This window comes from Lipophrys pholis (assembly GCF_963383615.2).
Source record: "Lipophrys pholis genome assembly, chromosome: 16".
Classification (NCBI taxonomy): Eukaryota; Metazoa; Chordata; class Actinopteri; order Blenniiformes; family Blenniidae; genus Lipophrys; species Lipophrys pholis.
This window is the reverse complement of record NC_137634.1, coordinates 7,871,399-8,015,577: the sequence shown is the minus strand read 5'-3', so window position 1 is coordinate 8,015,577 and position 144,179 is coordinate 7,871,399. Positions and strand designations below refer to the sequence as shown.

General features: G+C 40.9%; 2 protein-coding genes across 3 annotated transcripts; one reads left to right on the top strand and one right to left on the bottom strand.

The window, feature by feature from the left end:
* Positions 1-13,877: 13,877 nt before the first annotated feature.
* Positions 13,878-20,516, bottom strand: LOC308121791 (protein phosphatase 1D-like). The gene is made up of 6 exons (XM_080483270.1): positions 19,849-20,516; positions 18,676-18,904; positions 18,380-18,504; positions 18,107-18,288; positions 17,495-17,722; positions 13,878-15,922 (listed from the first exon to the last, which is right to left on the bottom strand). The coding sequence occupies exons 1-6, from the start codon at positions 20,339-20,341 to the stop codon at positions 15,491-15,493; spliced, it is 1,689 nt and encodes a 562-aa protein (XP_080339396.1). The 5' UTR covers positions 20,342-20,516; the 3' UTR covers positions 13,878-15,490.
* Positions 20,517-43,850: 23,334 nt separating this feature from the next.
* LOC308121506 (roundabout homolog 1-like) lies at positions 43,851-134,220 on the top strand. Of its 2 annotated transcripts, XM_080482765.1 has the most exons (29): positions 43,851-44,358; positions 66,376-66,702; positions 105,055-105,212; positions 109,131-109,251; positions 111,567-111,705; positions 111,808-111,959; positions 115,182-115,306; positions 115,407-115,578; positions 117,972-118,177; positions 118,260-118,341; positions 118,423-118,582; positions 119,570-119,736; positions 119,836-119,957; positions 120,795-121,029; positions 121,633-121,754; positions 121,918-122,089; positions 122,260-122,457; positions 123,155-123,181; positions 123,766-123,805; positions 123,997-124,151; positions 124,272-124,631; positions 124,725-124,844; positions 124,937-125,072; positions 127,543-127,695; positions 127,779-128,221; positions 130,295-130,435; positions 130,525-130,740; positions 131,372-131,526; positions 131,600-134,220. In XM_080482765.1, the coding sequence occupies exons 1-29, from the start codon at positions 44,301-44,303 to the stop codon at positions 131,612-131,614; spliced, it is 4,677 nt and encodes a 1,558-aa protein (XP_080338891.1). In that variant the 5' UTR covers positions 43,851-44,300; the 3' UTR covers positions 131,615-134,220. The 2 variants fall into 2 exon arrangements, with proteins under 2 accessions (XP_080338891.1, XP_080338890.1); XM_080482764.1 differs by lacking the exons at positions 43,851-44,358; positions 66,376-66,702; positions 105,055-105,212; positions 109,131-109,251; positions 111,567-111,705 and having other exon boundaries at positions 111,812-111,939.
* The last annotated feature ends 9,959 nt before the right edge of the window (positions 134,221-144,179 follow it).

Genomic DNA, 144,179 nt, shown 5'->3' with positions numbered 1-144,179 from the left:
GCAAACTGCCTCATTTGCTATCAAATTTTGCTCAAAGTCATGCTGTCAGGGCGAGAAACATTTATAATCCAACAGTTATTGGAAAAGTTTCTTTTTTTGGCATTTCGCTGTATTTTGCACCACAAAGGTTCATTAAAATTACCTTTATGTTGAGATTGTAGGAATTGTTTGGTTTTATGTCATCAGATATAGTCTGTGCCACAACAACAAAAAAAACTTTAAATTTTTAATAAAAATTTAACGGTTATTATGGCACTCTTTTACTAGTCTGGCACACTCAAGATGAATTTGAGCTCTATGTGGCCCCTGAACTAAAATGTGTCTGACACCCCTGCTATAGGGACTCCACCAAACCAAAACCACAAATAAAGAAAAGATGATCTGCACATGAGCATACAACTATTATTAGATACAGAGGGAGCCTGAAACAACTGCAATTATTCATAATGAATACATTCAATGAGGTACCTCTTACCCATGCTAACACAGACAGTAACACATTTTAAATAACAAAAATGATTAAACTTTTATCTACTATTAAAGAAGACATGCTTTTATGAAGCCGCCACTGTGGAATAAAAATTTTTAATAATCTTGACTGATTGCTAACCAGGCCGTGTCTTAGGGCATTATTAATTGCAAGAGTGCATACCCTTAATAGTGGAAAGTGATGTCCCTGGTTGCTTCGATGCATTAGAATTGACTGATAAATCATTTAGCCCTTGTCATGCCAACCCAGCTACTCTTGTGCATTTTCTGGGATCCATAAGTGTCAGAAATCCCATCAGAGGCAGCCATCAGGAGCAGAAGGCTTTTGTGGAGCTGCCTTTTAACTCGTCTTTACCCTGCCTCACCTAAAGGATTTTATTTATTTACTTATTTTGAAGCGTCATCTTTCAGTTCTTTTGGAAGTCCTAGCCGTTCGGAGGCCCTAAGTGTCTCATGTGGAGAGCACTTTCGACACTTTCTGTGTTGTTTTTTTTTTTTTTTCTTCCTGAAAGCAGAAGGGACCTTTCATAGCTAAATAAGCCTGCCTCCATGCCTGAGGGCATCTGACAGTGGTGGATGGGACCTGGGAGGACAAGAGGCCCCCAGAATGCTCAATATTACATGACACTCAGTGTAAGATGCTTGGCACTCCAGTTTCACAGTGCAACTACAATGTTACAGCCTCTGATTATGCTGTACATTTTGCAAAATTAATACGCGTAACTGCTGTGTAGTCGTCTATGTTTTACGACTTGCATGATTCCTTGTGGAAGTGCAGCCGATTACAATGAAGTAACTGTGAGGGAGGGGTACCGGAATAATTGTTGACCCGTGTGGTGAATTTTATATAACGCATCACGGTAACACACAAAAATTGTGTATTTTGAGAAAACGGGTTTCTCTTTTGCATTAATTAACATTTCCCTTGAAATTTTTACAATTTGCTTGGTGGTATGGTCGATCAGACCGGAGCCTCCGGCGGGCCAATTTTGACCCCCGGGTCTTATGTTTGACACCTCTGACGTAGATGATCAACGTAATTAGAAGTTATCTTGGTGTGTGTGAGGATTTGTTCAGTCGAACTTACACAGTTACATTCTATTGGAATCAGTATCAAATTGTATGGCAGTGGATTTATTCTATTGCTTGTTTGTTTTTCGATTAAATTCTGGAAGCGATGACCCACTGAAGCCACTCATTCAAGAAAACGAGAATTATAGTGGATGGCTACAGGCAAAATGAAACATGTGGCAAGTGATTTAATACGTATGTGTACGTGTTCTTATCTTTATAATATTCCATTTTATTGGTCTTGCTTTTATAAAGCTAAAAAAACCGCATTTGTGCCTTTTCACACAACATTAACTGGGAGGATCGTTTTTGTTGCTGCTGCAAATAGCAGTGTGCTGGATGCATCTCCGCATCTCTCTGTGCATCCATGCGTACCAGCTTCACAACAGCTTTACACCTCTGAAGCTTCATCTCTGCACCCATTAGATCACTTTTCTAGGCTAACTTGCTGTGGGCTTGAGCGTTGATGCTAAGTCGGCATTATTTGCTGGAGAGCTAAATAGTACAGGATTCCTTTTGTGTGTGTCACGGATCAGTGGGGAAAACAAAAGCCGACTCATAAACAAAGATAGGTTTAAGGAGTTTATTGAAACTCAACCAGGTAAAGGTATCCAAAGAGTAATCCGAACAAGGGAAAGTTCAAACGTGAGAAAAGCACAAGAAACACGATCTGGCGCGGACACAAGGGGAAGGCAGTTTATATACATGAATGGGAAGACGCAGGTTAAACACATTAACATGGCTTAAAAGTAGTCCTTCAAGAGGAATATTACTTCACTTATTGATTATTATCAGAGGTTACATAGTGGTATTGTACTGTCATGCCCCAGTAGGCTGATCTGAGTTAGATTTGGGAGGAGTTTGCATGTTCTCCTTTGGCCTGCAGCTGTTTTCCTCAGGCCATCTGGCTTCCTCCAACAGTCCAAAGTCATGCACGTCCGATTGGTTTCTGACTTAAAAATACCTACCGGCAGGGTCAATTTGCAGAGAAACGAAATTAGAATAATGATTAAAAAAAAGACACGGAATACGATTCAAAGCCATTAGAGAACTATAAGGTTCTGATGAGTGTTTATACTGTAAAGAGGTTCAGGGTTCGAGGATGAAAACATACCACTGTGTCCAAAATCAGTCCCTATACATTTTTTTATTCCTGCTATTTTAGATTAGAGTGGGAAAAAAAGGGGATTTCCTACATTGCCAATGATATTAACCTGCAGCCCTGTGATGGTAAAGGATGTGACAGTCCAAAACATAGTCCTTCTAATGTTTTACTCACAATGATGCAAAAGGTACATATAGATGGAACATCAATTGTTAGTTCCACAGATATTGTGTGTATTCAGGCGTGAATTCTCTCCTGCTAAAATCCTTCTTAGCTCTGTTTCATGGACCATTGTACATCTGTTTTCTGGGGATTGACCAGTGCTGACCCCGACGCCTCTCTTGAGAGATTATCTTCAGTTTACCTACACAGCAAGATATTCAGGACGCAGAGTTCAGCCAACATACAGGTTCATTCAAATATGAACGTATTCTGTCTGACGTGTCTGAGTTAACTAGAGGATTGGATTTTAAATGAATATGGTGGCTTGGACAAAAAGTGTCAGGGAATCCTCAGAATTGATGTAATCGGTCAGAAATCTTTGGGATCGTAACTGACATTTGACTGAACCAGATGTAATAGCGTGGGCTTAAGCCAATATTAATCTGGTGATTTCATCAACTGCCATTTCTCAGTTGATGGGATTAAAATTTAAGCACGATCACACAAGAAGGGGATCTGTTGTCCTGACTATAAGCATGGCTGGAATTTGGTCATAGGCATGTGGCCACGAGGTCATTTACAACTGTGCTGATATTCAATACAACAGAATAACCTTGGCTGCGACACTTTTATACAGCAGTTAGTCTTATTGACAGTGATCATACATACACTACAAAAATAATGCCACCACTAAACCGCAAGTGGATCGCTGCTCAAAAACATGTATTCAGCACATCTCTTTGTTAATGTATTCCTATACGTATATTGTTCTACTTCTTTCAAGCCTGAATATTTATTTAGACACCTATTTACCATATGACTGGAGTTTTTGGTCTTATTAATTCATAGAAATAGGACTCATATGCATCAGGAGTAACTGTATAGAAAAATGTATTACACTACGTAATCAAACTGAAGCTGAAGGATCTACTGTTTAATTTGTTTTTAATGTAATTTTATGAAGTTTTTGTGTTAATAAATGCATTTGCATTTGGCACTAAAACACAACTTATCTTGAGGCTAGACTACATTTGAATCATACTTGCAAAGGGAAGTAAAAATACAGTTGTTACTGAGCTTGTTTTCTAGATTTGTAGTCAAGGTTGATGCATAGAAAAAAAAAAAAAAACCTTTCGATGGAGGGACACTGAGTGAAAATGGGAATGGCTGTTATAGTGGAAAAACAAATCATCATATGATAAAAAGTTGCCAATTAAACCAATAGACATCATCAAGAGGCTGCTTGATAGTCGATATTTTAAAAGGCTTTGTAGGTTAGCTGGAGCTGTGTGCGTGCTTGTGTGTGTGCGTGTGTGTGTGTGTGTCATGTGGCTGCGCGGAGCCAGAGTCTTCTTTCATTTATTGGAGGTTCTGTTGAGTATGTGAAAGTGTTGGCGTTAAAAGCAGCAGACACGCTGGCGGTGACAGAGGAGGCGCTGGGCGACTCCCGGGCCTGCCGCACGTCCTCGTTCCCTTCACTCTCACCTTAATCCAAAGTGAAATGACAACACATTCTCGCAATACGAATTCACTCACTTGAGAGCCGCCTCTGTCGCCGGCAGGAAATTAGGAATGAGATGAGTCAACTGTTTCTTTTCACTTCTGCTGCCTGTGTTTTTGCATCTGTGAGCAGTCTGTTTTGCATGGCCGCAGTGAGCAAAGGACAAAGAGCAATGACAAGGAAGACCATCCCTGTCTTAGAATTTCTCTCAAGCAGCATTTTTAAACAACCACTTTTGGATTATACTTTATATCTGTACATCAGAGAATCTTAATTTTTCAACTGGAGCCCCCTGGATGGCTTCTAAGAGAGGTTGTGGACCCGGATACAGAGAAGCCAAGTTATGATGGACCCAACTACTCTCGCCAACAGAAAATAAAAGAAAGAAAAAAAAGAAACAGATGTCTTCAATATAAAAGCAGTATGAAGTTTTATAGGTTTTATTATGGATATTGTCATTGGTGCAGGTTGAAGGCAATGCTAATTGGGATGGCTCATTTTATGATGGTTTCCTTTCAAAGATCTAATCTGACTTTGAAGAGGTGGACATGTTGGTGGAAAATGTTATCAAACATAACGTTTCGGGTAAAAACGCATCATTTTTGCATTTTCCTTTCAGAAAAGTTTTGCATTTCCACAGCAACATATTGAAAACAATGTCTACTGTTAACACGGAAATGGCAAAAACACTAAGTACATTTGCTTTTTCATTTGTGTTGACGGCTGCATCGAAATTTAAAAGCCCTCCAACACTTCAGACACAGTCCAACCATATCCTTGATTCTGACTGTCTCGGACTAAGGTCTGCACATGGTTTAATCAGGTCAGGAGGATTACTCATGGATCTTTTCACAAAACGGTGCTCACACTGGGTGTCAACACTTCTCACCTCAGTTTCACAGTGATGGCCGTCTATGGCGTTATAATCCAAGCTTCAAGGGTTCGATCAGAGTAAGAGCCTTACAAGCTATGGGAGGTCAGTTGGACGTCTTAAAGCAGGAATGGCTCGCAAAGACACATTAGTGGTGGATTAAATGGTGTTGCCCTGTTGTGGTTACATATGGCGACAAAATATCCACAACAATGGAAAAAGAAGGATTCCCTTTGCGCAAAACGGACTTCTCAGTAGGTCACCATCGGTAATCTCACTACTTGCAATTCTGTATCAAATCTGTTCGGGCTTGACAGCTAAGTACTTGCTTCACTGTGCCTTTAGTCTATAAAGTTTAGTTGTTGCCTCGTATTGCTCCTTCTGCAAGTCACCTCTAAAAACACACAATATTCCTCCAATCAAAACGTATCTACCGGAAGCTGGTATGTTATTGTCATATGTCTGTATTTGCCATTTGGCCTTCAAACAGTCCATGTGTGAGGTAAAGCAGATTTCATGAGGAAACAACCGCGGGACTTAGAGACCGCTAAGAATCTTAACCTCACCAAACCTCTAAATCCAGCTCCAAAATCAGAACACACCTAACAGCCACCGCATACTGCCAGGTGAGGTGAGTAACATCGATTATCTCATTACAACGGCACCTGTCAAGGGGCGGGATGTGAAACGCCGATGAGTAAAGCCATCAGTTTTTGAAACGGATGTGTTGGATTTCAGGAAAAACAAATAGAAGAATAGAGGATTTGGAGTTCATGGCGTTGCTTCTGTCCAGCAGGATGAAAAGTGGCACGGTGACGATCATTTGGTGAACCAGCAACGACGTCACGTTCACCCAAGGTGAATCGATGCACGTGGGTCTTTAAGGCTGGATCCCACAGAAAAGTCACGGCAGAAATGGTTGAAAACCTGCAAGATAGCAACATCAGCGTTAAATTAATCCCAAAAGATCCAGACTAGACTATGAATTAAAGGACGACGGTGGTCTGGAGTGCTTTGAGAGACGTGATATTCAGCTCATGTGTTAATCCGATCGAGGCTCTGTGGGGATGAATTGTCAACGTGCGAGGGGACCTAAACAACGAGGCAAGAGGTTTAAATGTTGCACAGTGTTGGATATCATCCAACACTGTGCAACATTGTTGGATGTTAACTGAAACTGTTCATGCAGAGTGGCGATATCATCCAACAATGTTGCACAGTGTTGGATGATATCGCCACTCTGCATGAACAGTTTCAGTTAACATGCAAAACCTTTGTTGGCGTCTGCATTCAGACGTATCTCAGAAAGAGGCAGCTAATATTGTTTTTCTCACACTTTGTGCTTCAACAAACCCACAGATAAATCCAGATAATACAAGTCAAAATCTTCTCGTGCATCTTATTTGGGGTTTATCCCTGAAATTAATATGCTGCGTGATGTTTTTACTGCTGAAAGCGCCTTGATCCTTGATTATATGAGGATGGGGTGTTAATTGTGGTATTGTAGTATCAAGAACCCGAGCACATTGACACCTGACGCGGACTTAACTGGATTTAGCGATCAACAGACAAACCGTCTTCTCTTAAACAGTTCACTTGTTCTTGGAATGAGTAGCCGGAGAGCCGGAGGATGGTGTCTAAGCCGCTTGACGCAATCTGGGTCTCACTTTAGCTGCAAACCGCTGGATTTTGACACCAGGTACCTGAATGGATTCATTGTTCATGATGGTACTTATATGATTTACCTTCTTTTAAACCATGTCCAAGTTACAATCAATTTGAATTGCGGTCAAAACGCCTTGTGTTCATGTTTATTGTCAAATGCTTTTTTACCAGGCTGATGTGGCAAATTGTTCCCCAACAAAGGATTTAAAAGTCTTTACTTCTTTTCATTTGCATTTTCTTCTTGTTGCATTGTAAATGAAACAGCCTTGTTGCTTAACCTCTACGATAAGCCAGCCTAATCAAAGAAACAGCAGGAACTGAATGAAAGGGCCAACCGTCTTCCGAGACGTATGACCAAGTACAGTTGACCTGATTCAGTTGCTCTGAGAACATGGTTAGATAATGTGATGTGAGAGATGCAGCTACAGAGAAGTAAAGTCAACCTGGCGATCTTTTCAGGGTGTACCTATGACCTTCAATTAGATAATGGTATTGTCTGGAGTGGTGAGTACTACCCTTTAAGCTGTTGTATGCTGGAGCGACGCGCTGAGAGCCGACACCATCATGCACAAGAGAGTCATTCAAAAAGCTAAAGAGGTTATAGAGAGGAGATGGACTCAGAGGTGGGTTCAGAGAAGACTCAGTCCAAACTGAACGGTGTCTTTCACACCACTCCATGATGTCCTGGTGGACAGCAGGAGCTCCAAACTCTGTAACTCTTCTTTCTTAAATTTTATTTTACCGTCAGGCTCTTCTTTGTGCACACATTGTGTTTGTTTACGATCAAGTTTCTATGTATCTACCCTATTTTCTTATTTGTTATTTTACCCTACATAGTGTAAATGACTTCTTTGTGCAGAGCAATGCTCTAAGGACTTTCCCCTGGGATTGATTAAGTATTTCGATTCTATTCTAGTTTTAGATTCTAGAAGATGGACGGAATAAAGTACAAACTTATAATTGCACAAATGTATAATTGAATTAATAATTAAAGTTAGTTTGACAGGTATCTTTAAAAGGTATCTGACTTCAAAGAAGATACAACCGAAGAAGCAAAATTCAAAGAAAGGTAGGGTCCTGTTCAGCACATGTGTTTTTTCAATATCAAACACATTTTCACAGGTTCCACTCTATTTCTTTTTTCTGTGTAAACTGGATGTGCTCATTTAGATATTAAATGCAATTGACAGTTTGCTTGTAGTCTTTGTAAATGTTCCTATTGGAGGTAGTTTATGAGGGAAAAGTTTTTGCATGAACTAGTTTTGGGATTACCAGACCAGAGTTTCAATTACACCTGTACAGTTTCTGGCCATGGAGGTATATCCACTTAGAAATGTATTATGTTCAATATAAGGTGATCTTGACATGTATTCTGCCTTTACAAGAGAAGGCAACACATTTCCAGCCCGAGGTTATTGTTCCAAGATTTTTGGCATTATATTGGCATATATTTGAGGGACATGTTTAATACCACTACAATCTTATATATGTGTGAAGCACAAAGGAAATTTCACTGGATCATATACAATGGTAGTAGAAGTGTACTTAATGAAAAGGTAGCCGAGTGTGAGCCCTTATAGGATGACACCCCTGTACTTTTTCCTGCTGTCCCGACTAACCATATGCGTGTTTTTATTCTACATGGGACATATCATTTCCGGTCCAATTAATGAGGGTCATTAATAATAAAAGCAGATATAATTCCCAGAGGCAAAATGCAAATATTAGTTATAATTTATATGCTGTAGGGAAAAAGGTACACTATTAAAAATAGCTCCAAAGCTTCTACCCAACACCCCTTCACACACACACACACACACACACACACACACACACACACACACACACACACACACACACACACACACACACACACACACACACACACACACGCGTGTGTGTGTATGCACCCAGTCTCCAACAACATTTCATGAATTGCAACAACTTCCCATCCTATTCTTAATCTGCTCAGCACTATTTATTTTTTATTTTTTTATATGTTTTGTTAAATTTTTTGCACTCCCTGCTAGAGCTACAACTGTTGTTTCTTAACTCTAATGTTCCTGTTTACCGTAGAAAACCAATTTTTGTTTCATTTAGTCGGGCTTATGTCACTTGGCTACATGACGCTTCCTTAGTAATGTACATTTTATGCCCATATGACCTAACATGCAGAATAAAGAACATGACTGTGAGCTGCAGGCGATTGAGATAAGTGTCTCTGAGCTTTTGTCTATGAGCCAAAGGAAAAAAAAGAGTGAATGAACTGAGAAATCAGAGCGGTTGTGGTATTTCTTTCTCCTATGTATTTCATTACACAATTGAGTGCCATGAGATGACTATGTTGCAATCCGTACTCTATAAATCACCGTATTTCAATTGAATTCACAAGTGGGGGACTTGACATGACAGCGCCATGAGGTGGATAAGGAGTGCTTAAAGAGTAAAAACTAGTATCTCTCTGATCACTCCTTGAATGATTAAACGAGTACCTTGGAGAGATGCTCTCTTTACTGGCTATACATTAACATAAGCAGGCAGATTATCTTCAGCAAGATGTATGTTGGATGAACTCAATAATCTGAAAATTGCTGTGAATCTTCAGCAAAAAGGGAAATGGTTAACAAAAGTACGCCTTTATCACATTCCCGTTTACTTTCTTTCAGTCAAAACAAGGGGAGGAAACCAGGGCATGTCATTTCCCATCATCTGGAGAAGTCTTTCTCGTCATAACACTTACTCCAGTGGCTCCCAAGAGTGGCAGAGGAAAAGCCATTAAAGGCCTGTTAAAACACTACTGATACTGTCAGATAGAGACAGGAGACATGGAAAGAAACAAGTCAGACAGACCTCACCAGAGGCAGTGATGCGGTCGCACTCTCAGCTCAAGAACAGACCAAGAGTGCAAAGCTGCCAGACAGACATACGTGTAAATCAGTCATTGGCTTTGTAGGGGAACAGTAAGTTGGGAAAATACATTTAAGCATACAGGTCATGAAGGCAAATAAATGCAGGAAGTATACTGTTGAAAGCCCCATCGAATCCAGCCCAAGTCCCAGAGAGAGACAGAGGGGCACATGGAGATGAAGGCTTGCACTGTTCCATTTTATTTGAATCATTATCTCTCTTTTCAGCTCTTTATATAAGTTCCCATAAACATATGACATTGAGGTTGCTTGGTACCCCAAACTCAATGGGGTTTAATTCTGGAGACTGTGCTGATAACTCCCATGTTTTCAAGCTTACCAGTTACTTTTTATTTTTTTCTGAAGTAGTTTTGGCAGAGCTTAGGGTCATTATCTTGCAGTGGGATCAACGCCTGACCACCTAGGCTGATACTAGAAGGTACTGCATGGCACCACAGAATGCTGTGGTGGTTGTTTTGGTTCAGAGTGCCTCTCACTCTGTACAAGTCACCAACTCTGGATCCAGCAAAACAGCCCCGGACCTTCACACTTCCTCTCCCATGTTTGGATGTCGGAACATCCTTTTTCCAACTTGACGACATACAAAGATCCTGTGTGACGAACCAAAGATTTCCAATTTTTGATTCATCACTCCATGATACCTTTTTCCTGTTTTCTTACTGCAACCCGTCCTGTCAAAACTGCAGTCTTCTCTTCACAGGTGAAACTGAGACCACGGCCTCTATCTAGCTGTGCTTGAAGCTGTTGTCCTGTGAGCAGCTTATCATGCATGCTGTTAATTCTTAAAAACTTGTCTTCTGATTCTGCTGTGGCTCAGGGTTTCAGTTTCTGAGTGTCTCACCATAATGAAGGAAACTGTACTGTCTGACACATAGACTTTCTTTGAATTTCTCTGTCGGAAAGACATTTTTAAGCGTTTTGATGGTCTGTCTCTCTCCCATTGTTAATTGCCCCTTTCTCGCTATTTCTATAGCTGCACACAACTTTCTGCAGTACAATACTGTTCAGCTGATGCTCACGAGGGTATGGCGCTACAGTGTGTTCCAACACTGCTTTCATGCAGGCAGAGAGGGTTGGAAGTAATCCAGAAAAGTTGGAACACCTGCAGGAATTAGTAGCACCAACTTGATAGAGCGGTCATCTCCCTATCAAAAGGTTGCAGGTTCGATTCCCATCTCTGCCTGCGTACATGGGCAAGACACTGAACCCCAAACTGCCCCCATTGGAGTGGCAGCGCCTTGCATGGCTGCAGCCTCCAATGGTGTGTGAACGTGTTTCAGCAACAAGGCGCTATATAAGTGAGTATAAGTATATACGTTTTTTGGGGGGATGCTGTGAGCAGCTCCTTGCAGGCGTTGATTTCACCTTGGAATTGGAATTAAATCAAAAGTGGTCAAGGATATTGCAAGAGCATCTGTCTGAAAGCCAAAGTGGAATTGTTTTGTCATATTATCATAAAAATTATTTAAATTAAATTCAAAATAATAATAAAAAAAAAAAACACTTAAGCCAAATCAATCATACAGATCATATAATCTGCTGTGGTGACCCCTGAATGGATCAAACGCAACAAAAAAGAATAGGATATATGTTATTTATGCTCCAAGAAACTGTTCAAATATAGTTGACGTGCTTGAGATGAGTTGAACTTGCTTTTTCACAAGACGACTACTGATGTATATGTAGTTGTCATCTTCAGTTTACTTTGGAGGCCCCTCCTTACTTGGCAGCAACTATGCTTATTTGCAAGAAATTCGGGGCGAAGGGGAGGAAGAGGGAGAGGTGGTGGACACTGTGACGGTTCACTGGTTGATGTACAGTGACAGACTGTCTGCAGTAAGAGGCAAATGTTGCGTGTTAGGCAGGTCAGCAGATGCCAGGTTGACAGTCAATGAAATATTCAAGTCAAGACACTGCTATCATGGATCTGATGTCTGTAATGTTTCCGAAACAAACTGTGTGAGGACGAGAAATCCAAAGTGCAATACAGTAATGTGCCAAGGAATATAAAGATGAGAGGGATTCAAGGTGGTACGACGGCAAATCTGATTAACCTTTGGCCTTTTTTTGTTTTCAGATATGATACTTTTCTATTCAAAAGACGTAAAAAATCTTGTATTGCATTATGATTGCAACAAGTGAACGATCCATCACTGTAATGACCAATGAATTTGAAACACAAACACTGCATTTTATCAAATCCTTTTCAATTCCTAGTGAAGCAGCTCCATGCTGAATGTTTTGTCTGTTCAAACATGGAAAATACAGATTGTTTTCAAAAGGTGGCTCACAATACACTTCATGTAGTTCATAAAGTTTAATATTGTTGGATCAGGTCACCCTGAACCACTTTCTTACTTGAACTGCTATAGGTTTCGACTGCTGGGAGACCTTCTTTAATCCAGTGTTTCTCTCATGTCTCGATAGCTCATACCTTTACAATTACATGAAATTAACTTCATGTGTATCTTTCCCGTAGTCATGTGTTCTCTTACAGTAGAACAAGTTTTCTGCTCTGTGCTTTCTGCCCTTATAACTCTGCAGTGGATTAGCTTGCTCTTTGATATCAACTTTTTTTTTTTTTTTTGTTATTATCTAACCAATACTTTTCTCTTTCACTGCCCACTAAGTACAATCAGAAACCCACCACTTTTGAATTAAATATCTGCTTTAAAGTTTTAATCAAAACCGTCATTGGGCTATTTGAGGGAAACTGATTTGAATGAACTTCATCAGATTCAAACAAGTTAACTTTGCATCTGAGAACACACTTTAATCTCTCCTTTTAAGGTAAACTTGCAGGTTGCAATCATCAGCCATTCAGTGTTTGAGACTAAAATCAGTTTCATTCAGAGCACCGGCGCACACAGCAGTGCATTGCAGTCTTAGACATGTGGAATTTGGAAAAAAGACATAAAGACTTCATTAACAGAAGAATGAAATGCACAGATGCTGAAACCTTTTATACTCCATTTACATTTGCTGCCATCTGCTGGAACTTGTGAGACTTTCCCATGCATGGATCATATTCCTGCTGACATTAATAGGGTGACGGATCGGTTGCCAGTCCATCACGGAGCTAACACAAATATCCACACAGGCAATCTATAGTCATTATTTTACTGAAGGAGCATGTCTTTAGATCTGATATTCCAAATTTACAACCCAAAGGTCAAAACTGCCTCGAAGGTCCAATCTGACTCGCAGGAGTTCTCTCCATCAACTTCTCTCCACCTTTGACCACAAGCGGATGATAAATAAGCACAGAGATCCCCTGTAATCTGCAACTTCCTTTATTTAGCTCGTAGGAGTCGGTCCGGAGTCACTCCAAGGCCAACTGAAATGAGCCAATGAGATGAATAAACAAAGTTGCAGATTACAGAGGTCCCCTGAGAGGTATAATCTGTGCAGCAGATCCTTTGTTGACCTTGGATTCTCCCCCGTCAGGCGACCATCACCTGAGCTCCTCTCAATGTAGATTACCTGGTCTCTCCCTGGTGGCGAAGCCCCTCATTTAGTCTTTGCTGCTGCGGCACCATTAGAGTGAACTGAATTAAATCTAAACGGAGTTTGTGGGGCCCTAATTTAGATTTTAGTAGAAAGTCCACTTGACGTATTCCTCTTTGTTCCTGAGGAAACATAGATGTTCCACTAGCACAACCCATCGATGTCTCCAGGTGTGTCAGGATCTCCCTTTTTTTGTCACTTTCCCTGTGGGCTCTACTCAAGGGCCCTCTTGGCCATGTGTCCATCTGGTCAATCTAAGCCCACACTCGTTCTATCTCTATCAGTCGCTGCCCTCTTTGTTTCCACAGCTCCTCATTACAAATTCGTCTTGGCCGCCAAGTCTGCAGGCTGCTCCTCAGGCTCTTGTTGATACACACCTGCAATTTCTGCTTCAATCCCTTGGTCAGCATCAACTTCTAAACAATACCCATCCCAGAAAGTCCAGGTACCAGGGGAAAACCAGGAAGGCTCAGAGAGAATATGAAAACTCCCAACATTAACTGTAGGGTAGAATACTTGCATAACTAAAACGGAACATAATGAAAAATGAGTTTATGAATAAAAGGTTGATCAACAAGTGACTTTACACCACAGAAACGGCTTTAATTCATCCACACGAGGCTTTATAACATACAAGAACTACAACAGGCATGAAAAATGAGCAGTTTATTATAACACACAGACACCGTATATACAGTCACTCTTACAGTTAAATCCTGAAAACTGGCTGCATTGGATACAAAGTTGGACCAAAGTATTATAATTGTCAAAACACACCACATGCTCATATACATCCTTTACCTCTGGACACTTCACAACATACAGAGTAGATCTGAGCATGCCAGACTGCTGAAAAAGGAAAAAAAATAAAAATAAAACAAACACGTACTTTGCATAATACTGTACAAACTTCTATTGCATATTGACGTACTGTACAAAAAAACAGCCAAACTGCCCGGAGTAATATAGAAAACATTGACCATTTGAAGCCGGTTTCATCACACAGCAGATCGACTAAATAACAATAATGTAGGACTGAAGGTGTTTGAAGTGGAGGCTGAGCCACAAAATTCCCACCTGGTAGGGTCCCGATCATGGAAATGTGTGAAAAGCACCTCTGACTCAACTGTGCTAAGGCAACCATAAACGTTTTTTTTTTCCCCCCTCATGTAAAAGAAGAAGAAAAAACAAAAAAAAAGGCAACAAAATCAGCTGGAACAGTAACTGAGCTGCCATGTGAATGCAAGTTCGGACTTGGATCGTTTAATGAATCTGGCACTTCCTGTACAACGTACGCACCATAAAGTGTTGTCTGTGCAGATTAAAACAAATGTAAAACTGTACATGAACAAAAAATTTTAAATAAGAAAAGGAGAAGAGGAAGACATGTTGAAGCTGTGTTGGGGCCCACTCAGTCAGTCAACAACCTCTCATTTAATTAACTAGACAATAAATTACAATGACACAGACTGGAACAATGTTCTTTAAAGCGTCACTTCAATGACTGAAAGCACCTAAAGTACTTCCTAACATGGGTGAAGTGACCCTTTACCACCAGCTATGCAAATGTTTTATCAAACTGCTGAGTAATAACTGTGATCATGACATAATTAGCTCAAGACAAAACAGATTAAGGAATCATTACCCGCATAATTACCTCAGACCATTGCTTGTATCCCTCAGAGTTTGTGACGGCCTCACATGTGATGAGAGGGTAGCATCAATTCATCCAATGGGATGGCAGATGTGGCAGGCCTGAAACATCTGGTCTGAGGTACTTAAACCCCCCCCCCCCCCGTCAAGTAAAAACCGACAACACGTACCACCAATCAAGTAAAAATGATCATAAAACTTTGAATTGGAAGATTTCGTCAGTCACGGCAGATCAGGTTAGGCCAGATCATAGTAATCTATTGTCTTTAAAATACATCTCTCAGATATACTGTACATACCTAAAGTATGAAAATAGTAGTAGATTGAAGAATTCAGTAATTTTTAATGTTTTTGGAGAAAGTTTTTACATTAGGGGCACCAAAAAAAAAAAAAAAAACAGCTAAAACAGCAAAACACATTTACAATCTTAATTTTATAAGTATTTACAAAAACAAATAGCTTGTATCAAAAGTATAGATCTGGTATGAGCCTGTGGCGTACCTGGGACATAAAGTGGATTATTCCCGATGAGCTGAGCTTCAGCACACACACAAGGCAGCGTTGTGGTGCTGTGACAGGATCCCGCTCTCCTCCGACGAGCTCCTCTCTCTGTTTTCAGTTTGGGTTTGTCGAGACTGTTCGCTCTGCACTTTGCCTTGAGGGGTCTTCTGGGGCGGACTTTTGCCGGGGGGGCGGCCGGGCCTGCGGTGAGGACCTTTGAGTTCGGGGCCGGCGTGTGGACAGCGGCGGGGCCTTTTTACCGGTGGAGCCGGAGAAGCACAGTCCGCTTGGGTTGTTGGGTCTTGCTTCTCAAAGACATTCGCGGGGCTGTCAGCAGGGGGCAGTGTGACCCTCACAGAGGCAGGCAGGAGCTGAGTGGTGGCACAGAAAGCGGCTGCGTACAGGCCAAACCCTTGTTCCAGAGTGGTGCTCTCTTTGAATAGGGAGGGAGCGTTCAGTGTACCACTCCGCTAAAACAAAACAACGAAAAAACAAAACAATGGAATGTCAGTTAAAACTAACAGTCATCATCTAATATTTATTTTAATCGCAAAAACACATATATAAAGGAATAATATCTAATAACTTTAGCCAAAGGTTGTTATTTATCACCCTAACGCTGATATGACACACAGATGAAAGTTGTTACAAAATGGACAAGGACTAAATTCATGGACACAAAACAATCCACTAAAATGGGATTCTTTTAGAAGTTCAAATGAATCTACACTGACTTTTTGGCATTTTGCATGCACAAGTGGCAAATGTGTGTTCTACAGAATGCAGACAGTAAATGCTGAATAATGAGTTACAATGATTATGATGATATAGGAGGTAACCGGGAAGGTAGACACTGTTTTCCATCTTGTTGCTCTTTAATCAGTATTCTCAAAGTTGTTTATCTCGCGTTTCTATACTGCAATAACAGGTTGATGTGTTCAAAAATACCATCTTTCCATACGAATAAAGCATATTATATGTGCTTTAATGCGTCAGTTCCTTTTCTTGTGTTAAAACCTGAAGGAACTAGAAGAATCTGTGAAAAGCATCTGGTCATTGTCTCCCTCTACTGGCAGCTGTGACAAGCATCAAACAGGGAAACTGGAGACTGAAGCCAGTGCATTTCTCTTTAATCCTCTAAAAGCAGCCGATCGTGGCCTTGAAACTCACCCACTCAAACGCCATTTAAGATTCTTCTTAAATTCCCCACAGTGGAAATATCTGGGTTTATTTAAAGTTTTGATGTGTTAAAAACCTTTATTGATTTAAGAAATGTCATTCAGGCTGGCTGAGCCGAGTATTATATCTAGATATAAATTGATTTTTAATTTGAGGAGGAAGTTTGGGATTAACTATCGCCAGCCAATAAAGAGTTTCTTGTTTGTTTGAACTGGTTATTAAAATAAATACGTGCTCTATTTTCCTACTACTTCAACAAATGTGGCTCATAATGAAAACAAACGTTCTCAAGCAGGTTAAATCAACTGTGTGGAAAATCAAATCTTTTTCTGAAAAACACTTCAAATTGATTAGCAAATTCCACAAGCCTAGCCTGGATCTTGAGCTAGGTAACTTTGCAATTTGATGGATTTTTTTTTATTTTTTATTACTGAGCAGTCACCTCACTACCACTCCAGGCATGTCCATCCCTCATGTTCTTCTTCATATATCTCATCTTCTTCATAAAATATGCCATCCTCATGCTCCGCCTGTTGGCCCCGAAAACAAAGAGTACTTTGGTGAACCGGCGGTCCCTGGGTTTGGCTTTAGGCAGCAGCTGCTGGTGTCTACCATCAGCAAATTAGCTGATAAAAGGTATAACATGCAGAACAGTGATCATAAAAATGGACAGAAATATAGAAAAAGGACAAAACAGTGAACGGTGAACAAACAAACACACAGACAGCCAGCTTATTTTTGCAATTGTCAGCGTGATCCTGAGGGACACAGAGTGTCTCTGCAAAACATCCATCACGCTTGTGAAGCTCATCCTGGTGACAATTTTCAAAGAAAGACAAAAGAGGCGAAGCTTCGGCACTGACCTTCGGGGCCTCACATGTGTTATAAGGAGTTCCTGGGAAAGGAACGTGGTCAATTCCCGTAGCCAAGTCCACAACTACCTCGTCTAAATGCATAGGGATGGGCGGGCCACTGCGTTCCTGCAGGGCCAGAACGATGACTGTTGTGTTGTCTGCACGGAGCATGCGTTCCTGCCAGAATAGGAGAGCTGTGCATCCCAGGCGGCGGGCGCAAGACATTCCCTTTGGACCCTGAAAGAAATCAAAAGTAAAGGAGAATTCTTTTTTTTTGGCATATTTTAAAATACATTAAAACAAATTCAATCATATTTTCCTGATATTTAGGGAGACTTTTTAAATCCATGACCCAGTGTTTCTCAAACTTCACCAATGAAGGGAGTGTGGGGCTAATCTGCTTCGCTGTCATGTCAAAGTAATTCATTATAAAGTCGATTTCTAGAATCCAGAACTTTTCATGGCTCTGGCTTTTGTATATTGATGAGCTTGATACACAGTTTGATTTAGAGACAACCTAGAATGGGACTCAAACTAGAAAAGTTTGGAAACCACTGCTTTAAACACAAAGTGAAACTACACAGAAAACTATGTATCTATGTCAAAACTGCTGTTACATACCACCATTTTATCATGGCTGTAGCACATGTTAACAGCATTTTTGGGTGGCATCATATTCCACAGCCCATCACTGCCCAGAATTATGTAACGATGGCGCTTGGGGTCAAGGGTCATGACAGTGGTGTCAGGCTCTGGAGAAACCACAAACTCCCCACTGTAGAAATCGTAGCTCCAGAGATCACCTGTCAACACAAGACATTACGGCCAATGAGCAACGAGACAAGAAAATGTAATGCTTTTGTGTAAACGTTAAAACATCATCGGTGTTATTACCAAGGGATCGGGCTACAGCCAGGAAAGGGATCTGGTCAATGACTGTACTCCTCCTCACAGGGCCGTTATGCGTCAGCCTGGGTCTCTTCCACACAACACGATTCACCCCAGATTTCTTCATGACACTGAAGTGACAGGAACGACAACAAACGTCGGCACAGCGAGATCATGCACGACAGATGACGCAGCGCCGGAGGAACCAACGGTCACAAACGTGTCTCATCTCCACGTGACATTTTGTGGCCATCTGACGAAGCGCGATCTCGTCAACCTTGAAGATCTGTTGGGTGACTCACCTGCCACCCAGCCGTTCAATCCTCTCCTTTTCTTTAGGAAGTTCCGGTTTATGGTCTTGTGTGACTTCGAGCGCCTGGAGTGTGATATCAGACTCGTTTTCCTTCACTCCGACCACCACCGCCGAGTCTCCGACGTGAGCTACATACATGTGAACTCCGCGGATCACTATTACGCTGGCAGTGGTGCCTGATGTACTCGGAAGGCCAGTTATGGTTTTCGGCCACTCAGCTGTTGAGAAAAAGGGTGAATACAAAGATCACTTATGCAGATATATTTAAAGACTTTTTTAATGACCAATACTGTGTCTTGGGTTATGATTAATGAACAAAGACAGTTGAACTTTTGGAGTTGTTTTTTTTTTTTTCTCAATTATGCATGATAATGCATTTTTAAGCTCGCTTACCTTCACTACTCTCCATCCTCAAATAATTATAGTGTAGTAACTACTCATTTATGCAGGAACAATTATGTGTCGGTCTGATATGGTTTGTGTTATGGATGTAGTTATTTTGCAAAAAAGGTGCAAAATCTCTTTTGTGGTACTCCACAGGGTTCTATCTGTGGGACCTTTTTTTTTTTTGCTGCAGATGACAAAAAATTGTATCCATAGCATGCAGCTCTTGTGACGGATTCAGAATAAATCCTTTTAACCTCATAGTTGTCTGAAATGTTTGAATACTCTCAGGTCACGGGAACGTACCAGAGACAAAATCTTCAAGTATGGTGAAGCAACAAAAAAAATGTGTGTTATACATTTAAAGCTTATTATCATCATTCCGTCTGTTCCAATAATAAAAATCCAGGAATGTAATTCCATAAAGCAGGATTAAAAAAGTTAAGATCCATGTTACGTTTACTTTCAGGCTTTATTCAGGACACAGGTTTGTCTCTATTCTACAACATAGCCTCGACACAGATTGAGTTATTTGGGTTGTCTGGTCAGGGTTAGGGATCTCTAAATGCATTTGCTGCAATAAATAAAAAAATAATAATAATCTTCTTATATCTGTTGACACGATGAGCAGTGTGGGTTGAGTGGACTTTAAATAATGCCAGGTGACAGCTGGCTGTGTTGATATGTGATGGGGCACAGGACCGGGCCCCATGTGACACAGATTGACATGGATCGATGTCAATACTCGTGATGAATAAAGTGGATTTGCTGGACTCACGTAGCTCTTTCCACATCGCGTGGTGACAGGCGATGAAGCCTTTCCGGAGTGCAGCGCACACCTCGCTGTGATCCTTGGACCAGAACCCCCGCTGTCTTTTTAACAACCCCCACAGGTTCTCCCGGGCGAAGTGTGCCGCCTCTCTCCCACCGTGACCGTCAAACACGGCGAAAAACGCCACCGACCTCCGGGTGTCGACCACATGCTCCGCGTCTTTCCCCCGCGATCCTGGCGCGCTACTGCCGTTCTCGTCGGCGGAGAGACTCTCCACCCACGCCGCCGAAGCTGGCCCCGATTCGTGAGCGTGCGTCTGATTTTCAGTCTCTTTCGCCGATTCCCCCTCCGCTCCTCCCCGAGACTTCGGATCATCCTCGGCTGTAGACGGCGTCGGCGGCGGCTCGTACTCGATCCTGATCTCGACAACATCCTCCATGTACTTCCTCCCTCCCTGCTCGGAGAATGCACTCATGCGAAATACGATCGCGTCGTCCATGATCGCGAACGGCGAACCAGCAGCTACCTAAGCGACACAAGTCTGCATGTAGCAGCTAACTACACCGCGGGGGCTGAAATTTTGAACCGATTTTGCCGCGATTGTGTCGCCGAAGGCTTCCTTCCTTTTTGTTTATCTTCTCCGAGACGTCCCGCTGTACGTGATGACGTCACGCTCCTCTACCTATCAACCAGGCGGCGATGCTGCGTTCACGGTCGCTCGGAAACTGTGCTTTTAAATTTAAAGACCGTCATATTAGTAAAACCAGTAAGAACCATGTCCCCGTGCTCGGGACTGGTGCGGGAGTAATTATGATTGGAAAATCCGACAATAAAAAATAATAAAAATAAACAGCCGCCTAGGATAGTGATCTTTGCGCCTTGCTTCTGTAGAAAGCACAATAATAAATCATGTACATTTGAATTTATTGTATCTATTAAATTGGAGCTGGTTTTAGAACTTTGATATCAATATATCAATAAAAATTTCCCAAAGCGTCACAAATTAACACTACTATTATTGAAACATAAGTTTTGCCCAATCTCTTGATAGGAAGCAGCTTTTTTATAACGCATTAATGAGCTGCTGTTGCTCTGCTTCAGATATTATCAGTCTTTCCTACTCTTTATCTGGTAATCATGATTGCATTTTTTTCTAAAATTCAAATTCGGTAAATAATAAATGAAAACTATAGCATTTCATTAACCTTAACCCCCCCACCCCCTTTGTAATCCAACAAATCTGAGTGGTAAGAATCTAAATCTAAATTAACGCCTAAATAGTGTTAAACCTCTCTCAACAGTATAACCTCCAATTTTACCATGATTATATTTGTCTTACACGAACGTTAAAATGTCAAAACAACTCTAAGTATCAAGTGCAAATTTTGTCTGTCAATGGTTTTATTGTAATGTATGTGTATCTAAAACTGTTCAGACAACAACTTCTACACCAGTCATCCATGATAAACATTGTCATATATGTTTGCAAAACCACATAATTGCTTTGTAGAATAATCATAATAAATTAACACATAATAAAGTAAAGTGTTTCTCAACTAAAAAGAAAATATTACTTTATATTTTCAAAGCTACGGTTAAATAGCGCCTATTTAAACACAAAAGAAAGTAAAAAAAAAAATAGAGTGGACTTAATGAAATAGACAAAATATACCATGAATAAGCTGAGCAGTTAAAAAATCCATAAAAAAAATCATCAAATATAAAAACGGATAGAATCAAAAGTAGGCTGAAATAAAATTTAAAAAACAAAACAAACAAACAGGAAAAGTCCCTATATTAAATAATCAGAACAAAAGTTTAAGCTGAGGCACCACAACAGATGGTGCCTTGTGAATATTAAGTGCAATGAATCCCAGAGTTTTGATGCATTACAACCAGAATGATTCTTTGAAGATGGATCATGTGATAAAAAAAGATCTGTTGCTTCCATTTAAAAAAAAAGTATAAAACTAATTGAAACTGTTTTTTTTTAAGGTTTTTCTGTTCAGTCAAGTACTGCTCCACTGATACCAGGTGGAGGCAGTGTTATTCCAGTCACACAAACCCTGTTCCTCCCAACATTCATTCACATTATCAACAATCATTTAGATATGTTTTATATGTATAACAAGGATTTTATCATATGTGTTTTCATCTATAGTTTGATCATGATTTGATTAGGATGGAAGTCCTATTAAGGAAAAGCTCTGTTATTCCAAGAAGAACCGTTAACATTTAAAATGGACACACCATGTTTTCTGCACACAATTCAAAAGCCAGAAACACTGATCCTACAGGGTTGTATTGGCACTCATGTTGTAGACAGCTTACACAGCTGGAAAGGCAGAATCAATAGTGGTTCTACAACAACAGCATTTATTCCCATCCTGCCTCTTTGGCTTTACTTTTTTTTTTTTTTTTTTTGTAAAGCAAAACATTGACAGACCTTAATGCTTCGGTGACAACAGCATGGCTTCGTGGAGTCTAAGTGATGGCTTAACTGCTGAAGGGATCAACATATTTGGTACATCATCAAATAGGATCTCTAAAAGACAAATGATCTGCTGGACAACTAGAATTCAAATGTAATTTTCTTTTGAAGTTATGGTTAATTATAAACAGGTTGGGTTAAAAGCAGACAAATGATGCAGATTTATGACCTCACCTGCATTTTTTTTTTGGACTGTAGGAGGGAAACAGAGGACCTGAAGAAAAACCCAACCTCACACTGGGAGAGCATGGAAACGAAAAGGAGATTCTCTTCTTTTGAGGTGAGAACGCTTATTTCTAGATCACCACACATCGAGCAGGACAACCTGTAGGAGCCATTCATGCTTATTGCTGACCGGTTATTTAATTTATTTAGCCACTTGGTGGTGGTAATTAGACACGGGTTGTGTTTGTAGAGGGCATGGGTGACATGGTGAGTAAAGCATAGAGGGAGGGCACACAGTTCTCACCTGACCAGCAAACAAACCAGGAGGCAGACGACCGTGACAAATACGTACATACAACTCGCTATGGGCAAACCCCAGAAAATTCATTTTTTGCTGGAAATTCAGTTCTTGGCTCTGCGTCGTTTCACTCCTGCTCCACCTGGGTTGTAATTTCAATAACTCGACAACGGGGCGTTGGAAATTGTCATTACTCTCTCCTTACTCCTGAGAAGTGTGCAGACTGTGATTATAAGAACTTTTGTTAAACCTATTGGAGGATGCTGATCAATATGTGGCCGTGTCCCAATGCTTTTATGATGTGTTGCTGCCACAATGAGATTAAATTTTTCATTCAAAAATGTAGCTGCACGGTTATGTAGCAATATTTAATTTTGGGGGGGGCTTGTGACCTTTTTGTGAATAATTCTCTCACAGAGCATTTACATAGGTTGTGGTGTCTTTCGATTGACCATCGATTGTGTCTCTCTCTATGTTTGCCCTTTGATGGATCGGTGACCTGTGCAGCCTCCAGTCCCGGCAAACATATCTTGGATTAATTGTTATAGAAGTTGGAAAGATAGATGATGAAATGGAAACATCAGGCATGTCTTAGATCTTCCATTGTGGACAAAATACAGCTTGGTGAGAATAAGCAATTTGCTTTTATTTCACAGATTGTTCCAACCTTATCGGACTCACAGTTGTCAAATCTAAGATATAGATAGTGTATGTTCGTGAATAGACTTTTAATGTGTGTAAAGGAGATGCAGGCAGCTTGCATGTCTGTGTTGTTTGCGGAACTCCTCAGCATCTAACTTACTACTTGGAGTAAAATGGTTGTTATGATAGCACTGAAATATTGACAACAGACTAAAGGTCACAGCCATTTAAAAATTATAGTTTCATTGTTTTGGTACAAATAAAAATTAAGGATGGACATGCTTGCGTTCAAACTGTGGTGTAAGGAAAACCAACAGCACATGCATACCCGTAGGCACTTACTCAGCTGTGAGCTTTCCTGGTGGATTTCTCTTCTTTCGGTGAAAATCTCTACATGTTTTGAGTTCCTCTAGTGGGTGTTAGCGAGATCACGAGTAAGGGGGAAGATGCACGTTTATGTGGAGTAAAGAGAATTTCCCTCATTATGCTTTCACTGTCTCTCCACATTCACGTTATCCCTTAATACCCAAAGCTCTGACCTTAACTTTAACCCTCAATACTTCAAAACCCATGTCTTAGTGCCTTTCTTTCTTTCTTTCTTTCTTTCTTTCTTTCTTTCTTTCTTTCTTTCTTTCTTTCTTTCTTTCTATATTCCTTTCTTTCTATATTCCTTTCTTCCTTCCTTTCTTCCTTCCTTTAATCCTTCCTTTCCCCTTTCCGCTTCTCCTCACGTCTCTGTTTTAGTGTCCATTAATAGTGCGGCCCTCAGAGAGGTGCTGTCTGCAGCACAAACCACTATTACAGGTGAAGAGGCAAAGTGATTTCCATGTAAATGGTGTCAGAATGTCATTTTCAAGTGAAGCTGCTCAGAAAATGAATTCCTGAAGACGACGGAGATTACCAAGGGGCAATGACACCTGGATTGCTTTCTCGCAGATTCCCCATGCAGCTCTCATATAATGGCCCGTCCATAAAAATAGCTTTGTTTGGCTTCCGGATTGTGTAGATGCTAAAGTGTCACTCAGCTCAACTAAGAAAAAAAGACTCAAACATTACCATATAAATGAATGCTAATACACTCTTTGGCCATTTCTTTCATATGAAGAAATCCAAATTAAACTTGATGTGTGTCTATGTGAGAGTAATGTAACTGAAGGACTTTGTTTTCTCACCGGTTGTCAGTATGGTCAAAGTGTAATGATCGGGAGGGTGAAGGGTGTCCAGGATAAATGAAGCATATTGAGACATATTGTCCTCTGAGCAGGTCATCAGTCGATATGACAGGTTCATTATGGAGATAAAGAAGATGTTACACCGAATAATGGAAAAGGTCAAAGAGGCCAAGGTCACGCATCAACACGTTTTATCCAACACAGTTTAACCCAAAATTCTTGTTAATATCAGTGCTGCTCTGAGTTTTGAAAGGTAATACCGACATTTTTAATGAAATTCAGAGTATATTTGGATTACTTAAATTAAATACCCTTTTCTTCCACTTCAAAACTGTTTGAAATGTTTGATTATCAAGGTAATTGGTGTATGGGGTGGATATGCACTGCCTCTTGTTCATATATCACCCCTAACTAATCATTCATACTGAGGGATGATAAAAATCATCGGCCCTGCAGTGATTAAAGCCACTTAACCAGGCTAGACAGAACAGGTTAAATAAATGATATTGGATGTTTAAGTGTAAAAGAGCTGTTAGCTCTTAAGATTTAAACTCACACTCCAACCAAAAATTTGATTGGGTGCAAGATACCCTGTATTTTCAGAATAAAATATATCTTTATCTATAGTAGATTCTTTTGAATTTAATTTTTTGACATGCAATACAGGGTTTTACATTGAGAGTAAAAGATTCAGTTAATCTCTGCAGCTGACTGATTATACAGCAAATTTGAAATCCAGATTTTCATTTGCTGGAATATGACAAGTTGGAGGGACAAAATTAAAGGGGAAAAAAATTAAATGGGGACATCTTTTAATATATATTCTGCTGAATTGGTATTTTTCATATGTAGAACAAACCATGCAAGAGTGTGACACAAACTCAGAACAATTTGGGTGAAAGTTCGCCTGGTGTTTGCCTACATTCCATGAGATACTTGCTCGGAATCTGCACAAACCAAATGATTGTGATGCCTTGCAACATACGCCTCAGCGCCGTGCAACTGCCAAACTAATGTGAGACAATTGGGAGTCCTTGACCACACAAATACGAGTTCTCTAACAAGTCCAGCCATCATGATTTCATCAGACTTCAAGCAAAGTGGATCTCATGAAAGAGACGTCTGCTGGATGAAGACCAGACCTTGCTGTTTTTAATTCATTAAACTCAATTAGAAAGCACTCCAGCCATGCTTGGCAATTATGAAAATAATTTGTCGAAAATTAAATGTGCAACATTTTCGATTGAACATGTTTGCAAGACTCATGCAAGGATGTTAAAATACCTGCAAATATTTTGAGAAATTTGGAAAAATCTGGTCAATTATGTCAATTTGTTGTAACACAGTGAGATAAATGTTAATGAATTGTGTGGATCCAACAGCACCGGAGAATATGGATCAAACTAGGTGTGTTTTGCTCACATGTATAGCCTATAGAAAAAGTACATTAATGCTTTTTCTTTTTGAAAATTTAGTGAGCAAATCACAACACTTACTGTCATATTTTCAAAAGGCTATTAATTTTCAGACAATCAAACATTGTTGTCTCTTAAATCTGATCCCACAATTAGTGCACCGTGTAGTTATTTTCTGTCCCATGTATTCCAATAAAACATGTTAATATTGATTATTTCCTCTGCTATGAGTTTCCTATTTAAAAAAAAAAAGAATTGTGGATCCTACATGTTTTTATAAAAATGTTGATTTCCCCTATCTTGATTTAATGCATAGGTGGTATTTATGTGAATATTTTCCGCAAAATGTCACTGAAACAAATGTTTAATCCACACGGAATCACCCAAACAGATAACTTCTCAGTTTTACTGATTTTGAAGCAACAGAGTCAATAGCTTAGAATAAACAATACATATCCTGCATACCCCAAATACTAAACTATAAAGCCCATATATTTCTTTTTTTTTAACGATTGTCTTATATATGCTTGCTATTGCTTTAACTTGCCCAGGTTCAAACCACAAGTGACTTGGTCGTTCTAATCAGTGGGGGGACATTGTTGGTGGAGGAGGCCACGCTTCCTCTTGAGATGGTTATCTTTCTACAGCCACACTCACAAGTCCGCTCCTGTCAGCATGATCGATGGCCATGATATTGACTTGAGGTTAATTCCGAACCGCACTGCTGAGTTAGATAAAGGATCTCGATAAGAGAGCTGATGATAAGAGTGGAGTTGAAAAGAAAATTGTTTTGGGCCACATGCAACAATGCCCCATCCATTGTGGCACCAGACTGTATGGATGCGGGATCAGATTCTATACAGGTCACGGGAATTTATATTTAAGGTACAAATCCCAAACCCTGGTTCAGTATTATGCACTTAAAGTAAAATCCATCAACCTCCAGATATGTGCCTGAGACTGCTTTATATTGCACAGGTAGTTGCCTTTCACACATTCAAAGTGAGGAATTACTATTTGAGCCTGCAGATGAAGATGCTTTAACGTCACATGCATTTGTAGATAGAGAAATTTCCTTTGCTATTCTATTTGGCTGCACTGAATTTAACACAAAATGATAGCTGGACAAAGTGACTGCGTCTTTTCCTGATTTACGTAATCACCTGAGCTCATCAGCCTGCTGCATGGCCTGCTGCATTGAGTAAATAGCTGCTGAGCAACGTTACGGATCAATTCTGCATTTGTTACAAGCTTCATTACACACAAGAAGATGCATTCATCAGTCTTGGAGGACATTGTTTTCAATAAAATAAAACAAAATCAATTATAGTTGGAACACGGTGCTCTAAACAAAGGTAAATGTGGCATTACACAAAGAAAAACACAGGGAGCTACTGTAGTAAAAGGAAGTATTTCACAGATATGCAAGTCAGGTGGACTCAAAATTGTAAAAAAAAAAAAAATCTGTTAGTTTAAAGGTGTTTGCCTTTGCTATCTCTATGATGAATAGGTTTTTTTTTCGTGCCTTCTGGCCTGTGCATGCTAAGGTTCCAGCACCCCCACCACCTGAATAGGAATGAGCAAGAAGAAAAAAAAATAAATGGGTGAAAAGCATTTCAATTTCACTCACTGAAAAGAGAGAAAGCGAGAGAGAGAGAGAGGGGGAGAGAGGGGGAAAGAGAGAGCGAGAGAGAGATAGGCAGGCTGGTTTGTGCTGCAGGTAAACGTGGACCCTGTGGGATACTTTTCTGCAGATTGTGAACCACAATGCAAGGTTTCCCCTTATTGCAACAACGCACTGTGCTCCTCTCGCCAGTGCTGCAGGTGTCTCAAGCTGCAATGCTCCATTTGGAATGCCTTCAGAAATATACAGTTAATATGGCTGTGCAATAAACTCCACACTGTGCCAAATCTGGATAACAGGGGGCATTTTGAATTACTATACATGCAGTTAATAAATCCAACGTGTGAGTAATGTTACAGCACTTATTCATATACATTGACATTTTCTGATTGTGGATTCCTACGCTGGTTTCACTGAATCTATTCAGGGTAACATGACTTTAAAAAAAAAAAAAAAAAGGGCAAAACATATTTTTGTGTTAAAAAAAATACATCTGTTGAATGCTATTTAATTATTGAATAGTGACTTATGTTGTTGTCCTTGAGTATGTGAGAGGTGTCAGCCTTAATCTGCAACAGTAAACCATCAGAGTGTAGCCTTAGGACCCTGAGGATATTGGACCTAGGTTGCTGCAGAGGTGGGTTTGTGATTTGTATGCACCCCATCTGATAGCGTCTCCTGGATCACAGATGGATTATTTAGGCTCTTCCTCTGGCGTAGGCTTGTTCTTTTGACAGCCCTCCTTCTTTGGTTGCTTTTTTTTTTCTTTCCCAAACAGCTTTACAATGTATTTGTTTTTTCTTTCTCTTCTTCATTTCATTGTTGGACACATGGATGTCTCCCAAACACAAGAATGAAGAGATTTAGATGCGCCAGAGGAGATGGAACAGTGACAGTGGAGGAATAAGCCGGAGGGGTAAGTTGTGAAGTTGTACTCTTTTTGTATCACAGAGACTGGAGTAGTCATTTCAGGGTGCATGCATTTTGGCACAGATGGCTTCAGAGAGAATTGAATCCAGTTTTCCCTGCACATGTGCTGTGGTGTTGAAAGTTATTTGTGGGTATTATAGATGGAATTATATGTACACCTGATTGCTTTTAACTTCTTTTGATGTTTTTTATATGTACCTTGCTTGAAATAATGGGATTTGCTTCAATGGAAGTCTTCCACAGTTTGCAGTGTTGCTTAAGTTAAATGTTTTATGAACCATAACTTTGCACTTTTGCTGTTAAGTTCTTCAGTGTGAAGACCTCAACCAGTTACATCGCTGAGTGTTAACAACAACGTGAGAGGAAAATCATCAGCATTTCACAAATTGTAGAACAAGGCAGGAAATTACTTTAAAATCTTTCCAATAATTGCTTTTCAACAAACTCAAGGTCTGCTCTTCTTTGTCTTTGGTGTCTCTTTTTGTGCTCGAGCTTCTATTTCTGCAAATCCTCCAGTGCCTTTGAAACCCCTGAATGGATTAGGCTGTGAATAATATGAGTAACTGTTGCTTGAACCACATTCAAACGCATCTGATGGGGTTTTACACAGTTTGGTGGCTTCTGTTCATTTGCTATGTTACTGACTAGAAAATATACAGTATGGTGCCATAATCAGTGCATTAACATTAAGATATGTGATGTTTGTTTAATGAGCTCTTGTAATAATTCAACGAAAGGCAAAACTGTCAAATTAAAATCTCCATATTTCCATGTTGGGAAATATGGAGATTGTGACCTTGACTGGCTTCTCTGACCACAGGAAGAAAAGCAGTCAAGATGTATTATGAACATCTTATAACCCACAGCACTTGCCATTCAGTGGATTTTATTATTATTCTTGTTATTATTATGTTCTTGAGCACATACTTTCTACTGACGCAAGACTAGTATTTTAGTCATTATTATCTCCATCTTGTTTGTTTAATAATTACCATCCATACATGCATCTTCTATTTTATTCACTGAAGGGTTGCAGCATGCTGGAGCTGATCCCAGCTGGGTGAAGGCAGGGTACTTCTTGAACTGGTCACCAGTTGATAGTGGCTAATATAAGACAACTATGTACCTCGCTCTCATTCAATGAAGTGTAAGTTCAAAGCTACAGGGTTTCGATTTACTTCAAGCCGTGAAGGATTTTCCAAATTGAGACTAGATATACTGTGACAAAGAGCGTTTGGCTCAATAAAGACTGTTTATCTTGAATCCTGTACGTGGTTGTGCGGTTTATTCATGACACAATGCAAGTCATTCTGTGAGCATTGCAAAATAATTTCATGTGTTCTAGAAAGTGCATTTTGAAGTACATCCAGAGATATATAGAGAGTAGTCAGAATTACTGCAACTAAAGCTCGATCTTCAGGAGGCGTGTCAAACTTATGGCTCAACCATGCAAAGAATAAAGATTCCAAGTCAAATAAATGTCTCTATGAGATTGCACTGTTTAAAAGGCAGTATAACACAACACTAATACTGACAAGCTGAGCTGAGCATGCCAGCTACAGTAGCTATCTCTTACAGGTAGCCATATTGTGAAAGTGAACTTGCAAAAACGATGTGCTCTGGAAACCAGGAGGCTTTTACCAACATTAACATTTAGAAAGATACAAATGCAGACACAATTGTGAAGCTGGAGTACAAGCTGCACATGGAAGACATGTTTTTGGGAATTCTGACTGTATACTGCACCATAAGCATAATGTTAACATTGCTTTTATTCTTTCTAAGTATTTCAGGTTGTTCAGGGTTTCTGCAAACACAATTCACTTAAATGTATTGCGATCATTTTTAGCTTATTTTTTTTATGTTATCCTTTTACTGGTTCAGTACACTCAGGATCAAATTTGGTTGTATATGACCCGTGTAAAATGAATTCGACACTGCTGGCTTGTGGTCTCGATCCAAACATATTACAGTCATTCATCCCTCGCTCGCTCTCTCATTCTCTGTTCCACAATGCCTACTGAGGTGACTATGACTTGTTACTGTGAACCCTGACAGGGCTCCAGACATCTCCTCTCATACTTTTAATATCCTCTGTCTTGCTCTGATAGCTCCCCTAATGCATCGTGGTGGCAGTGATGAAAGCCTGTGTTTGTCCCCGCCATCCATTCCCCCAAAAAGACAGAGCCATGTGTCAGTGATAACTGCCAGATGTTGACAAGAACTCCTCACAACTCCTCAGTCTCCCTCCATGAAAAGACAGTGCGCCTTAATGTAAAAATGTGTGATGTATGACTACCCGGCTGACAGTTATGTATGCATGTGGGCTGTGTGTTGAGTTTATATCAAATCGCTGAGTCTGTCTGTCTCGGTAGTGGGAGTCTCCTGCTTCCCACACCTCCGACTGTGCCCTTGATTTAGTCTCCAAGTTTGTCAGTGAATCGTACTTCCTGGTGATGATGCGCCACAGAGAAGCTGAATAACCACCACATCACTGCATGGACATGCATATAGATTGACAGGAAATATGTCCATGTGGAAACACGAGGCCCATGAAAAATCAGTAGATTCATTTACAGCCCTATAATTCAATTGTATACTACAAGAATTTAATAATCCCACATACAAAATACTTAAATGTAATATTTATGCAAATGCTACAGGTGCATTGAAATATGTCTATTTTCCTTTGCAATTTGTGTCTACATTCAATGTGCTTTGAGGAATATTTACCATGTCGTATCTTCCCTGCACCCTTTGACATGCACACCTGGTAACATATTGCATTGCACATGCCTGTCTCTATGAGTGCTTGGGATTACATTTAAGAGGGTGAAAAACAAGGCGGGGGGGTGTCTGTGCCTTATGTGTTGAGGGTGCTAGAGCCGATTCTGTTCACGCTCCAGTACTCTCTACAGTATGTGATCTGTCTGCTGTGGAATAGGGGGGAGTTGGGGGTCTACCTTATTGACAATATGTTAGATGGCAAAGCATGATTATTCCCTGGTAGACAGAAGAAGGAATTGGGGACATCAGCAGCACCCTTTTGAAGTGCAGACTCTGTGGAGACGAGGCTCGCGCATATACATTTGTCATACCTCTCAGCAAAGACAACTTTGTAAGTGTTGTGTGTGTGTGTGTGTGTGTGTGTGTGTGCGTGTGTGTGTGTTTATGAGAAAAGCCCCTATATGACAACATCAAGATGCACCCACAAGTTTTAATATGATCATGAGTTGGCAGAACCAAGACGAATAAATCTGCTGAAATATTGAAGAGCACAATACACATAATGATACCATTCACATAGGCCGACGCTGACCTGGTTTTCTTTGTTTTCAGTAGACGCACCCCGTCTTATTCTTTTCCTTTAAGCTTTAACCATAGATTTTCTGATGCAAAGATGTTTCCACAGGAGTTGTCGGCATATTATGCATACCCATATATGCTTATTCTGTTTGACTCACATGGGGTTTTTTTTCTCTTTATTTTCAGTGGCATATTTTGAAATTACATTTTGGATTCATTATGCTGTGGCCCGTCTTGCATCCACTTCCTGTCTTTCCCCATTTTGTGTTCGCCAAAAGATATTCTTGATAAAAACCAAACCGCACAATGTTATTATTACCACGCGCATTTATTATGGGAGAAGGTGCAAAATACAATTTTCTTCACCCATTATGTGAGCAATATCTTCATGTGTCTGTAACAGCACATTTCAATATGAATGTTATTCTTATTGAATATTATATTACCACGGGACATTATTGTTTCTGCCTTAGTTTTGAAGCATCAGCAAATTTTTGCAAGATGTCATGCACACTGTAAAAACTGTATTACTCTGCCTCCAATACAACAGCATATCAATGTATATGTATACGTATATGTATATGTATATGTATATTCTAAAGTGCTCAAAATAATAGGTGTTTTTTTTTTTCTTTGTCACCAGATTTACAGATTTCTGCACCGTATCTTAGCTTGCTAACTTTTTCAAATTTGCATTGAAAGATTGAGAGTTTGCACATTACTGTTTGGATTTAATATAATACAATAATATTAATAATACATGGAATGTATATAATGGATTTTAAGGAACTCAAAGAGGCTTCTAAAAATAGGAAAATAGATAAAAGACTAAAATCGAAGATGATTAGAAGAAAAAAAATGCTATAAAGCAGTGGAGAAGTGGGTTTTGAATTATTTCTAAGAAAGTAGAGAGTCAAGGGGAGTCGCGGATGCCTTCTGGCAGTGAGTTCCATGGGGAGGTTTTAGCAATGCGAAAGAGCATTTTTTCACCAGGATTTGTGCTTCGGCCGAGTGGTTGGGGGGGCAGGAAGAGGAGTGTGTATGATCGGTTGAGGAATTTCAACAGGTCAGATGGGGCTCGGTTGGATTTTGTGGTGGATTGAGTCTGGAGTGCGCCAGTGGCTGAGAAGTTGATCATCGGGTTTCTGGATGAACTTATTGAGAGTTTTTGTTGGTGAGCCATAGAGGAGGCCGCTGCTGTAATCCATACAGGAGTTGATGAAGGGGTGGATGTGGGTCTCTGCAGCTGTGGAGGACAGAAATGGGCAGAAGACAGTGCATAAAAAGGTAAACAATGACTGTTCTTGTGATGTATTTGATGAACTAGTCAGAGGAAAGGGGTTTGTTTGGTCAAAGATGATGCTAAGACATGAGGAAAGGTGGGATCTGTCCAGCCATCAGTGTTAACAGTGAAGTTTTGGTGGATTTTGGTCCAGTGATGATAAGTCCACATTTGTCGCAGTTTGGCTTCAGGAAGTTTGTTTGAAGCCAGGATTTTATTTCATTGCAGTTTGACAGGGTTGAGTGGGTGGCAGTAGAGATTTGTCTTGTTCCAGATAAGGAGCTGAATATCAAGGAAGGAGTGGAACCGGAGACCATGACGGGGGATTATGTGACCAAAGGGGGAATCGGTACAGAATGAGGCGAAGGGGGCAGAGAACTGAACCTTGGGGAACACCTTGAGAGAGGAGAGCAGTTTGGGGATTTGCAGTCGTTGATGGGGATGAGCTGCAGCCTGTGGCAGAGAAATGATTTGAACCAGTGACGCTGAAGAGAGTTTCAAGTTGAGTGAGAATGATGAATGGCTGATGGTGTCAATGGAAGCACTGAGATTGAGGAAGGTGAGGAGGAGGTTGGTGGTGATTGTGACGGGGACCATTTTGGTAGTATGATTTCAATCGTAATCCCGATTGAAATGTTTCATACACATAATTAGTAGACAAGTGGTCATTCAGTCGGGAGGCTGCTCTGAACGTAAAGGGTATGTTGGAGATCGGTCTGAAACTGCTGGGTGTCAGGGTTGGGGCAAACTGGGAAATGGAAAATGTGGTGGAGTTGGTCGTCCAATAACCGGAGGGTTGGCGGTTAGAATCCCACTCTATCAAACAGTCATTGTCGTTGTGTCCTTGGACAAGGCACTTTACCCACATTGCCTCGTATGAATGGTGCATGAATGTTGGTGGTGGTCGAATGGGCCGTTGGCGCAAAATGGCAGCCACGCCTCTGTCAGCAGCCCCAAGGACAGCTGTGGCTACAACGTAGTTTACCATCACTGGTGGGACTGGTGTGAATGAATAATGGTCTCTGTACACGCTTTTCAGTCAGCTTGAAAAAAGCACTATATACAGTATATCCAAGCATTTATTATTATTATTAAAATGGAGGGAAGAAGGTTGATTTTAGTAATTGGATGGATGGATGGCTGGATGGATGGATGGATGGATGGATGGATGGATGGATGGATGGACGGATGGATGGACGGACGGACGGATGGATGGATGGATGGATGGATGGACGGACAGACGGATGAATGTCTGACAAGCAAATGGAGTTAAAGGACCTGAGGATATGACTTTAGTGGCATTCGGGCTACAGAATTGAAAAAGTGAAACCCTGTTTTTTTCTTACGTTTTTCAAGCAAAAACAAGAAAACGCAAGCAGCTATTAAACAAAAGAGTGCAAAAGATGCTGAAGAACATTTTTTGTGGGTTTTGAGCCAAAATAACTTCCACAACTAGTGAGAAAAAAGAAATATAAGAGCTCTGAAAGCTAATCTAAAAAGACATACGTCTTTCAAATTGGAAGTATCTAACTACTACAAGAACAATGGAGTTTTTTTTTTTTTTTTTTTTTCTAAAGTATCTTTAAAGTTGTCAACACCTCACAATATCAAAAACACCACAAATTCTAGCATACAACCCGTAAATGACAACTTGATTGTTTACGAGATCTGAGATATAATTGTTTATTAATTGACTGACAAGGTTTTAAATTTAACCACAAAACTTAGCTATTAATGGTCTTTAACAGCTTGCATCTGAAGAACCGTTACAAAAATATATATAAATAATCCCATTAAGGCACATATTTTGGTAAAATAATAAAAACAAACAATAAACAGTGCATGTGCAAAGCTTATTACTATTTTTATACGAAGAAAGTATTATCTCTTCATCGCTATGTGGACCAAACTTTTTGCCGAAGGTCTGGCACATTTACATGCTTGGCTGTGGGTGTGCATTACTCAGAACAATTAAATTGCTTCATGAAGTCGGTGGCCACAGGGTGCCAAGACATCCCGGGAATCTGGCTGTCCATCAGACAGCCGGGACGAGTTGCAAAGCTGTTTGTAACACAGATGGCTGATCAGTAGAACTGACTTCCTTTTTTTTTTTTTTTTTTTCTTGCTTGGCGCTGTCATCGTGTCTCATCACCATACTCGCTTGAGAGCAAGAGAGTGTTTTATGTTGTGATCGAGTGTGTGAAGATGCTCATTTGTTTGGGGCTGTTTAGGATGGGTCGTGCAGCAGGTAAATGTGAGCATGTCTGCGTGGTGTTCGCCTTGGATTATACATGAGCACATGAAATTTTGATGGAGCAATTGAATACAAAGCAGGCACATGCACAGTTTGTTTTAAAATGTGGATGCTCACCCTGGGATATGACAGCAAGAGACACACTGAAACCGTCGCCATCAGCATTCCTCTACAAAGTGTGGCTTGGATCGTACTGAAAGAGACCCCGAGTTTGGCTATGTGTTGACAAGGGTGTCAGAGGGAAGTCCATCTGTCTGCCTCTTTTCTTTATAGTGGATTTTCACATATAAAGATGCCTGTACATGGTTGCCAAGGAGATAGACAGTGGACAATGAGGAAGAGTGATGCCACTCAGAGAGAAAAAAAAAACCACACAACTTTATTTTGTTCTTTATTTTCTTGGGATTTAACATTAAAGACAAAATCCATGTATGAAACGTAAAAAAAAAGTGTAGCATCTTGCGACATTGTTATAACAAATTTTTTGACATTTTTCCCTTGTCTCTGTGTCCCAGATTTATTAGGACCTTCTGCAGGCACACAGGGTCATTTGGGACGATGCTGGCTATTCATCTATTGTTTCTCATCAGCCTGCTCTGTGTCAGCCAGCTGCTGCAGGGCCAGGGCATGGACATTTCAGCAGGTGAGCGTCTCTTTGTGCTGCTGGGGATAAATTAACAAAAAGCAATACGGTCTGGCTCGCAAAACCTCAGCACATTATCCTGGATGTAGTAATGCTGTCCTCTTGTGGCTGAAGAGGTGAAGACATATGTTTTAGAGCAGAGCATGCAGAGGTATGCTGAGGAGGAATGGTCACTTTATCTTTTTAACCTAGGGAAGAGTGAACTGCAGACTATGTTTTAAAACATAATATCACATTCTGGTTTGCATGTCCTTTTTTTTTCTATTAAATCGGTAATAAAAGACACTTGAATTTGCAGTAATTTTACATTGTAATATAATTTTTTTACTTGATGAATAAAACAAATATAAAATCAATGGATCATCAGATCAGTGCATATAAATATACAAGAATACAATTTCAACAATATACCAGGGGCTAAACTTACAAGATGGACACTATATAAAAGAGGGTGAGGAGAGGGGGGGCCAACATGGAAATTACAGAAGATAACTGACTTAACATATGTAAGATACATTAAACAACCACTAGTTCACAGATCTGGAGGGAGTTCTCCTGGAAGAACCTGGTACACTTCTTTATTACACCAAAGTTGAAAAGTCAAGAGTTAAATCGACCGCAAAAAATGTTAGAGGGAATGTGGAGAATTTGATGTCGATCAGTCACAAATGGACAGTAAATAGAAAAATAATGGACTGAATACGAGTCTCAAAATGGCACAAGGACTAATTAATGAATCTAAATGCAATGCAGACACCGAAGTAATGTACATGTTTTTGTTTTTGTGTTTTTCTTAGAGCATTTCGTGCATTTGCATTTATAGATAATATCATCAGAGCTTCCTCTCCAATGTGACAGTCTTGATAAATGGTACACAAGATCTCTGTTCTGATATTATTAACATGCTGCATCTCTGGACTACAGAGCACATGCACCCTTAACATGGCGTATGAATGAAGTTTTTACATTACTGATTTATGGATAAATGTCATTTCATAATGCTTACCAGAAATAATTTTACATCCTAGACCTTTAAGGTTCTGCTTTTTCTACTTTTATTCCAATATCATGTTGGCACCTTGTAGTGGTGCGTGACAATAATGTTTCCAGCATAATTTGTGCAAAGACTGTGTAAATGATGCTTAAATCAGTCAAAATGCAATGATTGGTGCAAACCAGCTTTCAGTTTATCTGACCATTTTCAGTACGTTCTCAATAGTGTTCATATTATAATAATCCAGTAAAAGGTTTATTGTGACTGAGCCAAACTTCCATCAGCAGTTTGTACTTTCAAATGCATGTTGCATTAGATTTAGCTTCTGCTTACAAAGATGAGTGGATATTCCTCTAGTGACACTATTTACCTTCCTCTGACTGCATGATTAAATTTAATTACACTTTGGAAAATGTGCTTTCAGAGCAAAAATGTATGCATTTAGTGGCAAGGGAAATATCTCTCTAATAAATGTGTCTTTAAATATAACTTGATGACTCATCACTTGAGCATAATTCAGTGGGTTTTTTCCCCCCCACATTGTTCAAAAAAAAAATACTGTGTTGGAGTTTGGAGCAATTATATAGCAATTACACTGAGAGTTGGGTTATAACAAAATGCAATAGTGTTTGCAGTCATCCTTCAACGTTTTCTGCTGATTCATTTGCTTTGCTCATGATTAAACTTTGGTCAGAATAAGGTGAATTAACATACTGATCTCGTGTTTATACACAAACAGATGCAGATAAACTCAGAGGAAGTCGTGAGGCCATCACCCCGCCACCTGAATCCGATCTAGACCATGAGCAAGACAACAGCCTCGGATACAAAGGTATGGTTCATGAATACTAGATAGGATACATTAATGGTTCATGTCACACATCATCATGGTGCTTACTATAAAGATGTGATTCCCAACCAGGGGGGCCCGATCAGCACCGGGGGTCCCAAGGCCCTCTTGATTTTGAGGGCGCCACTGCTATTGTGTACAGGAGTGGATTACAAAGTGTGGGAGAATCACTTAGGGAGCTTCAATCAAAAGTTTAGTTTTAAATAAATAAGAAATGTCTGATAAGTTGTCATTTGCCAATGTCATTCTCAAGGTATAACGCCATAGCTTATTATATTACATATGCCATTATTTACATTTCTCTTCATTACTTTCACAATAAATTCTGTTCTAAAAACAAATGTTCTAATCTGTTATCTTTTATTTTTTTTAAATTGTGTTATCATCAACTTATTCTTTTTATCGTGTAAATGAAACGTATAGTGGAAAAACATCCCTTATACCCCCAGATTTTTTCTATCACTGCCTCCATTAACACTCTATTGTGTCGCAAAGCAAAGACCAATCCCGCATTTACAAAGACCACAAAGTGGAGAACAGAATACCTATTTATTTGTCAGTATCATTACACAAATAGATATTTTTTTCCACTTTTGTTTCAGCCTGTAAGCTGTCGATGTTTTTCCTTGATGCTTGTTTTCTTTCGACTGTTTTTGAAGTGTAAAATGGGCCTTGTCAAATCCAGGTCAGTAAATTGATGCTTCAAATTGTGCTGATTCCGAGTGTGTCCTTCGAGAGACACAATCTGGAGCCCATTTCCAGGAAGAATGCTGTGCTTCCTTTTGCTGACAAAGACTCTAATACCACTTAATGCCAGTTCAGCAGCTGGAGAGTGCAAGTGTCCAAAGCCAGCAAAGATCAATCCCCTCTTCCCTTGCCCTGACATTTTGCGGGAAGGGCTCTGACTTTGGGTTGTCCGTTTCCTTGGATGATGACAAATATCTGACTTACTGTATATAGATATGCTGCACAATCCTATCAGAAAATATGAGCACATTTGCTAAACACAGGGAGCAGAAAATGAAATCATGATTTGAGGTTTAACTCTTTCTACTCAATGACATACATGGGAATTTCATTTTTTGAACACTGTGGTGTTGGCAAATGTTACTTCAGGAGGGGTTGCATGTTTTTTTTGTTACTTTTTAGAGTAAATCTTAACAAAACTAGATCTCCTTTTATGTGATAATAACAATATGTTAGAAAGTGTTAAATGGACCAAAATTGGACATAAAGTTTTCTCTAAAGGAGATAAAAGAGTCACGGGGAGTTTTAAAAAGATGTGACAACCCATTTGCCAAACACTGATTTGATTTGTGCCTCTGAAAAACAAAATGACAGAAAAGAAACAATGGAATCACGACACTGCCACCTATTTTATGTGCACAGTATGATCACTTCCCATATTCGTTCATGGTTTGTTTTACCTATTCTTAAGATTTGGTGCATTGATTCAGATGGGGTTTTTTCCAAAACAAAAGGGAGAAAATACTGTTTTTCAATTTTAATGAAAATTGTAAAGCAGGACCATTAAGCATTTTCAATATTTCTTTTCAATTTTTTTTTAAATCTTACGCAATCATTTCATAACTCACATATATGTATTCATGTTTTCCATGATTACTTCTCGAGAAACAGCAAAAAAAAGTTTGCATTTCTGCAAAGCTGGACTGATAAAGGGTTAAGTGGAGCTTCTACTGGATTCCATTTGATGTATTTCATGTGGCAATAATGGTTGAAAGTGGGATTGTTGATCTGTCTGTCTCCCCTCTCAAGATAAGAAGCCTTTTTTTTTGTCATTTTTATAATCACTGTGGCTCAGTGGGGGGGGGGGGGGGGGGGGGGGGGGGGTGGGGTGGGTGAAAAAAAAAAAGATGACAGTGAGATTGTGTGAAGTTGAAAGCATGTCCAAGTCTTAGCGGCTGATAAGACCATCCACCCGTGTGCCTGCCGGTTTTTGCCAATTTGGAGGCAGACCGAGGAAAGCAGAAGGAACGGCTCTTGCATCAGCTTCTCTGACCGTGTTGGGAAAGGTGAAGGCACCGTCTCTCATGTTGCTTCAGTGCTTTGTGTGACCCCCGAGCAACTGTGGTGATATGCCGCGAGGCACTAACAAACAAGCAGTGATATAAACAAGAAATGGAAACAGGCAAAGAGCTGTCAGCTGCAGAGGGAGGGAGCCGGGAAACAGCCTGGAAAATAGAAGCCAGATTGGGGAAAAAAATAATGTGAAAGGAGCTGCTAATGGTAGTAATCCGTCAGACACACTGCTATCGACTGATTCACAGCTCGTACACTCTGCTTTCACCACATTCTGAGTATTTCAGGTATTTAAAACCTGTCTGTACTTCCCTTGGACACAAACGTAAACAGTGACTAATAGGAGACCCACCAAGGCCAAGATTTTTTCTCTGAGGAGATTCCAAATGATTTATTTTTTCTTAAATATTTTTGGGATTTTGGCTTTGTGCTTTTTGGAGATATTTCCCTCCTTGGCCGAGGACCAAGTGCATAGCTGCTCTGGAGAGAAATATATAAATAAAAAATAATAGGTCCCAATGCCTGGCACTCTCTCCTTGAAATCCTTGCCATTTTCTGAGCTGTGTTGCTATGAAGGCGTGCATGTCTTTGTGTCATTTTTCACCATCTGTTACTGGAAATGTCATTGCTGCAGAGGGTGGATTGTGGAATACATGACAGAATGCACATACTGCATTTAGCTGGGTACACTGCACCTGTTGTTATGTTGACGCCACACATGCATAAAGCAAAAGCTCCTGCTGACAAGACCCATGCTTCATTTTTAGTCCTTGTATAATGACAGCCACTACTATTAATGCTGTTGAATAATAATTATAATAATACTACAAAACCATATGTTCTCATAAAATATTACATCTCTTTATCATAACGCATATCATAACACAAGTTTGATGCATAAGAAGCAGGATTACGGGAAATGTCTACAAAACTCGGTCAGAGCATTTTTCAACCTGAACTTCTGACGGGGGATTCCCGGTCTGCAATTGTCATCATTTATCAAAAAATGTTCCAAGGAACGCAAACGAGGTGAACCAACAGCGTCATGGGTGGCCAAGGCTCATTGATGCATATAGGGAGTGATGGTGGTCCAACAGAACAAATGTCCTCCTGTAGCTCAAACTGATGCAGATGAGGGTTCAGACTGCGTCCATCGCAATGCGATATTAGCCAGGTGGGTATAATGTTATAGCTGATCTGTGTATGGTACTGTGTCACTGCCAGTAAGTCCAACTGATACCACAAGTGCGTCGAACAGAGACAACCAAACACACTCATTAACAACCAATTGAGAGACACCGCCTTGACTTGTGATCACGGCAGAAAACCACACATGTACAGGGAGAAGGTTCAAATCGCACATAGAAAAGGCCGCAAGCCTGGAATAAAACTGGGGATATTCAAAAGTCCTCACTGCTTCATGCAACATAATAACAATGTGGCAGGAGAATTAAAACTATGAAATAATGGAATGAGCAAGATATATGGGGCAGTCGTTGAAATATTTCAGTGCCATTGTGTTGCCGAGAACGAGATGAATTGGGGTATGCAGTGGGAACTGGAGAATGAGAAAAATGCATTCAGACAGAGAAGTGTGTTCTTGAGAAAAAAAATACAGAGCACATGTTTCATAAAGGCTGACAGGGGCTTGTGGTGAGACTGTAATTTCCCATATTTTACTGGTTGTTTACCAACTGTGAAGCCTCGTCTTAGAGAGCCGACTGCATTCAGCACAGCCACCAGTGATCCACAATGGGCAATTAAAGGATTTCAGAACAGAGAGCAGGGAGGGTGAGAGTAAGCGTTCTTCTGTCTGAATGTGACTTAAAAGAACAGAGCCATCATTTCTTCTTTTGTGGTGTGGTTGGGATGGCTGAGTCTGTTTAAATGCATAATTACTGTCTGTTTGCTTCTGTTAGTGATTTCAGTGGGCTTTGTGGAGAGATTTTCAAATACATGCTCGGTATTGTAGAAGTTTAGGCTCATGCTTAGTGTGTTTGTTTTGTGTCATGTGGCCTGCATGCTTAATCCACTGAGGCTTTACAGATCTCGCTGTGAGGTGATCGGACAGAGAACACAAAGTGATCTTTGACCTTAACCATTATTATGGGCTTGGTCCAAAAATACGAAATAAACAACAAAAAAAAAAAGGTTGTGATACGAGCCTTTTTACTTTTGAAGATCTCAAGCAGATAGTGCCAACTGGTGCCATATTTCAGATAAATTGTTCTTCGTAGAAGTGCTCGATTCATTTCTGCCTGTGGGAATGACATGTCTGTGGCATTTACAATGACTAAAGTTGCCCTTCTTTGATCTGGAACAGCGGTTCTCAACCTGGAATCCAGGAGCCATTTATGTGGTGCTACAGATGACAGGAGGGGCCAAAGTTTGGCCTATTCTAATTTTGAAATGAGTGCAGATGGAGAAAAATGCACATTTTTGATTACTGTTTATAGCGCATTGTTGTTTGCACGCATGTGTGTGTGGTTTCATTGCAAAAACAAATAGCACCACCCTTGAGAGGTCCCACATGAAAACTACATCATTTTCAGCATTTCTGCTGTTTCCCTGTAAATGGACATCGTTTTCAAAACATTGGCTTGTAACCTGAAACTTTGCTGAAACAAAAAGGCAAATACTATGGGTTTTCATTTGAAACAGTGCATAAATGTGATCTAAAGCTATACAAAATCAAACTATAATATACTTTCTTGAATGTAGAGTTTATTTCAGCTTTTTTTCCCCAATATCTTTTTTGTTCATTGACATGTGCAAATCAAATTTTCGCAGTCAGAGATCACTTGGTCCCGAACACCTCAGGTTGTGAAGACACAGATGAGGTCAGGAACATTGCACATGACAGTGTGCTGCAGCCCAACCACCAGCAGATGGAGTCCTGACCTGCTCAAAAAGACATATCGTTCTGAAGTTCTCTATTAAGAGGCATACTCTAACTCGAAAGTTCATATGATTTATCTTTATCAATTTAAAATGCATTTAATTTAGGTACGATACCATTGAGTTCGGGTGATTATTACCTCAACGTGACATAGTATACGGGGCATTACATTTCTAATGCACTTTAAAATATCATTTAATTTCCCAGTGGTAGGCAGGGAGGTCAGAGGGTGAGATCGTGATCGATTTTTGTCTGCAGAAGCACAATGCGGCTGCAGCAGCCCAGAGTGCATGGAGGCTCGCTTTTCTGGCTCATTAGGAACACAGTATATTTTGTGTGTGTGTGTGTGTGTGAGTGTGTGTGTGTGTGTGTGTGTGTGTGTGTGTGTGTGTGTGTGTGTGTGTGTGTGTGTGTGTGTGTGTGTGTGTGTGTGTGTGTGTGTGTGTGTGTGTGTGTGTAAGTGTGTGTGTGCTGCATGAGCTTGTTCTTTTTGGTTTAGATAAGAATACAGTGCACGTCCCTCTTGATCGAGAGATTAAAATAGCATAAATCATTCATCAAGGTCATATTCGGTTTACTTTCAGCAACAGACGCACTTTTGAAATATTAAGTACATTTTAGTTGGGGGGGGGCTCTGCATTTCACAAAAGGCTCTTCATATCATAGAGGAGTCATGATAGACACTTAAAACAAAGGCTGCTGGCATTTATTTCACTTCACTTAGTGGAAATTCATATAGGGATGGGTTTTATATATTTAATCAATAGTTTGTGGTAACGTGATGGAATTGTCTTTTCTTAAAGAATGAGCTACAAGCACAGTCTTAGAGGAGCCAATCTCTCTGGCTGTGTCTTCGCATGCGGTTAAACGGTGCCTAACTCGCAGGAATCTCCTCTGCAAAACAGAAAAGCCTCTGACTGGGGAGGAAAACCAAGGCAGCTCTGTGCGCAAAGACGCACGGCGCCTCATCCAACCAGTGCCAGTCGCACCAAACCGGGGCAACGCAGCACATTTAAACCATTAAAGTGACTGCAAGTGGACGCTCCCCCTCCCTCCCGCCACCCTCCCTCTCTCCTTTCCTCCTTCTTCTCGATAATCGCTCTCTCTCTCTCTCTCGCTCTCTCTCTTTTTCGGGGAATCTTCCAAAGTGGAGCTCCCAGCGAATCACCGATGAATTCCGCGAAGTTAGCAGCGTTTGGAAGTGAGGAGTCCGGCGTGGGGTGCGGAGGAAAGCCGAGCGGCGTGGAGTGGATTACTTGTCGAGTATCCCGCGACCATGTCTCCGACTGACTCGAACTTTGGATCAGGCAGAAATTTACTCTGAACGCTATTATCCGAGTCCTGCCGAGGAGCGCAGGAACTCTCCTCCACCCTCCGAAGAAGTTGTAATTTAGATGACACAGACAGAAAACTAATTCTAACTGGATATCCAGCTTCCCAGCTGCTCTCAGAGATGCCTGTCGGTTTCGCAGGAATTTACTGTCTACTGGCATTGCTAAAGATTTGTTCAGGTATGAGTTTCATATTTCATTTGCATGTTAATGCCTATTAAAGGGCACGTTTTTTCTCTCTCCCCTTTTTCATAACTATAAAGGAATTGGCTGCACACGCAGAAAGAGAAGTTAGAAAGAAGTGAGAGAAGATGGAGAATTTTCTCATGTGAGGATATTGTGGTCACCTTTTCTCTGGAAGCAGCATGTATAGTTAGTCTGTGTCCCATGCAGCAATAAGTGTGACCTATCCATCTGCAGCCTACCCCCTTGTTGCATTTGCTAGTCCGTGATCAAATCAGCATTCATGGTTGTCTGAAAATGTATTTCTGAGTGTGTAAATTGTAAAAAAAAAAACTCTCCCAGCATGAGTCAATGCAGGGGGGAGTCATTTGAGCAGTTCTCACCTTCAGACAGTCTGAACAGAAAGACTGTACATAATATGCACTGCATGTGTTTAGTTTGGCACCTTCAGCATGTTGGGAAATCAGCCACAAACCATGGTAAAACATCATTCTTACTGAGAGAAATCAGAGACAGACACACAGGGTGGAAAAAAAAGAAAAGCTCTGGATTACACATGTTGATGGATTTCCACAGGGTGTTAAAGTGTTTTTGTTTTGGTGGATCGAGGTTAATTCTTTGAAAATTACCACGAGCTGATATAACACTGATATCGTGTGTGTGTGTGTGTGTGTGTGTGTGTGTGTGTGTGTGTGTGTGTGTGTGTGTGTGTGTGTGTGGTACATAAAAAAGTTTGGGACCACGTTGCAGAACAGCTTATGCGATAGAAAGCCTGAGATGGTTTGGGCATGTGCTGAGGATATATAGATAGTGGATGTATCGGACAAAGGATGTTGGGAATGGAGTTGCAAGGCGGGAGGAGAAGAGAAGGACATTAGAGGAGATTGATGAATAGAGTGAAGGAGGAGATGGTTGGTGTAACAGCAGACGACTAACCGAGATGGTGGCAGATGATCCTAATAGGTGACCCTTGAAAGGAGAAACCAAAAGATTAAGTTTCTTTTAATTGTTGTTTACAGTGGATTAGTGGACTATACTTGAAAATACCTACCTGTGTGTGCTAATATACGTTTCATCCTTAAGCCACAAAAATTACAATTGAAGACTCTGACACATTTCCTCGTGGCGTCAGTTGTGTTCACTCCATAAAACAAAGACAGCTGTCACTGACATTAGCAGAGGCCACAGGCTTAAAGAAACACTATGTTTTCTGTGCTAGTTCTGTCATAAGTGTCTGACATTGATCGATGGCATTATCTCCAGCGCGACTTCCTTCACTTGACAGCATTAGAAGGGATTTTTTTCTCTCCCAAAGTTCCTGCTCCAGTGACAGCTGAAATAACCTCACCTTGTACAGTACACATGTTCAGCTTTACTTTTGTATGTGACGCCACTCTTTAAAAATAACATTATGATAAGCATTAAGGACACTTTCCAAACCAAAGATAATGTGCTAAATGCGTTTCCAAGCCCTGCTGGCTTAAAGACAAAAAAAAAAAAACAAAAAAAAAACTGTACAGTGTTTGCACGTGGATATAAAACAGCACTTCATTCTCTTGAATGTCAGTAGCAACTTTAAAAAGGGTAACACACAAAGGCATGCCTGTCCACATCAAGAGCACAAATATGTGCATGACAATCATTTTCCAGTTTGTTGACTGTAAATTTCCAGACTGGCAAATTTGGTAACCACCACAGTCTAGAGCGTTTCAAGTATGTCCAAAGTGGTTTGAGAGCTACCGTCCTGTTCTCTGCTTTTTAACTATGTGTGAATATGCTAAATTGGACCGAAAATTGCCCACGTTCCCCATTGCATGCTGCAAACTGTCTGCACAAAGGAGAAAGTTGGATAAAACATTTAGCTTGTTTAGTTTTAGTTACTCTTGGACTTCCTTGAAGTAAATGTATTATGACGGTTATAGTACAAAGCTCTACTCTCTGTCTGACTCCATGCTTTGTCTCAGATATGGAGTTGTTAGAGGTGGAAAGGTGGGCAGTGCAAGGGGTCTTTTTCTTCAAGAACCCCCCCCCCCCCCCCCCCCCCGATAATGACTGTTCCTATTGTAGTGTTGTGGTCAGAAGCCTCCCTTTATAGCGAGAATGTCCTCTGTTCATGTCTGGGTTGGGCTTGGGAGCCTTTCTGGATGAGTTTGTATGTTCTACATGGTTATTTCAAATTACCCACGTGTGTGTGTGTGTCTGTCTGTGTTTGCCCTGTGATGGACTGATGACCTGTCCACGGTGTACCCTGCCTTCCTCTATAGTCAGCTGGTATTGTCTCCAGCACCCTGCTAATCTGGATAAAGTCGTATGAAAGATAAATGGATTCTAAATTTTTGGTGGAAACTATGTACTTTAATCAATATAGTATGCACAGTTATGCATTTGATAGTTATGGTCAGCAGAGGTTTATAGTGATATTTAGGTAGACCCCCCTCAACAAACATTAATGTTGTGAAGAGTCTGAAGCGTGTGTGTGTGTGTGTGTGTGCGTGGTACATAAAAAGTGTGTGTGTGTGAGAGAACATTATTATTTAACATTATCATTAACAGAGAATTAATTAAAACCAGAATGATTTGACTTGTTTCCCCACTGATTCTGCATTAAAAATAAATAGATTTTGGTCCATATTAAAAGTGTCTTCATGTTTTAGTGTTAACTGATTTTTATCATCGAACAAGAACTTGGAAGTCCCCTCAGTTGAGGGTTTAATCTCTTAATAATAATTCTGCCAATGGTAATTGGATGAAATGTAATAACCTAAATGATGGTCATTATAAGCGTGCTCTCGTGTTGGGGAAGGCTTTTCCCCCTACCACCTCACAGATCTTAATTATGCATCCCCAGAGTGACGCTGTGCTTTGGCTCGCCATTCGCCCTGCTTTATTGGATGGTCCACAAACACTTCCTCAAAAAAGAACAGCAGGAAAACAGAAGAACAGCCCATAATGTGATAAATCTGTGTTAGGATGGTCGTGCTTTGAATGTGAACGCCATATCGTCATAATAACTTCACCAGCTAAGCTAATAACTGAGCTAATTGCTTTAGCAATATGTAGCGGAGGTCCTCTGGGGCATATTTTACCTTTATAATCCCTCTCATCCATGTGTTATCTGTGGTGAGGTAAGTAGAAGAGGGGCTGGGAGACCGGCTCAGCGCAGCCTCATTCCATCAGTGGTGTGGTGCAGCAGCCCGGCAGGGATCGCTTTAAACTGACACGCCGGGTTGCTGCGTCGGACTGTGAGCTGCACACAGGTCAGAGGTCACATGTACTTACTCATGCTGCTTTAGTGACCAACACTCGTGGCTCTGAGAGGTCCACTGTTTAGACTCAAAACACTGGCGCGGCACTTGTTAACGAATGCCGGACCTGATGCTTGATTGGGGGGAAGCTGGCCCGCTGTGTCGTCCCCTAAGCTAACAAGACTCCCTGTAGTCTTTGTGATGGTGACAGTGATGAGCTGAGTCCCACTACTAATGAGGACTTCTTTGCCATGGATGATAGGACTGATAGGACATCGCCGTAGCCCGGCAAGAATTCCTTTTGTTTGTTGGATAAAATTGTCAAATTCTTTCCAGAGTGTCATAGAAATGAAGGAGTTAATAAGCTCCAGTAGGCATCTGTTCGGTTGGGAAGCATCACCATGGATGTTGTTTTTCCAATTTCTTCATACGCTTCAAAAAGATAGATGTTCTTGATCCACACTGACTGATAATGTTGAAAGCAATGTGGTTTTAAAGATAGATGCTGGATCATTTTTGCATGCATATGCTCAGGCACACCTTGTTTTTCAGCTTTGATGGACTTTAATTTTTTTTTTTAGCAATTTGTTTTTCCTTCCTGGGAATTCATCAGCACCGCTTTGAAGGTTATCTCTAGACTTTCCAGTCCACGACTGATTATGAACACCTTTAATCTCAGGTGATAGCTTTCATTGTCATTCAAAGCATCCACAAAGTCAGCCTGCGGAGAAATTAGGTCAGGCCAAATGAACGTTGTTTGACACAAGTGTTTGCTCATGAGAACTTCACCCACCAGGAACTGTCGGAGCAGAATAACTATCGCTCTACTCTCTCAAATCCCTGCAGATGTTGCCGGGATTGTTTGCCTCTGCCTGAATGTGCATAAATGCATATGTAATGGTGTCGGTGCACGCTTGTTTTTATTGTGCCGTATCAGATTGTCTGTTGAAAGTTGTGATTCATGATTGCTTCGCTTGTTTACTCGCTGGTTTCATGTAGCGCGGCGTTGCAGAGTGTGGTTGCTAATCTGGGGAAAGCGCAGCTACCGGGAGCTCTGGCAAGTGCCTCTGGGCCCGGAGCTCACAGGTCATCACACCTCCATACAGGCTCACATACGACTCTAAGGCACATGTGCACACACAGCTCCTCAATTTGAGGGGGATCGATCGCCTTCTGCCTGCCCTACGAAGGTAGCAGGTTCCTCGCCTGCAGCATCCACCCACACCTCCCCTTGTTGTTTCAGCCGTTTTCCGCTCTCATTTTTGGTGTGGCTTAGGTGTTCAGTCAGCAATTTCAGTTCTTTCAGGTGAATTATCAGGCTTTAACAAAGTGATGTCTTCATCTGATGCAACCCAAATACAAGCTTGAGACAAATACATTTTTGTTTGAAACACATGGTCAAAGGATGAAGCTAGATTTGATATACTGTTCACCATCCAGTTTGTTCTGTGTTTAGGCTTGACTGATTTCTGGTTAAATTATATTTCTTTCTTTTAATATTGTGTGCCTATTCCTGAAAATAGTTGCTGAAAAGACAAAAAAAAAAGTACTTTGGATTCTGAAGCTATAGCTGCTCTCATCTGGACAGTAGAACTTCCAGGCTCAGAAACTCCCTTGGGTTTGTGGTTTTCTCTGCTTTGTTTGTACTCTTTTGCCCAGCGTTTTCCTTTTCTGAGGCCAATGTCCACTTTTCTGTCTTTGCTGAGGCACTTTGGGATAATTCCTTCAGTAAACAGATCTGCTCGCCATAATTTTGGGTGAAGTTATAAGTAATTGTGACATCTTGCGATGGAAGTGTTAAACTGTGCCAATACATTTTTCACCCTCCGACTGTCAGGACGTGCCGACCCTGGCTTTTGTTTGTTCTCAGACGAAACTCTGTCTCTGAGAAGTGCTGTAACCTTTTAAGGTGTCAACGTGGCAGCATTGATTGAAGTACTGCAGCGGTTGCAGTATCTTTAAAAGTGAGGGTGTATTCCTTTAGGATTTGGGTTTCAGAGTAATTGGTGGAATTAATATTTTGAAAGGACAGCTTTAAAGGTCACAGTGGTATGACCTCTGAAATGGTTCTTTAGGTTCCCTCTGTGAATCGTCTCCTCTCCAGTCAGGCGTCTAATAATCAATCGAATCAATACCCCTTTCTGATGGATCTTTTGCAGTCTTGTCACGCTCCCGCTCACACGCCCATGAAAAATGGCCGCATTCTCACACGTATCGTCAATTAAGCTAGCTTTGTGTGTTAAACCATAGATTAGCTAAAAAAAAACAAAGCGCGATGGCTTACGCTGGTGAGAGAACGCATCAGTAGTGCAGATTATCCCTCTGCCATTTTCTCAGCCCTTCTCATCTTTCTCCTTCATTTGTCTCCAGTCTCAGCCTGTCATTACTGACGAGGTTCAAAGCCTGCAGCATAAAGAACTGTTTCCCACCAGAGCATCCCTCACTGAAGTGTCCAAAACATGCATACATCGCTTTAATTAGCACACCTATTAATAGTTAGCCCCTCAAATGCCATGCGGTTGGGTGAAATTCACACATCAACCTGTAATAAGGCAAATATGTCAGAGCAGTAATGTTATCTGTGCATAGAAAAGAGTCCTGTTGCATTATGGGCTTTGAAAGCCTACTACAATGCCAGTTGATTGAGTTCCAAGTGCAGACATCAATGGCACTGTGGATTTGAAATAAGTGTAAGACCGGTGTGTTGTGAAAACGGAGAAAATAGATGTGGAGTAAAAATTCATTCTCCGGCTGCTTTTTTTTCATTATGGCCTTAAAAAGATTGTTTAGTGTCCTTTTTGCTGGGATGAATTTGACGAGCTGCCAAGCATGTCTTGGAAGAAGAGATGAGAGGAGCTTCTCATCAGGCCGGATATTTTCTGACGCTGGCATCATGACAGATAACACGCGTCGTGTCAGCTTCCCGGCTATGTGTAACCAAGCGTCTGTGCACAAGTGATGCAGACGGGCCTGATTTCTATGGGTTTCTCTCTGGTAATTTACTTAAAATTCAGATATTAGAACGAAACCTGACAGCCTTGATCATAATATATTGAAAGCAAACACAGTTTTTTCACTTGACGTGTCAAGGCTTTTCGTGAATGATGAAGAGAGCGAGCGCTGTGATCAATAGGGGGGTACGAGAACGGTGCCCTCAGGACTGACCTTGTTATTACAGCGAGGAGACCATACCTAACGTTACCTTCATTAGCTCGGAGTTAATGTTGGAATGTAGCCTCTCAAAGCATCTCGCGCATTTTGACATGCACTCTCATTAGCTGTGTGGATGGGCCTGTGGGAGATAGGACTGCGAGATGCTGACCGTGTCTCTTTAGCTTATTCTTAGCTCAGTGCGATTTTCTTTTCCTCTTTGAGCATAATTAACTGAAAAGAGGCATCTAAAAGTGAGTTTTGCATTTAATTTGCTTGATACAGGCGCGTCTGACACCTTGTTTAGCATATTTACGAAGCTGCCAAGATTGTGATACATTGTCAAGTGTTTTCGTTCAATACGGATATTGTGAGGTCTTTTACAGGGTAGACTATTGGTGCCTTCAAAAGATGTCTGCACTGTCAGGTCTTTGAAAAGTAATGATCTGTCCTGACGGAATGTAAATAAGCGAATAAAACACTTCGGGTTATACTATAATTGGTGAAATCATATTATTTTGATAAAGCCTTATAAAACAAAACAAAGAAACAAACTCATGACATGTCATGATTTGCAATCATAAATCTAATTTATCGTGATATGATTCGATGTCAATTCATTCCACAGACCCGCCTTAGGCTTCTCTGAAAATATTTGATCTCCAGTGCGATACTTCTGATTACTTTTCATTACTCTTTCCTCCATGCTACTTTTGATTCGTCTGGTTTTCTTGGCAGTCATCGAGAATCTTCCAATTTCATTCACCTCAGGAGTTTATTTATAGCAAATAAAACAGAATTTATATGGAAAAAAAAAAAGAGAATCCCAGAGACATGTTTGGCCTTCTTCAATTAGATTTTCTCTCTCTTCCTGTGCCGGGTTTCAGTTTCCCTTGCAGGCCTTCATTTCAGGGTTCATGTAGAATGGCATGATGACCAGTGGAATTGCGTCATATATAAGAAATATGCCTCAGGTTAATTAGATGGCAAGGAAGAGAGGTGGTGTCGACAGGAATGTGAAAAGGTGTTAGGCACCGTGACATCTGCAGGCTTTGGTGGCTGTGTTGCAAAAAACAGTAATTAATTCATGGACAGAATTTACACTAGCGCGGAGATAAAAGAAAACTTCTGAACGTCATTCTCACAGACTCGATGTTCCCTTTGCCTCTGATTTTCAGAGCTTCACCAATCAGCTAAAGTACCTGCAGGGTTTTGCTCACCTCAAACGCCTCCTTTTTTTTTGCATTGTGGAAGATTGGGAACAGATTTTTTAAGTTTCTTTTTTTTTTTCTGTCGCAACTATATTAAGTCAAACCACATCCATGTTCAATAAGATCGTCTGAATTGCAGTATTTTCTACATCAAAACCCTACAAGTAGAGGTTGTTTCAACTTGTAATAGTTTTTACAGTGTGGGATTGGCTCCTCTGGGGGACCTAATTTTTTTTTAACAAATTCTTCAAGAGTAGCAGAACCAACGCAACACTGAGTCTCAAGGTGAGATATCATGATGACAGATAGCTACCTCGTTTCTATCAAACTGGCCTCAAAGCCATGCTGTCAGTTTGAGTTTGTAGAAACATGCATAATGCAACAGCTATAGAATACGTTTTTTTTTGGACTGTTTCACTGTGTTTTGCATCGGAAGGTTTAATTGAAATTGGCTTCATGTTGAGATCGGAGTCATTTTCAATAGTAATAGTTTTTTGGGTTTTTTTGTGTGAAAAATCTAGATATTTTCATTTTGTAAACTCTGAGCTACAACAAAGAAGAACTTTAAATTGAAAGGTTATTATGGCACAGTTTTACCGGTCTGACCCACTCAAGATAAATTGGACAGTATGTGGCCCCTGAACTAAAATGTGTTCGACACCCCTGGCTTAGGCCATAAACGCTATAATAGGTCACATTTTTTTATGCCACAAAGCTGTATGTTAAAATGCGTTTTCATTTCGAATGCATTTATTTTGTAGAAATCTGGAACGATGTTAGGAACCACCTAACTTGTATAAAGACGATCAAAAGAGAGATGCAAGAGAGAATCTGATTCCCTTTAACCCAACCGTCTAAAGCTGGAGACGTCTACTCAACGTCCATGTACAGTAGAGCTGCTTTGTAGTGTCGTAGGCTAAATTACCCCATCATTTTCTGTTTCCGCGAATATATTGTACATGTATTCCCGTATATGTTTTTGCATTCCAGTAAAATACTTTTTCTAATTACAGATTACAGTTACAGAATATTTCTTACCTTGGAAAGCCTCAACGTAATCCAAAAAGCGTGAAGAGGCTTTTTGGACGTGTTCTCAAACGCAGTCCACACAGCACATCAAACCGGAAAGTGGGGCTTTTAACCATGTGTGCTTTACGTCAACACCCAACTACCGAGCCTGTGCCAACATGTGCGATCAACAGCAGCGCCATGCGCCGAGCCAAATGAAAAGCTGTTCATACAAATAAACTCAGATAAATACCACACCGGCTTTTTTTTTTTTTTTTAATCACCTTCTAAAAATCTGTTGGTAAAGCTTTTGGAAAGGATCATCTTTTGTCTCTTCATGTGAATTAAAGGGCAAATTTGAAGTCTGTTCATTCGCACTTCAATCCTTCACTGAAAAGTAATTTGTCAAAGAGCACACGAGGATGTATGTGCAGGCGAAGTGACTGACACGAGCAGGTTTGCTGTGAGGAAAAAGAGGTCAGGATATTATGGACTTCCAGGAGTTGATTCTCTTCCTCGCTGAACTCTGACTTCTTTGTGTTTTTGGTTTTTTTTCTCACTGTGAAGCTTCGTTGCCTCGTTGCTGCTTCTCCTAGCTGATCGTCATGAACAAATAGCGTGTGAAAAATAGACCCTTTAGCTATATTTCACTCAAACTCTTAGTTTATTTGAAGCTGTATTTACATTATAAGTTCAAGACCTTCGTCTTAGTTATTGAGCAGCAATCCCCTTTATTTTGATGCTTTGTGCTGTATGAGACAACATACAGGTTCATTTTTTAAGCAGGGGGAAAAAGTACAGGTTTTTAATGCAACTGACTCTGGTTCATGAAATCTATGTTTTCTGTGGCGAAGCAGAGAGGTTTAATATTTGAAATGAGGCCTGTGTTTTAGAGAAGGTAATGATATGGCAGCAGCAGCAGCAGCAGCAGCAGCAGCTGTGTTTTGATAAGATCACTTGGTTCCTTGGCTTGAATGCCGCCAATGTCTCACACAGCCGTTGCTGTTTTTGAAACAGTTTGACTGCTGCCTTAAGATTCAAAAGTGTTTTGAGAGGAAACAAATTCTATTCGAATGCTACTACTTTGCGAGCGCTGCCATGCCGGTGTGTTAATTTGTGAAAAGGAAAACACGTAGGTAAAATGCCCCCAGTTTCATAATTGCATTTCTGGCATGAAAATATCTTCAGTTTCTAAAGAATTTGACTGGCTCAATTAAAGGAACAAGGGCAGTTTGTGAAAGCAGATGTACTGAGAGTCTCATCAGTCAAATGACATTAGATGTCGACAGGCGGACATTTATATAAGCATTTTAAATGGTATTTATCCTACTTTAGGTCTTGGTGCACAGATGTTACCAAATAGCACATATAAACCCAACAGGTGTTGGACAGCTCGGGTAGCACGATCACCAGAGAGTGTGATGTACTTTGCCCACTCTCTGTGCCTCAGAACTGGGGATGGATGTGTGAGTGAACATACAAAAAAAGAAAAAAAAAAAAGACGATTGGAGCCTGATCTAATAAAGGTTTGCACATATTAAAAGAACTGCAACCTTGATATGTGTGAAAGCTGATTTACTAATGGAATGTACTGAGAATCCTGTCTGATAGATGTACAAAATATCACACACTATCCTTTTCATGGTTAATCGGGTGGGCCTGTTTTTAACATGTTTATGAAAGAAGAAGCGATACGACTCAGGTTTTAAGTTAAAACACTTTGTTTTAGTTTTTTTCATGTTAGAAAAGTTTTGCGTTTACGCGCCAATGTTTTGAAAACGATGTCTGTGTACACGGAAACAGCAGAAACGCTGAAAACAATGTCGTTCGCATGCCAGGCCATGAGTTGGCACTGTTTGTTGTTTTTGTCAGGCAGAGAACAACATGCCATCAACATTAACAGTGGCGAGTACATTTGTATGGACAGACGACCAAGTTGGATTGCTATTACAGGTGACTCTCAACTCTAAAAGTACCAAGTCCCAGGAGAATATATGGACTGGGAATCGTGCCACTCTGGAGGCAAACATTGTTGTTATTGTTCATATACTTTCGCATGCGTAGAAGAACTATTTACTACGGCTGTGGTGCGAATGTGAAGTAGCAGCATTTCGGAAAGTCGTTTTTTCTTCCGTTTCCACAGAGTCAGTTTTCAAGAAGTTGTATTTTCAGCACTAATCCAAAATGCAATGAAAGTTTTCTGTGACGCGAGAAAAACGTGAAACATGAACGAGGCTTCAGCACTTTAGCAGTGATGCTGCTGTTATTCTGGCTAAAGGCATTTCCTCATAGTGACTCCCCACAACCTTTATTCGCAAACTTTATAACACATTTATTTCTTGTGTCTTACCCCTTCTTAAGTCTTGTAATCTTTTCTGAATCCTTCTATCACTGTTATTTCTTCCACAGCTGGATTTATGATGGCTCAGGCCCTTCATTTCTTTTTTGGTTACAGTGACTCGTGAAGGTTATTTTCACTCTCATCTTAGTGTGTTAATTAGTGAGCTTTTGAGGTGGAATTTGTCAGGAATTATCTTTGGTTAAAGCTGCTCTCACTGACAGCAGCGGCGGCATTATCAATCTTGTTAATTATGAAATATTCATTTGTTTGCCGATGTAAATGTGTGGGCCTAATATACAAGCAAGGTGACTTACAGAGTTGTGTGTCTGTACCTTGATTTGTGTATATGCACTGATTTGTGTTTAGAAAATGATATTTATATGTCCGTAATGAAATATTTTTTGCGGGTATTTTGTTTTGGGCATAGAGAGATTTGTCTGTATAATATTATATATATATATATAATGTTTGTACACATGTACAATCTTTGGCTTGTGCAGAATTAAATGTGTGCGTGGTAATGTAAATGTCTTGCTCTTTGCATTCGCCACAGTTCAAGCTCTCAGTGAAGTGAATTTTGTTCTTTTGAGACAGAGATCTTACCGTACATCCAGGTTTATCTTTGCCTTAAGCAAGACTTCCAGGCCCAATCGTGTCAAGCTTGGACCTATCCAGTTCTGTAATGTTATGTTTGGTAATTTCTAATTACTGCTATGCTGCTATTTAGTATTATAAAGACTGTATAGCTATGAAATACAGTGCAGAACAAAAGTCATGTGGCCTGTGAGTCAGACATTGTACATAAAGGGCAACCAAAACTGGAGTTAGTGACTGATCTCTGTGAGAGCAGAAAAGAAGCAGAACACTTTGTAAAAACATCATGGTGGAAGTAGAGGTGAAGCCATTTACAGGTCTTTGTACACTCTCAAATCTTTCATTACACACCGAACATAGGGCATATTGTAATGTGGCCACACAAATCTAACTACATACATCTGTGTATGCACATTTCAATATGCACATGGCAATCTGTGCACTCAGCGCTCACAAATGTCATTAAGGACACACAAATAGAATTAGACACACACTTGGCAATACTGTACAGACACAATTTTCCTCATGCTCGCACAAGTCATTATGCCATTTTAATATCCACGTTTAAATGTAATCTAACTAGAGCTATACCATCAAGCGTGTATAGAGGTTGTTTGAGTGCTCTCCAAGAGTGGGGCTTATTGCTGCGATAAATTAGATCCATTCCTCTTTTGATAAGCAGGGTATTGACGATGTCAAGACATTATGAGTGAGTGAGTCTTGCATTGAACTATAATAAGCCGTGGCTGGATATACTGTCTTAATACTGACTTTGGGAGCTTCCAAGGTTCAGAATAGCTGCTTTACTGTGAGTATAGTCCAACAAAAACACCACTGGAGAACTTAGTTTTGTCTTTTCTTTCCAATAACAGATGTCTCAAGGTAAAGTTTAACCTTATTTTTACTTTATTTGTCTGAAAAAGTGACATGAATGTATGACCAATCAAGAACCACTTCCATCATTGTCTTTACCATCTAAATCAAACTTCATGAATCAGTGGATGAAAGGTGCGGTTCAATCTGGACAGGCCGCTAGTATATCACCGGGACGAGACGGAAGCACAGATAAAATACTCCCTCTTATAAGGAATGTATTTTAACCACTTAACTTCACATGTATCCCTTTGTATTGTGAGGAGAGAGGGTTCCAAAGTTTCACGTAGACAAATATTCATTAACAATGTAAATAATGGAAGAAATTAGTTTGAATGTGAGCGTGTGTGAATGTGCTTCTATGTTTTTGTGTGTGTGTGTGTGTGTGTACGTGTGTGCGTGCGTGTGTGCGTGCGTGTGTGCGTGCGTGCGTGCGTGCGTGCGTGCGTGTGTGTGTGTGTGTGAGGAAAAGCAATTTATTAACAGAGAAAGGAATAAAAAAAGAAAAGGACAAAAGAAAGAGAAGGAAACCAAGACCTAGCTCAAATGTATTTGTGTCTGTCTTTTTTGTGGCCAAGAACATTTTGTCTTTCTCTATCTGCATGTGTGCGTGCATGAAATGACTCCCGTCGTAGGGCTCCAGTCTGTGGATGAGCTCGGAGCCCAGGGCAGTGTCTCTCCCCCTCACAGTCTGACAGCCATTTCACATCTGGACTGTCGCTACCAGGGGCGCAATTAAGACCAAAAGTAAATGTAGGTCATGCAGACATGCACTTGTGACGAGCAATGACACAGCATGAAGCTAAAGTAATAATAGTGTTTACGCAGCGAGTTCAAACAACATTTTCATAACTCACAAACCTCAAAAGAGATGAAGGAAACAACTGCGAAAGGTCAGGAATGGACTCTCCTCACTCGTACTTTGGATTATATTTCAGTTCAAGATGATGAGATTATCGAGCATTTAAAAGAACCATGATGGATGCGTTTAATTACAAATAGGACCGTATGAGCCGATTTTGTTTCTGTAATAATAACAAAGTACCTCTATGTCTGCTCTGTTCATGGGAAGTTTGACTCTCAAGCTCTGCCTGAGTGATAATCAATGGCCTATACAGCCACTTTACCTTCCACTGAACATTTAATGGAGTGAGAATAAGCCTCTCGGAGGGGCCGCTGGCCTTTCCAGACAGTTGTATTCCAGGGGTGTTTCTCATTGCAAATACGGAAGATAAATCCCGACTATCGTCCACCTCAACTTATTTGTATTAAAAAACAAACACGTCGTGTATGCTGCCGTTCTGTGATGCAATCAGTGATTACCAGGGAAACATAATTAGTATAGTTCAGAATATGCCATGCACACCTGAACAGCAATGCAGTTGACATTCATGTATGCATGATTCAAATCAGAACAACGCTGATGCACCAAATTAGACTCTTACAAATCTGCATCAGAAGAAAGGTGCAATATGTGTGGCCCTTTGTGTGTGTGTGTGTGCGTGTGTGTGTTTGTCATAGACAGCTTGATGGATTTACTCTCCACTTTAAGTGTCCTGGTGACCTACTTGGCTCAGATGTTTATCATGCACCAGCAATGTTCTGGTTGGAGTGTGCCCTGGGGATTTCATTGCTTGTTACCTTTTCAGTGAGCATTTAACAGATGGCAAACCAAAATGTAGTTTTTCTGTGTTACCATATTGCAGTTCTTTAATAGAGAGATTTTTAAAGAAAGGGTAGTAGTCTATTTGCATGCAAAGTAGCTTAAAGTGCTATCTATTGATCCATCTTTTATATTCTCTTTATTGAACTCTTTTCCAGGCAACATTGAGCTGTTCACACTCTGGGCGAGTTACCAGTCCATCACTGGGTACACACATAAAGCCTGACTTGCTTAGATCCTCTTGATTTGTGAGAAAGAAAGCATACTGTATCGATTCCCTTGGGGAAGCGATTTCTCTGCATTTAACCCATCGTATTCACAGTTAACCTTAACTACACATACTTGCAGCAGTGGGCCGCCACAGTGCGGCGTTTACGGAGCTGTCGAGGGTCACGGGCTTCGCTCAGGGAACCACAGTGGTAGTAACCTGTCTGCAGTGGGATTTGAACCTGTGAACTTCTGGCCACCACAGCCTTTCGGTGTGTGTTTTGCGGATGATCAAATTCGATTAACACCATGAGTGACTTCACGGATGAGCAAGATTTTGCGTGCATTATTGCTTGCAATGGCCATGAAGTGATTGGATTGAGTGCTGTGCCCCCAACCACCAACATATTCTTGGAGGTGGATGTGTTGGTAGATTTGTAGAAGTATCAAACATGTAAAGATATCAGGAAACATCAATATGGGGGATCATCTCCATCAAAGTTAAAGCTGTAGGAAAAACTATAAAATATTGCTGGACCTAAAAAGAGGTACAACACAGAAATGTGTTAGGATAAAACTCTCTCAAATTAAAATTGTAGGGCTCAGATGAGGAAATGCCTCTAACGAAAAATAGCACGATCTCTGCTTTTCAAATGTGTTCAAAACAGACACAATCATAAACAATGCAAACGTTTTCAGGCATCATAAACCACATTGTGCATTGGTAGATTAATGTATTAATGTACACTGTTGGCATTAGTTTGCATGTCAGATGTAACTCTCTGTGAGTCCTGTTAGGAAATTAGCTTTCGTGTGTGTGTGTGTGTGTGTGCAGGCAATGTGCAATTGTCTTGTGTAATATGCATAAGACTGAATGAACTGTAACAATTTATGTTTCCTTGCACTTTGCATTCTTGCACTCGAATTTTAAAATGACAGAATTTAAACCTCAAACAAAATTGCAGTTAATCTCAATGGCTTCAAAAAATGGTGTGATGGACGAATTAAAGCATTTGGACTGATACTGGGATTGATATTTCACACAGTAGAAAAAGTCAGAAGCACAAAAAATAAGCAGAGAAAAAACCCAAAAGTCAACAAACTGCTCCAGTTCGGAAAGAAAGAACACTGTTATTTGGAAGTAAAATTATCAAAGCATAAAGTCAAAGAGATAATCTTCCATAATAAACTCATGTACGCTAAAAGGAAACATATACACTTGGAATTAAACCTAAGTGTTCTTGCTGTGATGTGGCAAACCAGTGTTTCACCATGGTATCTCTTCACTAATTCATTGTAAACAATAAAGCCTATTATATACTCAAGGAATGGCTTTTGTGTTGGTGAGTAAATGAACTAGTGTTTTTTTTATTTTTTTTGTTGGAGCTCCCCTAGATTACCCTTAAGAAAGGCTAAGCATGCCATGTCTCATCTTTGATTAGCCAAAACACTGATGGACACACCCAATCTGAGTAATGTACAAAAATAGGACCCTTTGATATAAAATAATTGAGAGATTACTTTGGATGTGTGCAAATCTAACCTTGGCAACCTCATGACAAAGTGTTGCCACCTTCCCATGATCTCCGACAAACCCTTAAAGGTAGAGAACTACACTTAATTAATCTGAACTGTAATCATGAAAGTTTAGTCATAACATACATGATCATTGTTTTCATAAAGGCCAGTAATACAATACAATGGGCTTACAATGTGAGTTCTGTTCTGATGCTTACATTTTCACTCAGCTCATATCTTGCCCTGAACATCTGCAGTCGGGAGGGTGTTATCATGTCCGTGACCTTGACTGTCCTCCCTAGAGATTGCCTCACTGCGCTATTGTGCCATTGGAAAGGTGGCTGGAAAACATCCTGAATGGCCGCGTTATGGGATCATACCTCGACTCTTTCATGGCTTCCCCTGATTATGAGCCGCATGTACGGACGCAGCTCAAAATCAGTTCGATTTAAGAGAGAGTGCGGTTACAGACACCTTGTCCTGACCACACACAGGCACAGGAACACACTCGCATTCCTCCCCCCTGCATTCTTGACTGAATGACAGTGTTCAACTGTTCCACTTAATTGTAGTTTATACAGCCTGAGAAAGAATGTCTGGCATTTATTGGTTCTCTGTGTTTTACTTTACAAATGAATGGAGTGTGTGTGTGTGTGTGTGTGTGTGTGTGTGTGTGTGTGTGCATGCATGCATGCATGCGTGTTGATATTTCTGGAAACTATACTCATTTGCTTCACTGCCAAGAATTAGCTGAGACAATCAATGCCCCTCTGGTATTGTTTATGATCGATCTGAAGCTATAATCAGTGGCGGCTCTGGTTACTTCAGCATGAAGATGGGCAAATTATGTATAAAAAGTGAAGTGGAAAATAAGTGGTGATTTTACGAGGCAATGTGCCCTTGAATATCTTCAACCTGAGAGCTGCGATACTGAGCTGAATCATCCTCCTAATGGACGTTTTACATTATGTATAACAATTGTTGTGAGAGTCCATGTGCAACAAGTGAAGACACAATCAAATCATATTTCACCTAGATGATAAATGTGTTTTGTGTCCACTAATCTCTATTCTGCTTTATCAAACATAATGTCACAATTTGTTGGAACAGCAAGTCCATCACAGGGAAAACAGAGAGACAATCACACACTCTTACATTCATAACTTTGAGCAATATAGTGACACTTGTCGACGGCAACACATTTTTTTCTAAACCTCAAAAATGATTTTTTTTCTGGATTGTGGGGAAAGAAACTGAGTATCCATAAAAAGACTCAGAAAGAAAACATGCAAATTCCACCCACACTCCATTGACAGGATCTGATATAAGGGTTTATATGCTCATCATTTTAAGTTTATAATGAACTGCTGAACATGTGACTTAAAAGAAATAGCTTTGAGTGTGATTTAGTCGTTTGCGTGGACGTAAACCTTTTTGCGAAGTGTTTATAAAACAAGTTCTCTCTGTTCTAACCCTCTCTTTTTTTTTTTTTTTTTGGTGCAGTGCCAGCTCCACAACCAATTCATTGGATATTTAGCTGACAGTCCAGTATAATCAAATGTGCTTAAGCAGCGACGGCCAACGCTTACATATTATCTGCCAATTTTCACATCACTACTTTTGCTCTTGTGAGTCAAGTGTCACGTTAGTCTGAGAGCTGACTTGTCTGGAACAATGAAGTGTGTTTCATAATGGAAATGCTGACAGCACTCATTTCCTATTCAGACAGAAGATTTATTCAGCGGTATAAATTTGTAGTCGCGCCATTATTTATTGTGAAACTGCGACACGCTGGGCCAGAAGTGAAGGAATTTTAAAGTAACATTTTTCATTTCTGTCCACCAACTTGAATTTCAAACAACTCAAGCAGTTTGGCTCAGCTTTTTTTTTTTTTTTCTTCTTCTTCTTCTTCCATGTCCAGCTGCTCTTTTTAAAGCTGTGGTGGGCACTTTCTTTCAAAATGCTATATCTTTTAAATTCTCTTACAGCCTCCAAATCGTCCTCACTGCATATTCTTCTTGTGTTATCTCGGAGCCCAAGCAACATGTAGTGTCATTTGACTCACAAGGTCCACGCTACGAACCCAGACGCTTCTGTAAATCTCCGTCTCGCCATTAAAAGTGTGGACTTTGATCCGCCGCGTAGCCCGTGGGTCACTAAAACGGAAAGCTAAATGACTTTCGCAGACTGAAACAAAAGGAAGCGGCTTAACAAGACATGGCCGCTTCATTTATTGCGCACACTCTTAAGCCTCCCACAAAATCTGCCCTCCTTTATTGGCTGCTCCCGACTCCTGGCTCCTCCAGCGCAGAGATGGCACTCGAGCACAGGTAATCCCACCACACCGCGGGTGGAGATTTATCACCGCTGTGGCTCCGGTGGGCTTCCTGCTTTCAGAATTACCAAATGCGCTGATTGTGTCATACAGCTGTCAGCAGCATCAAAGGATGACACTAAGTCTGCTGTGTTCGACATGAATAAATGTCACCATCGCTATACTCGCACCCGCTTGTTTGGCCAAACCGCAAAGAGACAATTATGCACATTTTTGAGCGTGAATACGAGTTGAACACTGTAACCCAAGACTCTTGAGTGATGGTTCAAAAGGTGTGTCGGTGTGTGCCAACCTCTCTGACCTCACCATAGCACCCTAATTTGATTGTGACACTTGATATTACTGCTGAATATTTCATTGGTTTGGATCCAAACAGTCACAGTAGACCTCTTTCATGCCCACTAAATACATACAGTGTCGTACTGTAAATGACACCGGGGTGGGCTGATCCGAGACCACCAACATTGCAGTAAATTACATTCACATTGTGTTATTACAATCTCGGCGCTCATGATTTGTTATTTCAAAGCCCCCACCTTCCCCCTCTATCACTTCTTCTTTTCCTCTTTTAATTTATTCCCTATTGCCTTCCTTTTTGCCACAACATACAAAATACTCAGCTTGTTATCTCAACACAGTATGGCTCTCTGCTCTTTTTTTTTTTTTTTTTTTTTTGCTGCACATCTTATTTGATTCTCCAGAGGGACGCACAGTGATGAGGGAAATCGACTTGTCTGCTCACCTCTTTGGTTACAGCCTGAGACAAAACTACTCAGACATCTCTTACAAGACAACAGACCTGCCTCAGGGATGACTGACAGAATTGAAAAAAAAACCACAAAAAAACCCCAAAAACATATTCCCAGGTACACAGGTGCTACAAATGACCTTTGGCGTGTATGTATGTTCTCCATTGTGCTCCACCTGTGTGCATGTTTTTGCATAGTGATTTCACTCTGGCTGCTGGCCCTTTGCAGATAAAGCCTGGTCTTTTGGGGGGCCACTTGTGGCCGGCTGATATTGCCTTTCAGTAATGCCAGGGAGCTTGGGGAGCTCCAAAAACCCCCAGGCATCAACCCAACACAATTAAGAACAAGGAAGGCAGGATGTGTGGCGTAAACAGGGGAGGGAGGCTACAGCGGCTGCCTTGTTTATATTGTTCAAATACTGCTCTAAACATCCAGACGATGTGTAAAATTGTATTAAATGAGAAAAAGAATTCCACACAAACCTGTGGGTGGTATATTGCCTTCCTCGTCTGTGGTTTGTTTCACATAGCTGCACTGTGTGTTTTGCTTTTCTTGACTTGGTTTTACATGGATTCACTGCTTTCTTCCTGTCGTCACTTTTCAGCAATTTTTCTTATTGCGTTTGAAGAACAAGCTTCGTGCTGTTACCTTCCGGCTCTTGAAAAGTCACTGCTCCCTTGAGTTATTCTTCTTTTTTTTTTTTTTTTTGCTTACTGAAAAATTAATAAATGAAAAAAAAAATCCTCATGAATGTGCTAATTCTCCAATGTTTCTTTTGAGAACAGCTTCACCATGTCCACATACAATGAATGACAGCGTCACAAATAGAAAACACATTGCCGCGTAAATTGTAAATGACTGAAAAACGTAAGGGGGTCCTACTTAGTGATTCGAAGGGTTTCTCTTGTAGTGTTTTCCAAACTGTTGCCTCGCAGAATGGTCTTTATTTCATCACCAATCAGGTGTGATTTTTACACACCTATGGGCTACATTTACACCATGTGAGGGCGGACAAAGGTTCTGCTCTTGTTCTTTTTATAAAGATTGCTGCAGGGTTCTCAACCCATACCGAGGAGCATTTTTCAAAAGGTAATTACATTCCTTTTGTAAAAAAAAAAAAAAAAAAAAAGAACTTTTGTTGAGGTTCGTGTACCATCCTTTATTGAAAAGTGAAAAGCAAAGGAAAAAAAAAAATGAAATTCAAGTGTGGATTTGGGAAGGCTCATCAAAAGCACTCCATATCTATTTATTCTGGTTTTCTTTCTTCTTTTTTCAACTTATTTGAAGAAAAATATATAAAGTTAGCATCTTTTTTTTCACTTTTTAATGACATTCGTAAAATATAGGGTGATAAAATATACACAAAAAAAGTGTGAGGCGCTATCTATCTGGATAAACACTTGTCTGTGAGGGATTCATTGGTTGCTGAGGGTGTGTGGGAGCTCATCACTCTTGTGCACGGTGGTGATTATCTGCTTTACAAGGCCATTGGCACATTACTGCAAGCTGCCGTTTGCAGCAGCATGAGAAAACAGTGAAGTGTTCACACACAGCAATAAAGCAAGTAAATAGTGGTTGCATGCCATGTGTCCATCTTTTTCCTCTCTATGTATTTTAGCCGGGATGTATTTGTTAGTTTTGTACTCAGGTATTGAATGAACTGACCACTGCAGGGTGAAGAAATTACACTCGCAGCTGTTTATTTGGTGAATCCACTCCAGGGTCACCACATCCATGAGGGAAAAATGGACAGACAGTATAAGATGGCCTGTGTGTGGACAGGATTGGCGGTGGACTGCTGTGCATGCTTGGCTGCACTGGGAGCTGGAAAGAGATGAATGGAACGTAGGATGTACTGAAGCTTTGGACTTGTGTACCTGGATCTCATTAGGGAGGTTTGCATTGTGCCTCGCCTCACTGGGACTCTTTCTTACACCGTTTCTTTGAGAGGACCTGCATGATTGACGTCTCAGCAGTGTATCGGGGATTAGAGGTGATTTGGTGGTTGTTAGTGTGGACGCGGTTGGAGGTATTGATTCGTATTTCTATGGCTACTTTAACGATTGCAGTGGCTGTGGTGAAATTGGCTTCAAATGGTGATGACGTATGAAAAATGTACAAAGAAATACACACAACAGAATGCAATGCATGCAAGGGCAGTCACACCATTATTTTCATGACATTTCATGCAGTACTGAGAGAATGCATTATATATCATATAATATATAAAGCCTGTCTTCCTCTGTTAGGGTGTAGTAGCAGGGTTTTCTTTGCATTAGAAACTATGAAATTTAAATCAGTGAAAGGAGCACAAGCGTCTTATACACTGAGGCAGTGTACTGGTGCCAACTACAGGCTTTAGTTATTCATGTGAAAAAAAACTAAAGCTCCGGGGAGCTCAGCTTCACCAGCACGATTTCTTACTTGTCCGTGCATTTTCGCAAAATTATTGCCATGCTGCCCTTCTTGAAGGAGCTGTGCCTTGCTTAAAGGTTGGCGAGAAGCAGTTGCTTTCACTTACCTTACTGAAATCTCTTGTTGTGTCCACAGATTCAAACCAGCAACCTTTTGGTTACACGTTTTCTTCACTGGTCTCAAGGCCACCACCAGGGTTGGTTTGCAACCCAAGCTTTAGGTTTAGGGATTTATGGAACCCAGAGTCTGTATCTATTGAAGATGTTATAATCCCATTATATTTGTGCCTCCAAAGCTTTTCTCAAAAGCTCAGAAAACGTGGCTCTTTGCAGATACATTTTAAAAGACGAGACATGTTTTGAAAACGATTGCTTCCCGAGGATTGCACATGTCAGCATTGTTTTTCAATTTACAATGCCTCATGGGGTTTCCAACAGAAACAAGCTATTGTGTGAGGGACATGTGTTTGTGTGGTAATTACATTGTCAAACTGGATTACTGTTAATACAAGGCACTTGCACAGCAGAAATAATATGCCGTGTCTAATTCCTTTGGAGCCGCAGCTTTTTTGATTAAAAGCACTTTTTGTACCATGGACGGATCACTTGATTTCTTTCATCATGGCGTGTTTGTTTGTCTTATTTACGTGTGAAAAAAGGTTAATTCAGTGGCAAAATGAGAACTTTCTACCGTGTTCCATTCTAGGGTCTCGTCTTCGTCAGGAAGACTTCCCTCCCCGCATCGTGGAGCATCCTTCAGACCTCATTGTGTCCAAAGGAGAGCCGGCTACTCTTAACTGTAAAGCGGAGGGCCGTCCGGTCCCCACCGTGGAATGGTACAAAGATGGGGAACGCGTGGAGACCGACCGGGACAACCCGCGCTCCCACCGGATGCTGCTGCACAGTGGCTCCCTCTTCTTCCTGCGCATCGTCCACGGACGGCGGAGCAAGCCGGATGATGGCAGCTACGTGTGTGTCGCCCGAAACTATCTGGGCCAGGCCATCAGCCACAATGCATCCCTGGAAGTAGCCAGTAAGTCCCATCAAAGTGTGATTGTGCATATGTATGAATTTGCTCTTGCCTACATCCGAGTGTGTGTTTCAAGAATCCAGTGAACTCACAAAATTCAAAAATCGATCAAAGCCAATGTATTTGAAGCAGGAATTGCAGTTTAATGCTCATTTCTGTTCGCAAGTAATTAAATCAAAATTTTCCTGATTATTTTAATACATTTTTCTAAAAATGCTGGTATCTGCAATGTAGCAGTGCTTTGCAGCAGATTTGTCACCTCTAATGTTTGGTATTATTCTAGGACAAAAATAGTGTTTATTCTAATACATAAATAAAAACATATTTGAGTGTTTCATTCAAAAATTAATGTATCAAATGTATGTACAAACTAAATGAGGTATTATATATGACCAGAAGTGACAGCTGGCTGCTAGAAATTACCATTACTTTCACTTTAATACACTTTGGGCGTCATCTTTTAAGATCCTACAAATCCAAATACCACAATCATACAAGTAGAATGTGCTTTAATTTGCAAGTGTTTCGCGATCAACTCAGGACAATACCAGTGACTTCACATGTGTTACTTTGCTTGAGTTCACCAGTCATTAAACAGAATTAAATGTGATATCGAGTTGGATATGTTCATAGGGGAGGTTTTCAAACAGTTATCGAAAATAGATCTGAATTTGGCCAAACATTTGTTTTTAAAATATAAAATTGCACGTTTGAGGTACAAAACTGAAAATATTTTATAATAAAGCTCATTAACCAAGTTCATGGGGAGCCAGTGGAGAAAAGCTGCTGAAGACCGAACGCCTTCGCCTCAAATACATTAAAAACAGCCACAATGCAACCAAATTCAGAAGTAGTATATCGCATTGTACATTGGACTTTGAGCTATTACAATGTACGCCTACTATTGGAAAGATATTCGCAATATTTCATAGTCATCAAGGCAACCATGATAAAGGAATAGCGTGTGTTATTTGAGCACATTGATTAGACTCAATCCTCAGTGTGTCCTGTTAGTAGATCAGGCCATTGGTGTGAGACAAGGTGGTAGTCCTCCTTTTTAAACTTTTATATCCAATAATTAGATTTTTTCTAGTCAGCTGCTGAAAAACACATTTTATCCCCGAGGCTATAAAAATAATCACCTCACTAATATCAATCTTCATGTTTGTTGAATTTGCTGTGTAGTGTTGGGCTGTTCTGAAACATTTAGTGAATTTCAAAATTGAAATGATTTTAGTTCAGGGGCCACATATAGCCCGATGTCATCTTGAGAGGTCCGGTTTGGAAAAAGAATGCCCTAATAACCTTTGAATTTAAACTTTTTTTTTGTTTTGTTTTGTGGCGTAGTGTATACGTGACAAAAATATCTATAATTTCGAAAAATCAAACAATCACTACAATCTCTACATAAAGCCAATTTTAATGATACCTTCTGGTCCACAATACAGTGAAAATATTGCATTATGCACGTTTTTAACAAAATCACCACATGGGTCTGATAAGATAAGATAAGATAAGATATCCCTTTATTTATCTCGCATGTGGAGAAATTTGCAGATCTGCAGATTTGCAGATCCTAATGCTAGTTTGCTGTCTTCCACAGCAGCATTACCGATATCTCAGCGCAAGTCTGAATGTTGTGTTGTGTCCAAAACGCTTAACAAATGTCTTAAAAAAACCTGATGTTTTCTTTGCTTTGTGGTTTGGCTCTTGCAGGCCCGATTTTGGCCCACGGGCCTCATGTTTGACACGCCTGCCTTAAATGTTACTATTTTGTTACTTTCAATATAGGCCATTTTATGGCGGAGAGACAGGTGGAAATTCATTCACAGACATGCGGCAGCTGTGTGTCTGCTTTAGTCTTCAGGTTTAAACAAGTGCTGAGCATGTTCCCAACAGGTGACAGTCTCAACTCGCTGAATCGCAGCCTTGCAAGTGTCAAGTGTGGGGTGTTGCCAGTTAAACAGCCTTTCACTGCAGTCTGTCTCGGGCAGGAATCCATCAGGTTGCATGTAACGATTCTTGTATGTGCGTGATAGCTGGAGTGATGGAACGAACGAGGGCAAAGAGCACAAGGTCAGGGGCTTACGACTATCAGAATAGGCTGAGTGCAGATGGTCTACGAATCCCCGCAGATCCCAGGTTCTGCAAATCCAAAAACACTGGGGATCAGACTGGATAATAACAGAAGCAAAGAATGCACTGAAAGAAGGAAGTGTTGGTGACAAGGGTTAACAATCCCAGCCGTGGCCTCGCACGCTGCACAGCTCCCCAATTCTCCACTGACAATCCCCCCGCTCGGCTCGGCTGCATCAGCTTGCGGTAGCCCGGCTTCACCTCCTGGGCAGACGTCAAGGTTTTAGAATAATAATACCCCTCCAGTATCTGTTTCACCTTTTGAATTATAATGAAATAGATGGTCAAATGGTATCATGGTAATGCTCGATCAGCGGTCCTGCCCTGAAAAGCTAAGCCCTCTAGGGGGAGAGTTTATTACTCGTAGTTCACTAAATTTACTGCCAGGTTTTAAGGTCGAGGGGGGAACACAGTGAGGACTTGTTGAAGCTGCCTGGATGAATTATGTCTCCCTACTTCATCCCTCAGAGGTCGCACAGATCCGTGGGTCACCCCGGGGCTAGATGGTAAAACAAAATCCCCTTTGGCAAATACTGCTGAGTTAAGGCGTTTAGGGGAGAACTGAGAACATGGGGAGCATTAAAACGAGGACTGACCTTATATCGTCAATCGCTGTTTTAAATATTTAGCTTCGTCTTGACAAAGTGATAGCAACTTTGTGTGGGGTTGCTCTTACTTTGGGTTTGATTTTACTAAAGCTTTCTTAAAGGTGATTTCATTTTGAGCTGGCGTATGTGGTTTTTACCTTTTTTATGCATTGATTTGATAGTGACTGTGAAGCCAAATACAACAAAAGTGAAAAAGTAAAGCTCCAGACTCAATCCTAGGAAAATGTGCACTGACGTGGTGGGCTAACCCTCACCTCAGCTGTCTGGCTGTCGCACCAAACTCCTCTTGTTTACAAAATTGCTTTGGCTGTTAACCCATGCTCTTGTTATCACCAGACATTATTTCATATGCATCGCTTGATCAAGTCTGATCAGATTGATTCTGCATTTTTGTTTTTAAATTCCTGCACTCTTGCCAATTTGTGGGCGGCTTTCTGTGCGGACGTTTACATGCATGTATTATCGTGAAACACACAAAGTTTGTGTCACTGCTGGTGTATTTCACTGCATCACAAACAGTATCACTTCCCCCCCCGATATCATATCTTTTGAAGCCTACTCTCCGCAGTTGACTCTTCCTCTCTGTTTAGTCATATTTCCTCCACGTCTTAAAAAGTCAGTTAAACGATAGTTTTGAGACTGTGAGGAGTAAAAAAAAAAAAAAGATATTCGTGTACAAATGTAGTGGGAAATGTAAAAAGTCATTAGTAAAACGAGTGAAGTACAGATACTGGACAAATCTACTGGGACAAAGTATTTGTATTTTCTTATTTACAGCCTCAATCTATTTGTTGTTACTAGTACCATAATCCAATTTTACTATAGTGGAGTAAGGAATGTCAAACATTTGATAAAATCGTAATATAGTGTACGCGAGGCATTAAAATGCTCGCAGAACTTTGTCGAAATAATTTATAGTTTGCACCTGTCCATCAAAGTAAATGTTAAAAGTCACTGTTAATTCACGTGATTGGTTGTCATCACTATCTTGTCACTTGAAATAAAATGATGAGTTCATGGACTCAGCTTCCTTGAAAGGAGAAACACTGCAGCACGCTGACGAGAATCCCGCGGAGGATTAGTTATTTGATCTCATCCGGACGAAGTAAATCTGAAAGCTGCAGAGGGACGTTAATTACTTACTAAAAAAAAAACTTCAACCCCATTCCATATGAATTTACTGTATCATCACCTTTTTTTTTTTTTTTTACTCCTTTCGCTGCTTTAATTTCAGTGGAGTAAGATAATAAAGAATAGGGAGTTGGCTGACAAAAGACCCGTGTTGGAGGCTGACTGATGTGAAGTGAAGGGAGCAGGAAAGGAATGACAGAAACAGACTGGAATCGAAGACAGAGGCGGCGACGTATCTGTCCTTCAAGGCACACAAGTGAAACTTGTTTGCAGAAAATTGAGGTGACGTCGTGGAGACAGTGACAGATGTACTATGTGCCAGCGCCTGAAGCGTGACCACGGGGTTAAAATACTGTGTAAGCACTCCGAAACGTGCACACGGGACGCACACAGAGTTAGTTGAGCCTTTTGTGAGAGTGAAAGGGATGAAATGAGAAAAAAAAAAAAAAAAGGAGGGGAAAAAGATATAATTTAGTTCCTATCCGATAAATGTCACAGAAGACACTCAGCATATTTTTTCAGCCTGCAGGGACCCGTGAGGACCCTGGGAAATGAACATATGTCCTATTGACCTCGGCCACTTGATTCAATCACAAAGCGCTTTATTGAGGTGAAGGCAAAGTCACAGCCTGTGCACTCTAAAGGTTATTGGATAGTGGCACTGTTTTTAGTTTCAGTAAGAGAGAAGAATAAATGTTATTCCTAAACTAATTGGACGTTGCCATTTGCTGGAGGAGAGTGAGGCTCATGGCAGGGCTGAAGGTTAAGCCACAACACTGCAGCGAGGAAGTAATGAGCCACGGGGAAAGACCGCCACACAACCACATTACCCAGCATGCCTTTAAAGCTAGAAAGTCCCATCTGATTTGGATGTTTGGAATATGTTATCTGATAGGATTGTAAATTAATACATTATTCACAGTCGCAACACATGTGCAGAAAATCCAGATTTTTACAGTAAAGTGCCTGCCTGCCTCAGCAGATGTTTTATTATTTTTTTCCCCACTTAAAGATCCTCTATTGAAACTTGCCATTTATCATGACTTGACAGTAGGCAAGTGGCAGAGGTGCTTCGCGCATGCTTTTTTCCCCTCTGGCGTTATTTTTATCCCGTGCAGTAAGTTGACCCAAAAAGCTGAAAGTAACTCGACTCTTCATTGATCCAGACTTGTTCTGGTTTTTGGTACAACTTTCACTTTAAGACCAAGGACTTGTGCACTGTGACTGCACAACATTTATATTGGTTAAACATAGTATTGCACAACACACTGCAACATATACAATTAATATCTTAGAAAAGACTGACTGAACTGTTAGAAATTAAGTTTCAGTGCACTGTGCATTTGTGTTATGCCAATGAAAAACAACATAATTCTGAATATGAAAGAAAACCGTAGTTAACTGATTAACAGTGCTTATTAATAGATATCTGGTAGCCACAGTGCAGATATCAGGAGCACAAAAATCAAGGAAAGAGAAACTGCACTGCAATTCAGATGCATATACGAGAGAGGAAAAAAACCAAAACTATTTGAAGTTAATTGGTGTCTCTAAATTATAGTAGAGGTCCAGCTCGTTGTACAGCAGCCACCACCATTAGTGTGTTCATGTGTGCATGAATGGGTGAATGTGTCTCTCAATGTAAAGTGCTGTTTGCACTGCTGAAGTGGCGAAAATGACCTTGTATAAGTGAAGTCAGTTTACCATTTCTATTTTCATGTTTCAGATCCACTTAGATGTTTGTGCAATGATATATATCAAGCAGTGTTGGGCACATCACTGAAAATAAGTACTTGATTGCATTCAGTGGTGGAGTTACTAACTATGTAGTTGATCTGAAAAGTATTATAACTCCTGCGTTACTTTAATTCTTAATGATGTGCACAAAGCTATTTTATTGTAGTGTTGCTGTGAATTATTAGCTGAGCTGTCAGGACTCATTAAGTTCAGCTGAAGTTACATCAGTTTGTTGGAACTCACATGTTGGTACACCAACACTATTTTGAGCAACAAAAGATAAACGGCAAACATAAAGCAGCAGAGGGCTCGTACAAAGGTAATTTACGGCAGCGAATACATTTTAGGCACTATAAAAAGATGAGTGTATATTGTCAGTCTCCTTTTATGTTGCTTTGAGGAGCACAGTCATTTTTAGGAGAAATGAGGAGTTAGTCTAGTAAACAAGAGGTTTGACATTCTGTGATAAAAATGTCTTCAGACGCTGAACAGCTGAGGAGGACAGAGATAGAGAAAGAGACAATATTAACAAATGCACACAAACTTAAGAAACGAAGCTGTTCTTAACTACACAATAGTATGTACTTTACTGCCATCAATATATTTTGTGTCTCAGGCCACATTGTGGTACTGTGTTTTGTAATCTTGATCCTGATTTGATTCTGTGTTTGAAGCCTTTCAGTTTGGAATGGTTGTTCTGCGTGTTTTGGGTTTCAGTTGCTCTCATAATTCAAGGTCGCAACTCCTCTTACATGCGAATGGTTGCAACATATGTAATGGACATTGCTTTTCATTGCATGGGATTGGCTCCAGCTGCAGGCAACCTCAATTCTTTTTTAAAGTGATTTAATAAGATGGATGAATAGATTGAAAGACATTTTTGCTGGTCACCCATAAAAAGTCTCCTCCCTTCTGCTATGTTGAATGCAAACAGTCCACCCAGTCGTGCTGTCATTGTTTCAATCGCTGCACATTACTCGGCTAAATATTTGGGGCCTTGGAACTAAGAATAAAAGTGTATGTAATATGTGATAGAATCCTGCCCTCCCTACTATGCAAATGTGGATTTCCATTTATCTTTCCCATACCTTGAAACATTAAATCCAGTGTAAGCTGCTTGTGCTAATTACACAAGAGCTTTAAGATGACAGACACGTCTACTTTAACACCATACTCTCTCAAGAGGATCATGGGATATGAGCTGCTGAGTCACCCCATGTGATTGACAGCTTGAGGTGGGACCCCTGCTCTGTCTTCCTCTATCCACTCCTCTTTGATTGTAATCTGGAAATGAGCGGGTTCAGGAGACGCATGCAGCCGCGAAGTCATTCCCGGAGGTCAGATTCCCTCAGTGCCTACCCCTATCCATTAAATAATGGCTCCTCACTTCAAATGGCTGTCACTGTCGCTGACAACGTCCTGTCTGCAGTCACTCTGGATAAGCGCTATAAAAGATCCTAAGTGGCAGCGGAGCGAAGCATCTCAGGAAAGTTGTCACCCCCCCCCCCCCCCCCCCCCCCCCCCCCCCCATATGCACGAGGGGTGATACTGTTTGATAGACCCACACCGGCACATTGTAAATGCTCTCCATTGACAGCCACAAAGTCAGATATCAGTATTTATTTACAATTGCCTGTGATAGTCTGTGAAAGTGGTGCTGGCCCCTTGTTCCTCATCCTGTTTTCCGCTCCCTTGTTCTCTCCCTCTTGGCCCATGGTTAGACCAGTCAGTGAGTAAGAATCGCACTCCGGGGACAGCTGGTTTGTGTTTACAGTCTGGAGACCGGGGCGAGTGCGCTGCAAGTATTATCTAAACAATTTCAGTCGCTATATTCCCCCACGGCTCAGCCTCTCCAAGAGCCAGGTTTGTGCCAGAATGTCAGGGCGAAGGCAGCGAGTTTGTTTGGGCTTCGACGGTACAGTGAGGAGAGAAGCACAGGGGAAGTACTTGAGAGCTTCTGACAAAGACCATATGGCTCCCGGGTGTGTGTTAATATAATCAGAATGTAAAAGCATGCCTTTTTAGTGTGTCCCTGTGAATACACTGTCAGAAATGCGCATCTGTCAATTATTTCACAGAGTGAAAGGAGCGATCGTCACATATTTCACAATTTGGCAGATTATTGTAATACGTCACTGATTACAACCATCTTGATGTTATAGAGGAAGACAACTTCACTGTTAGTGCATCTACTTGATGGACATATGGAGCCACCTCTACAAGCTTTGTAGGCCATGTGTGTTCGTGTGTGCAGGCCATAAAAAAAAAGAAGGAAAGAAGGAAAAAAAAAAAGTGGCTGCATTCGTCAAATCAACACATCTCTTTGTTGAAGAGGACTCTTCCATATTGTATGCTTCTGGGTGCCCATATGTGAGTGACATTATGCATATGCTTTGGATATCTCCTGCCAACATGCCCAAGGTGTCTCACCAAATCGCACCAGAAGTACAATTTCGTCGTGGTTAATTCACTCAGCTCCGATCGTTGCCCGGGAGACGCCGTTCGGCTCGGCCCATTTTCTCAAGAAGCAGAATCTTTCCCCCCTCCCCCTTTTCCCATCTCTTTGCTGAACTTTTGCGCTTGTTACATTTCCCTGCAACCCGAGAGCAGCAACAACAGTTGAGTTTGATCAGTTTCCGACGACACTCTGCTCTGATGTCATCTGCGTTAACGCGCCCACTTCGTCTGATTTCTATTGCATGGGAAACATGCCTGGAGGGAAGGAATAACCAGCATTGATGGGAAGAGTTTTCAACAGCTGAAATTAATTAACGGTGAAAATCCGTCATGGAGTCACAACTTGCAGCACGCCGTGTCCTGACATCAACTGCAATATCTCCGCCGTGCCCTATATTTTTCCCATGAATTTGTCAGTGCAGAAGTATTAAGGGCTTATAGCATGGCTGAGTAATCCCGCTGTCACCAAGAGAAGAGGGATGGCTGTGCATTTTGTGAGATATTAACGTGATCCATCCTCTATCTGTCACTCCGCAACGTCAACAGTCAACAGCATCCACCAGCTCAGTCTGTGGTCAGGGTTAATGCCAGCCTCCACTGGGGTCAGAGGTTTGATTCCCGTTTTCTTTTCAACCGTTTGTCAGTTTTCATGGGCCTCCACTGCTTCGTGCTGTATCACATCACCCGGTGAAAGTTAATCGTAATTCTGTTTGGGAAATAAATAGATAAATAAATAAATCCCAACACAACTCTTGACAGTCCCTCCAGGGCGTGAAAATGAAAAATGAATGCTCCCCCAGATGGCGCGATGTGCAATTGTGGTTTGATGACGGTTTGTTAGTGTTTCTGATTAAAACGCTAACTTTCTTTGGACTATCATCACGCTAATCACAATTCTTATGTGATCTACTAAAGGCAGATGCTTTGTTTTATCACTGCCAACCACAATCAAGTGTTATATACTCTGAATGAATGCCAGACGACCAAATTGCCGTGTGGGGAGATTCAGCTCCGTGTTTATTGTTTATTTTTAGCATGTTTGAAGCAATACCCGGTAGACAAACAGATTCCTTCATCACCATTCACTACTGCTGAACAAAGTAAAATCAGGATACCGTCAGACTTAAACACTCAGCTTTACATGTTGCAACTGTTACATTAGGACAGATTTCGCTTTTGTTTTTTTTTGGTGGGATAAATTCAACTTGTCATATCATGCAAAATTAAGGCTAAATAACTGATTGTGCTCTTGTCAATTCAGACAGAAGACTTCCGAATTTTATACAATTAAACTTTCAAACATTGTGTATGAATTGCATCATGTACAATGTAATAAATTGCTGCAGTTGGAACAGCTTTTATCTGTAATATGTAGAGAAATTGAGGTAGCCGACGGGAGGCGTGCAGGCTTGTGATAACAGCCTTGTGGGCACGCTGTTATAAGGATAGTGGTCAGTGCAAACAACATGATTTAAAAAACAGAGTAATTGCCTTCCAAAATATGTCACTGAAGTGATAACGCGAATAAACGTGACATTTTCTACTAACTCTACAAATGTTTACATTCATGGCAATCTATGAAGAAGTATAATATTCATGATGTGACTTTAAATCACTCAGACAAACACAAATATAAAACAGTTGCATGTTCAAATATATGTTATCTACCGTGATAAAAACTTTCTGAGCTTCTTCATGGATATGTATGATTATTATTAAAGGTGAACATGACAAGTGACTCCTTGTATTACTTGGTATAATTGAAATAACTGTTTTAAAAAAAAGTCTGATGATCCTATAAAAAAATTATATCTTACACCCCCATTTACGCCTAAGAGATTCTGTCGCCCCACCCACCTACTTAACAGTACAGCTGAGCTCTCATGTACAGAATCACTGTTACTATTGTACAAAAGCAGAAGTGCTAAAAATCGGGAGCCACTGCTGTAAAAACCAACATATTCAGGAACAAATGGGTTTCTTACAAAAAACTACTACTACTAAAATCTACTCTACAACTCTACTTGATTGTATACTTTGTAAAACTGTCAATAGTAATATGCTGTTAAACAGACATATTTTAAAGTTAGTGCAGTAGGTTTTTGGTTTTTCAGTAAATGATTCTCTATAAAGATAATATCTGCACACACTTATAATAATGTACAAAGCTGTCTAATGTGAATACAATTCACAGCTGAGTATCAATAGTATAGCACAACAACGTAAGGCAATCTGTGTTTGGTGTGTTATTACTTGTTGTTTTGATGCTTGTATTCCACTTTTCAAATTTACATTTGTGGGATGAGCAGTAGAGGTACTTAAAAGTGTGTTGACATGCTGCTTTACTACTACTGTTGGTACCTGATGGCACAGAAGACTTCAGTATAATATAGTACTCTATTCAATAGAGATTAAGAGTATTTGCAATGTGAAAAAATATATACTAGGAGCCCATTTGTAGCCTTTTTTGCTCAGTTTGATAGGGAATATTTCAACAATAAATGTAACTGAGGAACAATACTTTGCATTAAATCTGTAAAATCCAAAAGTATGTGGCCAACTTGGAAGAAGCTGTTCAGTTTCCTTGAAACATAAAGCAGAACATCATCTGCATCTCTGGGAGATGATCAGTAGGAAAGTTTTAGTATGAAAATACAGCATACATATATAGTATGGGTGTTTTTTTAAGAAAAAAAAAAAAGCAAAATGACAAGCAAATCAGAAATTCTTTAGAAACAGTCTGGGAGACTGAGAATACCATATCTCTGCGGAGTACTTCACAGAGATACGAGGAGCGGTGACAGACACTTGGTAGCGGAGACGTGAGCAGTTCCGGGTGCAGCTGCAGAGTCGCAGACTGTTTATGCAGCATTGTTCCCACTGCTTACACACCACAACCAAAGAATCTGGTATCTTCTCTAATAGGCTGCAGATGGGGTGATTTATAAGATGCAGCAAAACAGGAGACAAAGAGTGAGAGAGGGGGTTGGTTTCTCAATGGAAAGCCAAATAATGAGATGGCGCTTGCAACCACTCCCGTGCCTGCCTGGCTGTCAGTTGTGCAGCCCCTATTTTCTGCCATTTTTTTCCTCCTCCTCCTCTTCCTCTTCGTCCTTCTGGAGCATTGCTTCCCCTCTTTCTCCCGGGGGAATAATTTCCAGTGTGCAGACAGGTTTGAAAAGAAGCTGCTGTTATGGAATCTGGAAGCTTTGATGACTAGTAATGTGTACCTCATTATTGAATTGTCACACAAACACACATTTGTTGTGCACAAATTGCACACATACACCTTTGCCTCACATACTGTATTTTTTTAAATTTATTTTATATTTATACAGTGCTCAAAAATAAGATAAGAAAATAAATACAGTACGTGAGACAAAGGTGTACCTGTAAGGAAACGCTGGTTCCACATACATGTTGTCTGGCTTTAAATTGCACAATCCTTGTATTGAACACGGTGTTGATTTTCAGTGATTCCGAAAAAACATTATATCAAACAAATCAACTGTGTCTTTGGCTGACTTATTACATTATGTATAAGAGGCTTCAGTTTTTGTGATGTTGACGTCGCCAAATTCAAACAGCCAATTTCAATATTTTCCATTGCCTTGTGTGGTTGCAGTATAAAGTTATATTCTCAATCTTTGTTGGCCTTGCTGGGATCTTTTCGCCACAAATTAATCTTCCCTTCATTTTCAACTCTCCTCAAGGCAAATTTTCAGGGTTGCAGTGTTATAGTGCAAGGCCACAACATGAATGAAAGCCTACTTTAGTCTACCACAACCTAACAATCTCCTACAAGCGTCTACAGAGACAGACAGTGTATGTTTCAAGGGAGAGTATCCGTTTTGTCCGATATTTCATGTTCAAACGTGATAAGAGGGTGAAAAGATAGAATATTACACTATGCAAACTCCCTCTGCTAATAAATCTCTTTTCTCTGTTCGGCCATCCCTTCTCAATCTATATTTTCTTTTCTCTGTGGAAAAATCCCTTCACTGTTTCTCCCAGACTTCCCAAGGCTATTGCAGGAATATAACAAAGAAGCACAAATACAGACGGCAGTGGGAGCAGAAGCAGAGGAACGAGCTGAGAGGTAAAAGAAAAGCAAAAGACACCGAACAGGGACTGGAGATAATTAAAAGGATCTTCGGAGTGATATAGCCGTTAGCGCTGGGACTTCTCATTCATTTACACACATATAAACGCTCCTCTCCACACGCACATTAAAATGAGATAATTTACCTATAGCCAAAGATGTGTTTTTTTTTTTTTTTTTGCATGCTTCATGCAGAACATAAATCTCTGTCTCTCCCCCCCACACACACCCCGCCCATATATTTAATCAGTGTTATGCAAAGCACGTCAGGATTCAACTCATTTTCATAACAGCAATCTAGTGGCAATTTATCACAACCAAGCATGAAAAATATGCCATTATGCCAGTGGAATTAATGTTTTGGTTTAATACTATGTCTTGCGTTTCTCAACAAGAGTGTATATTTTTAGTTTTTCATGTCAAATTGAAATATGTGCTTGGCACTAATATAATTGTTTCCTCTCTGCCTCACTATTATTATAGAGACATGTACTGTACATAAGCAGTGAACATTTGTAGCTTGTCTATCAGATAATAGTGTACCAAGCCCCGTTTACACGACAACTGAAAATGCATCGTTGCAGATAAGTTTTGTATTTACACGCCAATGTTTTGAGAACTGAAGAAACAATGAAAATAATGTAGTTTGCGAGTAGGAACATTAGTTGGTGTTGTTTTTGTAATAAAACCACACACACGTGTGCAAAGAACAATAGCTATAAACATCAATAATGGCGGCTAGACAGACATTCACATGTACAGACCAAGAAGTTGGATTACTGTTGCATGTGACTCTCAACTCTAAAACGACAGAGTCCCAGAAGAACATGTACTGAGAGTCATGACACTCTGGAGGTGACTACCATTGCTGTTGTCCATCCTACCACGGTTGTGGTGTGCATGCACAGCAGCAGCGTTTCGGAAAAAGTTATATTTTCTCCCGTTTGCACGGAGTCAGACTTTTCAAAAAGTTCTGCCTGTAAACGGTTTTCCGTTTTCACGTCAAAACATTGGCATGTAAACGGGGTTAAAGTCTGAAGGTTTCATTGTGGGGCGGGCCTCCATCAAGAAAGAATCAGGGGGTCTGGGGGTTGCCATTTCCAGATTCCCACGCAATTCCAATGGATTAAAGCTGAATTGATAAAATAGGCAGCAGTTTCTGAACAATAGTGATGGAAGTTGCACACTATGTCACAAGAATGACCAGATTTTTTAAATTCAACTTGTGTGAAGGAGTGATTATTTACCATGCTTATGGATCCCAACAGCCATTAACAATATCTTATAATGTAAAAAACTAATTTAAAAAAAGTCAAAATTCCTTCAAAAATTGCCATTTGGCGTGAAATAACGCACATTCTGTACGTTTTGATTTACCCTCTATATTCTCACACAGGGGGCTTATTTTCCCACACTTTAATCTCAGTAAGTGCTTCAGTTAAAAAAGCAACTGGCTGATTATGTGTTGGCTGCACATGTGAATTGATGAACCTCTGATCGGAAACCTCATTCATTCCTGTGAGAACACTGAAGGTCGCGCCTGAGTCGCAGCTCTGGCCTCTCGTGCTGATGAAGTGGTGCTTTCTGGGGCTTGACTGTACATGCCCCCGCTCCCTGGGGTCAGAGGGAAGAACAGCTGACTGCTTGTCTCACATAGTAGAGAAAATAAGACAACAGCCACCTGTCATGGTGGAGGATTCTCTGCCCTGCCAGTCACCTTCTCACATATTTATTTGAGAGTTTATCAATGGGTTTTTTTTTTCTGTGATGTTTTGTGATTATGATAAATAATGAGTGCCAATCACATGTTGTTTCTCATAACATATGTACAGGGAATCTAAAAAGGAATAAAGAAATGCTTCTTAGTTGGGAGCTCTGAAAAGGATGAGTTTTTGCCCTGTAGTAGAATAATGGCATGAAACATCAGTATGTGGGCAAAAATGACAGGAGTAAAAGCACCTTTACAAGCTCAGTGCTTGATGGCACCACCATTTTGTCACGCCGCATTATGTATAGTAGCAGATGAATGACAGGTGTGCTCCACTACTCTAATGCACAAATTGCCTCGGCTGCAGAGTGCTAATGTGGTTTGCTTTTAACCGGGACTTCACGACTATATTTGCATTTTTGAGACAATCCATACGCATGAACACTGTTGTTGTTTCCTGTACTGGCACATGCAGTGATTACAGACAATATCTCTTCATCCAGTCAGCGATTTTCTGGGTGGAAATTGGAGGGAATCTACACTCCGTCTTTCTGCTGAATTATATGTATTGCTTAGGAAGATAAGATTTATCTCGCTCTCACAGTGATAAAGGTACTACACCAACAGACTGAGCTAAAACACATCAAACGAATGTATCTTAAAACCGAAGTAAAGTAGGGCTGTTGAGAGTGAAAGTGATCCTATTAAGTTTAAGATCACAAGCTGCTAAATAGCAAACTTGGTTTGTTTCCCAGAAATTTTGTATCAAAAGCTTTTTATCATTTACATCTATTAGGATGCATAGGCAGTAAAACATAGACCCATCCTTATGTACTATAGGGCTGCAAAAGACGTACTTGTAGTTGTTCACTGGATTATTACATTCACATGATAATTAAGTTAAGTGTTTTTTTCTCAAATAAATATCAGTTCTTATCTCTTTATTCTGTACATGTCATGATCCTGCCTGCATGGAACTGGTCTTTTAAGCCTTAATCATTTGCTAATTTACATTTAGGAATGTTAGTGAACTGATAAAAAGTTCAAATCAGCTGTGTCTGTGTTAATACTGGTGGTTGGCATTGTTTAGAAACTTTAGCATTCTATCAAGATGTACAGTACAGTATTTTCTGTCAGATCTCCCGCATTTCCAGAGCTACTGTGTCTCAAGGTAACTGAGTCTGATTTTTTGTCTGACTGGTTTATTGACCGTAAAAAAAAAAAAAACCTCCTCTTGGCAGGTTTTTGCATCTTCTCATGAAAGATTCACAGCCGGATAAGAAGCCCATATTTTTTCCAGGCTCCGTTTCTATACGTTATCCCAGCGGCCTCCAAGCATGGCTGGCTAATTATAGGCTTGCTGAATTTATTTGAGCGAGTGAGTGAGCCTAGTGAGCCAGGATTCATAGCCGGACAGATAATTAGATCGATCGGGGGCTGCAAAACCTAACACCCCTAACTTGGCACTCTGAATATATAATATAATGAAAATAAGCTCAGAACATGGGGAAAAAAATGCACATTTTAAGCATATTATTTCTGCTTTTTGTGCTGATCAGCACTATCACCGATTGTCACTCACACTTTGTCAATGTTCTGAATAAATATAATAAACCGTGGGTCATGAAAAGCTCCAAATCCTATTGAGACATCCAATAATAAATAAGATTCCTGCACACAATACTCACCTTTTCCATTTCATTGCCTGCTGCCATTTTAGAGCAGGCTCACTCTCTCTCTCTCTCTCTCTTTTTTTTTCCTTCTTTCGAATGAGCTTTTATCAAATGCGGGTATGTCGTATATGCCACGAGAAATGTCTCTCTAAAGGTCTTGCACCAAAATGTCGACAGACAATAAAACATACACAACCACCCACCGCAGACAGACCCACGCACACACATACACGCTCACACTCAGAGGCGTTTTTTTTGCCCACTCTATACTTTGGGAGTGAGAAGCTTCTCAAGATGAGTGGCTGTTTAATTGACAGCTGGTTCACTAACTGGTTCCTTTCACTGACAGAGGTTTTTTTTTTTCCTTCTTCTTCTTCTTCTTCTTCTTTTTTTTTTTACACTAATAGCCATTGAACACCTGCACATCTTGTCAGTTTTCTTTTCCTTGAGGTTTGTTGACAGAGTGTGCGGAGACAGCGGAAAGTGTGATGTAGGAGTGCTGTCAGTCTGATGTCTTGTATTCTTGCTGTCACCTATCCTCTCTAAGTGCCTTTTATAAATAGGCGATGCCGGAGCCATGTGGCGTTGTTGTTGGCATGCATTTCTGTACCTCTGCAAAGAGAAAAAGGAGAAGGAAAAAAAAAAACATATCGGGGCAAAGACTGAAACGTCATATCTGATTTAATTAAAGGTTCTCATACATTCTGTTTATTTTTGGAGCACATTTGATTCGTATTCAATTGCAGTTTTGCTCTCTTGCTATTTTTCCTGTACTTCTCGGTTGTTGTTTATCTCTTGTGCGCAGGCCTTGCACGTGTTACAATTTTAATGAGCCGTTACAAGAAATAAACTCTAAAGTCCTGAGAATTCCTGTGAAACACTCCACTCAGATAACAAAATAATAAATATTTTCACTTTACACTCTCATATTCCTTTTCTTTCAATATTTTCTTTCCGGGGTTGTTGCTTGTTTGAGTAGAACTTGGCCTTGAGTCTGCCTTTCCCCTCCCTCTCTATCTGCTGCTGCTCTGTTGGCATTGATTATCTCAGACCTGAGATCCACCCCGTGTGTGTGTGTGTGTGTGTGTGTGTGTGTGTGTGTGTGTGTGTGTGTGTGTGTGTGTGTGTGTGTGTGTGTGTGTGTGTGTGTGTGTGTGTGTGTGTGTGTGTGCGCGTGCGTGTGTGCGTGTGTGCGTGTGCGTGTGTGCGTGTGTTTCACCGTCTCTAGCCCCGCTGCATGCTGAGAAGGCAGATATCTCTAGAGGTTCTGTAATACAGCGGATACTGTTGCCCGCCTCGCATTGCTATGGGGGATGGAGGTGGTTGTGTTGGACTGTGGGGAGGGCTGGAGGAGAAGAGATGGAGAGGGCAAAGGATGAGAATATCCCCCATTTACTTGCAGATTTGTTATGAAATCGTATCTGCTTGATTATCGCTTTGACTTCACAGTTCAGGCGCCTTCTTCGGTTGGGCAAATTGAATTTTGTGCAATGCATTGTGCTGCTTGTTGCCGTGCTGCAACTCACCTATCCAGTTTACAGTTTATCACTTTGGATTGAAGAGGCAATTGACCCATGTCAAACCAGTAGAGATACTTACTGTTAGACCCCATCCAACCATCCTTTGGTCTATCTTTTTAGCTTTTTATAACACGTTTTAAGATTGAATGCACTTACGAATGCGGAAAAAAACAAACAAACTTGAATAAGCACATTTTTACACATTTTAGATCCGAGTTGAGGAAAACACAGTATCCACATTCTCTGGTAATGTGATGTGAGCATTTGTTCAGGTGTAATGTTTTTGAAACTGCATCTCACAACCTAAGTGCTGCCAGTAGCTCAATACTTAATACTTTTACATTTGATGGAGCTACCACTTCTTTAAAAGATGGTCCGTTAGCACCATTTTGACTGTCAGCGAATCCTCTTGATGTGCAGCCGATTTAGAGACATACCCATAATAGATATCAATCCTTCCTCCCTCCGTATGTTTGTGTAGCCAAGAGCAACTGCACCGTTAGAAGTCTGGTGCTAAATTGCTTTGGGGAGGAAGAAGTGGAAGAAGCTTTACACTCGCATGAACACACAGCGGGGGAATGTGCCGTACATTGTTTACAGTATACACAGTCTGCCATGTTCAATAGTCCTCCCTGTCACTCCAATTTAGTTTCTGAATAGAACGACAAGCTCACAAACAACAGGACTTTAACAGCCGTGCATGTTCGTCAGTGCGCTTCAATGGACGCTGTTAAACATGGGCCACCTTCAGCCGAGACACCTACTGGGTCTAATCAAGGGCTTCAGTCACCGTACGCTCGTGCTTTCTGTGCCTTGGAAATTACTGTAACACCGCTGCAAAGGTATGCTGGCCTCCCACTTGTACAACAGCCCAAAGCAGTTGGATATTTATATCAAGCAGAGTGGAAGAAAACAACGTGTCTCACTAGAAACCAATTAATTCAGACACATGATGCCAGATAGTGAATGAGAATCAAGAAAGTTGACGGCGGCTCATTGAGAAACCTCATTTCGGGTTGAAATTTGCTGAGTGCGAGTCTGCGACCAAAGTATAAATTACAATTTTCATGGATGTCGGCACAACCCTAACTCTCCCTTATGTTGTTTTGTTCCTCACAGCCAACAAAGAAATGAGTGAAACTTTCCACAGTGTGAAAGATTCTTTTTTTTTTTTTTCTGTCAATTTTTTTGGGGGTCCGTAATGGCATAAAATGTCTTCACAGGAAAAGGTCATCCCTATCCGTGACTGCTCTCTTTCTCATTGCTTCCTATTTGGATCCAGACAGAGCTGAGTCTACTAAGTCTGAGACAGCTGCAGGGATTAGAGTGAGCTAATTATACGATATCTATTCATAATTGCATCGGATTACGCTATTATTCATACAAAGCTTAGCTGCATTAAATGCTTTAACCACCGTCGCATTACGTAGCATATAGCGCTATGTATTATTCGCCATTTAAGTAGCCTGGGTGAGGGCAAGGAAGAGCCAAACCCTATTACCCTATTACGGCTCTTTTCTCAGGCTGTAACACATCGTTGATGACTCCATTACGCTCGTGCTTTCAGGGTATTGTTGGACTGAAATGAAGAAATGCTGCAGTCCTTTCAGGTGCAGATTGATCAGTGAAGCTTAGCTCGGAGGAGCGCGGGATCTGACTTCCGGGCTCACAAAAGACACGTCAGAAGAGGAAAGCGTCTCATCTTCCCTCACTCCCTTCATATTTCATATATATGAACATGTGGATGTGAGGAAATGACATTTTTTAAAATGTAAACATTCGTCTCTCTGTTAATTATCACCAGTGAGACCTTGTCGGGAGGGAATGCAAACTGTACAGCTGTCAGTGGTTCAAGAGATAAATGGTCAACAGCACAGGACACATTACAACCAGCAGCTGTTAGGTGTTAAACTATAGTCACATTTGAAGTCTGTCCATTGATTTTATTTCTGCTCCGCATTGAAACCAGATGTGATCTTGTGTTTTTGATCCGGGCGCATTACAAGTGCCACATGAGAGTGCATGAGATTTGTGCATGCTCAGAGTTACACTTGAGGTACTTTTGCATTACTTCCAGCCCAAGCACAACTGTGACCTAATCATGATTAAAGAGGCCAACAAATCATGTCCCCGCTATATCATCATTTACCGCATACTTCAGCTATTTCCATACTTAGATACTCCTTGTGGAAAGTATTTCATTTTGGTGAGACTTCCCAACATCTTAAACGCATCATTGTGTCGTGCAATAATTTAGACATCACATGAAAACCTCACACATCCCTCTTCTCGATTAAGAACACAGTGAAAGGATTTACTTGTTGAAACAAAGGCAGCACAGCTCACAGCGACGTTGATAAAACCCAGAAAACTTAAAAATGTTGTGACGTTAGTGAGACTAATCACCATGGTGTTAGCACTGTCAAAATATGTTATAAAGTATTGTGTTCACTTAATACGGTTATGAAATGATATTGCATTTACGATAACTTAAAGTTCGTAATTTTGTTTTCCTCATATGAAAATTTCCAGATGATGGATTTTAGACTTCCTCAATAGTACTTGTAATATAGACAGTTTCCTAAATATACATGATATTACTTATGCAAGAGGTATCTGTTGCTGCGTGCCTGTTGGTACTTTATCTCAGCTTGAAAATGTAAATTTTCAATAACTTGCACAACACTGGTAATAAGTAATATACATTTTTTCCACATTTTAAACATTATCAAGCTGACCTGCCTGTTTTTCTGGAGTCATTTTAAGTTTTGCTGAAATTGTGTGAGGAGAAGTAAAACAATGTTTATGAAAGAGTACATCAAGGACAATCGCTTGATGATGCAAATAATCAAGCGCTATTAGTAAAGTATGTACTTGATAGCCGCATGTTACTGACAAATGTATGTACTGTATGTATCCAACACAGGGGTCAGAGAATAAATGGCGCTCCGGGAAAAGGAGTATTGGCAGAAACGGCAGATTTACGGGTCAAATTGATGTCGTCTGTGAATCGGCAGGAGGTTGATATCATCCGGCGGAAAGTGAATAAGAGGCAAAATGGTGCATGCGGCTGAATGTCCTTCCATCCATCTGTGTGTCTGTGCTGCCAGGACGGCAGTATGTTCTTTATCAACCTGGCTGGTTTTTAAAATAATCTATTTAGCAGGACGCTCCCTCTGCTCCCTCCCACCTCCTGCCCATCATAGCAGCTGTCTCCGTGCACATGGTGCAGCAAGCCAACCTTAACGTTTTCTTTGCACTGCTGCTGAAACCAATTAAATTTACAGCAAAGAAATCACCTGATTATAAAGCTGCTCCACTCCACACCCTCGTTCCTTCCCTCTGGTGTGTGTATTCATGTGTGCATCTGTGTTTGTATGGCACCAAGGGCAATGTTAAAGGCTGATCAGGTGGGAGTGTGACATACTTTCTGCTTGTGCGTGTGCCTGTCTGTTTTGCTAATCCATATGGGCGCAGCGCTAATTAAATCCAGAGGCTCAACCATTCACACCACTGAGTGCTTGGCAATGGGAAAAAAGGGGGAAAAAAATAAAAAATCTCTTGGTGTTCTGTCAGGTAATATGACAAAAGCAGCAGGGAGAGTTTACGAGGGTGTGTGTTAATGTCAGAGAGAGAGAAGGGGTGGGGGGGGTAAAATGAGTTTGTGGACCAGAGCCAGAGACACAGAAGTGGCCACCGGAGGAAGAAATATTAGCTCCAGTGCAGTGTTTGTAGATGGGGCAGTCAGATTGACAATGCAGATATCAGTGTCAGAGGTGAACGGTTGTCGGCAGGGTTAATGGCAGAGCGGACAGCTTGTCATGCAAGGCCGCCGCATTGAGCCAACCCTGCTGGAGCCCCCGACTCAGACTGGCAGAATGCTTGTTCCTCGCTCAGCAAATTCAAGGCCTTATCACACTGCAGCCCTTCCCCAACGCTTTTTTTTTTTTTTTTTTCCCTGGCCTTTCTATCCCCGCAATACAAAGTTATTATTGTGTTTTAAAGTGAGGCTGTTTGGGCTCCAGACTTGAGTGCATGCCATCCATTTTGCTCTCCGTCGTTTTTGTTTTTTGCTTTTTATTCTTTGTGCGTGCAGATGTCCACAAGTAAAGGCACTTGTCTGCAGGGATTTTATAATTGTCCCCTTGATGTGTGTTTTGCCAGTAATTTCACAGCAAATGTGTTGGTGTTCTGAGCGCATTGTGTGACGGCATGCTTGATTAGACTGTGCTGCTTGGGAGGGCTAATGTGCCGCTTTATTGGTGTTGTGTTAACAGGATAAAGATTTATGGGGGGGCGGGTCAGCATGTGTTCCGTGGTCCACACAACAGATAGATAAATAAATGGAAATTGGGTCCATTTGTCACTGTCCCCGCTCGCCTGGGATTGTGTGGCGTACCTGTGGAGCTCCGAGCCCAGCAGAGATGTGACAGTTTGTCCCTGTCAGTCTCTTATCAGGTCGTCTATCACCCTTGTCCCTCTGAGCTCGTTCCCAGACCGTCTCTCTCCTTCACTGAAGGAGAGAAGGAGGCAAAGAAAAGCTGTAATTCTAGTTGACTTCCTGCTGTTCGAGGGGAAATCATCAGTGGCTACATTTGTCAGTGAAATGAGACGCTGCATTCAGAAACTCAAAGCGTCATGGCACATATTTCCCATTGAGGAGGAAATTATATGAATACTTTCTTGAGTGCACAGTATGCAGGCTCACTTGGGAAAAAAATGTATCATTTAACTCATAAAAGTAAAATGTGAAGATGCATATCCAAAACGGGATTCTTCCTGAGGAACCTTCAGAGGTGGTGCAGCAGCAGGAAAAAATAACTTTTTTGATAAGAAATCTTCACAAGCAGTAATATTTAGATTGTAAAACTAAAAAACTGTTTATTCAAATAACTGCATTTATTGTCCCTGGAACTAAAGGGAATTGAAGTTATAGTTACAACAGTTATAGACAACATTGCACACAGCTTATCTGATACAAACCACTGTTTACGACAGGGCTGTCAAATGCATTTTAGTTCAGGGGCCACATACAGCCAATTTCATCTTAGAGTCATACAATCCATTTCCTACCGGAAATACTATCTCAACATGAAGCCAGAAACCTTCTGGTGCAAAACACAGTGAAATGTCTGACAAAGTGAGCTGCATTGGAGGCTCTTGCGAGTCGGTCTTGACCCATAGGCCTTATGTTTGACACCCCTGGTTCACAATAATCTATAATAACGAGAGCAATATTGGGAGCTGTTGGGATTTAACCAAAAATGACTAATAGGACACACTGAACATTTCAACTTTAGATGGTTTGATTGATTTTATAATTTGCTATTCTAATATTCAACCTTGTTCATGAGCTTTCCATTGCAAAGGGCTTTGAGATGTATAACTACAAACTTGTTTCATACGTGTGACTTTAATGTTATAATTCTTTTGATAAAAATGCATTTTGCAGATGGCATTATATTCCTTAACAAAATATATTTGTGTCAAATTAGCAGTATAAAAGCATAATTTCTTGCTGACAGGGCTGTTTATTAAGCACATTTCCAAGGTGATTTCCTTTGGGATACAAGTTGTGGCACAAAATTAGGGGAAAAAAAGAATGTTTTCATGGCCAGTAAGTGCTGAGCAGACCAGAAGCAACTGCTTATTTTGGAGCATGGAAGAACTGAGTTTTTATCTTGCTTAATGATACCTTCCGAGGTTAGTTGAGTCAGGAAAAATCTAAGTTCAGAAATAAATAACCTGTTATATAAAAGAAATTAAATAATGCTACACCACTGGCCACTCATCATTAGTTAAAACAATTAAACAACTGAGGTATTATTGCTGATTATTGTGTTAGAAACCCTGAAATGCGAACTTTTGAGGTTTTTCATGTGAACTATGACGTGCAGAGTCAGGATAATCTTTCACCGTTGTGTTCAGCCAGCAGTTTCACTGTCCCTTCTTTCATGCACGGAGGCGAGAGAGACGTTGGAGCAGAGACAGACATGAAGCCACAGTGCAGTTGTGTGGTTTACTCTGGTATTCTGCTGACATGGGATCCATTAGGAGGGTTTGAGGGGGTTGGGGTGGTGGTGGTGGTGGAGGAGGAGAATGCACAACAGGGCTGGTTTTGAAAAAGAGGAAAACTCAAGCCTTAAAAAAAAAAAAAAAAAAAAAGAGAGAGAGAGAGAATGAAAAAAAATCAGCGAGGAAAATCTTGCTTTACTGAAGGACTTTGCAGCAAGTTTGAAGCAGAAGAAAAGAGGATGGGGTGGAGCGAAGCCTTGAGAGATGGCAAGATAGCTTGGGGGAACGAATCCGAGGGTAAGCAGAGATTGAAGTTGGAAGACAGGAAAACACAGGGGGGGATAAAAAAGTGATGAAGGCGTACAGTATAGAGCGGGAGAAGACAGGGAGATTGGGTGGGTGGCTGATTCAGCTCACTCTGCTGTGGTGGAGAGTCGAAGCGGCATGGTGGAACCTGCAAGAAAGAAATGGTGGATGCAAAATGTGTGAGCGGCTTCTTCAGGACATTTCAGGTGCGCACTTGTCTCGACCATAATTGATGATTACACACAGTCTTGACCTCATTTCGACCCGCTAATTTGCTCCAATTAAGTTGGGTGACTCATCAAATGTTGCAGAGGAACACGGTGGGATGGGATCCTGTGGGGTTTTTTCTTTTTCTTTTTCGACAGCGCTTATTCATTCGGCTTATTCATGGAATACCTCATGCTAATGATAAGGCAGGGTGTAGGCACTTGTGTTCGCACACACACACACACACACCCACACACAACACACACACACACACACACACACACACACACACACACACACACACACACACACACACACACACACACACACACACACACACACACACACACACACACACACACACACACACACACACACGCACCATGATCTTTCCTGTGGTGCCCAAATGATACCCTCCTTCCCCTGTCATCACTGGAGTCTGGCACTGCAGCCAATGGGAGTGTCGCGGCAAACACCTGGAGGCAAGCATCACCCAGCCGCACATCACTCAGCCATATTTACGTGGAATCAAACATTGACAGATGAATGTTTGTAGCTACGGGCGCTGCTGCAGTGTTTGCGAAAGGGATTTAACACACAGGGACCGGAGAAGGAAGATGACAGGGCGCGGCATTAGCTGTATTTTTCCTACGTGCTTGGTGTAATTAGGGATGCTTCTCAGGGATGTACTTCTCTCACTTTGCCCACTTTTCGCCGCACATTTTCACATGCAAATGTCCACTTTTCCCCAATTGTGCCTCTGACCACAACATCAAACAGAATGAGCTATCACACGCAAGCCGGGCAAAGCATCCAATATCAATTTTTCATATAATCACGTTTTTCTCTTTTTCCTTTGCATATCATTTTGAGCCCCCGTGCTCTACCCTCCCTCCCTACCTCCCTCCATCCCTCCCTCCCTGCCGTACCTAGCCATGGACTCTGCTCATCAGAAAGACAAATTACCCAGTGGGCTGCTCTTTTAGCTGTGCTTTCTGTACAATAATCAATTTGAGGACGAGAGAAAGAGAAGCCTCGAAAAACGTGAAATTATTCATCAGGGCCTCTCAGTAGCGGGGCTGGAGAGGTGTGGGGGATGGTGTGGGCTACCTAGTCCTCCACGAGAGATAATTAGGGAGAAGACCAAAAAGCAGAAATAAGGGGAGGTGCTGCAGGCCAACAGCCAGAGAGAGCAGAGTATTAGAGACCAACACGGAGAGCAGTAGGTGCAGAGTTGGGGGATGGCTGCTGCTCTGAGAACAGTTTGCTGTTATATTTGGAAATCTGTGTTTAGTGTGTTGTCCCAGCAACAGACAGATATACATGAGAGGATGGAGGGTAGACAACTGGGACTGGTGACGAGTGAAGGGGAAGTCTAGAGGAGAGGAGGAGGAGGAGGAGGAGGAGGAGGAGGAGGAAAAGCTTTGAAAGAGAGCGCAGCTCCGAGTTAGCTTTCAGTTGAACTACTTGAAGAAAATGGATGGATAGTGTGAGCAGAGGAAAAACGAGCCAGGCTCTGCCTTGTGATGAGTGTTTATTCAGAGACCTCTTGTTTCCTACCAATTAAGGGGGCTGGGGACTGCTTCAGCACAGTCCTCCTGGTCTTCCTCCCTCCTCTGCTCAATCTGTCTCCACTCCCTCCTTCCTTTTTCTCTGCAGTCTTTTGCTCCATCTGCAATTTTGGATCATTTAAGCATCTCACACATTTTCGCCATGCCTGACATTTCCACTCGATGTGACATTTTGGCATGGGCATTTGACATATAAAGGTGTTACTAATCATCACATTCACTGTATTTAGTCATCCTTAAGGTGTTTATTTAGTTTTATTATTGTATGCATTATCTGGAAATGTGCATTTGCTCAGGCCTTATCTATACCCTTCCCTACACTGCCGCAATGACCGAATTTCCCTGGAGGGATCATTAAAGTTTCATCTTTCACCCCTCATTCATTTCTCCTCCCATTCATTCCTCCCGGTGCAGCTCGGTCCAAACCAAACAAGCTTGTCGTTCGACTCAATTTCTCTTCCCATCCCAACTGTAAATCACCCGTCTGAAGCCTCTCTGCGAATTGAATGGACTGTAAGCAACTACTGTTTCAAGGCTATTTTGTTGATAGATTTTCAGCTCAATTTGTGCAATTTTTGAAACCCTTCCTGATTCAGGTGATAGCATTAAAAAATGTAGACAGCATGTGTTCCCATTCATGATTAGTGAGCAATACTGAATTAGAAAAAGGAGATAATTGTGAAAGGAACACCGGTGAACCTTGACTGATGCACAGTTATGCGCCATTGTGCTCGCTCCATCTGTCTCATCCTGCCTGCACACGTTATTATCAATATCGAACACCTGACATGATGTACTAAATGGCCTGAAATCAGCCAATCGTGCTCGTTTTCTTTTTTTTTTTTTTTAACCTCCGTACTGCATTTCTTCACATATCCATCAGTTGTGTGGAAATTACATGTAGTGCGGTGTCAAATGCTTCACAGTCATGTGATTCCGCTATCTGTACCTGCACTGTCAGCATCTTTTCCTGTCACGAAAATGCAATTTTCCCTGCTTGAATGAGAGCATTGTTGTGTTATGTTGTGTATCTTACTGCAAAATGTATATCTGTCAGTCAGCACAATATGCCCCCAGAATATAATGCCACAGTATCAAATATTTGTGTGAAAACATCCCGGTGATTCTGTCTGGTGTATCTTTGCCTGATTTATGTTGTGCTTTTTTTTCTGTCATACTGGCGAACACTGCGTATCCGCTCGTAGCCTCGCTCTCTCCTGGGCCCTGAGTTGTCTCCCAGATTGATGGCAGGAGGAAGACTAGGGCACCTCGGGGTACATTAAGATGCAGAACATTACTGTAACTATGAGTGTGTGCGGTGGGGTATGATTTGCGTCGGTGTGTGTGTTTTTGTTAACACATAACTTTTGCGTTTTTTTTTTGTTTTTGGGCGCCTGGCTCACCGTGAAGCAAAGCGTGACTATTGAGTCGTCTCATTCCGAGCTGTGCTCACTGTAGCTCACTGTAGCTCTTTGTTTCTTTGTGTCTGTATCTCGGCTCCTACCACTGCCTGCCTGCCTTTGTCTTGCTCACTTTTCTCTTTGTTACAATATGTTGCCCTCCCCACCACCAACTCTTCCTGATCCTGCTGCTCCTCCTCTCCCATCGCCTCTCTTTGTGACCCGGGTGCACTCCTCTCCTCCCAGCATGTCTCCGGGGTTCTTGCACTTTATTATTTCTATATCTCCCCACCTTGTCTTTTTTTTCCACAAACAAGAGGCCAGGTAGGAATTCGGGTGGATACTCATTCAAACAAAGAGCGGCCCACTAAGCTTCAGATGTATGACTTGTCTGCTATGTGTAATTGCACGTACCCTGAAGTTTGCCCCTCTTTCCTTTTTGTGTACAGTTCATGGAAGGTGCTTATTTAGAACTCAGCCTAGCCCAAGGAGATTTTCCAAACAGCATCACTAAGGTCATACTGCTCAAACAAGGGTTTCCATGAGCCAGTATACTGGAATACATTTGTCTGAAGGTCTGTCTGCTTTTCACTTCTTTTGTTTTGCCAAACAAAGCCTACTAAAATCCTTTTTCACCAGCCTTAAGGGGGGGGGGGGGCTGATTGGCCATTGGCCTTATTAGTGAAAGGAATCCAAAAATGTGTTTTGCATCTGCTCAAAAATAATAACAAAAAAAAAATTAATTGACATAGTCACACACACACTCGTACACGCACGCCTCCCTCTGCTAACTATATTTTATCTACTCGTTAATGTTCCCAATTACTCTGTCAAACACTGCCAACGTTTTGCAGTGTGGCACGCTTATTGAAATGGTAATGCATCCATCTCAAAGTGAAAGTCTTTCATTCGCTGGCTTCTGAGTGGATTTATTCATGACAATTTACTCTTCTCATGCAGGATTACACTAATGAGAGGGTTAAAGGGTGGTGTATGTGTGTGTGTGGCATTCTCTGCTTTCATACGAGGGGACTCTTGCCCCGGAGAGAAAGGGCCACGTTTCCACTGCCTCTCGCTCCCTCCATTATTCAGAAGAAGAGGACTTGATTTAGTTTTGTACCGGGCCCGTTCTCATTGGCATGCACTTCCTGCTATCTGAAAGATCCAGTTGTCTGCTGTTTCTGTCATAATTAAAACCAGTCTGTATTTTATTATGATTTGTCTTTTTTGTTTGAGGAGTTGAGATGGTTTTTTTTTGTGTTTTTGAGTCGAAAGCCATTGTACATCCTGATCGTCTCAATGGGCTCTATAAATTGCTTCACATCTGGAACGGACCTTAAAAGTAATAAAGCCGTGTTGGTCTGCTGTGGGACCAGATTGTAAGCCTAGTAGGAGGTCAGGTCCCACCGGGGCCTTGTTGTTAGTCCAGATCTCAGTATATAGGTCATTGTGCTTTGAGGTCGGCAAGCCCCAGGTTTTGTCTGCGCTCAACTGCCATTTCAACCTGCTGCTGTCAACACCCTGTCACGCGTCGCCTCGTCTGTCACTCATTAGTGTCATCTGCCCAACATTTTCACCAACCAGCCAGACAAAATCTCGGTTGGTAATAATCAAAGCACGGTTCCTGTAGAGCGGTGGTCATTCTGCACTCTACAATTCCTTTTGGGTCGATTATGACAAAACATTCAAGACGAAGGAAACGCCACAGACAAGAGTGGCTGCACGCATTCACATGCTCACAGCTACTTGTGGAATAACAGGTGGAAAGTACAGCTATCACCTACGCACATAAACACATTATCTAGTCTTTGAATTGATCCACTGATACAAGGCCTGCATCGCATCACCGGCACTCTTAAGAGCACTCTCTCCTCGCTAATGTAAAACCCCACAGAAAACACTCAAGGACAACAACTCTGTGCCTTTTGCAGACTTCATGTTTGCCAGCGTCATTGTGTGCCCCGAAGAATGGAAACATCACTCTGAATGCATTTGCACTCATTAAATGGACCAAGCTGCCATTTTGGGGTCTGATTTACTCTCTCCTCATTTATTTCGCTTAATAGAAGCTTGTCATAATGAAGTCGTTCACCTTTGCAGAATTAATTAGAAAACACACTTCCAAGTGATTGGCTTGCAGGATGATTTTAATGATTGTGTGAATTCGATCGATGCACAATCGCAAATAGGACCTTTTTATTTTCATAATTTTTTTTTTTACCACAAATTCAATTTAAAGTGAGAGGCGCCATGTTTACCCTCTGGCTTTTCTATACTCCAGTTTGGATTGTAATTGCCCTTATAATTTGGAAGCTTGCCATCATTGCAGGAATGTGTATTAACTCCCCTCATCCCGTCTCTCTTTTCTTTAACCTACTTATCAAATTAATAAAACTCCAAAGATAGAGAGGGCTTTACAAATCAGCAAGGTCGCACCTGCAGCCCAGAGGCAGTAAACAAAGTGTTTTGGTAAAATAATATGTTCATGGTTAAGCACATGAACATTTTCTGATGCTTATAATGGAAGCGTTACGTTATAATCATGTTAAAATAAAACTAGATGCCAACTAACTGCGAGTTAAGCAGGGAGGGAAGGAGTACTGAAAAAATTATGTACAACTGCTCGTAAATAGCAAAAGAATTTATTCTGTCGCAATTAAAATGACTGTTTAAAATAACTGAAGTAAAAGTACACAGTGCTCTTTTCAAACACTTTATTAACCCTTGGAAGTTTTATGCTTTCAATTTGATTCATTATTTTTGACAGAAATGATGATAAAAGGCATATTTTCTCTTTTAAAGAAACACATTTATGAGCTACAAAGATGCAGATGTACAGCTTTGAATACTAATTGAGATTGTAAGAATGTATTATATACTGTAAGTAGTGGAGTAAACTACATAGTGTGAATGAGTATCTGTACAACGATATACTCGATAAAATAGCCATAAAGTACACGTACAAAGAATACTGCTGTATTAGTGTAATGTGAGTATTTGTAATTGGGTTCCCTGGTACTTGGAAGTACTATAAAATCATTCTACTCTTAAATACAGTTTTCACTTTATAGGAATGAATAAAACAAATGCTAGTGAAAACCATAAGGTCTTCACAAAACAGAACTAAAAAGGACGTCAATTCAAATAGTATTTGTGAATTGACTCCAAGACACACTAATATTGACGAGCTATGAACATGCTTCCTTATTCCAGAGCAAAATAATCTCCACACATGTCTTTTTTTGTGCTTTGCCCTGATCAATTTCTATCTCAGCCTCTGATTTAATGATCATAGTTCACCTGCGTGGGGCATTTAAACAGCTGTAGTTCACATTGCAGACAGAAGAGTAAGTAGTTCCTGCTAGTCCATGAGAAATTGGTCTTGTAAATAGCTTCATGTGTTTTTTTTTCTGTCATGAAGAGGCAAGCTTACCTCAGATTATTATAGTGAATAATGATCTTTTAACGCAAAGATCGATCTTTGGGACTCATTTGTGGTCTAATAGTATCAATATTTATCTATCGATCCGCAAAAACAATGAGGTGTAACCCGACACTAGACTTTGAATTGTTCAGCAGAAAGACACGCATGTGATGTGGTGGAAACTGTGCCACTCGTTTATCTTCGTGGAGCTGTGTGTTGTGGTTTACGTAATGGAAGAGCAGTAATGAAAGATCTTCTGCATGATTTTTGTGACTTTAAACAGAAATTTTAGATACATATATTGTGTTTTACATAGTTGTTTTATTGTATATTTTTTTCGCCACAGTGCAAAGACTGCTATTTATTCTGGAAAAGGTAGAAAAATAACAAATTTCACATTAGAGGTTGAGGTCTGCTTGGAGGCTTTGTGTAACTTTTGTCGAGTGGTGTTTCCAACCCCAAACAATCTGATCTGGTCTTTGTAATATTTACCTGAGACTGTCTTCATCATTATCCACACTGGTGTGATTCTGGTCTTCTGCACAGAGGGTTCCCAGGCAACAGAGCGTGGTCTTTACTGTTTGCCTAACAACAGTTCAATACACAGCAGGGGGGGGTCCTGTGTAAGTGTGTGATTGGGTCTGAAAAGCAGAGCTCCAAGCGCTGCCTGTACTTCTACTTAATTTCTTGCTCCAGAGTAAAGAAATAATGTCTCTGTAAATAAGTAAACACTTTATATCTAATACACCAGTGGCTTTCAAAGTTTGGGGCGTGCCTCCCCTGGGGAAAGTGTTAATGGGGGGTACAAAGCATGAAAACTCTGGGGGTCCGGGGATTACTTTTCCCAGCATGCATTTCCCAAACGAATCCCGATTAAAAAGAAATAAGTGGAGAGCCAAAGCAGTTATCACGTTCCCAGCACACATATTTGGATTTTATTGAGACAAAATGAAATTAAAATGTACCTGAGTGCAAAAGGATAGCTTCAAAATGGCAACTTTGATCATTCCGAGGGCAATAAAAATCTGCACCGCGAGGAGGCCAAATCGCGTCTAAGCGCTTTTACCACAAGGATAGAGTTACAAGGGTTTTTGCAACTCGTATAACAAAAAGAACAAATTGGACATCTGTATTTTGAATTTTTCTCTTACAAAATTCTTTCAGCGTTACTGTAATTACAGAGTGATCACAAATAATATCAGGTTAAAATGACGTTCCCTCCTTCCTTTAACTTTGCAACCAATAAATTGCAGTGTGTTGGGGCAATTTGACTGGCAGGCAGCAGAGAATGGAAACAAGCACCCATATCCTGTGTCATGTTGTATATAAAGGTTTTTCCGGATATTACAAATTGAAAGCACCAACCTGGGACAGGACGACTGCTGGTTGGCTGTATATCCCAACAGCTTGTTATAATGTGACAAACAATTCCAGTATTCAATCAAAGATACTTGGTGTGAGTGGAAGACACTCAGAACTACTACAAACAAATGAGCAAGTATCCCTGTAAATTCTCCAACATGTGTATCCTTTTTTCCCCCCTGCATTATGTTGAGCATTTGCACACAAAAAAAAGCCCCTTGTACATTTTGATGTGTTGCAAAAGAGCGAAAAGGAATCAGCACCTCTGAGTCAACCACTTTTTGTGGCGCTGACAATTTTTCTTCGCCCTATCAGAGCGCCTCAGCCTCTGTTTCACCCTGCTCTTCTGCCACATCACTAATTCTCCTAATCTGCCTCATGCCCGTCTGTCTTTTCATATCTGCCCTCTCCTTATTCTCAGCAACGCGTTCCCTCTTACAGAGGGGATAGGGGTGAGCAGAGCAGATTAAATACGAGGTTACACAATCCTTTTAGCTGGTTTTTAATATCTGCCCCTCACGAGTGATATGTTCTGCACGTACATCAACGGGATTAGAGTGTCAGAACTTCCAAGAACCGATAAAACAGTGCATCCATCCTCACGCACGCACGCACACACACACTCATGCAGCCCCGTGTTGTACATAAAGCCCCCTGTCAGGATGCAGTGCTTCTTAATAGGCTGTATGTACGCGTGTTGAGTCCACATGTACATCCTCTGTCAGGGTGAAATCCCTCATTCCTTCCTTTTTTTTTTTTTTGCCACTATCATTGTCTCTTGTTGTTACGTGTGGGAGGATATAAAGAGGTGGCGCAAGGTTGTGGGTTTCAAGAGCCCCACCCCAACCCCCTTCCCCGTCACCAATCACTGCAAAGCACAGCTGCCAATACTTCAAATTTTCCAATAATTGGCACACTCACTGGGTTGAATGTCTGCACATGTGTTCACTTCAGACAGGTAGCTCTTGTGTGATTCATATGCACAAGTGGATCATCATTTCACTTACTGGCTCTTAAAGTAAAGACAGTAAAGTCTCAGTGGATCCAGATGTGAATACACCGGTAGCAGCCCTTAAAGAGGATCCACAGGTATACTCCACGTTTTTTGTTTTTTTTATGAACAAAGTCTTCTGTTGCTTGATTTATAGTTTTTATTCATAAGAATTTTGTAACTAACATTCAATTCTAAAATAATGTGTCATAATCCTGACATACTGTTCAAATGTCATGCCTGCACAGTATGGTGCAGATTGTTTTTGACCCAGGCCATGATTTCACTCATAGAAGTAAAATATGTAATTATAATGTATAAATAGCCAGAGCAGGGACAGTGTATTTTCTCGGTTTCACCACACTTATTTTTGATGGAAAACATCTGTTATACACAACAACCTGCCCTGTTCAATATAAGACGAGAAACATGGCAGCAAATTGTCACATTTGAGAATAGCTGAATGATATTGTTTTTGTTTTATTCATCACTTTGTGAAAATATATAAAAATTTCAGGGTGAAATAATTACATGTTGGGTTTTTAAAATTGACTAAACCGGTCAATTAGGACTCAAACAGAATGTATGGGTTAATAAAATAAATGCATACTGCATTTTTATTATCACTATGATAAGAAAAAAGGCTCGCTGGAGAAAGTCCCCCCCCCCCAAATGTTGACCTGGAGTTGACGGCAGTGGTGGTGACAGCATCATCAGTGGAGTTGTCAGTACAGTGAGATAAAAAATAATGGGAGCCATTAAATAAATGACACAAATCTTGATAAAACAAGTTAATACAGCAATGCGTCTTATGAGAGTTTATCTGATTAGGCCTGTTAGAGGAAACAGGAAACTACTTTCTCAATCTGCGCGAGGGAAAAGGGAGGAAGAGCAGAGACAAAGTTAAGAGTTAAAAGACTCAACAAATACTATAACTGGGAGTTTCATCCCGGTAAGTGAGCCACTATGCCGAGTTAATTGGCTTGCCAAACACAAGATAGATTTATGGCTCCGCATGCAAAAGAAAATCTGTTTGCCCAGGGACTTTTTTGAGTAATGATTTCTTTGGAGAAAATGAAATTCAAATAAGGGAGCTTGAGGAGGACGGGTGAGGAATTTTTGTTTCCTTTTATAAGCAGTGTGTGTTGTTTTCTGGATGCGAGTGTGTGTTCCGCAAGTCTCATGTGGCATAGTTATGAGACTGAGCTAATGCATGTATTGTAATTTGTATGTGTGGGACCTTCGCTTCTTATTGGATCTGCTTGGCTGCGGTTCATATTGTATTATTGGTTTTGGTAGGTGCTTGATAAAGACCCACCGGACCTCCTGTATCACTGTTTGTGAGTCTGATTCTTCTTTCGAACCATCTGACCAGCTATTATACATGAGCTGGGCATATTGTTTTGTTTTGGGTTTTGACTTTTTTTCTTTCTTTCTGTGGAGCAGCTGTTTCTCCTGCAGCTTTCTGTCTCTCCAGACTAAAAGTGAGAGGTAGGGGGTAGGGAAAGGTCAGGAGATAGATTGTGAGAAAAGTCAAGGATTTCATATCTGGTGGGATTGAATGATAGCTGCATTTTTAAGGTTCGTTCACTGTATTTATTATATTTATACATTTTTTTGACTCCGTGCGCTGGGATGTTTTTGGAAGGCAAGGCTAGTTTGTATTTCAGTTAAGTTCAAGTGCTGGGAAACATTAAGACTTCAGGATAGTGTAATAGATGCCAGTAGTTATTTTTACTTATTACCACTTACCCTTGGAATAATGTATTTTAGTGCGGTCTCGGTCCAGAGTGTTATGGAAGAGTGAAAGAACCATAATTTCAACCTCTGTCTCAGTCTCTTTTCCCTTTTAGTATTCACATATTGCAGACATGGTCTAATGAAATATAGGGAAATTACCTATACTGTAGGCTACCTACAAATGGACCTAAAAGTTAGGTTTTACTTCATCACAGTGGAATTCAGTTTGAATAAAGTTTGATGATCTAAGTCAAAAGCAGCAAACAATCAAAAGAAAGCCTCTACTCCAAGCCAGACGAGAACAGTCCTGCATTTAACACCCTTTAAAACCATACGTTTCTGTTTGCACACTTCAGTTTTAGTGCAAATAAAAAAAGCAAGACTAAAGTTGAAAAGGTAGACTGTGAGGCCGAGGGAAGGGAAATCCTGTGTCATTAATGGGCAGACAGAAAACATATTCACAAGTATTTCTTTTTTCCACCACTCAACTAGAATAGTCTTTCAGAAGCACAATCCTGTGTGTTAGCACAAATGCTGTCAGTGCTTTATTGTCGAAAGTTTACGTTGATGAAGTTCCTCAAACTATATATTGAGGTGAACAGTTTAACATGAAAGAGAGAGTCCAGTCCCAGAAGAAGATCCATATAGTTATGACTCGATTGAATTGGTCTGATCTGATTTTTCCAATACGTGTGGGATCCTCTCTGGCTGTTAACTCGCTCCATGTTTCCAAATACTATCAAGTTTTATCCCTGATGTCCAAACAAAATCTCATCTCATCAAAGCGTCTTTTCATATCTTATTCTATGATAATGATGTCAGCTATTGCGATTGCTTAACAGATAATTATAGCTGTCGAGTTCACACCCTGCTGACTGTAAAAATGCAGTCGCATTTTTAAAATGTCTTTTTTTGGAGCCAAAAGTGACATGTCACAACACGCTTCTCTGATTTCAGTGTGTGTTCTACTGTTTTCTTACATCAATCTTCTCATGAATTCCAATATACATGAAAAACAAAACCCGCTGAACCACTGATGCAGACACACCAAAATGTTCTACTTTTCCACAAAAGCTGGCATGTTGATACCGAGAGGTGAAAAGAAGCATCCGCAGCTATCAGGCTTTGCAATTTATAACTGCTTTGATTACAAAACAGAGAATGGCCGCAGAGTAAAGCAACCAAAGGTGTCTCGTGCAGTGATATAGTGTGACAACTTTACTGCATACCGCCCCACGTCTGTGGGGCTTGATTGTATTCCTTTTTGGTCCAGTTGGACTCAGCAGAGAGGATTATTGGAGCTTGGCTGCAGCGGGCCTTTCAAGCTGTGGCTCAGGCTCCAGAGGACTAACAAGAAGTCAGGCACTGTCAGATCCAGACTAGTGAGGGCAAGGGCTGATGCTTTGAAGTGGGCTATGAGATTCTCATCTGCGGGGGGATCAGATGGAGGGAGAAAACAAGACGGCGAGAGGTGCAAAGCTCCAGCTAAACATTCAAGCTGGGCTGGCTTCAGAAGCTGTAGAGGTGGGTATCGAGCCTTTATGCTACATATGGCCTAAGAACCTGTGAAATATACGTGAAGGCAATAAAGCAGCATGATGAACAAAGCCACATGAAGCAGATGCAAGGGAGCGAGAGAATGGAAAATATAATTAGAGAAAACTCGGAAGAATTTGCTGAAGTTTCTGAAGTTGGCAGGAGCACATAAGAGAGATGTAAAAGATTCCCTAATCAAAGCCAACCGACAGAAAGTAAAGAAAGAAATGGGGTTTAATTTGTGGTGATTGTCCGCTGCATAATTCTGAAAGCGTCCCTTAAGTCAGCACGGTTTCTTTTTCCCCCGGTCTGTATTGCCTGGGTTTGGAAATGTTACTGACTTAAGGGATTTAAAACTAGAGACAGTGGAGAGAGCAACATCTCTCTCAGGAGGCGAGATTGTGAGGATTCGGTTAAAGATAAGCAGAAATTATCGGAATTGCACGGATAGGAGATGACAAGAAAAGACGCTAACGCAAGAGAGCGGCAGGAGTTGAAGCCTGACGGGGAGAAAAAATCAGTCTAAACCTATTTAACTTTTGAGAATCAAAGTGCCTACATTTGTATATGCTTGCACGGTTTTTACTTGGCCATGCATAATTTCCTATTACAACCTAATAAGCAGATACATTTTCCCTTCTGAGAACATAAACAGACAGTTTTACGAGCACATGTTCCACATTATTTGTGTGCTCACCCTGCACACCAGTATATCACCCTCCAACTGTTCCCTGTCCACAAAACGCAGGCACACTTATGAGAACATTCTTCACGTAACCTTCATGAGCTTCCCCCTGCTTTTAATCCTTATCTGCCTCCGCCTTATTCCTGACACGAACGGCACTGCTATCAAACCAAAATAAATCTTTGACAAAAGGCCGGGAGGAAAGGCTCTCAAATCCTATGGAAACACTTCACATGGACCTCACACGACACTAAAAGCAGATGTTGTGAGCCAACGGCTATTGGAATTGGAAGATAGCGTCAGTCGATCAATCAGCAGACACGCACGCACTGTACGACAAGTCGCGATGGTCTCACTCTCTTCCTGTCTGAAGTAACCTCAACCATGTTTTTTGTGTCCCATGAGGAATGCCTTTTATCATGTGACGCAGCAGAGCTGGCGAGTGTGGTGGTGGTGGTGGTGGTGGGTGGGTGGGGGGGGTGGTGGTGAATGGGGGGGGGGGGGGGGGGGGGGGGGTCGTCAGGCAGCTGTTTCCCATCAGCACTCAGTCAACTGTAGTCAGCCAGTCGCAACCGAGCTCAGAGGATCAGAGGGGCAACGTGGCGGAGTGGAGCTCAAAGACACGCGGGGGCCCGAATACTCCCAATTAGAAGGTCATCCCAATTTGTTCTCCCATAGCCACGACCCTCATCAGACTTCTTTTTTTTTTTGGGCCCAATTGCCTACAGTTGCAAAGCCAAATCTGAAGCCGGAGGTGAACGGGTTGCCTCCATCTGGGAACGATTATGCCTTTTTTCCTTATTGTTTCCTGTCTTTTCACCCCAACCGGCTCAGCCGTGTTCTGCTGTTCTGCTCGCTCTGAGTTGGCTCAACTCCCTTGGCTTGTTCAGGTTCTAAGCCCCTCCTGTAATTTAAGACTGGGAACGCTTAACGGCAGTCACTCATGCACAGGCGTCTACATTAGCACATGGTGTTCATCTCGGCAAGGGCACAAGTGTGCTCAGTGATATGGAATGAGAGATTGTTTTCATTACAAAGGACCCCATTTCCCTTTTACATATCCTGGCCTTTCTTGCTCTGATCTTACAACTAGTAGTCCCAGTATCCTCCCCGAGGTGTTTGGAGTAAAAGCTAATGGAGACAGGAAGGGGCTGCTTGTGGCCACCAAACATCACATTCTTCAGTTCGGCTCCATCAGAGGAGAAGCAAGTTTGCTTTGTCTTTAGCTTCTGGCTGCAAGATTTTTTTTATTTTCTTCTCTGCTTCTCATTGTGGAAACATGATGAATTAGTCTGGTAGCTTTCCGCCTCCTGCAAGTGCATTTGTCTGGATCCCACCTTTCGCCAGAGCTTTGCAGCCGTGTATCTTCTCGTTTTACTGTTGTCCATTAAAACTACCAACTTTCACAGCAGCTTCTTTCAGTAGACTGTAAGGCATTAAGCCCCGGGGGAATTTCGAGAACACACAAATTAGATGAATGACTGACACTTGATAAGTAGAATATAAACATTGCGCCATTATATTTTGGGTAAGTGTTTCTGTGCAGCTCTTAAAAAATTGTGATGGACAGATCCAGCAAACAACCCCATTATTATGCCGCTATTAACTTTTTTCAACCTGAAAAGTCAAGTACACAATGTCTCGCTGTTCAAGTGGTTTAAGTCTTCATAACACTGTTGCTAGGTGACTAACAACATGGCAGATCACAGCCCAGTTTACCCAGGCAAAGAAAAAAAAAAAGATAAAAATGTGCATTTTGTATTTGGTTTTAGGAACCAAAACAGAAAAGACAAGTGAAGAAGTGAATTCATAAATCTGTTTCCTTGGGATCACGTTTTTTGCACTCAAAACAATACAGTTAAAAACTATGAACACCACAGTCAGTTGTTGGAATGAACTTAATGAACCCCCCCCCCTCCCTCACACACACACTTTTACAGACACCAATAGTATGAGCAAATATTGTGCTTTACCCCTTTTGTGTGTATAATCAAACATCATTAAACCCTTTGTGTTTACCGATGCACTTGTCTTTGTGTTTTCCAGTCTTACGGGACGACTTCAGACAGAACCCCGTCGACGTGATGGTGGCAGTCGGTGAGCCGGCGGTGCTGGAGTGCCAACCACCCCGCGGACACCCTGAACCCACCATCTCCTGGAGGAAAGACGGCGCCAATCTAGATGACAGAGACGAGCGCATTACAGTAATAAAATCCTACTTCAACCTTTAAATCGAGACACTCCTCAAACCCTGCAGCTAATGATTATTTCATTCTCTAAACTCTCATTCAAAAATAAATTATCACCTTTGCCGGAATGAGTAATTTGTAAGTGGTAAATGCACTTTATTTATACAGCACATTTCAAAACACTTTACATGATTAGCCACATTCATCTGTTTGGCTGCTGAGTTACAGTGCTCACATACCATCTGGAGCGAATAGGGGTTTTAGTGTCTTGCCGAGGGACCAGGAGACGAACAGGACAAGCTGGGGGGGGGGTTGAACATGGCCGCTCCACCAGCGAAGCCACCGAAGTCTTTCAATCAGCTTTTTATTGTTCCAACCTTTTATTCTGACCTGTTGGGCGTAGTTCATGAAAAGAAATGTCAAATTTTTTTGTGTTGCACAAGTGTTTTCCCGCTTTTTTATACAACCAATTTCCTCTATTGGCATTTTGAAAAGTAAAGCTCTGATGTTCCAACTTCAACTCTACATATATTGCTGCTTTATATGATAAGTAGTGATATACATTAAAAGAGAAGATCTGATTTATTTTGTTGCAGTACAGATTGTGTCAGTGCACAGCAGTGACTTTCTTGTCATGTTTTTATATACGTTAAAGTTATTTTGCACTGAGCGAGATAGGCGAGCAACGGCAAGCTTGTCGTCGCTTTGACACCAGAATAGCACCAGCCTTCAGCAGTGTGCGTGTGCGTGTGTTGATTTGTTTATTTGAACGTCTCTGAGTGCTCCCGGGTACACCCGACATAAGATTCAAAGCTTGCGTTAGTGTGGAGTGACAGGTAGAGTCTCTCTGGGGGACTGTGATGGACAGAGCAGCTATCTCTGATTTAAGGAGAGGAACGGATCAGAGCCGGGGGGGAGGGGCTCCTCTGAGGGAAATACAAAGACTGTTTCTTGCTTTGTACTTTCCACGGGCCTGTCTTTGTCCTCCCTAATCATCTTTTCTATATGGAAATGTGTCTTTGCCATGAGACATTACTTACAGTACAAAGACAAAAGGAGTCCACTACTAAGTGATTCATGGCTTCTCTCTACCCGTTTCAGTGTTTCCCTTGAGGCAATATTTATTCATACTGATAAATAGAAGCAGTTAATTCTTAATACACATTTCATGAATGTACCCACATGCTAAGAGACTGTGATGAACAAGTTGCATGCCTTTATGTGGCAAAGAACATAAAAATTGCACTATGAATAGTTTGAGGATACATGTGCCTTCAGGGTATCTGAGGCTTTGTGAATAGCAAAGAGAAGACTTTGAAACAGAGCAGAAACGCAAGCTGAGGTTTTGGTGTCCGAGATGGAGGACCGACAAACCACACTTGGATTTCCGTGTGATGGAACTGCTGCTAAAAACGAGGAGCGGTCGGTACAGGAAATAAAAAAGCTCTTCATCCGCTCTTTAATCAGCTGCATAAGTTATGAATACAGAGGTATTTACAGCAAACAGCAAACGTTGCAGAGACCAGAAGGGTAAAATTAGTCCGAGACACTGGATATATCTTGCCTTGAGAAACATAATACTGGCAATGATACAGTGCAACAGGATTTGATATCAGTTTGTCAAGAAATACTTCTTACATAAACCCAGTTGTGGAATTGAATAGAGAAGCCAGGTCAATGCAAGGAATTATATATATATATATATATATATATATATATATATATATATATATATATATATATATATATATATAATGAATGAAGTGAAATATTTAGTTATGAAACACATCGTTGCTGTATTGAAAATATGTATTGGCAATGTACCTCATTAAGAAGATGAGAAGTCTATAATCTAGCAATCGACTGACATTTGACTTAATATAAAATGAAAGACTGGGTTGCCTTATTTGACATGTGATGCTCTGTTATGTGAGTCATTGGTTTTCAAAGTGTGGAGCAGGCCTCTGTTGGAGAACAGCATCAAACATCTTGGGGTCAGAGGGATGTGTCTTCAAAGCATGATGTTTCTTCCCCTTACAGTTTGAGAAGAACTCTGGTTAAAAGAAAGATAAAATAGGGGATAGAATGTCTATTTAGCATATAAACACACATTGAGTGAAATTGAAATGATGAAACAAATGTGAACTCGTCGGAGCTGCAATCTACAGTATATACAGTATATAGAAAGCGTTACCTGCTATCTCAAATAAAAATTGTGTACCGAGCACGAGAAGGGCTTTGGGTGTTAATGAAAATAGAGACCCTTGCGATAAAATGTTATCATGTGAAAAACACTTGGATGTCCGGCATGCAACCATAAATGTGTACCTGGCATAATCAAAGTGCAGTATGGGAGTCGGGAGGGGCTGGGGGTGGCAACGTGATTCAGGCTCTGCGATTGGGGGCTCATCGCATCACACTTTGAAATCCCTTGGTGTCGTTTTTATGAATTGCAGTGGTTTCTTATTATCCAGTCATCTTTCTTGTGCAAAATACACCCACACTAAAAAAAACTAAATTTTCAACCAAATTTGCAACATTTTGCATTGGCTCGAATGTCACTCCAAACATCCAACTCTAATCCACTGAACGCTGACAGAAACGGCTGAATCTGCAGTACCGGTTCCCAAACTCTCCTGCGTGCTCCCTATGATTACCAGCGGTTGCCATTGTGTATCCAAAGTGCACTCAAATGCGAGGTACTCCGCAGTTTGTTAAGTCTTCCTCCTACAACCACATCATTTACAACAGATTTGGACTGTCAGCCATAGTTAGGCCGCTCTTAGTTTTTATTTATTTGGTGGACAGTATGAGCAGTTTGTGGTGGAGGGCTTGCCCAGAGGACGCTGACTAATAAATGAAAGGCTGTTGGTTTCATCCCTGCAGCAGCAATTTAATGATGTAGTCCATCTGCGAGCCAGCAAGTGGAGAGTGCCCACCAAGCCAGGTGCTGTCTAGCATGAGGCCGAATTACCAAGGCACTGTGGGTAGCCTTGACCTCCGACCTCTTTTGAGAAATGATGGAGCTGTGCTATGCACTATGCGTGCTCCTGGCCGGGCTGTATGAATAGTTTTGATTCCATTGCCTAGGAAGGAAGAAAAAAATAGGAAAGAAGCAATCTTAAAGCATAATAACTGAGATGAAAGTTTAATTGAAGCTGATGCCTGGGAGTAGGTTACAGATGTCCGTCTGCAGAGCACAGCTTTGTGTTTTGTTTTGAGGTCCTCAGATCAGCTTGTTTTCCTTCTGCAGTATCAAGTCGACTCAGTACTGCTCCGCCATCACCTCTAACACACTGGAGCTGCAGACTATCAGCACCGCAGCTCACATTCAAAGCGCCATAAAGACAGCTACCGTGGTCTGCGGGGGCGTGTGGGGGATAGCGAGGAGCGAAAACAGCATGGAGTGCATATGTCTTCCACCTCTTTGTTGTGTGTGTGTGTGTGGGTGTGGGTGTGTCTGTGTGCGTGCTGATACGAGTATAGAGGTGGCTGAAAAAAAATTGAAAAAGTTTGGGAAAGGCAAAGCAGGCTGACAGAACATCTAAGGGAAATCTCAACAAAGAAGCAGTGTCTTTGTTCCCAGGATTCTTGTGTAGCACCAGATATGAATTATGTAATTTCCTAATGGGTGACCTTCTGTGCAGCTTGAAAGGCAAGTGCAAACTCTATTCTTCAGATGTAGAGAGCCATACTGATGCACACGGAGGCATACACAACTGTATGAGCTGATATACCGTCAAGTGAATGTGTTTTCAAATGGAAGATGGGTGCAGATGTGATTATGGCAATGTCACACAGAGGAAACTTTACCTGTGGTGCATTTATCATGGAATACAAATTGCAGTCAGATTAGCGTGTGCATTATGAATGCAAAACCACAAATCCAGTGCAAATACAGCAGTGCAAACATTTCCTGTGTTTTCTTTTAAGATTCGGAGTGGCAAGCTGATGATCACCAACACGAAGAAGAGCGATGCCGGGAAATACATCTGCGTTGGAACCAACATGGTGGGAGAGAGGGAGAGCGAGATCGCTGAACTCACAGTGCTTGGTAAAAAAAAAAAAAAAGAGCATCTTTGTGATTGCCGTTCACCATACTCGTTTAAGTGTCATCTCGGTTTACAGTGGTTCTGTGCCAATCGGCTGTATGAGCTTCTTTTTTTTTACGGGGGGGGGGCTAAAATAACCCATTAATTATGTAAATTATGCCGCAGCAGCATCCAGTCTGGCAGCTTTGGAGAGCTCTCTCACCAAGCATGTGCTGAGCATGCGCCGCTGCTACATCTAACAGTATAACCTTTTGGTATGAGAGTCTCCATGGTACCGTGCTTCTGAAAACCTGGAACCCCGAGACTCATGTTTTCAACAGTCATCCCCCACCTATTTTCCTTTCTTCCCTTTCTATCAGAATGGGGCTTTTATCAGCACCAAACAATTAAATGACCTTGGTATGGGTTGCACATGTACAGTGTACGGCCTCATGAAGCCTTTCAAGGCTGTTGGGATAATCGAGCTGAATGCAGAAACAAATCAAAATGTTACAAGTTGTTCATAATAATTGACTAGATAATGAGAATTGACCGACATTTTAATTGTTTTCATTTAAAAGTGCAAAGTCTATTACCTTGGACCTGCTAAAGTATGTTGGTCTGGTTAAAAAAAAATATATAATTTAGATATTTTTTAAAAGAAACATTCAACCATGCTACAATGGGGGGAAAAAAATTTAACAGACGTGACATTTGGAGGGTTTCTATAAAGTCACTATGTCTTGCATATTAAAATCATTTAAGCAGCACATGCAATTTAATGCAGTTTGCCTGCATGGATGTAGGGAAACAGGAAAGCGGATGAATGGAGGGAAAAGTGGTTGGGCCTCATCTCAACCCTGATTGTTAACTCGTAGAATCTTTTCCCTGAAGAACAGTCTGGTAGTCTGGTTAGTTGATGTTGATGGCAGGAGTAGAAAAAACACCTGAAGATTTGAAATATTCCCACCATCATTGTGGAATCGACTCACTCTGGGGTCCTTCTCTCACCTCTTCACCTCCTTACATACGCCCTTGGAAACGATAAAGCCTGAAGAGATAATCACTGGATAACATTTTAATTAACTGGAAGATGCTGTTCTTTGTCCATAGTCAGCAAAGTTTAATTATTGTGCCTGATGCCTGTTAGTTTGATCACTTATGGTCTGCTTGAATGGCCTTTGGATACAACAGTTTTTTTGGTTTGTTTTTGTTTTTTATTTTGTTTTAAGTTCAATGTACTGCTCCTTTAGAAAACATACTGTATAAAGACTAGAATACGACTTGAACAAGCCTATGACGAATAGACCCAATCCATCATAGTCCAATTTGATTGTTGCATTAACACTGCCTTGCTGTGCTTGCTTCAAACGACTGAGGTCAAGCATAAATGGGGTAAAATTGGGATTATTATTTCTCTAGTTTTAACTAGTTAGCAACTAGTTAGTTCTAAGAACAAAATAATGGATCTTGTGCAAGTTAGAAGTAGCACTTTGGCACTGAAGCTTATTTTACACTGAATAGGAAATTATTCATTTAAGGAGGTTTTTAGATAAACAATAATCTAATAATTGCCAATTATGTTAACAATTTTAGCCATTCTGAATGTAATAAAGCCAATAATGTAATACTTTGCTAATAATATAATTAAATAATAAGATTTTTTTTTTGCAACCATGATTGAGGTAGAGTTGTAGAGTTTGTTTCCACAGAGAAAGAATATGATTATCCCGTCCATTGTATCTATTTTTCACACGCAAACTGCACAAACCCTGCAAAAAGAAATCCAAGAAATACTGCCTTATTTATCTATCATGGCATTATTGGCTGCGGTTAATACATTTTGAAAGAATTTTTTTATTGCTTCTTCAATCATGTAATAACTGATTAACATGTTGGCAAATTATAACAATGGAACAATGGATGAAATATCTTATGTCGCTATTGGCAAGTTATTATGTTATGTGTTTTGTTACATTGAAAAAGGCAAACATTTTTACAGGCTGGCCATTATTACACTATTAGTTGTTTTCCACAACATCTTTAAAAATGCAGACCCCAGACCCCAAGATTTTCAGACATACTGCCCCCCCCCGGCGGTTCAGATCTCTCTGCAATCTCTCAGGAGACGCTGGGCCTACACTCGGTGAAGTAATTGCCATGAGTGGGTTCAAAAGACAAGAAAAGCGGAGTATTTTCAGCATAAATAATGTGGAAATCAATATTCTCTATTGTCAATAGAGTCTCTGCCTAATACGCTTTTAAATGGTATACGATGTGTTGTTCTGCTTTTGAACACGGCTGTAATAAACTCCATAATGTTTGTGCTGCCCTTCAGAACGGCCAACCTTTGTGAGGAGGCCGAGCAGTGTGGTGGTGCTGGCAGAGGAGAGCGTGGAGTTTCACTGCGTGGTTCAAGGAGACCCTGTTCCCACTGTGCGCTGGAGGAAAGATGATTCTGACCTGCCTAAGGGCAGGTAACTCACAAAGGCCCGCTACATACAGCAATTTACCATGCAAACACGCCATTTCAACTCGTTCTTTCATCTCCTGAGCATGTGTGTCCGTCCTGCCCGCAGATTTGAAATCCTGGAGGACCATACCCTGATTGTTCGCCAAGTGACCTCTTCAGATGAGGGCTCCTATACGTGTGTGGTGGAGAACATGGTGGGGAAGTCTGAAGCATCCGCTACGCTCACTGTGCACGGTCAGTACAACTCGACCTTCACACGTAACATCCTCCAACTGCAGGGCTACCGTCACGCTTTTTTTTTTTTTTTCAAAGTTTCTTTTTCATGGATGAGAAGTGTGTACCTGACAGCCGTTGCTGACCTAACAGGAGAACTAATCCAGTCTCTCAGTGCCTTAAATTAACCGGGTGTGACTCTGATACAACATTGGCTTTTTATTTAGTCGTAATATTCATTACAGTGCTTTAGCTTGCTTCTGCTCTCATGACAGCACAGAATGGTGAAATGATCCCTGAGGTACTTGTGTGTGTGCTGTTTTTCCATTCCACTTCCCCCCCTGAAGGTCATATAACATCTGCAGCAGTCACCAGTGCTAACAAGTGACATAAGACACTGCAGGAGTTTGTTTACAGCGCGTTTCATAGTTATGTCCCGAACTAAATTGAAAAGAGAGTGCAAAGTAAATGTTTACGTGACCGAAGGAAAATGGATTCATTCGGTGCGAGACACCCTGTCATAATGACACCTTTCAGTTCTTAAATCACTGACAGGAAATGAGCAGAAAGACACCTCTGACAGTCATACACAGTCCTATATGCAGTGCGCACACACACACACACACACACACACACACACACACACACACACACACACACACACACACACACACACACACACACACACACACACACACACACACACACACACACAGCATTGACACAGTGGGTGATATATACTGCAAGGACAGTAGGGCTTAATTAAAGAAAAGGCAGGGCTAGCTACATGCTGGGATGTGACACGGCTCCAATTACTTTGTCTTCCTCTTACTCCAAAAAAAAAAAAAAAAGGTGGATCAAAGAGAACTATAGGTAATTCCTCCATTGAACACATGAGGGAGGGAGTATAGGAGATAAGCAGAAGTTCTTTTATAAAGTTAAGTGAGAGCAATTGAAAACATTGCAGTCTTAACCTCAGGCTTGTTCAAGGCAAAGCCAAAGTCCTGATCATGGAATATGTTTTTTTAGTGACTTACAACATTTGGTTAATATTAAACTATTCCCTCACTCATTGTACAGAGTCCAAAGCTGAATTGGCGTTTCTCGCTGCCTTCTTTCATACATTAATTTAACTATATATAAGTATATATTCCTCATCTCAGAATGGACGCTTGAACCCACCTTACCACAGTCATCCTTGCGCAGTACTTCCAAAACCAGCAGTCATTTCTCCATGAATCTAGTTTACAGATGTTAAAGATGTTCAGCCATTCCTTTTCTCCAAGTGGGATTTTGTTTGTGAGGCACACACACACACACACACACACACACACACACACACACACACACACACACACACGCACACACACACACACACACACACACAGAGCAGAAAATCCTTCCCCTGCCCCGCCTCATTTGAAACACCACGATCGTTTCTCACCTCTTATGAGTTAATGTGATAACTGGTTGAGTGTCACTTTTTTCCTAGTTTTGTCTTTTTTTCGGGCTGTAAACAGCAATTACATACATTTTTCACATGCCAAGTCTGCTGGGTGTAATCAGAGATAAACAACTTTTATTTTAGGGCTTAAGGGTGTTATGAAATATAATAGAAATAATTGTTGGAAGTCGACCTACTATCACAGTCCTGAAAGATCACAGGAATTCTATTGCCAACAAACAACTTTGAAAATCGACTGCACTGAGATTGAAAACCACTACAAAGACACCAAGAATGATCACAAAAAGATGCAACTGGCTGCAAGGACACACCATGTAGCTACAAGTCGAGGCGAAAGGAATACAAATGGATCTGACATTACACAAAGAAAGAGACACACAACAACTGCAGTGAGGAGAGGAACGAGAGAAGGGTGTAAAATGACCACTGAGAGATGTGAAACCATTGCACCGATGCTGAGAAGATGAGAAACAGAGACATATTTTTTTGGGGGGGGCAGGGGGGGCTGCAGATGAAGCCCATAAATAAAAGAGGTGATGAAATCTTATGATTGTCAATGTATTTAGAATACAATTTGTTAACTTGTGTTGGAAAACTAGATAAGAGGTGAAGATCATTGGTCTTTGTCACAGAGACAGTTAAAGCACTCATCTATCAGCGCAAATGAAGCTCCAAAAAAAAAAAAAAAAAAAAAAAAAAAAGGGATGAACTGTTTTTAAAATGACAAGCAAGGAAATTTCAACTGAAAAACTCAGAAGGAAGCACAAACCATCCACAGTAAAAAAAATGGCTCCTACCAATGTTTAAAGAAATTGATCACATTGAAATGTACGTGACTTTGAAACTGCTTGAAACTGTTGTAAGAGACTTTTAAACTACATGCAAAGAAATGTAGTTATTAAATCAGTTTGTTTGGTGTAACGATGCTAATTGCCAGTAAATCTTATATACATTTGAAAGCCTAATTAGTTCACTTTTAACTGTGCCAGGAACTAAACTGAATTAATCATACTTTAATAGTCCCCTTGGGAAAATTCCTTTTTTTGCATCCTCTTTCTAGATTATAGCAGGCAGCCATATTAAGGCGACCTGGTGAGCTGATGCGGGTCAATGGTTTTAACTCGGGGGTCCACAGGGGTGACCGCTGTGGGATCAAATCCCAGAGTCCGCTGCTCTGGCCGCAAGACTCTCGACAAAGTGTTTAATCCAACAAGAATCCCAAAACAAGATTCAACCGCAAAGAAAATTCGACTTTTCACGGGAAAGACCGACATGCTGGTCTGCGCTGCTCATTCCACGAATATGGCACAATTTAAAAGGGAAATAAACAGGTTTTCATCGATCACCTAAACATTGAGAGGATGTCATTGTATTAGTAGTCTTTGACTTCATGACATATTTCTGCTTCTTACCATTTCCATCGTGACTCATTCAAGCATTTGTCATTACTGTGTGCTGCATGACTGTAGTTATCCACCCTGATTACTCATTACACTGCTTTTCTCTGTCTTTTTCCCCTTGTAGTCAATACCGGTAAGTAGTCATCCATCTCTCCTCCACCATCAGACAGCAACAGGAAATCATGAGCCCCTGTCACTGTCCTATCTGCACTGTAATTCCATCCACCATTACAGTATGTAATTCATGCTTTGTATGGGTAAATCAATGTGATGTTTTTGTTCATTTGAGAGAATCTCTGGCTCCATTTTCTTTAGCTTTTATGCTGACTGTGATGTTTTACAACAGAGAGCGGTAAGAGTGTGTCAGACTGCCAGGTAATTAGGACCTTTCCTCTTGCGCAGTGCCCCCAGCTTTTGCCATACGGCCTAGGAACCAGGTGGCGGCGGTGGGGAGGATGGTCACCTTCCAGTGCGAGGCCACCGGCAACCCACAGCCCGCTATTTTCTGGCAGAGGGAGGGCAGCGAGGTGAGACTGACCCTCAGTCTGTCATCACACTAAATCACTACCCTGTGTAAATAAAGATAATGAACGGGTTTTACGACGGTGATCTCGGTCTCTCCTCCAGAGTCTCCTGTTCTCGTACCAGCCGCCACAGCCCTTCAGCCGCCTGTCTGTCTCGCAGATGGGCAGTTTGACCATCACCGATGTCCAGCGCTCGGATGGCGGCTTCTACAGCTGCCAGGCTCTCAACATCGCCGGCAGCGTCATTACCAAAGCACTACTGGAAGTTACAGATTGTGAGTAAAAACAAGGAGTGATGAAAGGGCGGTGGGCGAGGAGGGGAGTGGTTTATGGCCAAGCTTTTTCCAGCTTTATTCTTTTGTCTTTTGGCAAAACAGTGTGTTTGGCTGCTGGATTGTGCCTTTGTTGAGCAGGTATCCAGCAATTTTGCTCTGGGTGTGTTAGTTGGCCTTGGTCGCTGTCAGGAGAGGCGTTTCATGAAATGTGTACATGTTGGGCTCAACATCTTCTGTTTCCGTGGTAACTGTCTGTAAAGTGGGCCTGTTGTTACCGCTTAGAAAATTGAAATGCCAAACTGTACACAATGTAATAGATTACAGAATATATACAAAATGAACTTAAATATAGTTCTTCATGAGAGAATCTGAATTGATGCGACATTCTACTGCTCATATTTGTTAATTAGGACTGTAAGATTGACATATGACATCATTTATAGATTTTTCTAATGGGGGAATGTTTCGAGGAGCTATCATCTAAATGCTACACGATGAAAGAACTGTGTTAATTGCTTTAAAAACCAATTTAAATGTGCTCGCAGGCTCACACCAGTGATTGCGCACCTGTACGAGAGCACATCTCTGTTAGTTTGTGCTACATACATACATTAATGGAGACAGTTGCTTCAGGTTTTTTAAAGATTTAATTCACATTGAGGTATTCAGTGTAGTCCCTACGCCCATGTGCTGCAGTTGTGACGGGCAAGCCTTTGCTTAACGGGGAGATAAGAGGTATACATGTGGCAAAATTAAAAGAGGAACAAGGGTGAGGTTGTGTTTTTTGCACATTTTTTCAGTGAACTGCACCAGCCTGCACTTCTACTTGTTTTTGTGTGCTCTCCCCCTCCCCCAAAATTCTCCCCATCCTGCAACACTTCTCTCATCCCCCTATTTGGAGTGCTGCATTTGTATGGTAATAACTGGTTCGCATTACCTCTGGCAGTTTTCAAGGCTTGTTTCCACCTTTTTTGGAGGGGGGGGGGGGATTTTTTATTTATTTATTTATCTGGCACCCCTTCCCCCCATTCACTGGGTTTTTAAAACGTAAGAGACAGACAGAGAGAGCGAGAGAGAGAGAGAGCTCTGTTATCTAAGTGGGACTGTTATTAGTTGGGCTTTGCCGTCATGATTGGATCCGGCTCCAGCGGTACCTACTACCCAATGAACGATTAGTTGCTCTCCGCTGGAGGGGAAAGAGTTGATTTCTTTTCCCTCCACTGCCTGCACAGCCTCCAAAGCTTATTGTTCTCCCTCTTTACCAATTTTCTTCTCAATATCGTTCACATCTTATCTGTCTCCTGTTTTTTTTTTTTTTTTTTTCTTTTTTTTTTCACTTTTTCCCCGCATTTCATTTCCATTTGCTCGACTTTCATCTGTCTTACTTTTATTTCTCTCTCTGTCTCTAAAACTTTGACATTTTAGGAACGTCAGCTTGCTGTTTCTAGTCACGCAGTGATCTTTTTTTGTGGCATTTTGTTCATTTTTGTTCTATTATATTAGACTCGTCGTTTTGACTTATGAACCCCTCATGTATTCTGCACAACAAACCTTTATATGATCATATCAGTAATAGCACATTGCATTTAGTCACTTCATTGTTCAAAATCTAGACCAGGAATGGGCATAGTGAGATCTTATACACTACAAGGAGAGGACATCGTAACCTTATTATAACCTGCCCGGGTCACTTGCCCAACACAGGATGGACTCACATTCACGCCAAGGAGAAATTTAGCAATAATTTGTCTAAAATTCATGTTTTAGGACTGTGGCAGGAAACCAGAAATACCTGGGAAAAAAACCCACACACAGTGTCTAAATTTTAGAAATAAACATGCAGGTGTGATATTTTGCTCAAAAATGCATTTGGTTATAGCCGAATTAAAATGAATATCTCATTGAAGTGTGGTTGAAGTGACCTTTCTGAAACCAACTATGAATGAAATAATCCCTACGGTTTCAACCAGTGGATTTTCACATATTTGGGAATAGGCTCAAGGGCTGGAAAAAATGGGATAAGTGCCACATGTAATCCATGTGTCCCCCATGTTTAGTATAGATAGTTTGTTACAACAAATTTTTTCCTTTTAAATGTGATATAATACCATGCCTTAGTCATATAACGGCATAAACTGTAACCAAAATGTTTTGGAGTATAATGAGTTCACATTTTCTTTAGTCTACTGTGTATTTTCCTTGTTCTCTGCAGTTTTATTGCTGATAGTGGCTGTATCGCATTATACAATGTTTCCATGGAGAATGTAGTAATAGTCCCAGTGCAACAGTTCTATCATTTATGGAGTTTACAATACAATTTGCAGTGAGCCGCCATGGAACAATTTTAATATTTTTATCGGGTTTTTTTTCTTACATCCTTTGTGCTTTATTAGCTGGATCGGACCACCCTCCTCCTGTTATTAGGCAGGGCCCGATCAATCAGACTGTACCTGTGGACAGCACCGTTGTGCTGGGCTGTCAGGCTGCTGGAACTCCACCTCCCACGGTCCAATGGAAGAAAGATGGCGTGGTGGTTTCTCCCGTGGACTCTCGGATGTCCTTAACAGAGATGGGATCACTGAAGATCCACTACGCCAAGGTATCGATTAAGTAATGCAGCTAGTTAAAATCCAATCCGAGACAAAACAAGCCTGCCTGCTAATGTTTGCTTCTCTCATCAGCTAGGAGACACCGGCTTATACACTTGTGTAGCTTCTAGTCTCAATGGAGAGGCTTCCTGGACAGCCTACTTACAAGTGGAGGGTAAGTTTTTCAAAATGAGATTTTAACTGTGTGTAGCCTGACATGATTATTCAAATGGATTTGTTGGTATTCAACTTGCAGAGTTTGGAGTAGTTGTCCAGTCCAGTCCCTCAGATCCTAGCCTGATCCCCAGTGCTCCATCCAAACCCGAGGTGACGGAGGTCAGCCGTTCCTCCGTCACTTTGTCGTGGAAATCTGGCCCCGGCGCATCACCTTCATCTTACCTAATTGAGGCATTCAGGTGAGGAGAATAACGCGTTAAAGGTAATCAATTATTGGAAATGAAATTTAGTTTCTGTGAACTCGTAACTCGAATCTGGAAACAGTACGAGAGATGCTGGCCCGTTTGTTCAGCTTTCCCTAGTATTAAACCTTCCACAGTGCTCGTGATGTATTGAAATCCTCGAAATAAACGTCACGTTCATTTATAAGAGTAGGTCTGCTGTGGTTTGCTTGTTATCAACACCATTTGTTGTTTCAAGAACAGGCGTTATACTAAGTTCTGCCTAACTGCTTTAACTTGGATTTCTCTTGTCAGGACTGTTTGCATTTGAAAAGACCACAAACAAAGCAAAATCATTTAACTTCCAACTAAGAAAAAAGCACTGACAATTTATGTACAATGGATAATAAGATCTGAAAATGATTGTGTTGTTTATGATTTAATTTTTTTAATTGTATCAGAAGTAGGTGCCATAAGGCTCGGTCATCAGCAGAGATGTTGCTTTTGAAAATTTTTCCTCAGCTGCCCTCCCACAACTTCTATTTGCTTATTTTATTAGAGGATATATTCCCTTTGTACCCTTTCTTAGGGCTTGCTGTCTTTTCTGAATCTCTTTTGTTATTGTTCTTTTTTCCAACAGTTTTAGCTTTGTGACTGATAATCTCCAATACGTCTCTTTTTTACCAACTTCTGATTTCTTTTTTTTTTGCTGTAATACTCCGATATATTTTACAAATCTCTCCACCGATACGTCCAACGAAATGGCATCATATTTGATTTTGTTTTTGTGGGGGCTCAGTGGATCTTCCAATCTCTCCATGGCGAATGGAAGCAAACAAACAGCAAAATGATAACATTTTAGCTGAATATAATGAGTAATATAGTATTGTGGTACTCAACCAACAATAGTTGGACATATGTGAGATGTATATCTACTGTTTCTACATCAAACAGACCTTGATTTAACATGTTTTCATTCATTTATTTTTTTACCTTTTCCTGCAGTTATGCATTGGGCAACAGATGGGTGACTCTCGCTGAGCATGTGAAGGCACAGACTTTCATTCTGAAAAACCTAAAACCCGGCGCTGTGTACCTCTTCATGGTCAGAGCGGTGAACGCCTACGGCCTCAGTGACCCCAGTCTGATCTCCGACTCTGTCAGAACGCAGGGTTAGTGCAGCTTTTTCATTGCTTTTTTTTAGACTTTAGGATCTAAAATAAATGAGTAATGTGACTGTTTTGCATCCTCCCTTCCTTCGGTACACACAGAGAGCACCTCCACCATGCAGGGTGTGGACCACCGTCACATCCAGAGAGAGCTGGGGGATGTTGTGATCCATCTGTACACACCCACCGTCCTGTCATCATCTGCTGTCAGGTTGCAGTGGATGGTAAGGCTGCGTTGTATTGACTGTCCTGTACATTATGTACTGTTTCCATTGGTAAAGTTTAAGTAAATTGCCAGTGCAATGTTATAAAAGTAGAGGGATCAGGCTATGAAAATACTGTCAAAACTGATGGATTTTTTTTTTTATTATCAAGGTTGTTATAAAGAACTTTAAAGAACAAAAAAAAATATGCACATTAAACTGGCATACAGTAAAACACCTCTTCATTATAGCTTTGGAGATATATCCTAACACAAGTTGAACGCATTAAACTTTTATTGTGTTTCATTGCATTACACTGTTGGATTTTTCTCTCTAAAGAAAAATAAATCGACAACACAGGGACATTAATTCATTGGTTTGATATATTTTTTTTACTATGAACCAAGCACATAAGCGTGCGGATCTGTGTGGATATGTAAATGCCACTACTAAAATCTTTTCAAGGCTCTTTTGTCATAACTGTGTGGTTTAAATGGAAAGTGCTTAGTCCTCTTTTCGCCTAGTTTGAACCGGAGCCACGCTGAGTGGAAGGTATTAATGACCTCATCTCGTGGCTTGCAATGAGAACACACAGATACTGGGAGATGTTAATCTATATCACCCTGTAGGAAAAGCCAATTAACTGAGTTATAACATCTTTTCTGCAGGGTTTTTCACTCACACAAGATGAAGCTTTTTTTGCCCCCTGGATGGATGGCTTTAACGCGCACATAAATCTCATGAAGCTTAGACTTTACACACATTAGTTTTAGTTTGATTCACAGCCAAATGCTTAGTTGCTTATGAGGCTGCTTTGTGACATTTACGCTGCATGTTTTATCCCTGCCTCTCCACTAGGTCGAGCAGCAGTCCCCGTACATCCAGGGTTACAAAGTGCTTTACAGGGCGTCCGCTGAGCACGGCCAGCCTGAAGGGCAGTGGAGTGTCCTGGAGGCTCGCGCGCCGCGGGAGGACGGCGTGGTGATCAGTCAGCTGAAGAAAGGATCCATCTATGAGTTCAAAGTGCGCCCCTTCTTTGATGAGTTCCAGGGAGCAGACAGCGAGGTGAAGGTGGTCAGGACTTTGGAAGAAGGTGAAGTTTGGTTTGTAGTCTTTCATTCTAAACAGAGTATTAGAAACATTGCAGTGTATTATGTTCAGAATTTGTGAGAGTTATTCATCCATCCCTCTGGTGTACAAATCCCCTCTCCTCCTGAATTATTTCTTTATCAGAGGAAAAGAAGAAAAATATATCTCGCTCTCTGATTCAAGCTATTCCCTCAGTAAACCAGACAAAAACATCAACTAATATATTGTACAATCTAAGTAAAGCCTAACTGCCCCCTCTCGGGTCTCATGAGCGATAGATCATACAGCACATACTCATTGAATTTTGGTTGCTGTGAGACTTGCTGATGAATTTCACATTCAGAGGATTTGTTGTTGTCAATAAAGAATATTGCTTGATGGGGGATTAGAGGATTTACTTTCAAAGCAGTGGTCAGGCATTGCTCTACTGCCTTTACATAATTTGCCTTCATTATATTTGTTCAAGTTTTAAACTCCACTTTTTCCATTTTCATCATGATTTCCTTCTGTTTCTTTGCAAATTGCACCCTAATTATAGCCTTCCTTGCTTACTGTAACACACCCACATATGAGCTGGTCAAATGTGAACAGTTTGCTTTCTTCTCAGCACCGAGTAGAGCCCCCCAGGGTGTGACAGTAACCAAGAGTGATGCCAATGGGACTGCCATCCTTGTTTCCTGGAAACCGCCTCCAGAAGTAGAGAAGAGTGGCATCATTCAAGAATACAAGGTAAAAAAAAAAAAAAAAAAGAAATACTCAGACACACTCCCACCCCGAATCAGTTAGGATGTAAATTTTTGTCTTTGCGAAACCGTTAGTGCCTGCCGTGTTGTCGGACGTGTCCCTCGGGCAATCACTGTCATCCCATCCCCTGTTCACTTCCTCCTGTCAGATCTGGTGCCTGGGTAATGAGAGTCGCTACCACGTTAACCAGTCTGTGGATGGCTCCACTTTCTCTGTGCTCATCGCCAATGTGGCACCGGGGATTCGCTACAGCGTGGAGGTGGCAGCCAGCAATGGGGCCGGACCCGGGGTGAAGAGTGACGTTGCTTTCTTTCAATTAGGTAAAAGTCATTAAAAAAAAGGCAGTATGTCGCAGCTTCTTAAGTTGAAAATTGGATATTATTGCAGTTTCCATTGACTTCATTGTGTAAAAAAGTTTTAAAGAAACATCATATTATTAAGTTTCTAAATGATCTTTTGTCTTCTCTTTTTTCTGCCTTCAATGGTTCAGACTCTTCAGGCCAGATGGTGGATATCAATGAGGAAAAAGACACCTTGACTCAGATTTCAGATGTGGTGAAGCAGCCGGCCTTTATTGCCGGCATTGGCGCCACCTGCTGGCTGGTTCTCATGATTTTCAGCGTGTGGCTCTACCGCCATCGCAAGAAGAGAAGTGGCCTCAGCAGCACATACACAGGCATCCGCAAGGGTGTGTACTTCTCTCCCATTTCTGTCAATGCATTATGGATGTTTCTGGTGATGCAGACCAGCCGTGCATGTGCAGAACAGGTTGTAATAGTCCTTTCATGAGCACACAGAAAGGCCGCTCTGAGCGTAGGAGTGATCAAACCTTGACACGATGCCACAGAGCACAACAGAGGCAGTCATTTGAGAGATATTAAAGATTATTTTTCAGAGGCTGATAAGCAGATCACATCAAAAGGTGAAATATATTCCAGTCTAATCTTCCTTTGACACAAAGACCTCGGGAACAAATTTGCATTTGAGACTACGCAGACATCCAAAGGCTGACCTTTAATCGCTTATTTGTAGAGTGTCATTTCCCCCAGACTTGTAGGCATAGGCCTGTCAACCTGCCATTACCGTGTCTGCTGCAACAGTGCTGTTATTTTCATCCCCGTCTCTCAGGTTTGCCTGTCACCCCCATTAACCTTCACCTGAGCACTTATGTCAAAGATGGAGGCAGCAGTAACACAGATGCCATGTGGTTATTTAAATGTCTGTATACATCAAGATTTCTTTAACACGAAAAGATGTCAGTCACACACCAGACGTGGCATGTGTGGTGAAATCTCACACAAAGAAATACAGCAGGAATATTACATGTCTGTATAATATATAATGCTGAAGTTGCTGATCCATTCTGCTTTTCTTTGTCTCTCCAGTCCCTTCGTTCACCTTCACACCTACAGGTATGTAACATATCTACACGACTGCACAGAACACACAATACACTTGAGGAGATTTAAAAACAAAAAATAAGTTTAAGTATATGAGCTAGAGCAAGAAGTTTACTAAAACATCCAAAAACAGAAGAAACTGTGACTAAAACATGTAGATGACAATGAAGAAACAAGAATGTGCTTTTCGATCAACATCTGCAGGCTAATTATGTGCCAAACTGCACTTGCTGGGCTTGGCTCATTTGATTAAATAAGCGGAGTATGGAATATATTTCACAGTAGGAATCCTTTTCATTTTCTTGTTTTGCTGGTATGAAAGACCGTCTCAAATAGTGTTTCTAAATCAGTGGTGGAGTTATGTTGAGTTGGGTAAAGGCACAGGCAATTATTTGTGTTGTCTTCATGCAAATTAAACCAGACAGTCAGACTTTGCACCCTATGGATAGACGCATGCATTGAAGTGAGTGCAGACTTTTGACTTTAGGTTCCTGCTCCGACTCCTTGCAATGCCTTTCATTGTTTTCTGCGCCTTTGGCACTTCCTCTTTTTTGACAGCTCATCAAGGTTGAATGTTTTGCTGTCTCTCTTTGCAGTCGCTTATCAAAGGGGAGAATCTGTGTGCAGTGCTGGCAGGTGAGTGATATTTTTGTCCCTCCTGTGTTATATAAAGGCAAGCAGGAGGAATGCACTTCCACTGAGGGAGCAGTAGGGGGAGTTGTCTCACTGCTCTGAATGAGCTGCACATCCCACTCCTTTCCCTTTGATTGCTGATTTGAGGAGGTGGCAGGTTGTGATTGACAGCCCTGTGGTCCTCCCTGTTGCAGACCTGGCCTTCTCAGCATGGGTGAACCTCTAAACCAGCTGTGGCTGCCAGACAATTGGCCAAATGCCTGTGCCAATCACAAGGACTGTAGCATCAACTGCTGCAATAATGGCAACGGCACCAGTGACAGCAACATGACAACATACAGTCGACCAGGTTTGTGCAACACTTTATCCCAAAGGGCAGCTGGATATTGTGTCACTAATGGGAAGGCAGTCTTGAAGGTTTGTGACTTTCCGTGTCTTCATGTGCCGCTTCTTTGTTCCGTCTACTCAGCTGACTGCATAGCCAACTATGGAAACCATCCAGAAAACAAACAGGGGGGACAGCTTGGTTCTGAGACAGCCATATACAGCGATGTGAACCTCTCCAACAAGCTCAATGAGATTAAAACATTCAACAACTCCAACTTGTGCTATGCAAGTCCAGGAGGGGATTCAGCAGCCACATATGAGCCCATTCCATATGCCACCACACAGCTCATTCAGGCAAGCATAAAGAACAAGGCAGCCGCTGGTGGCTGTGTAGCCGAGCCTCTGGACATACCCTGCTGGAAACAGCCCCCCAACCTGCCTCCAATCACAAAAGAGATGGCAGCGCAGATGCAGTGCAACATGATGGAGCAAAACAGCAAAGGTAGTGTCAAAATTTACATGCAACACACCATTTCCATTTAAAAAAAAAAAGAAAAGAAAAGAAAAGCTGCTGCAAGTTTTGCTTTGTGTTCAGATCATCTGCAAGGAGGTGAGGGGATGATTCATCCGAAAATTATCCCCTACAACCAGAGCCGCGATCACAGCACAGGAGGCTCACACCACAGTTCAGACAGAGGCAGCAACAGCACCTCAGGTGAGGCCAGCTACTACTCCGCGCCACGTTTAATATTGATGAAGCAAACTGGGAGTCTGTGTTTACCTTGATGTTTACTTTTCATTTCTCAGGGAGCCAAAATCAAAAGAAGGGAACGCGGGCACCAAAGATCCCCAAACATAATGCAGTGAGCTGGGGAGAAGCCCTGTCTCCTCCTCATGCTAATGCGTGGGACTGCGATGAGTATAGCCTGCCAATGGAAAGGAGGTAGGAAGCATGTGCTGCTGCACAAATGGTGACAATACCTGGTGTGCGTTTTTTGCGACCCTTCCTTGATTGTGAAAACATACACTTTGACATCAAGCTTTAAATATGTACATGTGATCCCACTTTCAACCTGTTTAGGTTTTTGGAGGGCTCAGTGTGGTGAAATAATGTATTCAATTTGGTATATCTTTCCAGCCTCTCAGGCACTCACGCTCAGACAGGCTCTACTTATCCCTTCCAAACCAGGTTTAATAATTCTGATCTAATCTTGAGCCTCTGATAGTAATTTCATGGATTTCAAGGTGTGTTAAGAGCACATGCAGGGGGCTGTTGCGGGGGTCGGATAATAGCAGAAATGTGAAAACAAAGAGTGGTTCTAAATATATAAGAAAAGCATAGGATGAAAAAGCGTGAAGCTTTTCAATATTACAGCTTCATGTTGCAGTTATATCATAACTGTAATGGGAATGCAGAAGAGAAATAGTATAATACATCATCGTCAACACACAACAATACCACAACAACATCACACTTTCAGTTGGAGGATGTGCAACCTGAGTGGGAGTTTACTTACACTCGGTTTAAAAGACTTTTATATTATGGGTTATGGCTGGTTTGCTGCTAAAGTAGCTTTAAACGCTATGCTGCGGAGATACAATGTATTTAATGTGTGCATGCAGATTCACACACATGCAGGGTTTTCTTTGGGTGTGTTTATCGTGTCCCGGGTAGGTACGCACTGTTCTGACACCCCACACTGCACAGTTGTCCTCTTTCTCTCTTTTCCTTGCAATGTTCTACACACACTCTTCCTGTGATTACTCAAACGTCAAGATGTTGAGCTTAGGTGTCTAAAAGAAAGAAAAAAAATGAAAGAAAGAGCAGACCAGTGGGAAGAACTATCCCAGCCTGAGCCCATTGCATATGAATTACATGATTTCCCGACAACACCTTGTCAAAGAAATGTGTTTTAAAATGAAAGACAAGCAGAGCTGTCACCATTAAAATCCCTCATGCAGTTAATTCACACACATACAGCCCAATTTCATCTTGAGTCAACCAGATTGCTAAATTAATACCACAATAACCTTTACATTTAATCTTGAAAGTGTGGTTTGTTTTTTGTGTTTTTTTTTTTTTTCTTGCTGTACAGAGTATACATGATGAAAATTATATGTTTAAAACCAAACAATTGCTCCTGAAAATGACAATCTCAACATAAAGCCAATTTTTAGTGAAACCTTCTGGTGCGAAATACAGCGAAATCTCCCAAAAACTTGGCCTACAGCTGCTGCATTATGCACCTTTTTACAAACTCACCCTGACAGCATGGCTTTGAGGCTAATTTGATAGCAACGAGGCACCAATATCTCAGCTTGGGTCTCAGTGTTGTGTTATATATATACGGTTTATAAGGGTTTTTTTTTTCTTTTTTTTGGAAAATTACAATTTTCTTGGTGGTTTTGCATGCTGGATTGGAGCTACTTTGTGGTTTTGGTCCACAGTCCTTATGTTTGACAGCCCTGCTCTAAACTCGCATTCATACTACGCACCTTTTCCGTCACACCAAGCAGTAAATTTTGGTTGAATGCCAGATCATTTCACTTTCAAAAACAAACTATCACTGTCCACAGGCAATAAATGACATTTGTTGAGGATTACTAGTTGGAGGTTTATATAGCATTCTCATTTTGTCCATATGACATTGTTACACAACGAGGTTAATTTGTCTTTTTGATGAAATTAATATTTCAATATTCATGACCATCAGTAATCCTTTCTCCTTAAGAAATGTGAATATTTAATGCTCCAACTATGTGCAAAAAAGGTGTGCCCGCTTTAATAGTGCACATGAAAATCCCCCTTTCACCCAATTTCACTATTTCTTGACTGACACACAAGTGCCAAAAATGAGATTAGCAGCATCTCTCAATGTGTCGTGTAACCCTACAGCTATTGCATATTATGTTGCTCATTAGCCAACTGCAGCCATCCGGCTATCCTGACTGGGAAGAAAAAGTAATATGATAAAGTTATCTGATGCACACATGCCTAATTGGGGATGCGCTGCGAACACCTGCAAGCCTTCTGTCAAAACAAGAGTGTGTTGTCACAGCAAGCACTTTACACCAAACTAATTATACAATTTAGATTTTTGTCACTGTCAGAGAGTCACTTTGCTGTTATAGCAGGGTGTACATAATTGTAATGGCTTCATTGAAATGTACAACGAAGAGAGTGAGATAAACAAGTATCCATTCAAAAGATGAGCAGCATGTGAGCGATAAAAAAACAGATTGTGCGGCGTGCTTATTGTTCACTTTTGTACGTTTTCCTTTGTTGGACTGTTTTGAAGGCAGGCCGAGGCTTGTGCATTCATGTCTAATGGGCCGTGACTAATGTGTCAGAACTGCTCGCGCCCCTCATTCCTTTATCTATTACCTTATGTCAGCTGTCCTTTTCTTATCAGTTTTGATCCAGAGGAGAGAGGAGAAGTCTGCCCCACCCCACCAGTCAGAGGAGCAGCCTCATCCCCCATCGAAGCGTCATATAGTCACCCGCCAGTCATATCATCACAGGGAGACCTGAGCAACGGTCTGCACAATGGAGCCCAACAGCTCGGGTAGCCAAATTTATGAGCTTTTATTTTTTGGTGTTTTCTACTTAAACTGTTGTCTTGACAAAAATACTCACATGGGTTTCCAGCCACCTCGACCACCTTTCCCCAACACACACCTACAGCTCAATACGCCTCTGCGTGGACGTGGACGAGCAGGAGGAGGAAGAGGAGGAGGAGGAGGAGGAGGAAGAGGAGGAAACAGATGCGGAGCACGTCGAAACTCACTACAGCCAACACCGCAACCATCACAAGCACAAGCACCAGCTGCACCACCCCTCTCCACACAAGCTGCTGCTCCATGGGCTGGAGCAGACCCCAGCCTCCAGCACCGGGGATCTGGACAGATCAGTCACGGGGTCCATGGTGAACAGCTGGGGCTCAGCGTCTGAGGACAACATCTCATCGGGCAGGTCCAGTGTTGTCAGCACCTCGGAGGGGTCCTTCTTCACAGATGGCGACTTCAACCAGGCGGTGGCCTCGTCGCGAGATATCGTAGGACTGCGCATGTGCAGATACCCAGAGGAGTCAGGTGAGGCAGCTGTCAAACCTACATTAACATATCTTTACTGCGGTTGGTTCGCTTACAAATATGATATGATAAAACTGGTCCAAAACAGGTTCATTATTTTGATTGATGGCGCATTTTAACCATCGTCAACTGAATGTATGAATGAAAGGAATGAAAAAGTATAGAAATAACAGTGAAACACTTAGCAAGGGTTATATTGCATTACACATAGTTACATAGATACGCAAAAATAGGCTCCATTTTCTGACAATCGAATGACATAAAATCTTTCAGGTCTCAAGAAAAACACAAACACGATGGTCACATACAGGCTTATATAATGATGATTTGAAAATAAAACAGTATTCTTGAAAAACAATTACTGTCATGTTATACAATATACTTATGAAGTGAGAAAAGTCACACCTTCTTGTGGCAAAAACAAATTGATGTGAACACGATCCAGTTGGGATCAACTAAGTCACAAAGTGGGAGTTTTTCGGAGCTTTCAGGGAGGTTCAACTTCTTGTCAATCAATATGACAGGATTTGTGCATTTACAGTAGCAGGAAAGAGTTGAAGGCAGGTTGCACCCTGGGAAAACGTGAGATAATACCATCACAAACACTCACATACACACCTATAGGTAATGGCGAGCCAACAAATAAATCTTAAGTATGTTCTTGTACCCAGACATACCCAGAGAATACACTCACACGCACACACACGCGCACACACACACACACACACACACACACGTGCGCGCGCACACACACACACACACACACACACACACACACCCACACACACACACACACACACACACACACACACACACACACACACACACACACACACACACACACACCCACACACACACACGCACGCACACACACACAGACTTTACTAGCTGAGAGTTTTTACACCAACTCCTACACGCTGCAGTAGTCGTATATGTGTAAATATACCATCTATTGAAAATATTGATTTAACAAGCATCATTTCAAACGTGTTTTATTTGTAATGATAACAGTGTCATTTATCCATAGATTTTCATGTAGCTGGATACTGTATTTTGTAATGGGAGATTTCAAACTTCATTCTGCCGTGTCCTTAAGCCCCGGTCCGATTCATGTTCCTGTGTCGCTCGACTTCAACACACCTGATTTAAAAGTTTAAATGATGGCGTCTTTCTGGAGCACCTGGATGAGTCATTCACTCCAATCAGGTGTGCTGGGAGATGTCGGCATAATGCAGGGTGGTTGCTCCTCAGGATCAGAGGGGGAAACACGAATCAAATTAGACTCCTGATGTGTTACCTGCGGTAGAAAACTACAACATGATAACAACAAAGCATTTCCTGAGGAAAGCTAAAGGAACACTGTACAGCACTGTTTATTTGGTGACATGAAGGTTGTTCTCACCTTAGGGTCTCAGTGTTGCGTTGTGTCAACTATTCTTAAGAAATTAGTTTTTCAAAAAAAAAGAAATTATCATTGAAATCATTACAATTCACTTGTTTATTTGGTGGGCCGGATTTGAGTGTTTCACACCCCTATAATAGAGCATCAGCCTGATGTACTCAAACACATACAGACCGACACAGTGCTGACACATCAGCTAATACATACATTAAACAACACAAATCTGTGCACATTATTAGAGAATCTGGATTTCAAGAGAAAGTTAAAAAATAATGCAAGTTATCAGTAACTAATAAAGTAATTCCATGTTATCGTTGAAGAAGTAATCAGTAACTTTATCCATTGACCATTTGATCAGCACTGTTAAATTTACTACAGAACGTAAAGCTACTAGAACTTTCAATTATTCTCATGTACGCCCATATTTAAAGTGAAAAGATTTGACAGAACAGTTTTAAGAAAATAAGCTGGGACTTGTTGATATAATTGAAAAGCCTGATAATTGCCTGATCAGTGTCGAAAATAGATGATTCTCAATAGAAATGTTAAGAACTGTTGAAATGAGTTCATACTTTATGCTACTGTTATTGTCAACTAGAGTTTGAGTTTTACATGTACGATGCAACCTAAACTTTACACTTGTGTGTTAATGTTCTGTGTGGTGATGGAAGGCCGGCGGCACCAGCGACCCAGCAGCCCCATGTCGACAGATAGCAACATGAGTCCCGCAATCACACATAAAAGGCCCCGGAGGCATAAACAGAGCCAGTCTGGTCAACAGGGCTACCCATCCAAAGACGTCTTCAATGATGGTAAATACGAGCCGAGAATGATCAATCTGCTCCGGCGTGACTTTATTTAACCAAAACATTTGAATGTGCGCGCTCTGGTTCGTCCACAGACTCCTGCATGCCTCTGAACTTCACCAGCCACACCTCCCACGGTGACTACAACGTGAGGGGGGCCACCCTGCCCCGGATGGGCTCCGGCGAGGCCAGGGGCCGACGGGGCAGCACGGGGACTCACAGGGTCAGAGAGGGCACGTTTGAGCCCAGAGAGAACCAGGAGAACCACAAGAATCAGACAGCGGGGAAAGGAAAACACCGACAGCACTCAGGTGCTGTATGGGTTCCAGTTTCAACAGTTTCAATGCATTTTGTATTTTTTCTTAATGACACCTCAATCTCACGTCTGCTGCAAATCCTATCTCAGAGACATAAGTGATTGAGACGAGTGTCCCTTTCTTTAATGCTCAAAAGTAACCAATAGCACAGCGAACAAAACATCACATACATATGATAGACAAGACAAACATAGGAAAGGTGCAAATGGAAACCTGCCTTTACTACCAACAAAAGGAAAGGAACAAAGGACAAACGTGAGAAAATGAAAGGGGGAATGGATGAAAGAACAAGCAGTGCTATTAATGTGGAGTGGAGTAGTAGGTGATGTTGACCCTCACACCACTTTCTACTCGATTTTGTCACCAGAAATGTGGGTGACCTATTTCTAGAAAAGGGTCCAATAGGCAGGATATAATGGAAATCGAACACACTGTGGACATCAGCAGCGTTTTGGGTTAAAAAAAAAAAAAAAAAGTGTTAGAGTTTCTTGTCATGGAGGATCTATTACCGGTAGTTGTTTTTGGTGAGTTTGAATAGCAGCTGGTGAATCATACATGTGATCATTTCTTATTGAATGATTTGTGATCTTTTTTTTTTTTGTTGTTTTTGTTTTTTGTCCTTCAGAATTTGGGGACGTTCTTCTGTATAGCCGTCCCTCTTTCCCATCAGGTCAAACTCCAAGAGAGGCAGATGAATCTAATCCATCCAGCTTTTTGTCTTTTGGCGACTCGAGGACCAAACAGGGAGGACACGTGGTACTTACGGGAGAGGTGGAAGAGGTAACTGAGTATAATGCTACACATGTAGTGCGACGCTATCCCTAAATATCTTTTTTGTTTGTTTGTTTCACAGTACCAGCATAATTGAGAAGTAAACAGGTGGACAAAAAGATACCCTGCAGCTGCTTCACATAAAGAACTATGACCTTTCCCAGACGGAAAAAGACTCTGAAATTACTGCACAAAACATATAATTGTTTTTTTCTACTTCGAAATTTTCATTAGGTGTTGGAAAAAAAGAAAAAAAAAAAAGAAAGAAGTGCTCTCATGTTTGAGTCCCCTGACTTGGATTTGATGCACTGCTTATTTGTTTTTGGTTTTTTTGGGTGACCAGCCCCTCCGTCCCCCCGGGACCCTGAACTGCTGGTTACTCAGTAACGTAAGATGAATGCACATTTGATGGCGGTCGTGAGTGTCTATGAAAAAATATTGTCCACGATGACTGCTTGACGCGGTCCGTATGAACTTTGTTTGTCGGTTGTCTTCGTTCTTTTACTGTAATTGATATACAGTCATTACCAGCCATCTTGTAAATTGTTTACTGCCACAGAAGTGCTTCAAATTCAAATTTTATATAACAGTGTTAATGTTTTATAAGTGATGTACATCTTGTCTTTGTATTATTTGTCCTACTTTGGTTATAAAAGCACAATCACTTAATTTTATTCTGCCATTGTTAAATGAATTTCACTCTGGAGGAAAACGCTCGTTTAAGCATTTCATCAGTTCACTGGGGCTGAGGAAAAGATTGTTTGTTGTGGTTGTGCATTCGGTTGCGTACTTTTGAGCTGCTTTACATTCAGATTTGAGCTATCTGTTGTGTGTACTGAGAGAATTGCATGCAGATTCACCTGTAGGAGGTTTCACCTGACATCCGGACTGCTCTGTGCTCCCTCAGGATGAGGAAAAGTCTCATCATGGACTGGTTCCATTTCTTGTTTCTCTCCACTGAGTTCCTTTTATCTACTCCTGTGTTCCATTGACCTTGGCCGTAACTTCTGGAATACAGCTGGACTATAATCAGAATTAATCAATGCACTGACGAGGAATCACTTACGGATATGTACTTGCAGTTGCCAACAGATTGGCTGCTTACATCTATATTATTAAACTGAGAATGACTTTGGCAATAAATGATATCCATGGATAAGAGATTAGAGCCAACTTCCAATTCCTTAAAAACTCAATAGCAGCATGTGTTCGATATTAATACTCACTTCATGATCATGCTAACAATATTTTATTACAGCTGATCCCAGATGAGTTTATGGCAAATAAAGCACAAACAATATTTCGGGTTCAAAATAGTCTTGTCGTCACCGTGGATGTCTTGCGCCTGTCTTGAACCCTGTTTGATACCCTCTCAATAAATCAGAAGCGAGTCTTCAGCAGGGCAGTTTGGTCCTCATCCATCAGCTCCTGCACTTCTGCTATGAGCGCCGTTTGAAGATTCCTGCAACGTTTTATCCAGCTTTCAGATTACTCAGAGTGAAAAGTGAAAGTGCGTCTTTTGCGCTTTGTCTCGTCCTCTGGGCTGTCCTCATGCACATAATTGCCACAAGAACAATTACTACATAACTGATGAGCTTGATTATTTATTTTTTTCCGTAGCACTCAATTCATGAATAACCTACAGGGTGACGCAGGATGGGTTGTGCGTCGATGTGCATAGTAGTGGTCCTCGACTCCGATTCAGTGGAAATTAACATTGTGTGGTATGCACTATCAAACTAGTCCGATCTACTGAAGGTCTAAAAATGGACGCAACCTTGCACACATACATGTGGAACCTGATAGATTAAGCAAAATAACAAACTTGTGTAATGTTCTGATATGTTTGGCAACTTCCTTCATGCTATCTCGTTTAATTTTTGTGCTCAGCCCTCCGTGCAACCACTCCACAGTGAAAGCAGTCAAAGGCGACAGGAACAATATCGTTTTCAGGAGATCGTTCTCATTTCAACAGGCACGCAAAGCCCTCGTTTGAACACTCCTGTCTGCCCCGTTGTGTCACACTTCTTAGTGGATTACCCACAAATGCATGCGAACTGAGATCATGCAATCTGTTTGCCTGAATGTGCAATTTAGCACACTTAATACAGACTCGTAAAAACCCAAGTTTTAAAGTCACACAGTGTAGTTTGCGATATTGTTATGGAGTTGTCACTATCTTTTGTATTTTGTCATGTGTACCTTCCTCCATTGCTGCAGTCATTATTACTAAAAGCCACAAGTTATCCTCAGTAGCCATAGCTGCTTCATGTTTATGGGTCTCATAAAAGCTAATTAACCTGAAAACGACAGAATCTGCTAAAGTAATAAACCAGCCCACAGTTCAAAGTTTCATGTCCGAAATCCTACTTCATCCAACTTCACGGGGCGCTGAGGGCGATCACAGCTGACTGTAAGTTTAGATAAACTTTTATTCTCATAGGAAAAATAAAAGTCCACCAGGCCCCACAGGAACGCTAAACCCGGACGTTAACCTGGATCTCTTCACAATGAGGCTAGAGTACTAATCACCACACTACATTCAAATACATTTTAATTAAGCATCATTGTTCCCTCCAGTTTTTCCCTGCATTTGCTTTGTTAATTTTGGTCATCTTGTCCAGCTGTACTCTGTGGGTTATTTATGGAACAAATATGTCACTTTAACTACTCTCTTTGAATAAACATTGCTGTTCTTAAAGCAACAACAACACTTGAATAACTCATTTGTGTAACACAACGGCTCATCTTGCTGGGGTGAAAAGAGGAAATGATTTAACCCAAGTAAGAATACGGCTTGGGTTTGTTCTCGCTTTGCATTTGTGTTTTTAAAAAGTCAATTTAAAGTTTGAAAGAAGTTGTCATGGTCATTTATTTTTTTGTGCTTTTGTCCAGCAGCACATGCAATCCCAAAGCCTTGACAAGAAGATAGAATAAAAAGAATGAATCATTTCTATGAATCAAATTAAATACAGTTTACAGAACGAGGATGTTCATGATGACAAAACTTCACTTGCTATATTTTAAACGAGCTGAAACGATTTTGAAAGTCATGCTTCTGCGTTTGATACCACATGAAATTAAACTGACAAAAGTCTGAAATCAAATCGCTTTGAACAGACGGGACGTTTGCCGCGATGGTTACAACCAAGACTTCTTCAAAGACATTTCTTCATGTGTGTGTCTCCCCGGTTTAGCTCCTGAATTCTAGCGATCATAATTCTGCTGAATGTCTCTCAGTTTGTCTCGTAGGCACATTAAGACCCGTGGCTCTCTGTGGTTGCGAGGTGAGGTAGATTAGAGAAACAGGAGAAAGGAGAACTGAGAGGGTGTGATGAGATATGCCGTTTAATTAACCTCGCTTATGAGTCTTCAACAAGAGAGCAGCTGGAAGCTTTTGAAATGAAGAAAGTATTTCACAGATGTCTTTCAGCACATTGTGTGGTAGGTTGGTTATCCCAAGACTCACATGGTAAGCGGTGTGTCATCCACAAATAAATACACTGATTGTATAATTGTGATTTATTACCGGGAGACATCCTGCACTAATTCTGCAGTGAGGCGGTAAGACACTGTGACATTTAAGATGATCTTACCTCCAGCTTGAGAAAAGGCACCAAATCAGGAATAATTGCATGCAAGCTCTGCCGCAACCAGTGTGTAATGTGTGTCCCCGCTTCTGTCCAAAATGTGCAATGCAAAGGGATAGTGCTTTCTTTTTAATAAGACATGTCGTGAGGACATGCTCCATTGTCTGCCTCTGCACGACTACACATCCTCCAACCCAGCTTGTACTTCACCTCAGTCCTTTTTATTCCCCTTTAATTATGATGAGAAATATAAACGTGTGTGGTGGGGGAACACTGGACCGGGAAACATCCCAGTTATATTGCATTATTTCAGTTTTTCCATGAGGATCTACCGAAAGCCAGTATTGCTTTGGTCTGCTGTGCACTCCATTCTATTTAATGGGCATCTTGTGAGTTTGAGCCCACTTGCAATATCATATCTGTGCTGGACGGGCTAATGATATAGTAGCCAGTAAAAAAAAAAAATGATTTTTTTTTTTTTATTATTTCTGATGCAGCCATTAAACTTATAGCTTAGATCAGGGCTTTTCAAAGTGTGAGAGGATGAGTCTAACTCAACTCATGCGTTGTCCCGTGCCAAGTAGTTATTTCAGCTGATTGCTTTTTCCCCATAATAAGATCTTATTGTTGGGAGTCATATGAATTAAAAGGCATAACTCTGATAAGTATTTGTATACATTCTGTTATGCAAGGTTATTTTATTTTTTCAATATGTCTTTATGACACTTGTAAAGATGTGTGTTTTAATTCGTTTGGATAGTTTTACCCTCCCCATTTGTGTTTATTTTTAGTTATATTTTCACCTCGAAAATCAAAGTCATGCTAAGAAAACGCGTCCCCCCCGATCCCTAGATTTTTCCTGTTGCCTTCTTCCTTCAAGCGTTTCTGTTGGTAGTTGAGCTTTTCATGTTGATATCTTTTTCCAACCCAAGGCACCGATTAACAGTAACAAGAGCAGATGGATTTATTATTGCTGTAAAATAATTTCCAGATAGGATACATCACTGTGCTGTGGTGGTTGTTCCCATTAAACAGTTTCACATAAGGGGTGGACTGACATGCAGATCCAAAAAGCAAAACCAAGATGTATCTCTTATACTCAGATACTCATATGTTTAATTAAGACTTACTTATTTGTCAAATATTTTAAATTGCATAGAGTCAGCCTGCTGTGGGAATTGAATTCGAGTTGATAGTTTCTGATGTTACTAAGTGAAGGATGAATTAAAAATTTTTTTATAAAAAGCAAGATGCTATTAATTCCCATTTGGTCTTTGATTTAGACTGAAAATATATTCCAAACACTTAGAACCTCTCTAATCTGTATATAAGCTCAATTAAAAAGACATCAACAGAAATGATTTAGTTTCAGAAGATGTAAAACTATAAATACATGCAACATTCACACAATCACACAACCATTGTAAGCTGGGAGTTTTTTTTTTTGCTGGTCCTAAAGGTGCATTGTGTGAAATTTAAGTAATGCTGCTTAAGTGGCAGTAATAGATTTTTTTTATTGTCTTTTTAGTTAGTGATAACTAACTAAGAAAATAGAGTCCAGGTAGGGTGAACTTTGCATGTTCACCTTTTGCGTACATGTTTCCGATGCAGGCTGTTTCACTCCAGTGCTTTGCAAACTCAAGTTGGATAAAGATGATTAGAAAAAGGAGAAATAACTAAATATTAAAGACATGTTCCCATATTGGGATTGGAATTGAGGAACGAAGAGAGGAAAAACAATCTTATGTTGTTTAATTTCTGTGTCTAGAAAAAAACAATTAAATTATCGCTATTTCGATATATGGACCTTATCTAAATCAATGATTAAATCCCGAATGAGTAATTCTCATTTTATCACTAGGCTTTGAAAGGATACCATTCCTATTTGGCTGTTTACTGTCTGTCTGATCTGGATTTCAGAAGTCGAGCAACTGAAGGCAAGAGACGCAGAGGAGGATAATCTCTTGACCTTGTAAAGTAGGAATGCACTTTTCGTTGAAGTGCCCCCTTCGATCTTCTTCTGATTTAAACACAACCGAGACAGAAACACTTGTGTGGAGAACAATGGCAAGAACTGTGTCCACTCAGCACTTTGTCAACCTACAGTGGCTTTAATTCGCAGGCCTGTCTGTAGACTCAAGATCCACAGCAACATGCCTGACTAACGTCCAGTCCTCCAATTACATCAGCACAGCAGCATCGTGAGAATAAAAAAATCTGGGTTTATAAAATAAGGGTAAAGTGTAACATCATGAGGAGGTAATTAACAAAAAACATGTTCAATCTATCTATCTATCTATCTATCTATCTATCTATCTATCTATCTATCTATCTATCTATCTATCTATCTATCTATCTATCTATCTATCTATCTATCTATCTATCTATCTATCTATCTATCTATCTATCTATCTATCTATCTATCTATCTATCTATCTATCTATCTATCTATCTATCATTTCTAAAGGTGCTGTATTTAAAAGAAGAAGAAGCGTTCTGACGGACATACGCAACGCGGTAAAGGAGAACAAAACACAGAAAGCGAGCGTAATAACATTCATGCTGTTTCCTCTGAAGAGAAAAGCAATTCTCAGGTGCACTTGCTTCTGTGTTGTTACATAAAAATGCTGCACAGCAGGCAGGAAGCACAAAAGCCTTTTCAGTGATAGAAAATAAAAAAAAATATTGAAAAAAAACAAACTCTGAGAACATCTTGTCTGCTCTACTTGTAAAAAAAAAAAAAACGCTTGACCTTCCGTACAGCTATGCATCTATCAACAACTACGACACGGTGGAACGTTTATTCTGACCTTTTTGTCCTTTTTGATGTGACCAGTATGATGCTTCCTTATATGGGTCAAAATAAATCAATAATTCAAACAATGCCTCACTATATATATACATATACATATATATATATATATATATATATATGATTTTTTGCACAGGGATATGTAAATTGTCTTCAACGTGAGACATTGAATCATTTTTACACTGTGTTTACTCGGACATCCCTGCAATGAGGCTCTTCATGAATTATTCCAATCAGTTTAATGCAATCGAAAATGAATTCTGAGCCAAATTCACTTTTTAGTGAGTGATGTTTTTCTCAACTTGAAAAGCTACTCCCCGGCACCATGAATGACTGCTGTCACCTCGCACATTTTCTTTCTCCTCTCTTCTTTTTCTCTCTTCCCTCTCAAGGACAACTGTCTACAGTGGGTTATTCAAGTGTTTGCCTTCGTTCCTAAGATACTGTGCGTGCACGTGTGTGTGTACGTGCGTGCGTGCGTGCGTGCGTGTGTGTGAGCTGCCAAGTTTCATTTTCAATTTTGCTGTGTTTATCCAGCAGATTCTCTGCAATCTGTTGACAAAGAGGCAGCCATGACAGCTAGGGCAAATGTGGCAAAATTGCACAGTGGCTGACAGAAAAAATGAAACTGATGGCTGTCAGCTCTGAAGATGTCTTTATAAGGAGACAGATCTATAGAGGGTGCTTGAGGTGTGTGCGCTGTGAATGAATGCATCTCGCATGACCCACCAGCTCAACTGCACCATATATCCTTCTTAAGTATTCACATTCGGTTTCCCGCCAACAAACACATCTTGGCTATTTCACAAGTCAAAAGTCAAAGCACAAGCAATTTGTTAAGTGGATTTCTCACCTGTATTTGATTATTTTTCTGACATCATTCTACACATTTAGATTTAAATAATAACATCTGTAATAGTTTGTCCATATTTTCACATGGGTGACTTGGTGTTTGATTACATCTCTGAGAAAATGACTGACTTGACATAAAAGTCATACCAAAGTTATGGTGAAAGTAAATTTTAAATTTTTTTTGTGGTCAATATTGGGACAGAGACTCTAATGCTATACAGGCGACAACTTGTTTTGTTTAATGATGATACAAAAATATTTCTGTACAGGGGAAAACTTACAACACCTCATGGAGGAAATCACCTCAGAATAGAACAAATTAATAAATTCATTCATTTTCTTCCGCTTCTCCGTTTCCGGGTCACGGGGGTGACAGTCTGAGCACCGTCACCCAGATCACAATGCACCATTTAAGAACCTTCCTGCAGGTGGTGAGCCCACGGGAAGGTGGCGCCCGGCCTGGGACATGAACCCACTACCCTGAGATTGTAAGTCTCATGCTCTACCAACTAAGCTAGCCGGGGGGAAATTTAACAAATGTCATTTGATAATAAACTACCATTAAATGTGGACAAAAGACTATGTAATCGTAATGGAAACAGTGATTTAAAGTTATATGCTTTTGGGTATGTGTATGTTTTGATATGATTGAAACATTATTATTATTATTATTATTATTATTATTATTATTATTATTATTATTATTATTATTATTATTATTATTATTCATAACCCATGATAAGAAACTTTCCATTGTGTGATTATAGGAAAAATAGACATGTGGATGGATGCACTCTGTGTATTCTGCAATTACATATATTTTACTTTAAGCTGGCTGTTAAAAGTTGACGTTGTTCAGTTTGATAGATTTGATGGGTCTGTACTCGTCATACACAGTGAAAGTGTTATTTCATATAGTTGATGTTATAGCTTTTGGTTATATGTGTTCTCATTAACATGCACAGGTCAGAAACTTTCTGTTTTCCACAAATTTGTCAAAAAGTATTGCTTTTATCTTGTTTTATTTATTTCCTCTGGCACCTTGAATCATTGATTTGTATCACCCAATGTGTATCAGTAAAGTGAATTCTACTAACCTGTGGTAGTGGCACATCAAGTAAAGTCGTGACTTTAAGCATGCAGGATTTAAATCCTTTTTGCATCATTAAGTTAAAAAGAAAAAAAGAAAAAACCCTGCTCACTGAGTCTGCAGTGACTTGCTGCAGCAGCCACTTTAAATGGGAGTGCTGAAAAAACACAACATTCACACTAAAGTGAACATTTGCCTCCTCTGGAAGTCACTTGAGGTCTCAGGCAGGTACATGCAGTCATTCAGGCAATGGGATTTTCAGCATGAGGAGGTTTATTGTGCGGAGAGCAGTGTTGCAGGGAATAAGTCTGGAGGTGATGAAGACATTGATTAGCTTCACAGCAGCGAGAAATAAACAGGTGGTGTCATAGATAGGCGGCATATTTCAGCTCCGAGAGGCAGTGTTTTCCACCGGTGGCGAGGGGGTGCCAAGGTTTGAGAATGAGGGGACGGCGGCAGCTGAGTGAGAAGTCATGATTGGAGAGGGATGCGGATAACAGGGCACAAATTTATGATTTCTGATTTACTGCAAGTTGTGTTTGGGGAAGATTACGTTCTCTTAAATCAGGCAGTTGGTGAGGAATTAGGAGGTGTCAGAGATAATGAATCTGGAGGTGAGGTGGAGCTCGCTGCAGCAGTGCTGAATTCAAATTTGTTTATGGAGCCGTATCACTGTCTGTCATTATAGAGAGATGGAAAAAAATCAAAAAAAAACAGTGAAGATGCATCCCGTCGTGCCGAGAGAGGGCTTACAGCAGCAGCCGAAAAGGGGACGGGAAGTTGTCACAAACTGCACTCAGCGTGGAGAGGACGGTTCCCGGGGCTTCATCGTGTCAGCAGGAGCATCGGGGCAACATTTCAACACACACTGACACATAGTTCCAAAGATTAATCTGCAAACACAATAAGAGTTAGAGGATTGTGGAGAAGTAAAACAAACAAACAAAAAAAAGTACTGATAGAATAATGCAGGCAGGCACTGTGGTTTATGGCTTTGTCATATTTGGAGATAAGTTTCATGGTCACAAGTTGTTTTGCATCATAACTGATATGTTTCACTTGTTGCTCATAATATCCATCAGATGACACTTCTTCGTCCAAGTCAACACTGGAGGCAATCTCAGCCGGCTATATGAGAGGGAAGAGTACACACAGTGTAGACAGACGGTACACAGAAGGTGCACCTTCATACCGTAAAAGGTGTTTTTAGTTTATTCCATATACTGCCTCCCACTGGTCAACCAATCCTTCCCAAAACAAGATCCTTTTGTCTGTTGAGTTTTCTAGATCTAATTCTTCAACTCAGTGCTGATCTGTTATCTAACCAGTATCGTGACAATAAGGAATATTTTGTAGTATTTGTGAGTCTTAAAAAGCACAATTCAAAGTTACTCATACATAATGAAAAACTATTCACTATTACTATATTGACGATGTCAAACCGACTAAAATGACACTGTAGTTTTCACAGTTTATAAATAAAAAAATCGGTAATTAGGCGAAAATTCTGATCTGTTTTTCCCTCAGAAAGGGTCATGATGGTATGCCTGATCTGGAGTATTTTCTGTAATAATCCAAAATGCCTCTTTTGAATAGTCAAGTTCAAAACTACATTTTATATCCAAACGTAGGCATGAGACAGTTAAAGAGAATATTATTTCAAAATAAAACAAACCCGGTCCTTCTTGTGTTTGTATGTTCCCCAGTTGTTTGATAGCTTTCCAAACTACTGTAAATCTTTGTTGTGTGAAGAAACTACAAGACGACTTTAGAGAGAAAGCTTCTCCGGCAGACGGATTTGAAAACAGCCCTCTCATGTCAGTCATGCTCCGGCTCAATGAGATTCCCATGACAGCACCATCAGACAATGTGCGAGTCAAAGTTGCTGGAAAAGAACGTATCTGGGCACCAGTGCAGAGACATGCTGTCCGAACAGGAAGGCCAAAATACAGATGTACCCTCCAGGGGGGCCTCTGGTTACTGGAGTTGAAATTTGATGCCAGGATTAAAGAGTCAGAACTTCTTTCAGATACAATCCCGGAGACTGTGAGTCGGGAAAAACTGAACATGGACCGAGATGAGGACTGGGATGCATGCGTATTTACTCCACGGCCTCCATCAAAGACCTCCAGGAGAGCCTCGGCTGCATTATGTCGGGGGCACGTTGTGAAGTGGCGGCATGAAAAGCGGCGGACGGAGCATCGGGGTGAAAAAGATGAAAATAAATTGGTCACTGAGGGAGCTAAAGGCCGGGAGACCACTGGCCTTTAGCTCACCCTCAGGGTATCTGAGCCACAGAGCCGGACTGGTGCTCTCGGGTGGGGGAGGGGTGTGGGGGGGTGGGCGGGTGTGGGGCATGTAAACCACCGCACTGTTTGAATGTTGCAATTAGCCAAATGTCATGAGTCACAAATCAGCCCTTTCGGAGCAAGGTTACACATAATCATACTGAAAAGGTTGTCCACCACATGTTGGGAAAAATACTTGAAATGACACCACTTGTGCTCGATTGGAAAAAAAATAAAAGTATGTTTTTCTTTTCTTAACCCTTTAGGAACCATATGTGATAACTCGTTATGCTTTCTTTATGTTCTATAGAAACAAATAGTGATATGGGGATAGGTGTAAACATGTTTGCACTATTTGTGTGTCACAGCATAAACTACAGAGTTTGGTCTGTTAGTGCACCAGATTATAGCAAATTAATATCATGAGAAATGGAAAACTATTGATTGTATCTATTTTAAATATGCACAAATAGGTTATACTGTATTTTTTCCTACATTTTATGAAAATATTTTCCGTTTATTCAATCTTTATAGAGGACCTCGAGGGTGTTCTAACTATAATAGAAAAACCAAACAACAGAAAACAACACAGGGAAACACCACAAAAATAAAACTGAAAACAACACACATTCTAATAATGATGACATCTGTGTGATTTGGATTAGTTTTAAGCCACTTTGCAGGAGATTTTATAGTATCTTTATACTGACTTTAAAGTTCAAAGAAGTATAGTATTAAAAAAAAAAAGTAAAATACCCATAGGAAGTGTCCTCTAAAGGGTTAAAGCAGCAATATGTTCTGGAGAAAATAAAACAGCGCCTCATGTATCGTAGTATACTGTGCATTCAGTGTCAATGTGCACTTTGTAGTTTATGTCTTGCTTTACTGAAAATGTATTTCAGGCTATTTAATGTATTCTGTTTACTTGTCGGAGCCTCCTACTGTGAAATAGACCACTTCACTTTGAAATGAAATGAAGGATTTCAAATTGTGCAGAGGATATTTGCGAGCTCTGTAGTCACACCGTCTGCATGTCCTTTGACAAATGTACCATTCTGACATAGCCAGTGTCTAAAATTAACCCTGCGCTGGGGTGAAAGCATCACAAATGTAAATACTCACTATATAAATATGCTAATAATGTTCTACATGTTGTTATATCTTGAATATGTATGCGTGCCGACAGGAATTGTGTGAGGTCGGTTTTGTTAATGTAAACTGCAGCCTGTCATTATTGTTTTTTTTCCAGATAAGAGGCAGAGCTGACCATACAGTGTCCTTTCTTTCTTTTGCTTTGCATCCATAGTGAGGTTTTCAGGTGTATGCTGACAAATTGAGTTCAAATTACTTTCGTGCTCAGATCTTTATCGCGGTGACAGCAGCTGCACCTGAAATGTGTCCTCGCTCATTTTATCCATCGTTTTTGGACGAACCATGGGAACCTGCTCAGAAATAACTGAACTCATAATATAACTGTAAAATGTGGTCACAGCTGGAAATATGCTGCCTTATCCGCATCCTCGGAGGTGATATTGTCCTTTTGCTTCACTTATTCAGAGGTAAAAGGTCGGGGTCGGTTCCCGAGCAGCGCTCTTGCTACCGACCCAGCTCACCCCGGGTGTCCCACTTTACAAACGCAGCATGAATTTTGCATGAAGACCAGAAAGGTGAGGAAAACACAGTAAACTCAGAGAAAGTTGCACACGCGGTCATACTGTGCCTACCATCCATCAAGAGCTTGCTTGAATAAATACTAATTTCAAAAAAAAAGAAGTTTGTGTCATCTTTTCAGTTCATGCTTCCTCATTGTCACTGTCAAATAATGCTTGAAATCAAGTATTGATTCTTGTAAACTGAAGTGTTTATTTCTTGTAAAAAAAACCAAAAACAAATAAAAGCTTTATTGTTATGATAGCAAACGGTGCTTTCCAGTACAAGCATTTCTCAGTTGTTTGCAGCCGTGTCTAAAGAAGTGAAGCAGTCTGAGGCCAAATTGCTCCCGGGGGCAAACAAAAAAAAAAAAAAAGAAG

Coding starts and splice junctions, on each gene's coding strand:
- LOC308121506 (XM_080482765.1), top strand. CDS start 44,301: ATGCCTGTCGGTTTCGCAGGAATTTACTGTCTACTGGCATTGCTAAAG. Junction 118,342..118,422: donor AGCCTACTTACAAGTGGAGG/GTAAGTTTTTCA, acceptor TTCAACTTGCAG/AGTTTGGAGTAGTTGTCCAG. Junction 128,222..130,294: donor CAGATACCCAGAGGAGTCAG/GTGAGGCAGCTG, acceptor TGGTGATGGAAG/GCCGGCGGCACCAGCGACCC.
- LOC308121791 (XM_080483270.1), bottom strand. CDS start 20,341: ATGGACGACGCGATCGTATTTCGCATGAGTGCATTCTCCGAGCAGGGA. Junction 18,505..18,675: donor ATTGAACGGCTGGGTGGCAG/GTGAGTCACCCA, acceptor CTGTCACTTCAG/TGTCATGAAGAAATCTGGGG. Junction 17,723..18,106: donor ACAGCCATGATAAAATGGTG/GTATGTAACAGC, acceptor GATTTCTTTCAG/GGTCCAAAGGGAATGTCTTG.